This window comes from Calliopsis andreniformis, unplaced genomic scaffold, assembly GCF_051401765.1.
Source record: "Calliopsis andreniformis isolate RMS-2024a unplaced genomic scaffold, iyCalAndr_principal scaffold0047, whole genome shotgun sequence".
Classification (NCBI taxonomy): Eukaryota; Metazoa; Arthropoda; class Insecta; order Hymenoptera; family Andrenidae; genus Calliopsis; species Calliopsis andreniformis.
This window is the reverse complement of record NW_027480456.1, coordinates 2,345,654-2,489,832: the sequence shown is the minus strand read 5'-3', so window position 1 is coordinate 2,489,832 and position 144,179 is coordinate 2,345,654.

The window sequence follows — 144,179 nt, the reverse complement described above, 5'->3', positions numbered from 1 at the left end:
TATGGCTGCTATGGCTATGGCTATGGATATGGCTGCTACGGCTATGGCTACGACTGCTATGGCTATGGCTATGGCTGCTGTGGCTTTGGCTATGGCTACTATGGCTGCTATGGCTATGGCTATGGCTGCTATGGCTATGGCTATGGATATGGCTGCTATGGATGCGGCTATGTCTGGTATGGCCATGGCTATGGCTGCTATGGCTATGGCTATGGCTGCTATGGCTTTGGCTATGGCTGCTACGGCTACCGCGATGACTGCTATGGCTATGGCTATGGCTATGGCTGCTATGGCTATGGCTATGGCTGCTATGGCTATGGCACTGGCTGCTATGGCTATGGCTGCTATGGCTACTATGGCTATTGCTATGGCTATGGCTGTTATGGCTATGGTTATGGCTATGGCTGCTATGGCTATTGCTATGGCTGCTATGGCAATGGCTATGGATACGGCTATGTCTGCTAGGGCCGCCATGGCTAAGGCAATGGCTGCTATGGCTATGGCTATGGCTGCGGCTGCAATGGCTATGGCTGCTTTTGCTATGGTTATGGCTGCTATTGCTATGGCTATGGATATGGCTGCTATGGCTATGGCTATGACTGCTATGGCTATGGCTATGGCTGCTGTGGCTTTGGCTATGGCTACTATGGCTGCTATGGCTATGGCCATGGCTGCTATGGCTATGGCTATGGATATGGCTGCTATGGCTACGGCTAGGTCTGGTATGGCCATGGCTATGGCTGCTATGGCTATGGCTATGGCTGCTACGGCTACCGCGATGACTGCTATGGCTATGGCTATGGCTATGTCTGCTATGGCTATTGCTATGGCTATGGCTGCTATGGCTATGTCTACGTCTGCTATGGCTATGGCTATCGCTGCGTCTCTTATGGCTATGGCTGCTATGGCTATGGCTATAGCCGCCATGACAATGGCTACGCGTGCTATTGCTATGGCCGTGACTTGTTTGTCTATGGTTATGGCTGCTATTGCTATGGCTATGGATATGGCTGCTATGGCTATGGCTATGTCTGCTATGGCTATGGCTATGGCTGCTATGGCTATGGCTATGGCTGCTATGGCTTTGGCTATGGTTGCTACGGCTACCGCGAGGACTGCTATGGCTATGCCTATGGCTATGACTGCTATGGCTATTGCTATGGCTGCTATAGCAATGGCTATGGATACGGCTATGTCTGCTAGGGCCGCCATGGCTAAGGCAATGGCTGCTATGGCTATGGCTATGGCTGTGGCTGCAATGGCTATGGCTGCTTTTGCTATGGTTATGGCTGCTATTGCTATGGCTATGGATATGGCTGCTATGGCTATGACTATGACTGCTATGGCTATGGCTATGGCTGCTGTGGCTTTGGCTATGGCTACTATGGCTGCTATGGCTATGGCCATGGCTGCTATGGCTATGGCTATGGATATGGCTGCTATGGCTACGGCTAGGTCTGGTATGGCCATGGCTATGGCTGCTATGGCTATGGCTATGGCTGCTACGGCTACCGCGATGACTGCTATGGCTATGGCTATGGCTATGTCTGCTATGGCTATTGCTATGGCTATGGCTGCTATGGCTATGTCTACGTCTGCTATGGCTATGGCTATCGCTGCGTCTCTTATGGCTATGGCTGCTATGGCTATGGCTATAGCCGCCATGACAATGGCTACGCGTGCTATTGCTATGGCCGTGACTTGTTTGGCTATGGTTATGACTGCTATTGCTATGGCTATGGATATGGCTGCTATGGCTATGGCTATGTCTGCTATGGCTATGGCTATGGCTGCTATGGCTATGGCTATGGCTGCTATGGCTTTGGCTATGGTTGCTACGGCTACCGCGAGGACTGCTATGGCTATGCCTATGGCTCTGGCTGCTATGGCTGTTGCTATGGCTATGGCTGCTATGGCTATGTCTACGTCTGCTATGGCTATGGCTATCGCTGCGTCTGCTATGGCTATGGCTGCTATGGCTATGGCTATAGCCGCCATGACAATGGCTGCGCGTGCTATGGCTATGGCCGTGACTGGTTTGGCTATGGCTATAGCTGCTATGGCTATGGCTATGGCTATGGCTGCTATGGCTATGGCAATGGCCATGGCTGCTATGGCTATGGCTTCTATGGCTATGGCTATGGCTATGGCTGCTATGGCTATGGCTGCTATGGCTACTATGGCTATGGCTATGGCTTTGGCTGCCATGGCTATGGCTATGGCTGCTATGGCCATTGCTGCTATGGCTATGGCTGCTATGGCTATGGCTGCTATGGCTATGGCTATGGCTGCTATGGCTATGTATGCTATGACTATGGCCATGGCTGCTATGGCTATGCCTATGGCTGCTATGGCTATCGCTATGGCTACTGCTATGGCTGCTGTGGGTATGAAAATGTCTATGGCTGCAATGGCTATGGCTATAGCTGCTATGGCTATGGTTATGGCTATGGCTGCTATGGCCATGCCTATGGCTGCTATGGATATCGCTATGGCTATGGCTATGTCTGCTATGGCTTTGGCTATGGCTGCTACGGCTACCGCGAAGACTGCTATGGCTATGGCTATGGCTATGGCTGCTATGGCTATGGCTATGGCTGCTATGGCTATGGCACTGGCTGCTATGGCTATGGCTGCTATGGCTACTATGGTTATTGCTATGGCTATGGCTGCTATGGCTATGGTTATGGCTATGGCTGCTATGGCTATTGCTATGGCTATTGCTATGGCTGCTATGGCAATGGCTATGGATACGGCTATGTCTGCTAGGGCCGCCATGGCTAAGGCAATGGCTGCTATGGCTATGGCTATGGCTGCGGCTGCAATGGCTATGGCTGCTTTGGCTATGGTTATGGCTGCTATTGCTATGGCTATGGATATGGCTGCTATGGCTATGGCTATGACTGCTATGGCTATGGCTATGGCTGCTGTGGCTTTGGCTATGGCTACTATGGCTGCTATGGCTATGGCCATGGCTGCTATGGCTATGGCTATGGATATGGCTGCTATGGCTACGGCTAGGTCTGGTATGGCCATGGCTATGGCTGCTATGGCTATGGCTATGGCTGCTACGGCTACCGCGATGACTGCTATGGCTATGGCTATGGCTATGTCTGCTATGGCTATTGCTATGGCTATGGCTGCTATGGCTATGTCTACGTCTGCTATGGCTATGGCTATCGCTGCGTCTCTTATGGCTATGGCTGCTATGGCTATGGCTATAGCCGCCATGACAATGGCTACGCATGCTATTGCTATGGCCGTGACTTGTTTGGCTATGGTTATGGCTGCTATTGCTATGGCTATGGATATGGCTGCTATGGCTATGGCTATGTCTGCTATGGCTATGGCTATGGCTGCTATGGCTATGGCTATGGCTGCTATGGCTTTGGCTATGGCTGCTACGGCTACCGCGAGGACTGCTATGGCTATGCCTATGGCTCTGGCTGCTATGGCTATTGCTTTGGCTATGGCTGCTATGGCTATGGCTATGGCTGCGGCTGCAATGGCTATGGCTGCTTTTGCTATGGTTATGGCTGCTATGGCTATGGCTATGGATATGGCTGCTATGGCTATGGCTATGACTGCTATGGCTATGGCTATGGCTGCTGTGGCTTTGGCTATGGCTACTATGGCTGCTATGGCTATGGCCATGGCTGCTATGGCTATGGCTATGGATATGGCTGCTATGGCTACGGCTAGGTCTGGTATGGCCATGGCTATGGCTGCTATGGCTATGGCTATGGCTGCTACGGCTACCGCGATGACTGCTATGGCTATGGCTATGGCTATGTCTGCTATGGCTATTGCTATGGCTATGGCTGCTATGGCTATGTCTACGTCTGCTATGGCTATGGCTATCGCTGCGTCTCTTATGGCTATGGCTGCTATGGCTATGGCTATAGCCGCCATGACAATGGCTACGCGTGCTATTGCTATGGCCGTGACTTGTTTGGCTATGGTTATGGCTGCTATTGCTATGGCTATGGATATGGCTGCTATGGCTATGGCTATGTCTGCTATGGCTATGGCTATGGCTGCTATGGCTATGGCTATGGCTGCTATGGCTTTGGCTATGGTTGCTACGGCTACCGCGAGGACTGCTATGGCTATGCCTATGGCTATGACTGCTATGGCTATTGCTATGGCTGCTATGGCAATGGCTATGGATACGGCTATGTCTGCTAGGGCCGCCATGGCTAAGGCAATGGCTGCTATGGCTATGGCTATGGCTGCGGCTGCAATGGCTATGGCTGCTTTTGCTATGGTTATGGCTGCTATTGCTATGGCTATGGATATGGCTGCTATGGCTATGGCTATGACTGCTATGGCTATGGCTATGGCTGCTGTGGCTTTGGCTATGGCTACTATGGCTGCTATGGCTATGGCCATGGCTGCTATGGCTATGGCTATGGATATGGCTGCTATGGCTACGGCTAGGTCTGGTAAGGCCATGGCTATGGCTGCTATGGCTATGGCTATGGCTGCTACGGCTACCGCGATGACTGCTATGGCTATGGCTATGGCTATGTCTGCTATGGCTATTGCTATGGCTATGGCTGCTATGGCTATGTCTACGTCTGCTATGGCTATGGCTATCGCTGCGTCTCTTATGGCTATGGCTGCTATGGCTATGGCTATAACCGCCATGACAATGGCTACGCGTGCTATTGCTATGGCCGTGACTTGTTTGGCTATGGTTATGACTGCTATTGCTATGGCTATGGATATGGCTGCTATGGCTATGGCTATGTCTGCTATGGCTATGGCTATGGCTGCTATGGCTATGGCTATGGCTGCTATGGCTTTGGCTATGGTTGCTACGGCTACCGCGAGGACTGCTATGGCTATGCCTATGGCTCTGGCTGCTATGGCTATTGCTATGGCTATGGCTGCTATGGCTATGTCTACGTCTGCTATGGCTATGGCTATCGCTGCGTCTGCTATGGCTATGGCTGCTATGGCTATGGCTATAGCCGCCATGACAATGGCTGCGCGTGCTATGGCTATGGCCGTGACTGGTTTGGCTATGGCTATAGCTGCTATGGCTATGGCTATGGCTATGGCTGCTATGGCTATGGCAATGGCCATGGCTGCTATGGCTATGGCTTCTATGGCTATGGCTATGGCTATGGCTGCTATGGCTATGGCTGCTATGGCTACTATGGCTATGGCTATGGCTTTGGCTGCCATGGCTATGGCTATGGCTGCTATGGCCATTGCTGCTATGGCTATGGCTGCTATGGCTATGGCTGCTATGGCTATGGCTATGGCTGCTATGGCTATGTATGCTATGACTATGGCCATGGCTGCTATGGCTATGCCTATGGCTGCTATGGCTATCGCTATGGCTACTGCTATGGCTGCTGTGGGTATGAAAATGTCTATGGCTGCAATGGCTATGGCTATAGCTGCTATGGCTATGGTTATGGCTATGGCTGCTATGGCCATGCCTATGGCTGCTATGGATATCGCTATGGCTATGGCTATGTCTTCTATGGCTTTGGCTATGGCTGCAACGGCTACCGCGAAGACTGCTATGGCTATGGCTATGGCTATGGCTGCTATGGCTATGGCTATGGCTGCTATGGCTATGGCACTGGCTGCTATGGCTATGGCTGCTATGGCTACTATGGCTATTGCTATGGCTATGGCTGTTATGGCTATGGTTATGGCTATGGCTGCTATGGCTATTGCTATGGCTGCTATGGCAATGGCTATGGATACGGCTATGTCTGCTAGGGCCGCCATGGCTAAGGCAATGGCTGCTATGGCTATGGCTATGGCTGCGGCTGCAATGGCTATGGCTGCTTTTGCTATGGTTATGGCTGCTATTGCTATGGCTATGGATATGGCTGCTATGGCTATGGCTATGACTGCTATGGCTATGGCTATGGCTGCTGTGGCTTTGGCTATGGCTACTATGGCTGCTATGGCTATGGCCATGGCTGCTATGGCTATGGCTATGGATATGGCTGCTATGGCTACGGCTAGGTCTGGTATGGCCATGGCTATGGCTGCTATGGCTATGGCTATGGCTGCTACGGCTACCGCGATGACTGCTATGGCAATGGCTATGGCTATGTCTGCTATGGCTATTGCTATGGCTATGGCTGCTATGGCTATGTCTACGTCTGCTATGGCTAAGGCTATCGCTGCGTCTCTTATGGCTGCGGCTGCAATGGCTATGGCTGCTTTGGCTATGGTTATGGCTGCTATTGCTATGGCTATGGATATGGCTGCTATGGCTATGGCTATGACTGCTATGGCTATGGCTATGGCTGCTGCGGCTTTGGCTATGGCTACTATGGCTGCTATGGCTATGGCCATGGCTGCTATGGCTATGGCCATGGCTGCTATGGCTATGGCTATGGATATGGCTGCTATGGCTACGGCTAGGTCTGGTATGGCCATGGCTATGGCTGCTATGGCTATGGCTATGGCTGCTACGGCTACCGCGATGACTGCTATGGCTATGGCTATGGCTATGTCTGCTATGGCTGCTATGGCTATGGCTATGTCTGCTATGGCTATGGCTATGGCTACGGCTATGGCTGCTATGGCCACCATGGCTATGGCAATGGCTGCTATGGCTGTGGCTATGGCTATGTCTGCTATGGCTATGGCTATGGCTATGGCTGCTATGGCTTTGACTATGGCTGATATGGCAATGGCTGTGGCTATGGCTGCTATGGCTATGGCTATGGCTTCGGCTACGTCTGCTATGGCTATGGTTATGGCTGCTATGACTATGGCTATGGGTATGGCTGCTATGGCAATGGCTTTGGCTGCTATGGCTATGGCTATGGCTTCTATGGCTATGGCAATGGCTACTATGGCCATGGCTATGACTGCTACGGCTATGGCTATGGCTGCTATGGCTGTGGGTATGGCTATAGATGCTGTGGCTATGGCAATGGCTACTATGGCCATGGCTATGACGGCTATGGCTATGGCTATGGCTGCTATGGCTGTGGGTATGGCTGTAGCTTCTGTGGCTATGGCTACGGCTGCTATGGCTATGGCTATGGCTGCTATGGCTATGTACCCTATGGCTATGGCAATGGCTATGGCTGCTATGGTTATGGCTGCTATGGCTATGGCTATGGCTGCTATGGCTACCGCTATGGCTACAGCTATGGCTGCTATGGCTATGACCATGGCTATGGCTGCTATGGCTATGGCTATGGCTGCTATGGCTATGGTTATGGCCGATATGGCTACGGCTTGGCTATGGCTGCTATGGCTATGGCTATGGCTGCGGCTGCTATGGCTATGGCTTTTATGGCTATCGCTACGGCTATGACTGCTATGGCTATGGCTATGGCTTCTATGGCTATGTCTAAGGCTAAGGCTGCTATGGCTTGGTTATGGCTGCTATGGCTATGGCTATAGCTGCATTGGCTGCTGTGGCTATGGCTATGTCTATAGCTGCTATGGCTGTGGCTAAGGCTCGGATGCTATGGAAATAGCTATGGCGGCTATGGCTAGGGCTATAGCTGCTATGGCTATGACTATGGCTATGGCTGCTGTGGCTGTGGCTATGGCTAAGACTGCTGTGGCTATGTCTATGGCTGCTATGGCTGTGGCTCTGGCTGCTTTGGCTATGGCTATAGCTGGATTGGCTGCTGTGGCTATGTCTATGTCTATGGCTGCTATGGCTATGGATATGGCTGCGGCTGCTATGGCTATGGCTTTTATGGCTATCGCTACGACTATGACTGCTATGGCTATTGCTATGGCTATGGCTGCTGTGGCTTTGGCTATGGCTACTATGGCTGCTATGGCTATGGCTATGGCTGCTATGGCTATGGCTATGGATATGGCTGCTATGGATGCGGCTATGTCTGGTATGGCCATGGCTATGGCTGCTATGCCTATGGCTCTGGCTGCTATGGCTATTGCTTTGGCTATGGCTGCTATGGCTATGGCTATGGCTGCGGCTGCAATGGCTATGGCTGCTTTTGCTATGGTTATGGCTGCTATGGCTATGGCTATGGATATGGCTGCTATGGCTATGGCTATGACTGCTATGGCTATGGCTATGGCTGCTGTGGCTTTGGCTATGGCTACTATGGCTGCTATGGCTATGGCCATGGCTGCTATGGCTATGGCTATGGATATGGCTGCTATGGCTACGGCTAGGTCTGGTATGGCCATGGCTATGGCTGCTATGGCTATGGCTATGGCTGCTACGGCTACCGCGATGACTGCTATGGCTATGGCTATGGCTATGTCTGCTATGGCTATTGCTATGGCTATGGCTGCTATGGCTATGTCTACGTCTGCTATGGCTATGGCTATCGCTGCGTCTCTTATGGCTATGGCTGCTATGGCTATGGCTATAGCCGCCATGACAATGGCTACGCGTGCTATTGCTATGGCCGTGACTTGTTTGGCTATGGTTATGGCTGCTATTGCTATGGCTATGGATATGGCTGCTATGGCTATGGCTATGTCTGCTATGGCTATGGCTATGGCTGCTATGGCTATGGCTATGGCTGCTATGGCTTTGGCTATGGTTGCTACGGCTACCGCGAGGACTGCTATGGCTATGCCTATGGCTATGACTGCTATGGCTATTGCTATGGCTGCTATGGCAATGGCTATGGATACGGCTATGTCTGCTAGGGCCGCCATGGCTAAGGCAATGGCTGCTATGGCTATGGCTATGGCTGCGGCTGCAATGGCTATGGCTGCTTTTGCTATGGTTATGGCTGCTATTGCTATGGCTATGGATATGGCTGCTATGGCTATGGCTATGACTGCTATGGCTATGGCTATGGCTGCTGTGGCTTTGGCTATGGCTACTATGGCTGCTATGGCTATGGCCATGGCTGCTATGGCTATGGCTATGGATATGGCTGCTATGGCTACGGCTAGGTCTGGTAAGGCCATGGCTATGGCTGCTATGGCTATGGCTATGGCTGCTACGGCTACCGCGATGACTGCTATGGCTATGGCTATGGCTATGTCTGCTATGGCTATTGCTATGGCTATGGCTGCTATGGCTATGTCTACGTCTGCTATGGCTATGGCTATCGCTGCGTCTCTTATGGCTATGGCTGCTATGGCTATGGCTATAGCCGCCATGACAATGGCTACGCGTGCTATTGCTATGGCCGTGACTTGTTTGGCTATGGTTATGACTGCTATTGCTATGGCTATGGATATGGCTGCTATGGCTATGGCTATGTCTGCTATGGCTATGGCTATGGCTGCTATGGCTATGGCTATGGCTGCTATGGCTTTGGCTATGGTTGCTACGGCTACCGCGAGGACTGCTATGGCTATGCCTATGGCTCTGGCTGCTATGGCTATTGCTATGGCTATGGCTGCTATGGCTATGTCTACGTCTGCTATGGCTATGGCTATCGCTGCGTCTGCTATGGCTATGGCTGCTATGGCTATGGCTATAGCCGCCATGACAATGGCTGCGCGTGCTATGGCTATGGCCGTGACTGGTTTGGCTATGGCTATAGCTGCTATGGCTATGGCTATGGCTATGGCTGCTATGGCTATGGCAATGGCCATGGCTGCTATGGCTATGGCTTCTATGGCTATGGCTATGGCTATGGCTGCTATGGCTATGGCTGCTATGGCTACTATGGCTATGGCTATGGCTTTGGCTGCCATGGCTATGGCTATGGCTGCTATGGCCATTGCTGCTATGGCTATGGCTGCTATGGCTATGGCTGCTATGGCTATGGCTATGGCTGCTATGGCTATGTATGCTATGACTATGGCCATGGCTGCTATGGCTATGCCTATGGCTGCTATGGCTATCGCTATGGCTACTGCTATGGCTGCTGTGGGTATGAAAATGTCTATGGCTGCAATGGCTATGGCTATAGCTGCTATGGCTATGGTTATGGCTATGGCTGCTATGGCCATGCCTATGGCTGCTATGGATATCGCTATGGCTATGGCTATGTCTGCTATGGCTTTGGCTATGGCTGCTACGGCTACCGCGAAGACTGCTATGGCTATGGCTATGGCTATGGCTGCTATGGCTATGGCTATGGCTGCTATGGCTATGGCACTGGCTGCTATGGCTATGGCTGCTATGGCTACTATGGTTATTGCTATGGCTATGGCTGCTATGGCTATGGTTATGGCTATGGCTGCTATGGCTATTGCTATGGCTATTGCTATGGCTGCTATGGCAATGGCTATGGATACGGCTATGTCTGCTAGGGCCGCCATGGCTAAGGCAATGGCTGCTATGGCTATGGCTATGGCTGCGGCTGCAATGGCTATGGCTGCTTTGGCTATGGTTATGGCTGCTATTGCTATGGCTATGGATATGGCTGCTATGGCTATGGCTATGACTGCTATGGCTATGGCTATGGCTGCTGTGGCTTTGGCTATGGCTACTATGGCTGCTATGGCTATGGCCATGGCTGCTATGGCTATGGCTATGGATATGGCTGCTATGGCTACGGCTAGGTCTGGTATGGCCATGGCTATGGCTGCTATGGCTATGGCTATGGCTGCTACGGCTACCGCGATGACTGCTATGGCTATGGCTATGGCTATGTCTGCTATGGCTATTGCTATGGCTATGGCTGCTATGGCTATGTCTACGTCTGCTATGGCTATGGCTATCGCTGCGTCTCTTATGGCTATGGCTGCTATGGCTATGGCTATAGCCGCCATGACAATGGCTACGCATGCTATTGCTATGGCCGTGACTTGTTTGGCTATGGTTATGGCTGCTATTGCTATGGCTATGGATATGGCTGCTATGGCTATGGCTATGTCTGCTATGGCTATGGCTATGGCTGCTATGGCTATGGCTATGGCTGCTATGGCTTTGGCTATGGCTGCTACGGCTACCGCGAGGACTGCTATGGCTATGCCTATGGCTCTGGCTGCTATGGCTATTGCTTTGGCTATGGCTGCTATGGCTATGGCTATGGCTGCGGCTGCAATGGCTATGGCTGCTTTTGCTATGGTTATGGCTGCTATGGCTATGGCTATGGATATGGCTGCTATGGCTATGGCTATAACTGCTATGGCTATGGCTATGGCTGCTGTGGCTTTGGCTATGGCTACTATGGCTGCTATGGCTATGGCCATGGCTGCTATGGCTATGGCTATGGATATGGCTGCTATGGCTACGGCTAGGTCTGGTATGGCCATGGCTATGGCTGCTATGGCTATGGCTATGGCTGCTACGGCTACCGCGATGACTGCTATGGCTATGGCTATGGCTATGTCTGCTATGGCTATTGCTATGGCTATGGCTGCTATGGCTATGTCTACGTCTGCTATGGCTATGGCTATCGCTGCGTCTCTTATGGCTATGGCTGCTATGGCTATGGCTATAGCCGCCATGACAATGGCTACGCGTGCTATTGCTATGGCCGTGACTTGTTTGGCTATGGTTATGGCTGCTATTGCTATGGCTATGGATATGGCTGCTATGGCTATGGCTATGTCTGCTATGGCTATGGCTATGGCTGCTATGGCTATGGCTATGGCTGCTATGGCTTTGGCTATGGTTGCTACGGCTACCGCGAGGACTGCTATGGCTATGCCTATGGCTATGGCTGCTATGGCTATTGCTATGGCTGCTATGGCAATGGCTATGGATACGGCTATGTCTGCTAGGGCCGCCATGGCTAAGGCAATGGCTGCTATGGCTATGGCTATGGCTGCGGCTGCAATGGCTATGGCTGCTTTTGCTATGGTTATGGCTGCTATTGCTATGGCTATGGATATGGCTGCTATGGCTATGGCTATGACTGCTATGGCTATGGCTATGGCTGCTGTGGCTTTGGCTATGGCTACTATGGCTGCTATGGCTATGGCCATGGCTGCTATGGCTATGGCTATGGATATGGCTGCTATGGCTACGGCTAGGTCTGGTAAGGCCATGGCTATGGCTGCTATGGCTATGGCTATGGCTGCTACGGCTACCGCGATGACTGCTATGGCTATGGCTATGGCTATGTCTGCTATGGCTATTGCTATGGCTATGGCTGCTATGGCTATGTCTACGTCTGCTATGGCTATCGCTATCGCTGCGTCTCTTATGGCTATGGCTGCTATGGCTATGGCTATAACCGCCATGACAATGGCTACGCGTGCTATTGCTATGGCCGTGACTTGTTTGGCTATGGTTATGACTGCTATTGCTATGGCTATGGATATGGCTGCTATGGCTATGGCTATGTCTGCTATGGCTATGGCTATGGCTGCTATGGCTATGGCTATGGCTGCTATGGCTTTGGCTATGGTTGCTACGGCTACCGCGAGGACTGCTATGGCTATTGCTATGGCTATGGCTGCTATGGCTATGTCTACGTCTGCTATGGCTATGGCTATCGCTGCGTCTGCTATGGCTATGGCTGCTATGGCTATGGCTATAGCCGCCATGACAATGGCTGCGCGTGCTATGGCTATGGCCGTGACTGGTTTGGCTATGGCTATAGCTGCTATGGCTATGGCTATGGCTATGGCTGCTATGGCTATGGCAATGGCCATGGCTGCTATGGCTATGGCTTCTATGGCTATGGCTATGGCTATGGCTGCTATGGCTATGGCTGCTATGGCTACTATGGCTATGGCTATGGCTTTGGCTGCCATGGCTATGGCTATGGCTGCTATGGCCATTGCTGCTATGGCTATGGCTGCTATGGCTATGGCTGCTATGGCTATGGCTATGGCTGCTATGGCTATGTATGCTATGACTATGGCCATGGCTGCTATGGCTATGCCTATGGCTGCTATGGCTATCGCTATGGCTACTGCTATGGCTGCTGTGGGTATGAAAATGTCTATGGCTGCAATGGCTATGGCTATAGCTGCTATGGCTATGGTTATGGCTATGGCTGCTATGGCCATGCCTATGGCTGCTATGGATATCGCTATGGCTATGGCTATGTCTTCTATGGCTTTGGCTATGGCTGCAACGGCTACCGCGAAGACTGCTATGGCTATGGCTATGGCTATGGCTGCTATGGCTATGGCTATGGCTGCTATGGCTATGGCACTGGCTGCTATGGCTATGGCTGCTATGGCTACTATGGCTATTGCTATGGCTATGGCTGTTATGGCTATGGTTATGGCTATGGCTGCTATGGCTATTGCTATGGCTGCTATGGCAATGGCTATGGATACGGCTATGTCTGCTAGGGCCGCCATGGCTAAGGCAATGGCTGCTATGGCTATGGCTATGGCTGCGGCTGCAATGGCTATGGCTGCTTTTGCAATGGTTATGGCTGCTATTGCTATGGCTATGGATATGGCTGCTATGGCTATGGCTATGACTGCTATGGCTATGGCTATGGCTGCTGTGGCTTTGGCTATGGCTACTATGGCTGCTATGGCTATGGCCATGGCTGCTATGGCTATGGCTATGGATATGGCTGCTATGGCTACGGCTAGGTCTGGTATGGCCATGGCTATGGCTGCTATGGCTATGGCTATGGCTGCTACGGCTACCGCGATGACTGCTATGGCTATGGCTATGGCTATGTCTGCTATGGCTATTGCTATGGCTATGGCTGCTATGGCTATGTCTACGTCTGCTATGGCTATGGCTATCGCTGCGTCTCTTATGGCTGCGGCTGCAATGGCTATGGCTGCTTTGGCTATGGTTATGGCTGCTATTGCTATGGCTATGGATATGGCTGCTATGGCTATGGCTATGACTGCTATGGCTATGGCTATGGCTGCTGCGGCTTTGGCTATGGCTACTATGGCTGCTATGGCTATGGCCATGGCTGCTATGGCTATGGCTATGGATATGGCTGCTATGGCTACGGCTAGGTCTGGTATGGCCATGGCTATGGCTGCTATGGCTATGGCTATGGCTGCTACGGCTACCGCGATGACTGCTATGGCTATGGCTATGGCTATGTCTGCTATGGCTGCTATGGCTATGGCTATGTCTGCTATGGCTATGGCTATGGCTACGGCTATGGCTGCTATGGCCACCATGGCTATGGCAATGGCTGCTATGGCTGTGGCTATGGCTATGTCTGCTATGGCTATGGCTATGGCTATGGCTGCTATGGCTTTGACTATGGCTGATATGGCAATGGCTGTGGCTATGGCTGCTATGGCTATGGCTATGGCTTCGGCTACGTCTGCTATGGCTATGGTTATGGCTGCTATGACTATGGCTATGGGTATGGCTGCTATGGCAATGGCTTTGGCTGCTATGGCTATGGCTATGGCTTCTATGGCTATGGCAATGGCTACTATGGCCATGGCTATGACTGCTACGGCTATGGCTATGGCTGCTATGGCTGTGGGTATGGCTATAGATGCTGTGGCTATGGCAATGGCTACTATGGCCATGGCTATGACGGCTATGGCTATGGCTATGGCTGCTATGGCTGTGGGTATGGCTGTAGCTGCTGTGGCTATGGCTACGGCTGCTATGGCTATGGCTATGGCTGCTATGGCTATGTACCCTATGGCTATGGCAATGGCTATGGCTGCTATGGTTATGGCTGCTATGGCTATGGCTATGGCTGCTATGGCTACCGCTATGGCTACAGCTATGGCTGCTATGGCTATGACCATGGCTATGGCTGCTATGGCTATGGCTACGGCTGCTATGGCTATGGCTATGGCTGCTATGGCTATGTACCCTATGGCTATGGCAATGGCTATGGCTGCTATGGCTATGTATGCTATGACTATGGCCATGGCTGCTATGGCTATGCCAATGGCTGCTATGGCTATCGCTATGGCTACTGCTGTGGCTGCTATGGGTATGAAAATGTCTATGGCTGCAATGGCTATGGCTATGGCTAAGGCTGCTGTGGCTATAGCTATGGCTGCATTGGCTACGGCTATAGCTGCATTGGCTGCTGTGGCTATGGCTATGTCTATGGCTGCTATGGCTGTGGCTATCGCTATGGCTGCTATAGAAATAGCTATGATGGCTAAGACTATGGCTATGGCTGCAATGGCTATGGCTATGGGTATGGCTGCTGTGGCTATGGCAATGGCTGATATGGCAATGGCTATGGCTATGGCTGCTATGGCTATGGCTATGGCTTCGGCTATGTCTGCTATGGCTATGGTTATGGCTGCTATGGCTATGGCTATGGGTATGGCTGCTATGGCAATGGCTTTGGCTGCTATGGCTATGGCTGTGGCTGCTATGGCTATGGCAATGGCTACTATGGCCATGGCTATGACTGCTATGGCTATGGCTATGGCTGCTATGGCTGTGGGTATGGCTATAGCTGCTGTGGCTATGGCTAAGGCTGCTATGGCTTGGCTATGGGTGCTATGGCTACGTATATGGCTGCGGCTGCAATGCCTATGGCTGCTTTGGCTATGGTTATGGCTGCTATGGCTATGGCTATGGATATGGCTGCTACGGCTATGGCTACGACTGCTATGGCTATGGCTATGGCTGCTGTGGCTTTGGCTATGGCTACTATGGCTGCTATGGCTATGGCTATGGCTGCTATGGCTATGGCTATGGATATGGCTGCTATGGATGCGGCTATGTCTGGTATGGCCATGGCTATGGCTGCTATGGCTATGGCTATGGCTGCTATGGCTTTGGCTATGGCTGCTACGGCTACCGCGATGACTGCTATGGCTATGGCTATGGCTATGGCTGCTATGGCTATGGCTATGGCTGCTATGGCTATGGCACTGGCTGCTATGGCTATGGCTGCTATGGCTACTATGGCTATTGCTATGGCTATGGCTGTTATGGCTATGGTTATGGCTATGGCTGCTATGGCTATTGCTATGGCTGCTATGGCAATGGCTATGGATACGGCTATGTCTGCTAGGGCCGCCATGGCTAAGGCAATGGCTGCTATGGCTATGGCTATGGCTGCGGCTGCAATGGTTATGGCTGCTTTTGCTATGGTTATGGCTGCTATTGCTATGGCTATGGATATGGCTGCTATGGCTATGGCTATGACTGCTATGGCTATGGCTATGGCTGCTGTGGCTTTGGCTATGGCTACTATGGCTGCTATGGCTATGGCCATGGCTGCTATGGCTATGGCTATGGATATGGCTGCTATGGCTACGGCTAGGTCTGGTATGGCCATGGCTATGGCTGCTATGGCTATGGCTATGGCTGCTACGGCTACCGCGATGACTGCTATGGCTATGGCTATGGCTATGTCTGCTATGGCTATTGCTATGGCTATGGCTGCTATGGCTATGTCTACGTCTGCTATGGCTATGGCTATCGCTGCGTCTCTTATGGCTATGGCTGCTATGGCTATGGCTATAGCCGCCATGACAATGGCTACGCGTGCTATTGCTATGGCCGTGACTTGTTTGTCTATGGTTATGGCTGCTATTGCTATGGCTATGGATATGGCTGCTATGGCTATGGCTATGTCTGCTATGGCTATGGCTATGGCTGCTATGGCTATGGCTATGGCTGCTATGGCTTTGGCTATGGTTGCTACGGCTACCGCGAGGACTGCTATGGCTATGCCTATGGCTATGACTGCTATGGCTATTGCTATGGCTGCTATGGCAATGGCTATGGATACGGCTATGTCTGCTAGGGCCGCCATGGCTAAGGCAATGGCTGCTATGGCTATGGCTATGGCTGTGGCTGCAATGGCTATGGCTGCTTTTGCTATGGTTATGGCTGCTATTGCTATGGCTATGGATATGGCTGCTATGGCTATGACTATGACTGCTATGGCTATGGCTATGGCTGCTGTGGCTTTGGCTATGGCTACTATGGCTGCTATGGCTATGGCCATGGCTGCTATGGCTATGGCTATGGATATGGCTGCTATGGCTACGGCTAGGTCTGGTATGGCCATGGCTATGGCTGCTATGGCTATGGCTATGGCTGCTACGGCTACCGCGATGACTGCTATGGCTATGGCTATGGCTATGTCTGCTATGGCTATTGCTATGGCTATGGCTGCTATGGCTATGTCTACGTCTGCTATGGCTATGGCTATCGCTGCGTCTCTTATGGCTATGGCTGCTATGGCTATGGCTATAGCCGCCATGACAATGGCTACGCGTGCTATTGCTATGGCCGTGACTTGTTTGGCTATGGTTATGACTGCTATTGCTATGGCTATGGATATGGCTGCTATGGCTATGGCTATGTCTGCTATGGCTATGGCTATGGCTGCTATGGCTATGGCTATGGCTGCTATGGCTTTGGCTATGGTTGCTACGGCTACCGCGAGGACTGCTATGGCTATGCCTATGGCTCTGGCTGCTATGGCTATTGCTATGGCTATGGCTGCTATGGCTATGTCTACGTCTGCTATGGCTATGGCTATCGCTGCGTCTGCTATGGCTATGGCTGCTATGGCTATGGCTATAGCCGCCATGACAATGGCTGCGCGTGCTATGGCTATGGCCGTGACTGGTTTGGCTATGGCTATAGCTGCTATGGCTATGGCTATGGCTATGGCTGCTATGGCTATGGCAATGGCCATGGCTGCTATGGCTATGGCTTCTATGGCTATGGCTATGGCTATGGCTGCTATGGCTATGGCTGCTATGGCTACTATGGCTATGGCTATGGCTTTGGCTGCCATGGCTATGGCTATGGCTGCTATGGCCATTGCTGCTATGGCTATGGCTGCTATGGCTATGGCTGCTATGGCTATGGCTATGGCTGCTATGGCTATGTATGCTATGACTATGGCCATGGCTGCTATGGCTATGCCTATGGCTGCTATGGCTATCGCTATGGCTACTGCTATGGCTGCTGTGGGTATGAAAATGTCTATGGCTGCAATGGCTATGGCTATAGCTGCTATGGCTATGGTTATGGCTATGGCTGCTATGGCCATGCCTATGGCTGCTATGGATATCGCTATGGCTATGGCTATGTCTGCTATGGCTTTGGCTATGGCTGCTACGGCTACCGCGAAGACTGCTATGGCTATGGCTATGGCTATGGCTGCTATGGCTATGGCTATGGCTGCTATGGCTATGGCACTGGCTGCTATGGCTATGGCTGCTATGGCTACTATGGTTATTGCTATGGCTATGGCTGCTATGGCTATGGTTATGGCTATGGCTGCTATGGCTATTGCTATGGCTATTGCTATGGCTGCTATGGCAATGGCTATGGATACGGCTATGTCTGCTAGGGCCGCCATGGCTAAGGCAATGGCTGCTATGGCTATGGCTATGGCTGCGGCTGCAATGGCTATGGCTGCTTTGGCTATGGTTATGGCTGCTATTGCTATGGCTATGGATATGGCTGCTATGGCTATGGCTATGACTGCTATGGCTATGGCTATGGCTGCTGTGGCTTTGGCTATGGCTACTATGGCTGCTATGGCTATGGCCATGGCTGCTATGGCTATGGCTATGGATATGGCTGCTATGGCTACGGCTAGGTCTGGTATGGCCATGGCTATGGCTGCTATGGCTATGGCTATGGCTGCTACGGCTACCGCGATGACTGCTATGGCTATGGCTATGGCTATGTCTGCTATGGCTATTGCTATGGCTATGGCTGCTATGGCTATGTCTACGTCTGCTATGGCTATGGCTATCGCTGCGTCTCTTATGGCTATGGCTGCTATGGCTATGGCTATAGCCGCCATGACAATGGCTACGCATGCTATTGCTATGGCCGTGACTTGTTTGGCTATGGTTATGGCTGCTATTGCTATGGCTATGGATATGGCTGCTATGGCTATGGCTATGTCTGCTATGGCTATGGCTATGGCTGCTATGGCTATGGCTATGGCTGCTATGGCTTTGGCTATGGCTGCTACGGCTACCGCGAGGACTGCTATGGCTATGCCTATGGCTCTGGCTGCTATGGCTATTGCTTTGGCTATGGCTGCTATGGCTATGGCTATGGCTGCGGCTGCAATGGCTATGGCTGCTTTTGCTATGGTTATGGCTGCTATGGCTATGGCTATGGATATGGCTGCTATGGCTATGGCTATGACTGCTATGGCTATGGCTATGGCTGCTGTGGCTTTGGCTATGGCTACTATGGCTGCTATGGCTATGGCCATGGCTGCTATGGCTATGGCTATGGATATGGCTGCTATGGCTACGGCTAGGTCTGGTATGGCCATGGCTATGGCTGCTATGGCTATGGCTATGGCTGCTACGGCTACCGCGATGACTGCTATGGCTATGGCTATGGCTATGTCTGCTATGGCTATTGCTATGGCTATGGCTGCTATGGCTATGTCTACGTCTGCTATGGCTATGGCTATCGCTGCGTCTCTTATGGCTATGGCTGCTATGGCTATGGCTATAGCCGCCATGACAATGGCTACGCGTGCTATTGCTATGGCCGTGACTTGTTTGGCTATGGTTATGGCTGCTATTGCTATGGCTATGGATATGGCTGCTATGGCTATGGCTATGTCTGCTATGGCTATGGCTATGGCTGCTATGGCTATGGCTATGGCTGCTATGGCTTTGGCTATGGTTGCTACGGCTACCGCGAGGACTGCTATGGCTATGCCTATGGCTATGACTGCTATGGCTATTGCTATGGCTGCTATGGCAATGGCTATGGATACGGCTATGTCTGCTAGGGCCGCCATGGCTAAGGCAATGGCTGCTATGGCTATGGCTATGGCTGCGGCTGCAATGGCTATGGCTGCTTTTGCTATGGTTATGGCTGCTATTGCTATGGCTATGGATATGGCTGCTATGGCTATGGCTATGACTGCTATGGCTATGGCTATGGCTGCTGTGGCTTTGGCTATGGCTACTATGGCTGCTATGGCTATGGCCATGGCTGCTATGGCTATGGCTATGGATATGGCTGCTATGGCTACGGCTAGGTCTGGTAAGGCCATGGCTATGGCTGCTATGGCTATGGCTATGGCTGCTACGGCTACCGCGATGACTGCTATGGCTATGGCTATGGCTATGTCTGCTATGGCTATTGCTATGGCTATGGCTGCTATGGCTATGTCTACGTCTGCTATGGCTATGGCTATCGCTGCGTCTCTTATGGCTATGGCTGCTATGGCTATGGCTATCGCTGCGTCTCTTATGGCTATGGCTGCTATGGCTATGGCTATAGCCGCCATGACAATGGCTACGCGTGCTATTGCTATGGCCGTGACTTGTTTGGCTATGGTTATGACTGCTATTGCTATGGCTATGGATATGGCTGCTATGGCTATGGCTATGTCTGCTATGGCTATGGCTATGGCTGCTATGGCTATGGCTATGGCTGCTATGGCTTTGGCTATGGTTGCTACGGCTACCGCGAGGACTGCTATGGCTATGCCTATGGCTCTGGCTGCTATGGCTATTGCTATGGCTATGGCTGCTATGGCTATGTCTACGTCTGCTATGGCTATGGCTATCGCTGCGTCTGCTATGGCTATGGCTGCTATGGCTATGGCTATAGCCGCCATGACAATGGCTGCGCGTGCTATGGCTATGGCCGTGACTGGTTTGGCTATGGCTATAGCTGCTATGGCTATGGCTATGGCTATGGCTGCTATGGCTATGGCAATGGCCATGGCTGCTATGGCTATGGCTTCTATGGCTATGGCTATGGCTATGGCTGCTATGGCTATGGCTGCTATGGCTACTATGGCTATGGCTATGGCTTTGGCTGCCATGGCTATGGCTATGGCTGCTATGGCCATTGCTGCTATGGCTATGGCTGCTATGGCTATGGCTGCTATGGCTATGGCTATGGCTGCTATGGCTATGTATGCTATGACTATGTCCATGGCTGCTATGGCTATGCCTATGGCTGCTATGGCTATCGCTATGGCTACTGCTATGGCTGCTGTGGGTATGAAAATGTCTATGGCTGCAATGGCTATGGCTATAGCTGCTATGGCTATGGTTATGGCTATGGCTGCTATGGCCATGCCTATGGCTGCTATGGATATCGCTATGGCTATGGCTATGTCTGCTATGGCTTTGGCTATGGCTGCTACGGCTACCGCGAAGACTGCTATGGCTATGGCTATGGCTATGGCTGCTATGGCTATGGCTATGGCTGCTATGGCTATGGCACTGGCTGCTATGGCTATGGCTGCTATGGCTACTATGGTTATTGCTATGGCTATGGCTGCTATGGCTATGGTTATGGCTATGGCTGCTATGGCTATTGCTATGGCTATGGATATGGCTGCTATGGCTATGGCTATGTCTGCTATGGCTATGGCTATGGCTGCTATGGCTATGGCTATGGCTGCTATGGCTTTGGCTATGGTTGCTACGGCTACCGCGAGGACTGCTATGGCTATGCCTATGGCTATGACTGCTATGGCTATTGCTATGGCTGCTATGGCAATGGCTATGGATACGGCTATGTCTGCTAGGGCCGCCATGGCTAAGGCAATGGCTGCTATGGCTATGGCTATGGCTGCGGCTGCAATGGCTATGGCTGCTTTTGCTATGGTTATGGCTGCTATTGCTATGGCTATGGATATGGCTGCTATGGCTATGGCTATGACTGCTATGGCTATGGCTATGGCTGCTGTGGCTTTGGCTATGGCTACTATGGCTGCTATGGCTATGGCCATGGCTGCTATGGCTATGGCTATGGATATGGCTGCTATGGCTACGGCTAGGTCTGGTAAGGCCATGGCTATGGCTGCTATGGCTATGGCTATGGCTGCTACGGCTACCGCGATGACTGCTATGGCTATGGCTATGGCTATGTCTGCTATGGCTATTGCTATGGCTATGGCTGCTATGGCTATGTCTACGTCTGCTATGGCTATGGCTATCGCTGCGTCTCTTATGGCTATGGCTGCTATGGCTATGGCTATAGCCGCCATGACAATGGCTACGCGTGCTATTGCTATGGCCGTGACTTGTTTGGCTATGGTTATGACTGCTATTGCTATGGCTATGGATATGGCTGCTATGGCTATGGCTATGTCTGCTATGGCTATGGCTATGGCTGCTATGGCTATGGCTATGGCTGCTATGGCTTTGGCTATGGTTGCTACGGCTACCGCGAGGACTGCTATGGCTATGCCTATGGCTCTGGCTGCTATGGCTATTGCTATGGCTATGGCTGCTATGGCTATGTCTACGTCTGCTATGGCTATGGCTATCGCTGCGTCTGCTATGGCTATGGCTGCTATGGCTATGGCTATAGCCGCCATGACAATGGCTGCGCGTGCTATGGCTATGGCCGTGACTGGTTTGGCTATGGCTATAGCTGCTATGGCTATGGCTATGGCTATGGCTGCTATGGCTATGGCAATGGCCATGGCTGCTATGGCTATGGCTTCTATGGCTATGGCTATGGCTATGGCTGCTATGGCTATGGCTGCTATGGCTACTATGGCTATGGCTATGGCTTTGGCTGCCATGGCTATGGCTATGGCTGCTATGGCCATTGCTGCTATGGCTATGGCTGCTATGGCTATGGCTGCTATGGCTATGGCTATGGCTGCTATGGCTATGTATGCTATGACTATGGCCATGGCTGCTATGGCTATGCCTATGGCTGCTATGGCTATCGCTATGGCTACTGCTATGGCTGCTGTGGGTATGAAAATGTCTATGGCTGCAATGGCTATGGCTATAGCTGCTATGGCTATGGTTATGGCTATGGCTGCTATGGCCATGCCTATGGCTGCTATGGATATCGCTATGGCTATGGCTATGTCTGCTATGGCTTTGGCTATGGCTGCTACGGCTACCGCGAAGACTGCTATGGCTATGGCTATGGCTATGGCTGCTATGGCTATGGCTATGGCTGCTATGGCTATGGCACTGGCTGCTATGGCTATGGCTGCTATGGCTACTATGGTTATTGCTATGGCTATGGCTGCTATGGCTATGGTTATGGCTATGGCTGCTATGGCTATTGCTATGGCTATTGCTATGGCTGCTATGGCAATGGCTATGGATACGGCTATGTCTGCTAGGGCCGCCATGGCTAAGGCAATGGCTGCTATGGCTATGGCTATGGCTGCGGCTGCAATGGCTATGGCTGCTTTGGCTATGGTTATGGCTGCTATTGCTATGGCTATGGATATGGCTGCTATGGCTATGGCTATGACTGCTATGGCTATGGCTATGGCTGCTGTGGCTTTGGCTATGGCTACTATGGCTGCTATGGCTATGGCCATGGCTGCTATGGCTATGGCTATGGATATGGCTGCTATGGCTACGGCTAGGTCTGGTATGGCCATGGCTATGGCTGCTATGGCTATGGCTATGGCTGCTACGGCTACCGCGATGACTGCTATGGCTATGGCTATGGCTATGTCTGCTATGGCTATTGCTATGGCTATGGCTGCTATGGCTATGTCTACGTCTGCTATGGCTATGGCTATCGCTGCGTCTCTTATGGCTATGGCTGCTATGGCTATGGCTATAGCCGCCATGACAATGGCTACGCATGCTATTGCTATGGCCGTGACTTGTTTGGCTATGGTTATGGCTGCTATTGCTATGGCTATGGATATGGCTGCTATGGCTATGGCTATGTCTGCTATGGCTATGGCTATGGCTGCTATGGCTATGGCTATGGCTGCTATGGCTTTGGCTATGGCTGCTACGGCTACCGCGAGGACTGCTATGGCTATGCCTATGGCTCTGGCTGCTATGGCTATTGCTTTGGCTATGGCTGCTATGGCTATGGCTATGGCTGCGGCTGCAATGGCTATGGCTGCTTTTGCTATGGTTATGGCTGCTATGGCTATGGCTATGGATATGGCTGCTATGGCTATGGCTATGACTGCTATGGCTATGGCTATGGCTGCTATGGCTATGGCTATGGCTGCTATGGCTTTGGCTATGGTTGCTACGGCTACCGCGAGGACTGCTATGGCTATGCCTATGGCTATGACTGCTATGGCTATTGCTATGGCTGCTATGGCAATGGCTATGGATACGGCTATGTCTGCTAGGGCCGCCATGGCTAAGGCAATGGCTGCTATGGCTATGGCTATGGCTGCGGCTGCAATGGCTATGGCTGCTTTTGCTATGGTTATGGCTGCTATTGCTATGGCTATGGATATGGCTGCTATGGCTATGGCTATGACTGCTATGGCTATGGCTATGGCTGCTGTGGCTTTGGCTATGGCTACTATGGCTGCTATGGCTATGGCCATGGCTGCTATGGCTATGGCTATGGATATGGCTGCTATGGCTACGGCTAGGTCTGGTAAGGCCATGGCTATGGCTGCTATGGCTATGGCTATGGCTGCTACGGCTACCGCGATGACTGCTATGGCTATGGCTATGGCTATGTCTGCTATGGCTATTGCTATGGCTATGGCTGCTATGGCTATGTCTACGTCTGCTATGGCTATGGCTATCGCTGCGTCTCTTATGGCTATGGCTGCTATGGCTATGGCTATAACCGCCATGACAATGGCTACGCGTGCTATTGCTATGGCCGTGACTTGTTTGGCTATGGTTATGACTGCTATTGCTATGGCTATGGATATGGCTGCTATGGCTATGGCTATGTCTGCTATGGCTATGGCTATGGCTGCTATGGCTATGGCTATGGCTGCTATGGCTTTGGCTATGGTTGCTACGGCTACCGCGAGGACTGCTATGGCTATTGCTATGGCTATGGCTGCTATGGCTATGTCTACGTCTGCTATGGCTATGGCTATCGCTGCGTCTGCTATGGCTATGGCTGCTATGGCTATGGCTATAGCCGCCATGACAATGGCTGCGCGTGCTATGGCTATGGCCGTGACTGGTTTGGCTATGGCTATAGCTGCTATGGCTATGGCTATGGCTATGGCTGCTATGGCTATGGCAATGGCCATGGCTGCTATGGCTATGGCTTCTATGGCTATGGCTATGGCTATGGCTGCTATGGCTATGGCTGCTATGGCTACTATGGCTATGGCTATGGCTTTGGCTGCCATGGCTATGGCTATGGCTGCTATGGCCATTGCTGCTATGGCTATGGCTGCTATGGCTATGGCTGCTATGGCTATGGCTATGGCTGCTATGGCTATGTATGCTATGACTATGGCCATGGCTGCTATGGCTATGCCTATGGCTGCTATGGCTATCGCTATGGCTACTGCTATGGCTGCTGTGGGTATGAAAATGTCTATGGCTGCAATGGCTATGGCTATAGCTGCTATGGCTATGGTTATGGCTATGGCTGCTATGGCCATGCCTATGGCTGCTATGGATATCGCTATGGCTATGGCTATGTCTTCTATGGCTTTGGCTATGGCTGCAACGGCTACCGCGAAGACTGCTATGGCTATGGCTATGGCTATGGCTGCTATGGCTATGGCTATGGCTGCTATGGCTATGGCACTGGCTGCTATGGCTATGGCTGCTATGGCTACTATGGCTATTGCTATGGCTATGGCTGTTATGGCTATGGTTATGGCTATGGCTGCTATGGCTATTGCTATGGCTGCTATGGCAATGGCTATGGATACGGCTATGTCTGCTAGGGCCGCCATGGCTAAGGCAATGGCTGCTATGGCTATGGCTATGGCTGCGGCTGCAATGGCTATGGCTGCTTTTGCTATGGTTATGGCTGCTATTGCTATGGCTATGGATATGGCTGCTATGGCTATGGCTATGACTGCTATGGCTATGGCTATGGCTGCTGTGGCTTTGGCTATGGCTACTATGGCTGCTATGGCTATGGCCATGGCTGCTATGGCTATGGCTATGGATATGGCTGCTATGGCTACGGCTAGGTCTGGTATGGCCATGGCTATGGCTGCTATGGCTATGGCTATGGCTGCTACGGCTACCGCGATGACTGCTATGGCTATGGCTATGGCTATGTCTGCTATGGCTATTGCTATGGCTATGGCTGCTATGGCTATGTCTACGTCTGCTATGGCTATGGCTATCGCTGCGTCTCTTATGGCTGCGGCTGCAATGGCTATGGCTGCTTTGGCTATGGTTATGGCTGCTATTGCTATGGCTATGGATATGGCTGCTATGGCTATGGCTATGACTGCTATGGCTATGGCTATGGCTGCTGCGGCTTTGGCTATGGCTACTATGGCTGCTATGGCTATGGCCATGGCTGCTATGGCTATGGCTATGGATATGGCTGCTATGGCTACGGCTAGGTCTGGTATGGCCATGGCTATGGCTGCTATGGCTATGGCTATGGCTGCTACGGCTACCGCGATGACTGCTATGGCTATGGCTATGGCTATGTCTGCTATGGCTGCTATGGCTATGGCTATGTCTGCTATGGCTATGGCTATGGCTACGGCTATGGCTGCTATGGCCACCATGGCTATGGCAATGGCTGCTATGGCTGTGGCTATGGCTATGTCTGCTATGGCTATGGCTATGGCTATGGCTGCTATGGCTTTGACTATGGCTGATATGGCAATGGCTGTGGCTATGGCTGCTATGGCTATGGCTATGGCTTCGGCTACGTCTGCTATGGCTATGGTTATGGCTGCTATGACTATGGCTATGGGTATGGCTGCTATGGCAATGGCTTTGGCTGCTATGGCTATGGCTATGGCTTCTATGGCTATGGCAATGGCTACTATGGCCATGGCTATGACTGCTACGGCTATGGCTATGGCTGCTATGGCTGTGGGTATGGCTATAGATGCTGTGGCTATGGCAATGGCTACTATGGCCATGGCTATGACGGCTATGGCTATGGCTATGGCTGCTATGGCTGTGGGTATGGCTGTAGCTGCTGTGGCTATGGCTACGGCTGCTATGGCTATGGCTATGGCTGCTATGGCTATGTACCCTATGGCTATGGCAATGGCTATGGCTGCTATGGTTATGGCTGCTATGGCTATGGCTATGGCTGCTATGGCTACCGCTATGGCTACAGCTATGGCTGCTATGGCTATGACCATGGCTATGGCTGCTATGGCTATGGCTATGGCTGCTATGGCTATGGTTATGGCCGATATGGCTATGGCTTGGCTATGGCTGCTATGGCTATGGCTATGGCTGCGGCTGCTATGGCTATGGCTTTTATGGCTATCGCTACGGCTATGACTGCTATGGCTATGGCTATGGCTTCTATGGCTATGTCTAAGGCTAAGGCTGCTATGGCTTGGTTATGGCTGCTATGGCTATGGCTATAGCTGCATTGGCTGCTGTGGCTATGGCTATGTCTATAGCTGCTATGGCTGTGGCTAAGGCTCGGATGCTATGGAAATAGCTATGGCGGCTATGGCTAGGGCTATAGCTGCTATGGCTATGACTATGGCTATGGCTGCTGTGGCTGTGGCTATAGCTAAGACTGCTGTGGCTATGTCTATGGCTGCTATGGCTGTGGCTCTGGCTGCTTTGGCTATGGCTATAGCTGGATTGGCTGCTGTGGCTATGTCTATGTCTATGGCTGCTATGGCTATGGATATGGCTGCGGCTGCTATTGCTATGGCTTTTATGGCTATCGCTACGACTATGACTGCTATGGCTATTGCTATGGCTATGGCTGCTGTGGCTTTGGCTATGGCTACTATGGCTGCTATGGCTATGGCTATGGCTGCTATGGCTATGGCTATGGATATGGCTGCTATGGATGCGGCTATGTCTGGTATGGCCATGGCTATGGCTGCTATGGCTATGGCTATGGCTGATATGGCTTTGGCTATGGCTGCTACGGCTACCGCGATGACTGCTATGGCTATGGCTATGGCTATGGCTGCTATGGCTATGGCTATGGCTGCTATGGCTATGGCACTGGCTGCTATGGCTATGGCTGCTATGGCTACTATGGCTATTGCTATGGCTATGGCTGTTATGGCTATGGTTATGGCTATGGCTGCTATGGCTATTGCTATGGCTGCTATGGCAATGGCTATGGATACGGCTATGTCTGCTAGGGCCGCCATGGCTAAGGCAATGGCTGCTATGGCTATGGCTATGGCTGCGGCTGCAATGGCTATGGCTGCTTTTGCTATGGTTATGGCTGCTATTGCTATGGCTATGGATATGGCTGCTATGGCTATGGCTATGACTGCTATGGCTATGGCTATGGCTGCTGTGGCTTTGGCTATGGCTACTATGGCTGCTATGGCTATGGCCATGGCTGCTATGGCTATGGCTATGGATATGGCTGCTATGGCTACGGCTAGGTCTGGTATGGCCATGGCTATGGCTGCTATGGCTATGGCTATGGCTGCTACGGCTACCGCGATGACTGCTATGGCTATGGCTATGGCTATGTCTGCTATGGCTATTGCTATGGCTATGGCTGCTATGGCTGTGTCTACGTCTGCTATGGCTATGGCTATCGCTGCGTCTCTTATGGCTATGGCTGCTATGGCTATGGCTATAGCCGCCATGACAATGGCTACGCGTGCTATTGCTATGGCCGTGACTTGTTTGGCTATGGTTATGGCTGCTATTGCTATGGCTATGGATATGGCTGCTATGGCTATGGCTATGTCTGCTATGGCTATGGCTATGGCTGCTATGGCTATGGCTATGGCTGCTATGGCTTTGGCTATGGCTGCTACGGCTACCGCGAGGACTGCTATGGCTATGCCTATGGCCCTGGCTGCTATGGCTATTGCTATGGCTATGGCTGCTATGGCTATGTCTACGTCTGCTATGGCTATGGCTATCGCTGCGTCTGCTATGGCTATGGCTGCTATGGCTATGGCTATAGCCGCCATGACAATGGCTACGCGTGCTATGGCTATGGCCGTGACTGGTTTGGCTATGGCTATAGCTGCTATGGCTATGGCAATGGCTATGGCTGCTATGGCTATGGCAATGGCCATGGCTGCTATGGCTATGGCTGCTATGGCTGTGGCTGCTATGGCTACTATGGCTATGGCTATGGCGTTGGCTGCTATGTCTATGGCTATGGCTTCTATGGCCATTGCTGCTATGCCTATGGCTGCTATGGCTATGGTTGCTATGGCTATGGCTATGGCTGCTATGGCTATATATGCTACGGCTATGGCCATGGCTGCTATGGCTATGCCCATGGCTGCTATGGCTATCGCTATGGATACTGCTATGGCTGCTATGGCTATGAAAATATCTATGGCTGCTATGGCTATGGCTATGGCTGCTATGGCTATGGCTATGGGTGCTTTGGCTATGGCTATAGCTGCGGCTGCTATGGCTATGGCTGCTATGGCTATGGCTATGGCTGCTTTCGCCAGTGCTATAGCTGCATTGGCTGCTGTGGCTATGGCTATGTCTATGGCTGCTATGGCTGTGGCTCTGGCTATGGCTGCTGTGGATATAGCTATGGCAGCTATGGCTATGACTATGCGTGCTATGGATATAGCTACGGCAGGTATGGCAATGGCTATGGCTGCTATGGCTATGGCTATGGCTATGGCTGCTATGGCTTTGGCTATTGCTGATGTGGCTATGGCTATGGGTATGGCTGCTATGGCTATGGCAATGGCTACTATGGCCATGGCTTTGACTGCTATGGCTATGGCTATGGCTGCTATGGCTATGGCTGCTAGTGCTATGGCTATGGCTGCTATTGCTCTGGCTGCTATCGGTATGACAATGGCTGTGGCTGCTATGGCTATGGCTGCTGTGGCTATGGCTATGGCTGCTATGGCTGTGGTTACTGCTGCTATGGCTATGGCTATGGCTGCTCTGGCTATGGCTATGGCTGCTATGGCTATGGATATGTCTGCTATGGCTATGGCTATGGCTGCTATGGCAATGGCTATGGCTGCTATGGCTTTGGCTATGGCTGCTACGGCTACCGCGAGGACTGCTATGGCTATGGCTATGGCTCTGGCTGCTATGGCTATTGCTATGGCTATGGCTGCTATGGCTATGTCTACGTCTGCTATGGCTATGGCTATCGCTGCGTCTGCTATGGCTATGGCTGCTATGGCTATGGCTATAGCCGCCATGACAATGGCTACGCGTGCTATGGCTATTGCCGTGACTGGTTTGGCTATGGCTATAGCTGCTATGGCTATGGCTATGGCTATGGCTGCTATGGCTATGGCAATGGCCATGGCTGCTATGGCTATGGCTTCTATGGCTATGGCCATGGCTATGGCTGTTATGGCTATGGCTGCTATGGCTACTATGGCTATGGCTATGGCTTTGGCTGCCATGGCTATGGCTATGGCTGCTATGGCTACCGCTATGGCTACAGCTATGGCTGCTATGGCTATGACCATGGCTATGGCTGCTATGGCTATGGCTATGGCTGCTATGGCTATGGTTATGGCCGATATGGCTACGGCTTGGCTATGGCTGCTATGGCTATGGCTATGGCTGCGGCTGCTATGGCTATGGCTTTTATGGCTATCGCTACGGCTATGACTGCTATGGCTATGGCTATGGCTTCTATGGCTATGTCTAAGGCTAAGGCTGCTATGGCTTGGTTATGGCTGCTATGGCTATGGCTATAGCTGCATTGGCTGCTGTGGCTATGGCTATGTCTATAGCTGCTATGGCTGTGGCTAAGGCTCGGATGCTATGGAAATAGCTATGGCGGCTATGGCTAGGGCTATAGCTGCTATGGCTATGACTATGGCTATGGCTGCTGTGGCTGTGGCTATGGCTAAGACTGCTGTGGCTATGTCTATGGCTGCTATGGCTGTGGCTCTGGCTGCTTTGGCTATGGCTATAGCTGGATTGGCTGCTGTGGCTATGTCTATGTCTATGGCTGCTATGGCTATGGATATGGCTGCGGCTGCTATGGCTATGGCTTTTATGGCTATCGCTACGACTATGACTGCTATGGCTATTGCTATGGCTATGGCTGCTGTGGCTTTGGCTATGGCTACTATGGCTGCTATGGCTATGGCTATGGCTGCTATGGCTATGGCTATGGATATGGCTGCTATGGATGCGGCTATGTCTGGTATGGCCATGGCTATGGCTGCTATGCCTATGGCTCTGGCTGCTATGGCTATTGCTTTGGCTATGGCTGCTATGGCTATGGCTATGGCTGCGGCTGCAATGGCTATGGCTGCTTTTGCTATGGTTATGGCTGCTATGGCTATGGCTATGGATATGGCTGCTATGGCTATGGCTATGACTGCTATGGCTATGGCTATGGCTGCTGTGGCTTTGGCTATGGCTACTATGGCTGCTATGGCTATGGCCATGGCTGCTATGGCTATGGCTATGGATATGGCTGCTATGGCTACGGCTAGGTCTGGTATGGCCATGGCTATGGCTGCTATGGCTATGGCTATGGCTGCTACGGCTACCGCGATGACTGCTATGGCTATGGCTATGGCTATGTCTGCTATGGCTATTGCTATGGCTATGGCTGCTATGGCTATGTCTACGTCTGCTATGGCTATGGCTATCGCTGCGTCTCTTATGGCTATGGCTGCTATGGCTATGGCTATAGCCGCCATGACAATGGCTACGCGTGCTATTGCTATGGCCGTGACTTGTTTGGCTATGGTTATGGCTGCTATTGCTATGGCTATGGATATGGCTGCTATGGCTATGGCTATGTCTGCTATGGCTATGGCTATGGCTGCTATGGCTATGGCTATGGCTGCTATGGCTTTGGCTATGGTTGCTACGGCTACCGCGAGGACTGCTATGGCTATGCCTATGGCTATGACTGCTATGGCTATTGCTATGGCTGCTATGGCAATGGCTATGGATACGGCTATGTCTGCTAGGGCCGCCATGGCTAAGGCAATGGCTGCTATGGCTATGGCTATGGCTGCGGCTGCAATGGCTATGGCTGCTTTTGCTATGGTTATGGCTGCTATTGCTATGGCTATGGATATGGCTGCTATGGCTATGGCTATGACTGCTATGGCTATGGCTATGGCTGCTGTGGCTTTGGCTATGGCTACTATGGCTGCTATGGCTATGGCCATGGCTGCTATGGCTATGGCTATGGATATGGCTGCTATGGCTACGGCTAGGTCTGGTAAGGCCATGGCTATGGCTGCTATGGCTATGGCTATGGCTGCTACGGCTACCGCGATGACTGCTATGGCTATGGCTATGGCTATGTCTGCTATGGCTATTGCTATGGCTATGGCTGCTATGGCTATGTCTACGTCTGCTATGGCTATGGCTATCGCTGCGTCTCTTATGGCTATGGCTGCTATGGCTATGGCTATAGCCGCCATGACAATGGCTACGCGTGCTATTGCTATGGCCGTGACTTGTTTGGCTATGGTTATGACTGCTATTGCTATGGCTATGGATATGGCTGCTATGGCTATGGCTATGTCTGCTATGGCTATGGCTATGGCTGCTATGGCTATGGCTATGGCTGCTATGGCTTTGGCTATGGTTGCTACGGCTACCGCGAGGACTGCTATGGCTATGCCTATGGCTCTGGCTGCTATGGCTATTGCTATGGCTATGGCTGCTATGGCTATGTCTACGTCTGCTATGGCTATGGCTATCGCTGCGTCTGCTATGGCTATGGCTGCTATGGCTATGGCTATAGCCGCCATGACAATGGCTGCGCGTGCTATGGCTATGGCCGTGACTGGTTTGGCTATGGCTATAGCTGCTATGGCTATGGCTATGGCTATGGCTGCTATGGCTATGGCAATGGCCATGGCTGCTATGGCTATGGCTTCTATGGCTATGGCTATGGCTATGGCTGCTATGGCTATGGCTGCTATGGCTACTATGGCTATGGCTATGGCTTTGGCTGCCATGGCTATGGCTATGGCTGCTATGGCCATTGCTGCTATGGCTATGGCTGCTATGGCTATGGCTGCTATGGCTATGGCTATGGCTGCTATGGCTATGTATGCTATGACTATGGCCATGGCTGCTATGGCTATGCCTATGGCTGCTATGGCTATCGCTATGGCTACTGCTATGGCTGCTGTGGGTATGAAAATGTCTATGGCTGCAATGGCTATGGCTATAGCTGCTATGGCTATGGTTATGGCTATGGCTGCTATGGCCATGCCTATGGCTGCTATGGATATCGCTATGGCTATGGCTATGTCTGCTATGGCTTTGGCTATGGCTGCTACGGCTACCGCGAAGACTGCTATGGCTATGGCTATGGCTATGGCTGCTATGGCTATGGCTATGGCTGCTATGGCTATGGCACTGGCTGCTATGGCTATGGCTGCTATGGCTACTATGGTTATTGCTATGGCTATGGCTGCTATGGCTATGGTTATGGCTATGGCTGCTATGGCTATTGCTATGGCTATGGATATGGCTGCTATGGCTATGGCTATGTCTGCTATGGCTATGGCTATGGCTGCTATGGCTATGGCTATGGCTGCTATGGCTTTGGCTATGGTTGCTACGGCTACCGCGAGGACTGCTATGGCTATGCCTATGGCTATGACTGCTATGGCTATTGCTATGGCTGCTATGGCAATGGCTATGGATACGGCTATGTCTGCTAGGGCCGCCATGGCTAAGGCAATGGCTGCTATGGCTATGGCTATGGCTGCGGCTGCAATGGCTATGGCTGCTTTTGCTATGGTTATGGCTGCTATTGCTATGGCTATGGATATGGCTGCTATGGCTATGGCTATGACTGCTATGGCTATGGCTATGGCTGCTGTGGCTTTGGCTATGGCTACTATGGCTGCTATGGCTATGGCCATGGCTGCTATGGCTATGGCTATGGATATGGCTGCTATGGCTACGGCTAGGTCTGGTAAGGCCATGGCTATGGCTGCTATGGCTATGGCTATGGCTGCTACGGCTACCGCGATGACTGCTATGGCTATGGCTATGGCTATGTCTGCTATGGCTATTGCTATGGCTATGGCTGCTATGGCTATGTCTACGTCTGCTATGGCTATGGCTATCGCTGCGTCTCTTATGGCTATGGCTGCTATGGCTATGGCTATAGCCGCCATGACAATGGCTACGCGTGCTATTGCTATGGCCGTGACTTGTTTGGCTATGGTTATGACTGCTATTGCTATGGCTATGGATATGGCTGCTATGGCTATGGCTATGTCTGCTATGGCTATGGCTATGGCTGCTATGGCTATGGCTATGGCTGCTATGGCTTTGGCTATGGTTGCTACGGCTACCGCGAGGACTGCTATGGCTATGCCTATGGCTCTGGCTGCTATGGCTATTGCTATGGCTATGGCTGCTATGGCTATGTCTACGTCTGCTATGGCTATGGCTATCGCTGCGTCTGCTATGGCTATGGCTGCTATGGCTATGGCTATAGCCGCCATGACAATGGCTGCGCGTGCTATGGCTATGGCCGTGACTGGTTTGGCTATGGCTATAGCTGCTATGGCTATGGCTATGGCTATGGCTGCTATGGCTATGGCAATGGCCATGGCTGCTATGGCTATGGCTTCTATGGCTATGGCTATGGCTATGGCTGCTATGGCTATGGCTGCTATGGCTACTATGGCTATGGCTATGGCTTTGGCTGCCATGGCTATGGCTATGGCTGCTATGGCCATTGCTGCTATGGCTATGGCTGCTATGGCTATGGCTGCTATGGCTATGGCTATGGCTGCTATGGCTATGTATGCTATGACTATGGCCATGGCTGCTATGGCTATGCCTATGGCTGCTATGGCTATCGCTATGGCTACTGCTATGGCTGCTGTGGGTATGAAAATGTCTATGGCTGCAATGGCTATGGCTATAGCTGCTATGGCTATGGTTATGGCTATGGCTGCTATGGATATCGCTATGGCTATGGCTATGTCTGCTATGGCTTTGGCTATGGCTGCTACGGCTACCGCGAAGACTGCTATGGCTATGGCTATGGCTATGGCTGCTATGGCTATGGCTATGGCTGCTATGGCTATGGCACTGGCTGCTATGGCTATGGCTGCTATGGCTACTATGGTTATTGCTATGGCTATGGCTGCTATGGCTATGGTTATGGCTATGGCTGCTATGGCTATTGCTATGGCTATTGCTATGGCTGCTATGGCAATGGCTATGGATACGGCTATGTCTGCTAGGGCCGCCATGGCTAAGGCAATGGCTGCTATGGCTATGGCTATGGCTGCGGCTGCAATGGCTATGGCTGCTTTGGCTATGGTTATGGCTGCTATTGCTATGGCTATGGATATGGCTGCTATGGCTATGGCTATGACTGCTATGGCTATGGCTATGGCTGCTGTGGCTTTGGCTATGGCTACTATGGCTGCTATGGCTATGGCCATGGCTGCTATGGCTATGGCTATGGATATGGCTGCTATGGCTACGGCTAGGTCTGGTATGGCCATGGCTATGGCTGCTATGGCTATGGCTATGGCTGCTACGGCTACCGCGATGACTGCTATGGCTATGGCTATGGCTATGTCTGCTATGGCTATTGCTATGGCTATGGCTGCTATGGCTATGTCTACGTCTGCTATGGCTATGGCTATCGCTGCGTCTCTTATGGCTATGGCTGCTATGGCTATGGCTATAGCCGCCATGACAATGGCTACGCATGCTATTGCTATGGCCGTGACTTGTTTGGCTATGGTTATGGCTGCTATTGCTATGGCTATGGATATGGCTGCTATGGCTATGGCTATGTCTGCTATGGCTATGGCTATGGCTGCTATGGCTATGGCTATGGCTGCTATGGCTTTGGCTATGGCTGCTACGGCTACCGCGAGGACTGCTATGGCTATGCCTATGGCTCTGGCTGCTATGGCTATTGCTTTGGCTATGGCTGCTATGGCTATGGCTATGGCTGCGGCTGCAATGGCTATGGCTGCTTTTGCTATGGTTATGGCTGCTATGGCTATGGCTATGGATATGGCTGCTATGGCTATGGCTATGACTGCTATGGCTATGGCTATGGCTGCTGTGGCTTTGGCTATGGCTACTATGGCTGCTATGGCTATGGCCATGGCTGCTATGGCTATGGCTATGGATATGGCTGCTATGGCTACGGCTAGGTCTGGTATGGCCATGGCTATGGCTGCTATGGCTATGGCTATGGCTGCTACGGCTACCGCGATGACTGCTATGGCTATGGCTATGGCTATGTCTGCTATGGCTATTGCTATGGCTATGGCTGCTATGGCTATGTCTACGTCTGCTATGGCTATGGCTATCGCTGCGTCTCTTATGGCTATGGCTGCTATGGCTATGGCTATAGCCGCCATGACAATGGCTACGCGTGCTATTGCTATGGCCGTGACTTGTTTGGCTATGGTTATGGCTGCTATTGCTATGGCTATGGATATGGCTGCTATGGCTATGGCTATGTCTGCTATGGCTATGGCTATGGCTGCTATGGCTATGGCTATGGCTGCTATGGCTTTGGCTATGGTTGCTACGGCTACCGCGAGGACTGCTATGGCTATGCCTATGGCTATGACTGCTATGGCTATTGCTATGGCTGCTATGGCAATGGCTATGGATACGGCTATGTCTGCTAGGGCCGCCATGGCTAAGGCAATGGCTGCTATGGCTATGGCTATGGCTGCGGCTGCAATGGCTATGGCTGCTTTTGCTATGGTTATGGCTGCTATTGCTATGGCTATGGATATGGCTGCTATGGCTATGGCTATGACTGCTATGGCTATGGCTATGGCTGCTGTGGCTTTGGCTATGGCTACTATGGCTGCTATGGCTATGGCCATGGCTGCTATGGCTATGGCTATGGATATGGCTGCTATGGCTACGGCTAGGTCTGGTAAGGCCATGGCTATGGCTGCTATGGCTATGGCTATGGCTGCTACGGCTACCGCGATGACTGCTATGGCTATGGCTATGGCTATGTCTGCTATGGCTATTGCTATGGCTATGGCTGCTATGGCTATGTCTACGTCTGCTATGGCTATGGCTATCGCTGCGTCTCTTATGGCTATGGCTGCTATGGCTATGGCTATAACCGCCATGACAATGGCTACGCGTGCTATTGCTATGGCCGTGACTTGTTTGGCTATGGTTATGACTGCTATTGCTATGGCTATGGATATGGCTGCTATGGCTATGGCTATGTCTGCTATGGCTATGGCTATGGCTGCTATGGCTATGGCTATGGCTGCTATGGCTTTGGCTATGGTTGCTACGGCTACCGCGAGGACTGCTATGGCTATTGCTATGGCTATGGCTGCTATGGCTATGTCTACGTCTGCTATGGCTATGGCTATCGCTGCGTCTGCTATGGCTATGGCTGCTATGGCTATGGCTATAGCCGCCATGACAATGGCTGCGCGTGCTATGGCTATGGCCGTGACTGGTTTGGCTATGGCTATAGCTGCTATGGCTATGGCTATGGCTATGGCTGCTATGGCTATGGCAATGGCCATGGCTGCTATGGCTATGGCTTCTATGGCTATGGCTATGGCTATGGCTGCTATGGCTATGGCTGCTATGGCTACTATGGCTATGGCTATGGCTTTGGCTGCCATGGCTATGGCTATGGCTGCTATGGCCATGGCTGCTATGGCTATGGCTGCTATGGCTATGGCTGCTATGGCTATGGCTATGGCTGCTATGGCTATGTATGCTATGACTATGGCCATGGCTGCTATGGCTATGCCTATGGCTGCTATGGCTATCGCTATGGCTACTGCTATGGCTGCTGTGGGTATGAAAATGTCTATGGCTGCAATGGCTATGGCTATAGCTGCTATGGCTATGGTTATGGCTATGGCTGCTATGGCCATGCCTATGGCTGCTATGGATATCGCTATGGCTATGGCTATGTCTTCTATGGCTTTGGCTATGGCTGCAACGGCTACCGCGAAGACTGCTATGGCTATGGCTATGGCTATGGCTGCTATGGCTATGGCTATGGCTGCTATGGCTATGGCACTGGCTGCTATGGCTATGGCTGCTATGGCTACTATGGCTATTGCTATGGCTATGGCTGTTATGGCTATGGTTATGGCTATGGCTGCTATGGCTATTGCTATGGCTGCTATGGCAATGGCTATGGATACGGCTATGTCTGCTAGGGCCGCCATGGCTAAGGCAATGGCTGCTATGGCTATGGCTATGGCTGCGGCTGCAATGGCTATGGCTGCTTTTGCTATGGTTATGGCTGCTATTGCTATGGCTATGGATATGGCTGCTATGGCTATGGCTATGACTGCTATGGCTATGGCTATGGCTGCTGTGGCTTTGGCTATGGCTACTATGGCTGCTATGGCTATGGCCATGGCTGCTATGGCTATGGCTATGGATATGGCTGCTATGGCTACGGCTAGGTCTGGTATGGCCATGGCTATGGCTGCTATGGCTATGGCTATGGCTGCTACGGCTACCGCGATGACTGCTATGGCTATGGCTATGGCTATGTCTGCTATGGCTATTGCTATGGCTATGGCTGCTATGGCTATGTCTACGTCTGCTATGGCTATGGCTATCGCTGCGTCTCTTATGGCTGCGGCTGCAATGGCTATGGCTGCTTTGGCTATGGTTATGGCTGCTATTGCTATGGCTATGGATATGGCTGCTATGGCTATGGCTATGACTGCTATGGCTATGGCTATGGCTGCTGCGGCTTTGGCTATGGCTACTATGGCTGCTATGGCTATGGCCATGGCTGCTATGGCTATGGCTATGGATATGGCTGCTATGGCTACGGCTAGGTCTGGTATGGCCATGGCTATGGCTGCTATGGCTATGGCTATGGCTGCTACGGCTACCGCGATGACTGCTATGGCTATGGCTATGGCTATGTCTGCTATGGCTGCTATGGCTATGGCTATGTCTGCTATGGCTATGGCTATGGCTACGGCTATGGCTGCTATGGCCACCATGGCTATGGCAATGGCTGCTATGGCTGTGGCTATGGCTATGTCTGCTATGGCTATGGCTATGGCTATGGCTGCTATGGCTTTGACTATGGCTGATATGGCAATGGCTCTGGCTATGGCTGCTATGGCTATGGCTATGGCTTCGGCTACGTCTGCTATGGCTATGGTTATGGCTGCTATGACTATGGCTATGGGTATGGCTGCTATGGCAATGGCTTTGGCTGCTATGGCTATGGCTATGGCTTCTATGGCTATGGCAATGGCTACTATGGCCATGGCTATGACTGCTACGGCTATGGCTATGGCTGCTATGGCTGTGGGTATGGCTATAGATGCTGTGGCTATGGCAATGGCTACTATGGCCATGGCTATGACGGCTATGGCTATGGCTATGGCTGCTATGGCTGTGGGTATGGCTGTAGCTGCTGTGGCTATGGCTACGGCTGCTATGGCTATGGCTATGGCTGCTATGGCTATGTACCCTATGGCTATGGCAATGGCTATGGCTGCTATGGTTATGGCTGCTATGGCTATGGCTATGGCTGCTATGGCTACCGCTATGGCTACAGCTATGGCTGCTATGGCTATGACCATGGCTATGGCTGCTATGGCTATGGCTATGGCTGCTATGGCTATGGTTATGGCCGATATGGCTATGGCTTGGCTATGGCTGCTATGGCTATGGCTATGGCTGCGGCTGCTATGGCTATGGCTTTTATGGCTATCGCTACGGCTATGACTGCTATGGCTATGGCTATGGCTTCTATGGCTATGTCTAAGGCTAAGGCTGCTATGGCTTGGTTATGGCTGCTATGGCTATGGCTATAGCTGCATTGGCTGCTGTGGCTATGGCTATGTCTATAGCTGCTATGGCTGTGGCTAAGGCTCGGATGCTATGGAAATAGCTATGGCGGCTATGGCTAGGGCTATAGCTGCTATGGCTATGACTATGGCTATGGCTGCTGTGGCTGTGGCTATGGCTAAGACTGCTGTGGCTATGTCTATGGCTGCTATGGCTGTGGCTCTGGCTGCTTTGGCTATGGCTATAGCTGGATTGGCTGCTGTGGCTATGTCTATGTCTATGGCTGCTATGGCTATGGATATGGCTGCGGCTGCTATGGCTATGGCTTTTATGGCTATCGCTACGACTATGACTGCTATGGCTATTGCTATGGCTATGGCTGCTGTGGCTTTGGCTATGGCTACTATGGCTGCTATGGCTATGGCTATGGCTGCTATGGCTATGGCTATGGATATGGCTGCTATGGATGCGGCTATGTCTGGTATGGCCATGGCTATGGCTGCTATGGCTATGGCTATGGCTGATATGGCTTTGGCTATGGCTGCTACGGCTACCGCGATGACTGCTATGGCTATGGCTATGGCTATGGCTGCTATGGCTATGGCTATGGCTGCTATGGCTATGGCACTGGCTGCTATGGCTATGGCTGCTATGGCTACTATGGCTATTGCTATGGCTATGGCTGTTATGGCTATGGTTATGGCTATGGCTGCTATGGCTATTGCTATGGCTGCTATGGCAATGGCTATGGATACGGCTATGTCTGCTAGGGCCGCCATGGCTAAGGCAATGGCTGCTATGGCTATGGCTATGGCTGCGGCTGCAATGGCTATGGCTGCTTTTGCTATGGTTATGGCTGCTATTGCTATGGCTATGGATATGGCTGCTATGGCTATGGCTATGACTGCTATGGCTATGGCTATGGCTGCTGTGGCTTTGGCTATGGCTACTATGGCTGCTATGGCTATGGCCATGGCTGCTATGGCTATGGCTATGGATATGGCTGCTATGGCTACGGCTAGGTCTGGTATGGCCATGGCTATGGCTGCTATGGCTATGGCTATGGCTGCTACGGCTACCGCGATGACTGCTATGGCTATGGCTATGGCTATGTCTGCTATGGCTATTGCTATGGCTATGGCTGCTATGGCTGTGTCTACGTCTGCTATGGCTATGGCTATCGCTGCGTCTCTTATGGCTATGGCTGCTATGGCTATGGCTATAGCCGCCATGACAATGGCTACGCGTGCTATTGCTATGGCCGTGACTTGTTTGGCTATGGTTATGGCTGCTATTGCTATGGCTATGGATATGGCTGCTATGGCTATGGCTATGTCTGCTATGGCTATGGCTATGGCTGCTATGGCTATGGCTATGGCTGCTATGGCTTTGGCTATGGCTGCTACGGCTACCGCGAGGACTGCTATGGCTATGCCTATGGCTCTGGCTGCTATGGCTATTGCTATGGCTATGGCTGCTATGGCTATGTCTACGTCTGCTATGGCTATGGCTATCGCTGCGTCTGCTATGGCTATGGCTGCTATGGCTATGGCTATAGCCGCCATGACAATGGCTACGCGTGCTATGGCTATGGCCGTGACTGGTTTGGCTATGGCTATAGCTGCTATGGCTATGGCAATGGCTATGGCTGCTATGGCTATGGCAATGGCCATGGCTGCTATGGCTATGGCTGCTATGGCTGTGGCTGCTATGGCTACTATGGCTATGGCTATGGCGTTGGCTGCTATGTCTATGGCTATGGCTTCTATGGCCATTGCTGCTATGCCTATGGCTGCTATGGCTATGGTTGCTATGGCTATGGCTATGGCTGCTATGGCTATATATGCTACGGCTATGGCCATGGCTGCTATGGCTATGCCCATGGCTGCTATGGCTATCGCTATGGATACTGCTATGGCTGCTATGGCTATGAAAATATCTATGGCTGCTATGGCTATGGCTATGGCTGCTATGGCTATGGCTATGGGTGCTTTGGCTATGGCTATAGCTGCGGCTGCTATGGCTATGGCTGCTATGGCTATGGCTATGGCTGCTTTCGCCAGTGCTATAGCTGCATTGGCTGCTGTGGCTATGGCTATGTCTATGGCTGCTATGGCTGTGGCTCTGGCTATGGCTGCTGTGGATATAGCTATGGCAGCTATGGCTATGACTATGCGTGCTATGGATATAGCTACGGCAGGTATGGCAATGGCTATGGCTGCTATGGCTATGGCTATGGCTATGGCTGCTATGGCTTTGGCTATTGCTGATGTGGCTATGGCTATGGGTATGGCTGCTATGGCTATGGCAATGGCTACTATGGCCATGGCTTTGACTGCTATGGCTATGGCTATGGCTGCTATGGCTATGGCTGCTAGTGCTATGGCTATGGCTGCTATTGCTCTGGCTGCTATCGGTATGACAATGGCTGTGGCTGCTATGGCTATGGCTGCTGTGGCTATGGCTATGGCTGCTATGGCTGTGGTTACTGCTGCTATGGCTATGGCTATGGCTGCTCTGGCTATGGCTATGGCTGCTATGGCTATGGATATGTCTGCTATGGCTATGGCTATGGCTGCTATGGCAATGGCTATGGCTGCTATGGCTTTGGCTATGGCTGCTACGGCTACCGCGAGGACTGCTATGGCTATGGCTATGGCTCTGGCTGCTATGGCTATTGCTATGGCTATGGCTGCTATGGCTATGTCTACGTCTGCTATGGCTATGGCTATCGCTGCGTCTGCTATGGCTATGGCTGCTATGGCTATGGCTATAGCCGCCATGACAATGGCTACGCGTGCTATGGCTATTGCCGTGACTGGTTTGGCTATGGCTATAGCTGCTATGGCTATGGCTATGGCTATGGCTGCTATGGCTATGGCAATGGCCATGGCTGCTATGGCTATGGCTTCTATGGCTATGGCCATGGCTATGGCTGTTATGGCTATGGCTGCTATGGCTACTATGGCTATGGCTATGGCTTTGGCTGCCATGGCTATGGCTATGGCTGCTATGGCCATTGCTGCTATGGCTATGGCTGCTATGGCTATGGCTGCTATGGCTATGGCTATGGCTGCTATGGCTATGTATGCTATGACTATGGCCATGGCTGCTATGGCTATGCCAATGGCTGCTATGGCTATCGCTATGGCTACTGCTGTGGCTGCTATGGGTATGAAAATGTCTATGGCTGCAATGGCTATGGCTATGGCTAAGGCTGCTGTGGCTATAGCTATGGCTGCATTGGCTACGGCTATAGCTGCATTGGCTGCTGTGGCTATGGCTATGTCTATGGCTGCTATGGCTGTGGCTATCGCTATGGCTGCTATAGAAATAGCTATGATGGCTAAGACTATGGCTATGGCTGCAATGGCTATGGCTATGGGTATGGCTGCTGTGGCTATGGCAATGGCTGATATGGCAATGGCTATGGCTATGGCTGCTATGGCTATGGCTATGGCTTCGGCTATGTCTGCTATGGCTATGGTTATGGCTGCTATGGCTATGGCTATGGGTATGGCTGCTATGGCAATGGCTTTGGCTGCTATGGCTATGGCTGTGGCTGCTATGGCTATGGCAATGGCTACTATGGCCATGGCTATGACTGCTATGGCTATGGCTATGGCTGCTATGGCTGTGGGTATGGCTATAGCTGCTGTGGCTATGGCTAAGGCTGCTATGGCTTGGCTATGGGTGCTATGGCTACGTATATGGCTGCGGCTGCAATGCCTATGGCTGCTTTGGCTATGGTTATGGCTGCTATGGCTATGGCTATGGATATGGCTGCTACGGCTATGGCTACGACTGCTATGGCTATGGCTATGGCTGCTGTGGCTTTGGCTATGGCTACTATGGCTGCTATGGCTATGGCTATGGCTGCTATGGCTATGGCTATGGATATGGCTGCTATGGATGCGGCTATGTCTGGTATGGCCATGGCTATGGCTGCTATGGCTATGGCTATGGCTGCTATGGCTTTGGCTATGGCTGCTACGGCTACCGCGATGACTGCTATGGCTATGGCTATGGCTATGGCTGCTATGGCTATGGCTATGGCTGCTATGGCTATGGCACTGGCTGCTATGGCTATGGCTGCTATGGCTACTATGGCTATTGCTATGGCTATGGCTGTTATGGCTATGGTTATGGCTATGGCTGCTATGGCTATTGCTATGGCTGCTATGGCAATGGCTATGGATACGGCTATGTCTGCTAGGGCCGCCATGGCTAAGGCAATGGCTGCTATGGCTATGGCTATGGCTGCGGCTGCAATGGCTATGGCTGCTTTTGCTATGGTTATGGCTGCTATTGCTATGGCTATGGATATGGCTGCTATGGCTATGGCTATGACTGCTATGGCTATGGCTATGGCTGCTGTGGCTTTGGCTATGGCTACTATGGCTGCTATGGCTATGGCCATGGCTGCTATGGCTATGGCTATGGATATGGCTGCTATGGCTACGGCTAGGTCTGGTATGGCCATGGCTATGGCTGCTATGGCTATGGCTATGGCTGCTACGGCTACCGCGATGACTGCTATGGCTATGGCTATGGCTATGTCTGCTATGGCTATTGCTATGGCTATGGCTGCTATGGCTATGTCTACGTCTGCTATGGCTATGGCTATCGCTGCGTCTCTTATGGCTATGGCTGCTATGGCTATGGCTATAGCCGCCATGACAATGGCTACGCGTGCTATTGCTATGGCCGTGACTTGTTTGTCTATGGTTATGGCTGCTATTGCTATGGCTATGGATATGGCTGCTATGGCTATGGCTATGTCTGCTATGGCTATGGCTATGGCTGCTATGGCTATGGCTATGGCTGCTATGGCTTTGGCTATGGTTGCTACGGCTACCGCGAGGACTGCTATGGCTATGCCTATGGCTATGACTGCTATGGCTATTGCTATGGCTGCTATGGCAATGGCTATGGATACGGCTATGTCTGCTAGGGCCGCCATGGCTAAGGCAATGGCTGCTATGGCTATGGCTATGGCTGTGGCTGCAATGGCTATGGCTGCTTTTGCTATGGTTATGGCTGCTATTGCTATGGCTATGGATATGGCTGCTATGGCTATGACTATGACTGCTATGGCTATGGCTATGGCTGCTGTGGCTTTGGCTATGGCTACTATGGCTGCTATGGCTATGGCCATGGCTGCTATGGCTATGGCTATGGATATGGCTGCTATGGCTACGGCTAGGTCTGGTATGGCCATGGCTATGGCTGCTATGGCTATGGCTATGGCTGCTACGGCTACCGCGATGACTGCTATGGCTATGGCTATGGCTATGTCTGCTATGGCTATTGCTATGGCTATGGCTGCTATGGCTATGTCTACGTCTGCTATGGCTATGGCTATCGCTGCGTCTCTTATGGCTATGGCTGCTATGGCTATGGCTATAGCCGCCATGACAATGGCTACGCGTGCTATTGCTATGGCCGTGACTTGTTTGGCTATGGTTATGACTGCTATTGCTATGGCTATGGATATGGCTGCTATGGCTATGGCTATGTCTGCTATGGCTATGGCTATGGCTGCTATGGCTATGGCTCTGGCTGCTATGGCTTTGGCTATGGTTGCTACGGCTACCGCGAGGACTGCTATGGCTATGCCTATGGCTCTGGCTGCTATGGCTATTGCTATGGCTATGGCTGCTATGGCTATGTCTACGTCTGCTATGGCTATGGCTATCGCTGCGTCTGCTATGGCTATGGCTGCTATGGCTATGGCTATAGCCGCCATGACAATGGCTGCGCGTGCTATGGCTATGGCCGTGACTGGTTTGGCTATGGCTATAGCTGCTATGGCTATGGCTATGGCTATGGCTGCTATGGCTATGGCAATGGCCATGGCTGCTATGGCTATGGCTTCTATGGCTATGGCTATGGCTATGGCTGCTATGGCTATGGCTGCTATGGCTACTATGGCTATGGCTATGGCTTTGGCTGCCATGGCTATGGCTATGGCTGCTATGGCCATTGCTGCTATGGCTATGGCTGCTATGGCTATGGCTGCTATGGCTATGGCTATGGCTGCTATGGCTATGTATGCTATGACTATGGCCATGGCTGCTATGGCTATGCCTATGGCTGCTATGGCTATCGCTATGGCTACTGCTATGGCTGCTGTGGGTATGAAAATGTCTATGGCTGCAATGGCTATGGCTATAGCTGCTATGGCTATGGTTATGGCTATGGCTGCTATGGCCATGCCTATGGCTGCTATGGATATCGCTATGGCTATGGCTATGTCTGCTATGGCTTTGGCTATGGCTGCTACGGCTACCGCGAAGACTGCTATGGCTATGGCTATGGCTATGGCTGCTATGGCTATGGCTATGGCTGCTATGGCTATGGCACTGGCTGCTATGGCTATGGCTGCTATGGCTACTATGGTTATTGCTATGGCTATGGCTGCTATGGCTATGGTTATGGCTATGGCTGCTATGGCTATTGCTATGGCTATTGCTATGGCTGCTATGGCAATGGCTATGGATACGGCTATGTCTGCTAGGGCCGCCATGGCTAAGGCAATGGCTGCTATGGCTATGGCTATGGCTGCGGCTGCAATGGCTATGGCTGCTTTGGCTATGGTTATGGCTGCTATTGCTATGGCTATGGATATGGCTGCTATGGCTATGGCTATGACTGCTATGGCTATGGCTATGGCTGCTGTGGCTTTGGCTATGGCTACTATGGCTGCTATGGCTATGGCCATGGCTGCTATGGCTATGGCTATGGATATGGCTGCTATGGCTACGGCTAGGTCTGGTATGGCCATGGCTATGGCTGCTATGGCTATGGCTATGGCTGCTACGGCTACCGCGATGACTGCTATGGCTATGGCTATGGCTATGTCTGCTATGGCTATTGCTATGGCTATGGCTGCTATGGCTATGTCTACGTCTGCTATGGCTATGGCTATCGCTGCGTCTCTTATGGCTATGGCTGCTATGGCTATGGCTATAGCCGCCATGACAATGGCTACGCATGCTATTGCTATGGCCGTGACTTGTTTGGCTATGGTTATGGCTGCTATTGCTATGGCTATGGATATGGCTGCTATGGCTATGGCTATGTCTGCTATGGCTATGGCTATGGCTGCTATGGCTATGGCTATGGCTGCTATGGCTTTGGCTATGGCTGCTACGGCTACCGCGAGGACTGCTATGGCTATGCCTATGGCTCTGGCTGCTATGGCTATTGCTTTGGCTATGGCTGCTATGGCTATGGCTATGGCTGCGGCTGCAATGGCTATGGCTGCTTTTGCTATGGTTATGGCTGCTATGGCTATGGCTATGGATATGGCTGCTATGGCTATGGCTATGACTGCTATGGCTATGGCTATGGCTGCTGTGGCTTTGGCTATGGCTACTATGGCTGCTATGGCTATGGCCATGGCTGCTATGGCTATGGCTATGGATATGGCTGCTATGGCTACGGCTAGGTCTGGTATGGCCATGGCTATGGCTGCTATGGCTATGGCTATGGCTGCTACGGCTACCGCGATGACTGCTATGGCTATGGCTATGGCTATGTCTGCTATGGCTATTGCTATGGCTATGGCTGCTATGGCTATGTCTACGTCTGCTATGGCTATGGCTATCGCTGCGTCTCTTATGGCTATGGCTGCTATGGCTATGGCTATAGCCGCCATGACAATGGCTACGCGTGCTATTGCTATGGCCGTGACTTGTTTGGCTATGGTTATGGCTGCTATTGCTATGGCTATGGATATGGCTGCTATGGCTATGGCTATGTCTGCTATGGCTATGGCTATGGCTGCTATGGCTATGGCTATGGCTGCTATGGCTTTGGCTATGGTTGCTACGGCTACCGCGAGGACTGCTATGGCTATGCCTATGGCTATGACTGCTATGGCTATTGCTATGGCTGCTATGGCAATGGCTATGGATACGGCTATGTCTGCTAGGGCCGCCATGGCTAAGGCAATGACTGCTATGGCTATGGCTATGGCTGCGGCTGCAATGGCTATGGCTGCTTTTGCTATGGTTATGGCTGCTATTGCTATGGCTATGGATATGGCTGCTATGGCTATGGCTATGACTGCTATGGCTATGGCTATGGCTGCTGTGGCTTTGGCTATGGCTACTATGGCTGCTATGGCTATGGCCATGGCTGCTATGGCTATGGCTATGGATATGGCTGCTATGGCTACGGCTAGGTCTGGTAAGGCCATGGCTATGGCTGCTATGGCTATGGCTATGGCTGCTACGGCTACCGCGATGACTGCTATGGCTATGGCTATGGCTATGTCTGCTATGGCTATTGCTATGGCTATGGCTGCTATGGCTATGTCTACGTCTGCTATGGCTATGGCTATCGCTGCGTCTCTTATGGCTATGGCTGCTATGGCTATGGCTATAACCGCCATGACAATGGCTACGCGTGCTATTGCTATGGCCGTGACTTGTTTGGCTATGGTTATGACTGCTATTGCTATGGCTATGGATATGGCTGCTATGGCTATGGCTATGTCTGCTATGGCTATGGCTATGGCTGCTATGGCTATGGCTATGGCTGCTATGGCTTTGGCTATGGTTGCTACGGCTACCGCGAGGACTGCTATGGCTATGCCTATGGCTCTGGCTGCTATGGCTATTGCTATGGCTATGGCTGCTATGGCTATGTCTACGTCTGCTATGGCTATGGCTATCGCTGCGTCTGCTATGGCTATGGCTGCTATGGCTATGGCTATAGCCGCCATGACAATGGCTGCGCGTGCTATGGCTATGGCCGTGACTGGTTTGGCTATGGCTATAGCTGCTATGGCTATGGCTATGGCTATGGCTGCTATGGCTATGGCAATGGCCATGGCTGCTATGGCTATGGCTTCTATGGCTATGGCTATGGCTATGGCTGCTATGGCTATGGCTGCTATGGCTACTATGGCTATGGCTATGGCTTTGGCTGCCATGGCTATGGCTATGGCTGCTATGGCCATTGCTGCTATGGCTATGGCTGCTATGGCTATGGCTGCTATGGCTATGGCTATGGCTGCTATGGCTATGTATGCTATGACTATGGCCATGGCTGCTATGGCTATGCCTATGGCTGCTATGGCTATCGCTATGGCTACTGCTATGGCTGCTGTGGGTATGAAAATGTCTATGGCTGCAATGGCTATGGCTATAGCTGCTATGGCTATGGTTATGGCTATGGCTGCTATGGCCATGCCTATGGCTGCTATGGATATCGCTATGGCTATGGCTATGTCTTCTATGGCTTTGGCTATGGCTGCAACGGCTACCGCGAAGACTGCTATGGCTATGGCTATGGCTATGGCTGCTATGGCTATGGCTATGGCTGCTATGGCTATGGCACTGGCTGCTATGGCTATGGCTGCTATGGCTACTATGGCTATTGCTATGGCTATGGCTGTTATGGCTATGGTTATGGCTATGGCTGCTATGGCTATTGCTATGGCTGCTATGGCAATGGCTATGGATACGGCTATGTCTGCTAGGGCCGCCATGGCTAAGGCAATGGCTGCTATGGCTATGGCTATGGCTGCGGCTGCAATGGCTATGGCTGCTTTTGCTATGGTTATGGCTGCTATTGCTATGGCTATGGATATGGCTGCTATGGCTATGGCTATGACTGCTATGGCTATGGCTATGGCTGCTGTGGCTTTGGCTATGGCTACTATGGCTGCTATGGCTATGGCCATGGCTGCTATGGCTATGGCTATGGATATGGCTGCTATGGCTACGGCTAGGTCTGGTATGGCCATGGCTATGGCTGCTATGGCTATGGCTATGGCTGCTACGGCTACCGCGATGACTGCTATGGCAATGGCTATGGCTATGTCTGCTATGGCTATTGCTATGGCTATGGCTGCTATGGCTATGTCTACGTCTGCTATGGCTATGGCTATCGCTGCGTCTCTTATGGCTGCGGCTGCAATGGCTATGGCTGCTTTGGCTATGGTTATGGCTGCTATTGCTATGGCTATGGATATGGCTGCTATGGCTATGGCTATGACTGCTATGGCTATGGCTATGGCTGCTGCGGCTTTGGCTATGGCTACTATGGCTGCTATGGCTATGGCCATGGCTGCTATGGCTATGGCCATGGCTGCTATGGCTATGGCTATGGATATGGCTGCTATGGCTACGGCTAGGTCTGGTATGGCCATGGCTATGGCTGCTATGGCTATGGCTATGGCTGCTACGGCTACCGCGATGACTGCTATGGCTATGGCTATGGCTATGTCTGCTATGGCTGCTATGGCTATGGCTATGTCTGCTATGGCTATGGCTATGGCTACGGCTATGGCTGCTATGGCCACCATGGCTATGGCAATGGCTGCTATGGCTGTGGCTATGGCTATGTCTGCTATGGCTATGGCTATGGCTATGGCTGCTATGGCTTTGACTATGGCTGATATGGCAATGGCTGTGGCTATGGCTGCTATGGCTATGGCTATGGCTTCGGCTACGTCTGCTATGGCTATGGTTATGGCTGCTATGACTATGGCTATGGGTATGGCTGCTATGGCAATGGCTTTGGCTGCTATGGCTATGGCTATGGCTTCTATGGCTATGGCAATGGCTACTATGGCCATGGCTATGACTGCTACGGCTATGGCTATGGCTGCTATGGCTGTGGGTATGGCTATAGATGCTGTGGCTATGGCAATGGCTACTATGGCCATGGCTATGACGGCTATGGCTATGGCTATGGCTGCTATGGCTGTGGGTATGGCTGTAGCTGCTGTGGCTATGGCTACGGCTGCTATGGCTATGGCTATGGCTGCTATGGCTATGTACCCTATGGCTATGGCAATGGCTATGGCTGCTATGGTTATGGCTGCTATGGCTATGGCTATGGCTGCTATGGCTACCGCTATGGCTACAGCTATGGCTGCTATGGCTATGACCATGGCTATGGCTGCTATGGCTATGGCTATGGCTGCTATGGCTATGGTTATGGCCGATATGGCTATGGCTTGGCTATGGCTGCTATGGCTATGGCTATGGCTGCGGCTGCTATGGCTATGGCTTTTATGGCTATCGCTACGGCTATGACTGCTATGGCTATGGCTATGGCTTCTATGGCTATGTCTAAGGCTAAGGCTGCTATGGCTTGGTTATGGCTGCTATGGCTATGGCTATAGCTGCATTGGCTGCTGTGGCTATGGCTATGTCTATAGCTGCTATGGCTGTGGCTAAGGCTCGGATGCTATGGAAATAGCTATGGCGGCTATGGCTAGGGCTATAGCTGCTATGGCTATGACTATGGCTATGGCTGCTGTGGCTGTGGCTATGGCTAAGACTGCTGTGGCTATGTCTATGGCTGCTATGGCTGTGGCTCTGGCTGCTTTGGCTATGGCTATAGCTGGATTGGCTGCTGTGGCTATGTCTATGTCTATGGCTGCTATGGCTATGGATATGGCTGCGGCTGCTATGGCTATGGCTTTTATGGCTATCGCTACGACTATGACTGCTATGGCTATTGCTATGGCTATGGCTGCTGTGGCTTTGGCTATGGCTACTATGGCTGCTATGGCTATGGCTATGGCTGCTATGGCTATGGCTATGGATATGGCTGCTATGGATGCGGCTATGTCTGGTATGGCCATGGCTATGGCTGCTATGCCTATGGCTCTGGCTGCTATGGCTATTGCTTTGGCTATGGCTGCTATGGCTATGGCTATGGCTGCGGCTGCAATGGCTATGGCTGCTTTTGCTATGGTTATGGCTGCTATGGCTATGGCTATGGATATGGCTGCTATGGCTATGGCTATGACTGCTATGGCTATGGCTATGGCTGCTGTGGCTTTGGCTATGGCTACTATGGCTGCTATGGCTATGGCCATGGCTGCTATGGCTATGGCTATGGATATGGCTGCTATGGCTACGGCTAGGTCTGGTATGGCCATGGCTATGGCTGCTATGGCTATGGCTATGGCTGCTACGGCTACCGCGATGACTGCTATGGCTATGGCTATGGCTATGTCTGCTATGGCTATTGCTATGGCTATGGCTGCTATGGCTATGTCTACGTCTGCTATGGCTATGGCTATCGCTGCGTCTCTTATGGCTATGGCTGCTATGGCTATGGCTATAGCCGCCATGACAATGGCTACGCGTGCTATTGCTATGGCCGTGACTTGTTTGGCTATGGTTATGGCTGCTATTGCTATGGCTATGGATATGGCTGCTATGGCTATGGCTATGTCTGCTATGGCTATGGCTATGGCTGCTATGGCTATGGCTATGGCTGCTATGGCTTTGGCTATGGTTGCTACGGCTACCGCGAGGACTGCTATGGCTATGCCTATGGCTATGACTGCTATGGCTATTGCTATGGCTGCTATGGCAATGGCTATGGATACGGCTATGTCTGCTAGGGCCGCCATGGCTAAGGCAATGGCTGCTATGGCTATGGCTATGGCTGCGGCTGCAATGGCTATGGCTGCTTTTGCTATGGTTATGGCTGCTATTGCTATGGCTATGGATATGGCTGCTATGGCTATGGCTATGACTGCTATGGCTATGGCTATGGCTGCTGTGGCTTTGGCTATGGCTACTATGGCTGCTATGGCTATGGCCATGGCTGCTATGGCTATGGCTATGGATATGGCTGCTATGGCTACGGCTAGGTCTGGTAAGGCCATGGCTATGGCTGCTATGGCTATGGCTATGGCTGCTACGGCTACCGCGATGACTGCTATGGCTATGGCTATGGCTATGTCTGCTATGGCTATTGCTATGGCTATGGCTGCTATGGCTATGTCTACGTCTGCTATGGCTATGGCTATCGCTGCGTCTCTTATGGCTATGGCTGCTATGGCTATGGCTATAGCCGCCATGACAATGGCTACGCGTGCTATTGCTATGGCCGTGACTTGTTTGGCTATGGTTATGACTGCTATTGCTATGGCTATGGATATGGCTGCTATGGCTATGGCTATGTCTGCTATGGCTATGGCTATGGCTGCTATGGCTATGGCTATGGCTGCTATGGCTTTGGCTATGGTTGCTACGGCTACCGCGAGGACTGCTATGGCTATGCCTATGGCTCTGGCTGCTATGGCTATTGCTATGGCTATGGCTGCTATGGCTATGTCTACGTCTGCTATGGCTATGGCTATCGCTGCGTCTGCTATGGCTATGGCTGCTATGGCTATGGCTATAGCCGCCATGACAATGGCTGCGCGTGCTATGGCTATGGCCGTGACTGGTTTGGCTATGGCTATAGCTGCTATGGCTATGGCTATGGCTATGGCTGCTATGGCTATGGCAATGGCCATGGCTGCTATGGCTATGGCTTCTATGGCTATGGCTATGGCTATGGCTGCTATGGCTATGGCTGCTATGGCTACTATGGCTATGGCTATGGCTTTGGCTGCCATGGCTATGGCTATGGCTGCTATGGCCATTGCTGCTATGGCTATGGCTGCTATGGCTATGGCTGCTATGGCTATGGCTATGGCTGCTATGGCTATGTATGCTATGACTATGGCCATGGCTGCTATGGCTATGCCTATGGCTGCTATGGCTATCGCTATGGCTACTGCTATGGCTGCTGTGGGTATGAAAATGTCTATGGCTGCAATGGCTATGGCTATAGCTGCTATGGCTATGGTTATGGCTATGGCTGCTATGGCCATGCCTATGGCTGCTATGGATATCGCTATGGCTATGGCTATGTCTGCTATGGCTTTGGCTATGGCTGCTACGGCTACCGCGAAGACTGCTATGGCTATGGCTATGGCTATGGCTGCTATGGCTATGGCTATGGCTGCTATGGCTATGGCACTGGCTGCTATGGCTATGGCTGCTATGGCTACTATGGTTATTGCTATGGCTATGGCTGCTATGGCTATGGTTATGGCTATGGCTGCTATGGCTATTGCTATGGCTATTGCTATGGCTGCTATGGCAATGGCTATGGATACGGCTATGTCTGCTAGGGCCGCCATGGCTAAGGCAATGGCTGCTATGGCTATGGATATGGCTGCTATGGCTATGGCTATGACTGCTATGGCTATGGCTATGGCTGCTGTGGCTTTGGCTATGGCTGCTATGGCTATGGCTATGACTGCTATGGCTATGGCTATGGCTGCTGTGGCTTTGGCTATGGCTACTATGGCTGCTATGGCTATGGCCATGGCTGCTATGGCTATGGCTATGGATATGGCTGCTATGGCTACGGCTAGGTCTGGTATGGCCATGGCTATGGCTGCTATGGCTATGGCTATGGCTGCTACGGCTACCGCGATGACTGCTATGGCTATGGCTATGGCTATGTCTGCTATGGCTATTGCTATGGCTATGGCTGCTATGGCTATGTCTACGTCTGCTATGGCTATGGCTATCGCTGCGTCTCTTATGGCTATGGCTGCTATGGCTATGGCTATAGCCGCCATGACAATGGCTACGCATGCTATTGCTATGGCCGTGACTTGTTTGGCTATGGATATGGCTGCTATTGCTATGGCTATGGATATGGCTGCTATGGCTATGGCTATGTCTGCTATGGCTATGGCTATGGCTGCTATGGCTATGGCTATGGCTGCTATGGCTTTGGCTATGGCTGCTACGGCTACCGCGAGGACTGCTATGGCTATGCCTATGGCTCTGACTGCTATGGCTATTGCTTTGGCTATGGCTGCTATGGCTATGGCTATGGCTGCGGCTGCAATGGCTATGGCTGCTTTTGCTATGGTTATGGCTGCTATGGCTATGGCTATGGATATGGCTGCTATGGCTATGGCTATGACTGCTATGGCTATGGCTATGGCTGCTGTGGCTTTGGCTATGGCTACTATGGCTGCTATGGCTATGGCCATGGCTGCTATGGCTATGGCTATGGATATGGCTGCTATGGCTACGGCTAGGTCTGGTATGGCCATGGCTATGGCTGCTATGGCTATGGCTATGGCTGCTACGGCTACCGCGATGACTGCTATGGCTATGGCTATGGCTATGTCTGCTATGGCTATTGCTATGGCTATGGCTGCTATGGCTATGTCTACGTCTGCTATGGCTATGGCTATCGCTGCGTCTCTTATGGCTATGGCTGCTATGGCTATGGCTATAGCCGCCATGACAATGGCTACGCGTGCTATTGCTATGGCCGTGACTTGTTTGGCTATGGTTATGGCTGCTATTGCTATGGCTATGGATATGGCTGCTATGGCTATGGCTATGTCTGCTATGGCTATGGCTATGGCTGCTATGGCTATGGCTATGGCTGCTATGGCTTTGGCTATGGTTGCTACGGCTACCGCGAGGACTGCTATGGCTATGCCTATGGCTATGACTGCTATGGCTATTGCTATGGCTGCTATGGCAATGGCTATGGATACGGCTATGTCTGCTAGGGCCGCCATGGCTAAGGCAATGGCTGCTATGGCTATGGCTATGGCTGCGGCTGCAATGGCTATGGCTGCTTTTGCTATGGTTATGGCTGCTATTGCTATGGCTATGGATATGGCTGCTATGGCTATGGCTATGACTGCTATGGCTATGGCTATGGCTGCTGTGGCTTTGGCTATGGCTACTATGGCTGCTATGGCTATGGCCATGGCTGCTATGGCTATGGCTATGGATATGGCTGCTATGGCTACGGCTAGGTCTGGTAAGGCCATGGCTATGGCTGCTATGGCTATGGCTATGGCTGCTACGGCTACCGCGATGACTGCTATGGCTATGGCTATGGCTATGTCTGCTATGGCTATTGCTATGGCTATGGCTGCTATGGCTATGTCTACGTCTGCTATGGCTATGGCTATCGCTGCGTCTCTTATGGCTATGGCTGCTATGGCTATGGCTATAACCGCCATGACAATGGCTACGCGTGCTATTGCTATGGCCGTGACTTGTTTGGCTATGGTTATGACTGCTATTGCTATGGCTATGGATATGGCTGCTATGGCTATGGCTATGTCTGCTATGGCTATGGCTATGGCTGCTATGGCTATGGCTATGGCTGCTATGGCTTTGGCTATGGTTGCTACGGCTACCGCGAGGACTGCTATGGCTATTGCTATGGCTATGGCTGCTATGGCTATGTCTACGTCTGCTATGGCTATGGCTATCGCTGCGTCTGCTATGGCTATGGCTGCTATGGCTATGGCTATAGCCGCCATGACAATGGCTGCGCGTGCTATGGCTATGGCCGTGACTGGTTTGGCTATGGCTATAGCTGCTATGGCTATGGCTATGGCTATGGCTGCTATGGCTATGGCAATGGCCATGGCTGCTATGGCTATGGCTTCTATGGCTATGGCTATGGCTATGGCTGCTATGGCTATGGCTGCTATGGCTACTATGGCTATGGCTATGGCTTTGGCTGCCATGGCTATGGCTATGGCTGCTATGGCCATTGCTGCTATGGCTATGGCTGCTATGGCTATGGCTGCTATGGCTATGGCTATGGCTGCTATGGCTATGTATGCTATGACTATGGCCATGGCTGCTATGGCTATGCCTATGGCTGCTATGGCTATCGCTATGGCTACTGCTATGGCTGCTGTGGGTATGAAAATGTCTATGGCTGCAATGGCTATGGCTATAGCTGCTATGGCTATGGTTATGGCTATGGCTGCTATGGCCATGCCTATGGCTGCTATGGATATCGCTATGGCTATGGCTATGTCTTCTATGGCTTTGGCTATGGCTGCAACGGCTACCGCGAAGACTGCTATGGCTATGGCTATGGCTATGGCTGCTATGGCTATGGCTATGGCTGCTATGGCTATGGCACTGGCTGCTATGGCTATGGCTGCTATGGCTACTATGGCTATTGCTATGGCTATGGCTGTTATGGCTATGGTTATGGCTATGGCTGCTATGGCTATTGCTATGGCTGCTATGGCAATGGCTATGGATACGGCTATGTCTGCTAGGGCCGCCATGGCTAAGGCAATGGCTGCTATGGCTATGGCTATGGCTGCGGCTGCAATGGCTATGGCTGCTTTTGCTATGGTTATGGCTGCTATTGCTATGGCTATGGATATGGCTGCTATGGCTATGGCTATGACTGCTATGGCTATGGCTATGGCTGCTGTGGCTTTGGCTATGGCTACTATGGCTGCTATGGCTATGGCCATGGCTGCTATGGCTATGGCTATGGATATGGCTGCTATGGCTACGGCTAGGTCTGGTATGGCCATGGCTATGGCTGCTATGGCTATGGCTATGGCTGCTACGGCTACCGCGATGACTGCTATGGCTATGGCTATGGCTATGTCTGCTATGGCTATTGCTATGGCTATGGCTGCTATGGCTATGTCTACGTCTGCTATGGCTATGGCTATCGCTGCGTCTCTTATGGCTGCGGCTGCAATGGCTATGGCTGCTTTGGCTATGGTTATGGCTGCTATTGCTATGGCTATGGATATGGCTGCTATGGCTATGGCTATGACTGCTATGGCTATGGCTATGGCTGCTGCGGCTTTGGCTATGGCTACTATGGCTGCTATGGCTATGGCCATGGCTGCTATGGCTATGGCTATGGATATGGCTGCTATGGCTACGGCTAGGTCTGGTATGGCCATGGCTATGGCTGCTATGGCTATGGCTATGGCTGCTACGGCTACCGCGATGACTGCTATGGCTATGGCTATGGCTATGTCTGCTATGGCTGCTATGGCTATGGCTATGTCTGCTATGGCTATGGCTATGGCTACGGCTATGGCTGCTATGGCCACCATGGCTATGGCAATGGCTGCTATGGCTGTGGCTATGGCTATGTCTGCTATGGCTATGGCTATGGCTATGGCTGCTATGGCTTTGACTATGGCTGATATGGCAATGGCTGTGGCTATGGCTGCTATGGCTATGGCTATGGCTTCGGCTACGTCTGCTATGGCTATGGTTATGGCTGCTATGACTATGGCTATGGGTATGGCTGCTATGGCAATGGCTTTGGCTGCTATGGCTATGGCTATGGCTTCTATGGCTATGGCAATGGCTACTATGGCCATGGCTATGACTGCTACGGCTATGGCTATGGCTGCTATGGCTGTGGGTATGGCTATAGATGCTGTGGCTATGGCAATGGCTACTATGGCCATGGCTATGACGGCTATGGCTATGGCTATGGCTGCTATGGCTGTGGGTATGGCTGTAGCTGCTGTGGCTATGGCTACGGCTGCTATGGCTATGGCTATGGCTGCTATGGCTATGTACCCTATGGCTATGGCAATGGCTATGGCTGCTATGGTTATGGCTGCTATGGCTATGGCTATGGCTGCTATGGCTACCGCTATGGCTACAGCTATGGCTGCTATGGCTATGACCATGGCTATGGCTGCTATGGCTATGGCTATGGCTGCTATGGCTATGGTTATGGCCGATATGGCTATGGCTTGGCTATGGCTGCTATGGCTATGGCTATGGCTGCGGCTGCTATGGCTATGGCTTTTATGGCTATCGCTACGGCTATGACTGCTATGGCTATGGCTATGGCTTCTATGGCTATGTCTAAGGCTAAGGCTGCTATGGCTTGGTTATGGCTGCTATGGCTATGGCTATAGCTGCATTGGCTGCTGTGGCTATGGCTATGTCTATAGCTGCTATGGCTGTGGCTAAGGCTCGGATGCTATGGAAATAGCTATGGCGGCTATGGCTAGGGCTATAGCTGCTATGGCTATGACTATGGCTATGGCTGCTGTGGCTGTGGCTATGGCTAAGACTGCTGTGGCTATGTCTATGGCTGCTATGGCTGTGGCTCTGGCTGCTTTGGCTATGGCTATAGCTGGATTGGCTGCTGTGGCTATGTCTATGTCTATGGCTGCTATGGCTATGGATATGGCTGCGGCTGCTATGGCTATGGCTTTTATGGCTATCGCTACGACTATGACTGCTATGGCTATTGCTATGGCTATGGCTGCTGTGGCTTTGGCTATGGCTACTATGGCTGCTATGGCTATGGCTATGGCTGCTATGGCTATGGCTATGGATATGGCTGCTATGGATGCGGCTATGTCTGGTATGGCCATGGCTATGGCTGCTATGGCTATGGCTATGGCTGATATGGCTTTGGCTATGGCTGCTACGGCTACCGCGATGACTGCTATGGCTATGGCTATGGCTATGGCTGCTATGGCTATGGCTATGGCTGCTATGGCTATGGCACTGGCTGCTATGGCTATGGCTGCTATGGCTACTATGGCTATTGCTATGGCTATGGCTGTTATGGCTATGGTTATGGCTATGGCTGCTATGGCTATTGCTATGGCTGCTATGGCAATGGCTATGGATACGGCTATGTCTGCTAGGGCCGCCATGGCTAAGGCAATGGCTGCTATGGCTATGGCTATGGCTGCGGCTGCAATGGCTATGGCTGCTTTTGCTATGGTTATGGCTGCTATTGCTATGGCTATGGATATGGCTGCTATGGCTATGGCTATGACTGCTATGGCTATGGCTATGGCTGCTGTGGCTTTGGCTATGGCTACTATGGCTGCTATGGCTATGGCCATGGCTGCTATGGCTATGGCTATGGATATGGCTGCTATGGCTACGGCTAGGTCTGGTATGGCCATGGCTATGGCTGCTATGGCTATGGCTATGGCTGCTACGGCTACCGCGATGACTGCTATGGCTATGGCTATGGCTATGTCTGCTATGGCTATTGCTATGGCTATGGCTGCTATGGCTATGTCTACGTCTGCTATGGCTATGGCTATCGCTGCGTCTCTTATGGCTATGGCTGCTATGGCTATGGCTATAGCCGCCATGACAATGGCTACGCGTGCTATTGCTATGGCCGTGACTTGTTTGGCTATGGTTATGGCTGCTATTGCTATGGCTATGGATATGGCTGCTATGGCTATGGCTATGTCTGCTATGGCTATGGCTATGGCTGCTATGGCTATGGCTATGGCTGCTATGGCTTTGGCTATGGTTGCTACGGCTACCGCGAGGACTGCTATGGCTATGCCTATGGCTATGACTGCTATGGCTATTGCTATGGCTACTATGGCAATGGCTATGGATACGGGTATGTCTGCTTGGGCCGCCATGGCTAAGGCAATGGCTGCTATGGCTATGGCTATGGCTGCGGCTGCAATGGCTATGGCTGCTTTTGCTATGGTTATGGCTGCTATTGCTATGGCTATGGATATGGCTGCTATGGCTATGGCTATGACTGCTATGGCTATGGCTATGGCTGCTGTGGCTTTGGCTATGGCTACTATGGCTGCTATGGCTATGGCCATGGCTGCTATGGCTATGGCTATGGATATGGCTGCTATGGCTACGGCTAGGTCTGGTATGGCCATGGCTATGGCTGCTATGGCTATGGCTATGGCTGCTACGGCTACCGCGATGACTGCTATGGCTATGGCTATGGCTATGTCTGCTATGGCTATTGCTATGGCTATGGCTGCTATGGCTATGTCTACGTCTGCTATGGCTATGGCTATCGCTGCGTCTCTTATGGCTATGGCTGCTATGGCTATGGCTATAGCCGCCATGACAATGGCTACGCGTGCTATTGCTATGGCCGTGACTTGTTTGGCTATGGTTATGACTGCTATTGCTATGGCTATGGATATGGCTGCTATGGCTATGGCTATGTCTGCTATGGCTATGGCTATGGCTGCTATGGCTATGGCTATGGCTGCTATGGCTTTGGCTATGGTTGCTACGGCTACCGCGAGGACTGCTATGGCTATGCCTATGGCTCTGGCTGCTATGGCTATTGCTATGGCTATGGCTGCTATGGCTATGCCTACGTCTGCTATGGCTATGGCTATCGCTGCGTCTGCTATGGCTATGGCTGCTATGGCTATGGCTATAGCCGCCATGACAATGGCTGCGCGTGCTATGGCTATGGCCGTGACTGGTTTGGCTATGGCTATAGCTGCTATGGCTATGGCTATGGCTATGGCTGCTATGGCTATGGCAATGGCCATGGCTGCTATGGCTATGGCTTCTATGGCTATGGCTATGGCTATGGCTGCTATGGCTATGGCTGCTATGGCTACTATGGCTATGGCTATGGCTTTGGCTGCCATGGCTATGGCTATGGCTGCTATGGCCATTGCTGCTATGGCTATGGCTGCTATGGCTATGGCTGCTATGGCTATGGCTATGGCTGCTATGGCTATGTATGCTATGACTATGGCCATGGCTGCTATGGCTATGCCTATGGCTGCTATGGCTATCGCTATGGCTACTGCTATGGCTGCTGTGGGTATGAAAATGTCTATGGCTGCAATGGCTATGGCTATAGCTGCTATGGCTATGGTTATGGCTATGGCTGCTATGGCCATGCCTATGGCTGCTATGGATATCGCTATGGCTATGGCTATGTCTGCTATGGCTTTGGCTATGGCTGCTACGGCTACCGCGAAGACTGCTATGGCTATGGCTATGGCTATGGCTGCTATGGCTATGGCTATGGCTGCTATGGCTATGGCACTGGCTGCTATGGCTATGGCTGCTATGGCTACTATGGCTATTGCTATGGCTATGGCTGCTATGGCTATGGTTATGGCTATGGCTGCTATGGCTATTGCTATGGCTATTGCTATGGGTGCTATGGCGATGGCTATGGATACGGCTATGTCTGCTAGGGCCGCCATGGCTAAGGCAATGGCTGCTATGGCTATGGCTATGGCTGCGGCTGCAATGGCTATGGCTGCTTTTGCTATGGTTATGGCTGCTATTGCTATGGCTATGGATATGGCTGCTATGGCTATGGCTATGACTGCTATGGCTATGGCTATGGCTGCTGTGGCTTTGGCTATGGCTACTATGGCTGCTATGGCTATGGCCATGGCTGCTATGGCTATGGCTATGGATATGGCTGCTATGGCTACGGCTAGGTCTGGTATGGCCATGGCTATGGCTGCTATGGCTATGGCTATGGCTGCTACGGCTACCGCGATGACTGCTATGGCTATGGCTATGGCTATGTCTGCTATGGCTATTGCTATGGCTATGGCTGCTATGGCTATGTCTACGTCTGCTATGGCTATGGCTATCGCTGCGTCTCTTATGGCTATGGCTGCTATGGCTATGGCTATAGCCGCCATGACAATGGCTACGCGTGCTATTGCTATGGCCGTGACTTGTTTGCCTATGGTTATGGCTGCTATTGCTATGGCTATGGATATGGCTGCTATGGCTATGGCTATGTCTGCTATGGCTATGGCTATGGCTGCTATGGCTATGGCTATGGCTGCTATGGCTTTGGCTATGGTTGCTACGGCTACCGCGAGGACTGCTATGGCTATGCCTATGGCTATGACTGCTATGGCTATTGCTATGGCTACTATGGCAATGGCTATGGATACGGCTATGTCTGCTTGGGCCGCCATGGCTAAGGCAATGGCTGCTATGGCTATGGCTATGGCTGCGGCTGCAATGGCTATGGCTGCTTTTGCTATGGTTATGGCTGCTATTGCTATGGCTATGGATATGGCTGCTATGGCTATGGCTATGACTGCTATGGCTATGGCTATGGCTGCTGTGGCTTTGGCTATGGCTACTATGGCTGCTATGGCTATGGCCATGGCTGCTATGGCTATGGCTATGGATATGGCTGCTATGGCTACGGCTAGGTCTGGTATGGCCATGGCTATGGCTGCTATGGCTATGGCTATGGCTGCTACGGCTACCGCGATGACTGCTATGGCTATGGCTATGGCTATGTCTGCTATGGCTATTGCTATGGCTATGGCTGCTATGGCTATGTCTACGTCTGCTATGGCTATGGCTATCGCTGCGTCTCTTATGGCTATGGCTGCTATGGCTATGGCTATAGCCGCCATGACAATGGCTACGCGTGCTATTGCTATGGCCGTGACTTGTTTGGCTATGGTTATGACTGCTATTGCTATGGCTATGGATATGGCTGCTATGGCTATGGCTATGTCTGCTATGGCTATGGCTATGGCTGCTATGGCTATGGCTATGGCTGCTATGGCTTTGGCTATGGTTGCTACGGCTACCGCGAGGACTGCTATGGCTATGCCTATGGCTCTGGCTGCTATGGCTATTGCTATGGCTATGGCTGCTATGGCTATGCCTACGTCTGCTATGGCTATGGCTATCGCTGCGTCTGCTATGGCTATGGCTGCTATGGCTATGGCTATAGCCGCCATGACAATGGCTGCGCGTGCTATGGCTATGGCCGTGACTGGTTTGGCTATGGCTATAGCTGCTATGGCTATGGCTATGGCTATGGCTGCTATGGCTATGGCAATGGCCATGGCTGCTATGGCTATGGCTTCTATGGCTATGGCTATGGCTATGGCTGCTATGGCTATGGCTGCTATGGCTACTATGGCTATGGCTATGGCTTTGGCTGCCATGGCTATGGCTATGGCTGCTATGGCCATTGCTGCTATGGCTATGGCTGCTATGGCTATGGCTGCTATGGCTATGGCTATGGCTGCTATGGCTATGTATGCTATGACTATGGCCATGGCTGCTATGGCTATGCCTATGGCTGCTATGGCTATCGCTATGGCTACTGCTATGGCTGCTGTGGGTATGAAAATGTCTATGGCTGCAATGGCTATGGCTATAGCTGCTATGGCTATGGTTATGGCTATGGCTGCTATGGCCATGCCTATGGCTGCTATGGATATCGCTATGGCTATGGCTATGTCTGCTATGGCTTTGGCTATGGCTGCTACGGCTACCGCGAAGACTGCTATGGCTATGGCTATGGCTATGGCTGCTATGGCTATGGCTATGGCTGCTATGGCTATGGCACTGGCTGCTATGGCTATGGCTGCTATGGCTACTATGGCTATTGCTATGGCTATGGCTGCTATGGCTATGGTTATGGCTATGGCTGCTATGGCTATTGCTATGGCTATTGCTATGGGTGCTATGGCGATGGCTATGGATACGGCTATGTCTGCTAGGGCCGCCATGGCTAAGGCAATGGCTGCTATGGCTATGGCTATGGCTGTGGCTGCAATGGCTATGGCTGCTTTGGCTATGGTTATGGCTGCTATTGCTATGGCTATGGATATGGCTGCTATGGCTATGGCTATGACTGCTATGGCTATGGCTATGGTTGCTGTGGCTTTGGCTATGGCTACTATGGCTGCTATGGCTATGGCCATGGCTGCTATGGCTATGGCTATGGATATGGCTGCTATGGCTACGGCTAGGTCTGGTATGGCCATGGCTATGGCTGCTATGGCTATGGCTATGGCTGCTACGGCTACCGCGATGTCTGCTATGGCTATGGCTATGGCTATGTCTGCTATGGCTATTGCTATGGCTATGGCTGCTATGGCTATGTCTACGTCTGCTATGGCTATGGCTATCGCTGCGTCTCTTATGGCTATGGCTGCTATGGCTATGGCTATAGCCGCCATGACAATGGCTACGCGTGCTATTGCTATGGCCGTGACTTGTTTGGCTATGGTTATGGCTGCTATTGCTATGGCTATGGATATGGCTGCTATGGCTATGGCTATGTCTGCTATGGCTATGGCTATGGCTGCTATGGCTATGGCTATGGCTGCTATGGCTTTGGCTATGGCTGCTACGGCTACCGCGAGGACTGCTATGGCTATGCCTATGGCTCTGGCTGCTATGGCTATTGCTTTGGCTATGGCTGCTATGGCTATGGCTATGGCTGCGGCTGCAATGGCTATGGCTGCTTTTGCTATGGTTATGGCTGCTATGGCTATGGCTATGGATATGGCTGCTATGGCTATGGCTATGACTGCTATGGCTATGGCTATGGCTGCTGTGGCTTTGGCTATGGCTACTATGGCTGCTATGGCTATGGCCATGGCTGCTATGGCTATGGCTATGGATATGGCTGCTATGGCTACGGCTAGGTCTGGTATGGCCATGGCTATGGCTGCTATGGCTATGGCTATGGCTGCTACGGCTACCGCGATGACTGCTATGGCTATGGCTATGGCTATGTCTGCTATGGCTATTGCTATGGCTATGGCTGCTATGGCTATGTCTACGTCTGCTATGGCTATGGCTATCGCTGCGTCTCTTATGGCTATGGCTGCTATGGCTATGGCTATAGCCGCCATGACAATGCCTACGCGTGCTATTGCTATGGCCGTGACTTGTTTGGCTATGGTTATGGCTGCTATTACTATGGCTATGGATATGGCTGCTATGGCTATGGCTATGTCTGCTATGGCTATGGCTATGGCTGCTATGGCTATGGCTATGGCTGCTATGGCTTTGGCTATGGTTGCTAGGGCTACCGCGAGGACTGCTATGGCTATGCCTATGGCTATGACTGCTATGGCTATTGCTATGGCTGCTATGGCAATGGCTATGGATACGGCTATGTCTGCTAGGGCCGCCATGGCTAAGGCAATGGCTGCTATGGCTATGGCTATGGCTGCGGCTGCAATGGCCATGGCTGCTTTTGCTATGGTTATGGCTGCTATTGCTATGGCTATGGATATGGCTGCTATGGCTATGGCTATGACTGCTATGGCTATGGCTATGGCTGCTGTGGCTTTGGCTATGGCTACTATAGCTGCTATGGCTATGGCCATGGCTGCTATGGCTATGGCTATGGATATGGCTGCTATGGCTACGGCTAGGTCTGGTATGGCCATGGCTATGGCTGCTATGGCTATGGCTATGGCTGCTACGGCTACCGCGATGACTGCTATGGCTATGGCTATGGCTATGTCTGCTATGGCTATTGCTATGGCTATGGCTGCTATGGCTATGTCTACGTCTGCTATGGCTATGGCTATCGCTGCGTCTCTTATGGCTATGGCTGCTATGGCTATGGCTATAGCCGCCATGACAATGGCTACGCGTGCTATTGCTATGGCCGTGACTTGTTTGGCTATGGTTATGACTGCTATTGCTATGGCTATGGATATGGCTGCTATGGCTATATATGCTATGGCTATGGCCATGGCTGCTATGGCTATGCCCATGGCTGCTATGGCTATCGCTATGGATACTGCTATGGCTGCTATGGCTATGAAAATATCTATGGCTGCTATGGCTATGGCTAAGGCTGCTATGGCTATGGCTATGGGTGCTTTGGCAATGGCTATAGCTGCGGCTGCTATGGCTATGGCTGCTATGGCTATGGCTATGGCTGCTTTCGCCAGTGCTATAGCTGCATTGGCTGCTGTGGCTATGGCTATGTCTATGGCTGCTATGGCTGTGGCTCTGGCTATGGCTGCTCTGGATATAGCTATGGAAGCTATGGCTATGACTATGCGTGCTATGGATATAGCTACGGCAGGTATGGCAATGGGTATGGCTGCTATGGCTATGGCTATGGCTATGGCTGCTATGGCTTTGGCTATTGCTGATGTGGCTATGGCTATGGGTATGGCTGCTATGGCTATGGCAATGGCTACTATGGCCATGGCTTTGACTGCTATGGCTATGGCTATGGCTGCTATGGCTATGGCTGCTAGTGCTATGGCTATGGCTGCTATTGCTCTGGCTGCTATCGGTATGACAATGGCTGTGGCTGCTATGGCTATGGCTGCTGTGGCTATGGCTATGGCTGCTATGGCTGTGGTTACTGCTGCTATGGCTATGGCTATGGCTGCTCTGGCTATGGCTATGGCTGCTATGGCTATGGATATGTCTGCTATGGCTATGGCTATGGCTGCTATGGCTATGGCTATGGCTGCTATGGCTTTGGCTATGGCTGCTACGGCTACCGCGAGGACTGCTATGGCTATGGCTATGGCTCTGGCTAATATGGCTATTGCTATGGCTATGGCTGCTATGGCTATGTCTACGTCTGCTATGGCTATGGCTATCGCTGCGTCTGCTATGGCTATGGCTGCTATGGCTATGGCTATAGCCGCCATGACAATGGCTACGCGTGCTATGGCTATTGCCGTGACTGGTTTGGCTATGGCTATAGCTGCTATGGCTATGGCTATGGCTATGGCTGCTATGGCTATGGGAATGGCCATGGCTGCTATGGCTATGGCTTCTATGGCTATGGCCATGGCTATGGCTGTTATGGCTATGGCTATGTCTGCTATGGCTATGGCTATGGCTGCTATGGCTATGGCTATGGCTGCTATGGCTTTGGCTATGGTTGCTACGGCTACCGCGAGGACTGCTATGGCTATGCCTATGGCTATGACTGCTATGGCTATTGCTATGGCTACTATGGCAATGGCTATGGATACGGCTATGTCTGCTTGGGCCGCCATGGCTAAGGCAATGGCTGCTATGGCTATGGCTATGGCTGCGGCTGCAATGGCTATGGCTGCTTTTGCTATGGTTATGGCTGCTATTGCTATGGCTATGGATATGGCTGCTATGGCTATGGCTATGACTGCTATGGCTATGGCTATGGCTGCTGTGGCTTTGGCTATGGCTACTATGGCTGCTATGGCTATGGCCATGGCTGCTATGGCTATGGCTATGGATATGGCTGCTATGGCTACGGCTAGGTCTGGTATGGCCATGGCTATGGCTGCTATGGCTATGGCTATGGCTGCTACGGCTACCGCGATGACTGCTATGGCTATGGCTATGGCTATGTCTGCTATGGCTATTGCTATGGCTATGGCTGCTATGGCTATGTCTACGTCTGCTATGGCTATGGCTATCGCTGCGTCTCTTATGGCTATGGCTGCTATGGCTATGGCTATAGCCGCCATGACAATGGCTACGCGTGCTATTGCTATGGCCGTGACTTGTTTGGCTATGGTTATGACTGCTATTGCTATGGCTATGGATATGGCTGCTATGGCTATGGCTATGTCTGCTATGGCTATGGCTATGGCTGCTATGGCTATGGCTATGGCTGCTATGGCTTTGGCTATGGTTGCTACGGCTACCGCGAGGACTGCTATGGCTATGCCTATGGCTCTGGCTGCTATGGCTATTGCTATGGCTATGGCTGCTATGGCTATGCCTACGTCTGCTATGGCTATGGCTATCGCTGCGTCTGCTATGGCTATGGCTGCTATGGCTATGGCTATAGCCGCCATGACAATGGCTGCGCGTGCTATGGCTATGGCCGTGACTGGTTTGGCTATGGCTATAGCTGCTATGGCTATGGCTATGGCTATGGCTGCTATGGCTATGGCAATGGCCATGGCTGCTATGGCTATGGCTTCTATGGCTATGGCTATGGCTATGGCTGCTATGGCTATGGCTGCTATGGCTACTATAGCTATGGCTATGGCTTTGGCTGCCATGGCTATGGCTATGGCTGCTATGGCCATTGCTGCTATGGCTATGGCTGCTATGGCTATGGCTGCTATGGCTATGGCTATGGCTGCTATGGCTATGTATGCTATGACTATGGCCATGGCTGCTATGGCTATGCCTATGGCTGCTATGGCTATCGCTATGGCTACTGCTATGGCTGCTGTGGGTATGAAAATGTCTATGGCTGCAATGGCTATGGCTATAGCTGCTATGGCTATGGTTATGGCTATGGCTGCTATGGCCATGCCTATGGCTGCTATGGATATCGCTATGGCTATGGCTATGTCTGCTATGGCTTTGGCTATGGCTGCTACGGCTACCGCGAAGACTGCTATGGCTATGGCTATGGCTATGGCTGCTATGGCTATGGCTATGGCTGCTATGGCTATGGCACTGGCTGCTATGGCTATGGCTGCTATGGCTACTATGGCTATTGCTATGGCTATGGCTGCTATGGCTATGGTTATGGCTATGGCTGCTATGGCTATTGCTATGGCTATTGCTATGGGTGCTATGGCGATGGCTATGGATACGGCTATGTCTGCTAGGGCCGCCATGGCTAAGGCAATGGCTGCTATGGCTATGGCTATGGCTGTGGCTGCAATGGCTATGGCTGCTTTGGCTATGGTTATGGCTGCTATTGCTATGGCTATGGATATGGCTGCTATGGCTATGGCTATGACTGCTATGGCTATGGCTATGGTTGCTGTGGCTTTGGCTATGGCTACTATGGCTGCTATGGCTATGGCCATGGCTGCTATGGCTATGGCTATGGATATGGCTGCTATGGCTACGGCTAGGTCTGGTATGGCCATGGCTATGGCTGCTATGGCTATGGCTATGGCTGCTACGGCTACCGCGATGTCTGCTATGGCTATGGCTATGGCTATGTCTGCTATGGCTATTGCTATGGCTATGGCTGCTATGGCTATGTCTACGTCTGCTATGGCTATGGCTATCGCTGCGTCTCTTATGGCTATGGCTGCTATGGCTATGGCTATAGCCGCCATGACAATGGCTACGCGTGCTATTGCTATGGCCGTGACTTGTTTGGCTATGGTTATGGCTGCTATTGCTATGGCTATGGATATGGCTGCTATGGCTATGGCTATGTCTGCTATGGCTATGGCTATGGCTGCTATGGCTATGGCTATGGCTGCTATGGCTTTGGCTATGGCTGCTACGGCTACCGCGAGGACTGCTATGGCTATGCCTATGGCTCTGGCTGCTATGGCTATTGCTTTGGCTATGGCTGCTATGGCTATGGCTATGGCTGCGGCTGCAATGGCTATGGCTGCTTTTGCTATGGTTATGGCTGCTATGGCTATGGCTATGGATATGGCTGCTATGGCTATGGCTATGACTGCTATGGCTATGGCTATGGCTGCTGTGGCTTTGGCTATGGCTACTATGGCTGCTATGGCTATGGCCATGGCTGCTATGGCTATGGCTATGGATATGGCTGCTATGGCTACGGCTAGGTCTGGTATGGCCATGGCTATGGCTGCTATGGCTATGGCTATGGCTGCTACGGCTACCGCGATGACTGCTATGGCTATGGCTATGGCTATGTCTGCTATGGCTATTGCTATGGCTATGGCTGCTATGGCTATGTCTACGTCTGCTATGGCTATGGCTATCGCTGCGTCTCTTATGGCTATGGCTGCTATGGCTATGGCTATAGCCGCCATGACAATGCCTACGCGTGCTATTGCTATGGCCGTGACTTGTTTGGCTATGGTTATGGCTGCTATTACTATGGCTATGGATATGGCTGCTATGGCTATGGCTATGTCTGCTATGGCTATGGCTATGGCTGCTATGGCTATGGCTATGGCTGCTATGGCTTTGGCTATGGTTGCTAGGGCTACCGCGAGGACTGCTATGGCTATGCCTATGGCTATGACTGCTATGGCTATTGCTATGGCTGCTATGGCAATGGCTATGGATACGGCTATGTCTGCTAGGGCCGCCATGGCTAAGGCAATGGCTGCTATGGCTATGGCTATGGCTGCGGCTGCAATGGCCATGGCTGCTTTTGCTATGGTTATGGCTGCTATTGCTATGGCTATGGATATGGCTGCTATGGCTATGGCTATGACTGCTATGGCTATGGCTATGGCTGCTGTGGCTTTGGCTATGGCTACTATAGCTGCTATGGCTATGGCCATGGCTGCTATGGCTATGGCTATGGATATGGCTGCTATGGCTACGGCTAGGTCTGGTATGGCCATGGCTATGGCTGCTATGGCTATGGCTATGGCTGCTACGGCTACCGCGATGACTGCTATGGCTATGGCTATGGCTATGTCTGCTATGGCTATTGCTATGGCTATGGCTGCTATGGCTATGTCTACGTCTGCTATGGCTATGGCTATCGCTGCGTCTCTTATGGCTATGGCTGCTATGGCTATGGCTATAGCCGCCATGACAATGGCTACGCGTGCTATTGCTATGGCCGTGACTTGTTTGGCTATGGTTATGACTGCTATTGCTATGGCTATGGATATGGCTGCTATGGCTATATATGCTATGGCTATGGCCATGGCTGCTATGGCTATGCCCATGGCTGCTATGGCTATCGCTATGGATACTGCTATGGCTGCTATGGCTATGAAAATATCTATGGCTGCTATGGCTATGGCTAAGGCTGCTATGGCTATGGCTATGGGTGCTTTGGCAATGGCTATAGCTGCGGCTGCTATGGCTATGGCTGCTATGGCTATGGCTATGGCTGCTTTCGCCAGTGCTATAGCTGCATTGGCTGCTGTGGCTATGGCTATGTCTATGGCTGCTATGGCTGTGGCTCTGGCTATGGCTGCTCTGGATATAGCTATGGAAGCTATGGCTATGACTATGCGTGCTATGGATATAGCTACGGCAGGTATGGCAATGGGTATGGCTGCTATGGCTATGGCTATGGCTATGGCTGCTATGGCTTTGGCTATTGCTGATGTGGCTATGGCTATGGGTATGGCTGCTATGGCTATGGCAATGGCTACTATGGCCATGGCTTTGACTGCTATGGCTATGGCTATGGCTGCTATGGCTATGGCTGCTAGTGCTATGGCTATGGCTGCTATTGCTCTGGCTGCTATCGGTATGACAATGGCTGTGGCTGCTATGGCTATGGCTGCTGTGGCTATGGCTATGGCTGCTATGGCTGTGGTTACTGCTGCTATGGCTATGGCTATGGCTGCTCTGGCTATGGCTATGGCTGCTATGGCTATGGATATGTCTGCTATGGCTATGGCTATGGCTGCTATGGCTATGGCTATGGCTGCTATGGCTTTGGCTATGGCTGCTACGGCTACCGCGAGGACTGCTATGGCTATGGCTATGGCTCTGGCTAATATGGCTATTGCTATGGCTATGGCTGCTATGGCTATGTCTACGTCTGCTATGGCTATGGCTATCGCTGCGTCTGCTATGGCTATGGCTGCTATGGCTATGGCTATAGCCGCCATGACAATGGCTACGCGTGCTATGGCTATTGCCGTGACTGGTTTGGCTATGGCTATAGCTGCTATGGCTATGGCTATGGCTATGGCTGCTATGGCTATGGGAATGGCCATGGCTGCTATGGCTATGGCTTCTATGGCTATGGCCATGGCTATGGCTGTTATGGCTATGGCTGCTATGGCTACTATGGCTATGGCTATGGCTTTGGCTGCCATGGCTATGGCTATGGCTGCTATGGCCATTGCTGCTATGGCTATGGCTGCTATGGCTATGGCTGCTATGGCTATGGCTATGGCTGCTACGGCTATGGCTATGGGTATGGCTGCTATGGCAATGGCTTTGGCTGCTATGGCTATGGCTGTGGCTGCTATGGCTATGGCAATGGCTACTATGGCCATGGCTATGACTGCTATGGCTATGGCTATGGCTGCTATGGCTGTGGGTATGGCTATAGCTGCTGTGGCTATGGCTAAGGCTGCTATGGCTTGGCTATGGCTGCTATGGCTACGTATATGGCTGCGGCTGCAATGGCTATGGCTGCTTTGGCTATGGTTATGGCTGCTATGGCTATGGCTATGGATATGGCTGCTACGGCTATGGCTACGACTGCTATGGCTATGGCTATGGCTGCTGTGGCTTTGGCTATGGCTACTATGGCTGCTATGGCTATGGCTATGGCTGCTATGGCTATGGCTATGGATATGGCTGCTATGGATGCGGCTATGTCTGGTATGGCCATGGCTATGGCTGCTATGGCTATGGCTATGGCTGCTATGGCTTTGGCTATGGCTGCTACGGCTACCGCGATGACTGCTATGGCTATGGCTATGGCTATGGCTGCTATGGCTATGGCTATGGCTGCTATGGGTATGGCACTGGCTGCTATGGCTATGGCTGCTATGGCTGCAATGGCTATGGCCATGGCTATGGCTGCTATGGCTATGGCTATGGCTGCAATGGCTATGGCTGCTATGGCAATGACTATGGCTACTATGGCTATGTCTATGGCTGCTATGGCTTTGGCTGCTATGGCTATGGCTATGGCTGCTATGGCTATGGCTGCTATGGCTATGGCTATGGCTATGGCTGCTATGGCTATGGCTGCTATGGCTATGGCTGCTATGGCTATGGCTATGGCTGCTATGGCTATGGCTATGGCTGCTATGGCTATGGCTATGGCTGCTATGGCTATGTATGCTATGGCTATGGCAATGGCTAAGGCTGCCATGCCTATGTCTGCTATGGATATCGCTATGGCTATGGCTATGGCTGCTATGGCTATGGCTATGGCTGCTGTGGCTATGTCTATGTCTATGGCTGCTATGGCTGTGGCTATCGCTATGGATGCTATAGAAATAGCTACGGCTGCTGTGGCTCTCGCTATGACTGCTATGGCTATGGCTATGGCTAAGGCTGCTGTGGCTATGGCTATGGCTGCATTGGCTACGGCTATAGCTGCATTGGCTGCTGTGGCTATGACTATGTCTATGGCTGCTATGGCTGTGGCTCTGGCTGCTTTGGCTATGGGTATAGCTGGATTGGCTGCTGTGGCTATGTCTATGTCTATGGCTGCTGTGGCTGTGGCTATGGCTGATATGGCTATGGCTATGGCTACGGCTGCTATGGCTATGGCTATGTCTGCTGTGGCTATGGCTATGTCTACTATGGCTGCTATGGCTATGACTATGGCTACTATGGCTATGGATACGGCTGCTATGGCTATGGCTATGGCTGCTATGGCTATGGCTGCTATGGCTATGGCTATGGCTGCTTTGGCTATGGCTGTAGCTGCATTGGCTGCTGTGGCTATGGCTATGTATATGGCTGGTATGGCTGTGGCTATCGCTATGTCTGCTATAGAATTAGCTATGGCGGCTATGGCTATGGCTATGGCTGCAATGGCTTTGGCTATGGGTACGGCTGCTGTGGCTATTGCAATTGCTGATATGGCTATGGCTATGGCTATGGCTGCTATGGCTATGGCTATGGCTGCGGCTGCTATGGCTATGGCTTTTATGGCTATCGCTACCGCTATGTCTGCTATGGCTATTGCTATGGCTATGGCTGCTATGGCTACGGTTATGGCTGTGGCTGCTAGGGCTATGGCTATGGCTGCTATGGCCATTGCTGCTATGGCTATGGCTGCTATGGCTATGATTGCTATGGCTATGGCTATGGGTGCTATGGCTATGTATGCTATAGCTATGCCCATGGCTGCTATGGCTATGCCTATGGCTGCTATGGCTGTCGCTATGGCTACTGCTATTGCTGCTATGGCTATGGCTATAGCTACATTGGCTGCTGTGGCTATGGCTATGTGTATAGCTGCTATGGCTGTGGCTATGGCTCGGCTGCAATGGAAATAGCTATGGCGGCTATGGCTAGGGCTATGGCTGCTATGGCTATGACTATGGCTACTGCTGCTGTGGCTGTGGCTATGGCTGGTATGGCTATGACTATGGCTACGGCTGCTATGGCTATGGCTATCTCTGATGTGGCTATGGCTATGTCTACTATGGCTGCTATGGCTATGACTATGGCTACTATGGCTATGGATACAGCTGCTATGGCTATGGCTATGGCTGCTATGGCTATGGCTGCTATGGCTATGGCTATGGCTGCTTTGGCTATGGCTGTAGCTGCATTGGCTGCTGTGGCTATGGCTATGTATATGGCTGGTATGGCTGTGGCTATCGCTATGTCTGCTATAGAATTAGCTATGGCGGCTAAGGCTATGGCTATGGCTGCAATGGCTATGGCTATGGGTATGGCTGCTGTGGCTATTGCAATCGCTGATATGGCTATGGTCATGGCTATGGCTATGACTGCAGTGGCTATGGCTATGGCTATGGCTGCTATGGCTATGGCTATGGCTATGGCTGCTGTAGCTATGGCTATGGCTGCTATGGCTATGGCTATAGCTATGGCTGATATGGCTATGGCTATGTCTGCTTTGGCTATGGCTATAGCAGCATTGGCTGCTGTGTCTATGGCTATGTCTATGGCTGCTATGGCTGTGGCTCTGGCTATGGCTGCTATGGATATAGCTATGGCAGCTATGGCTATGGCTATGCCTGCTATGGATATAGCTATGGCAGCTATGGCTAAGGCTATGGCTGCTATGGCTATGGCTATGGCTATGTCTGCTATGGCTATGGCCGCTATGGCTATGGCTATAGCCGCCATGACAATGGCTACGCGTGCTATGGCTATGGCCGTGACTGGTTTGGCTATGGCTATAGCTGCTATGGCTATGGCAATGGCTATGGCTGCTATGGCTATGGCAATGGCCATGGCTGCTATGGCTATGGCTTCTATGGCTATGGCTATGGCTATGGCTGCTATGGCTATGGCTATGGCTGCTATGGCTTTGGCTATGGCTGCTACGGCTACCGCGAGGACTGCTATGGCTATGGCTATGGCTCTGGCTGCTATGGCTATTGCTATGGCTATGGCTGCTATGGCTATGTCTACGTCTGCTATGGCTATGTCTATCGCTGCGTCTGCTATGGCTATGGCTGCTATGGCTATGGCTATAGCCGCCATGACAATGGCAACGCGTGCTATGGCTATGGCCGTGACTGGTTTGGCTATGGCTATGGCTATGGCTATGGCTGCTATGGCTATGGCAATGGCCATGGCTGCTATGGCTATGGCTTCTATGGCTATGGCTATGGCTATGGCTGCTATGGCTGTGGCTGCTATGGCTACTATGGCTATGGCTATGGCTTTGGCTGCTATGTCTATGGCTATGGCTTCTATGGCCATTGCTGCTATGCCTATGGCTGCTATGGCTATGGTTGCTATGGCTATGGCTATGGCTGCTACGGCTATATATGCTATGGCTATGGCCATGGCTGCTATGGCTATGCCCATGGCTGCTATGGCTATCGCTATGGATACTGCTATGGCTGCTATGGCTATGAAAATATCTATGGCTGCTATGGCTATGGCTATGGCTGCTATGGCTATGGCTATGGGTGCTTTGGCTATGGCTATAGCTGCGGCTGCTATGGCTATGGCTGCTATGGCTATGGCTATGGCTGCTTTCGCCAGTGCTATAGCTGCATTGGCTGCTGTGGCTATGGCTATGTCTATGGCTGCTATGGCTGTGGCTCTGGCTATGGCTGCTATGGATATAGCTATGGCAGCTATGGCTATGACTATGCGTGCTATGGATATAGCTACGGCAGGTATGGCAATGGCTATGGCTGCTATGGCTATGGCTATGGCTATGGCTGCTATGGCTTTGGCTATTGCTGATGTGGCTATGGCTATGGGTATGGCTGCTATGGCTATGGCAATGGCTACTATGGCCATGGCTTTGACTGCTATGGCTATGGCTATGGCTGCTATGGCTATGGCTGCTAGTGCTATGGCTATGGCTGCTATTGCTCTGGCTGCTATCGGTATGACAATGGCTGTGGCTGCTATGGCTATGGCTGCTGTGGCTATGGCTATGGCTGCTATGGCTGTGGTTACTGCTGCTATGGCTATGGCTATGGCTGCTCTGGCTATGGCTATGGCTGCTATGGCTATGGATATGTCTGCTATGGCTATGGCTATGGCTGCTATGGCTATGGCTATGGCTGCTATGGCTTTGGCTATGGCTGCTACGGCTACCGCGAGGACTGCTATGGCTATGGCTATGGCTCTGGCTGCTATGGCTATTGCTATGGATATGGCTGCTATGGCTATGTCTACGTCTGCTATGGCTATGGCTATCGCTGCGTCTGCTATGGCTATGGCTGCTATGGCTATGGCTATAGCCGCCATGACAATGGCTACGCGTGCTATGGCTATTGCCGTGACTGGTTTGGCTATGGCTATAGCTGCTATGGCTATGGCTATGGCTATGGCTGCTATGGCTATGGCAATGGCCATGGCTGCTATGGCTATGGCTTCTATGGCTATGGCCATGGCTATGGCTGTTATGGCTATGGCTGCTATGGCTACTATGGCTATGGCTATGGCTTTGGCTGCCATGGCTATGGCTATGGCTGCTATGGCCATTGCTGCTATGGCTATGGCTGCTATGGCTATGGCTGCTATGGCTATGGCTATGGCTGCTATGGCTATGTATGCTATGGCTATGCCAATGGCTGCTATGGCTATCGCTATGGCTACTGCTGTGGCTGCTATGGGTATGAAAATGTCTATGGCTGCAATGGCTATGGCTATGGCTAAGGCTGCTGTGGCTATGGCTATGGCTGCATTGGCTACGGCTATAGCTGCATTGGCTGCTGTGGCTATGGCTATGTCTCTGGCTGCTATGGCTGTGGCTATCGCTATGGCTGCTATAGAAATAGCTATGATGGCTAAGACTATGGCTATGGCTGCAATGGCTATGGCTATGGGTATGGCTGCTGTGGCTATGGCAATGGCTGATATGGCAATGGCTATGGCTATGGCTGCTATGGCTATGGCTATGGCTTCGGCTATGTCTGCTATGGCTATGGTTATGGCTGCTATGGCTATGGCTATGGGTATGGCTGCTATGGCAATGGCTTTGGCTGCTATGGTTATGGCTGTGGCTGCTATGGCTATGGCAATGGCTACTATGGCCATGGCTATGACTGCTATGGCTATGGCTATGGCTGCTATGGCTGTGGGTATGGCTATAGCTGCTGTGGCTATGGCTAAGGCTGCTATGGCTTGGCTATGGCTGCTATGGCTTTGGCTATGGCTACTATGGCTGCTATGGCTATGGCTATGGCTGCTATGGCTATGGCTATGGATATGGCTGCTATGGATGCGGCTATGTCTGGTATGGCCATGGCTATGGCTGCTATGGCTGTGGGTATGGCTATGGCTGCTATGGCTATGGATATGTCTGCTATGGCTATGGCTATGGCTGCTATGGCTATGGCTATGGCTGCTATGGCTTTGGCTATGGCTGCTACGGCTACCGCGAGGACTGCTATGGCTATGGCTATGGCTCTGGCTGCTATGGCTATTGCTATGGCTATGGCTGCTATGGCTATGTCTACGTCTGCTATGGCTATGGCTATCGCTGCGTCTGCTATGGCTATGGCTGCTATGGCTATGGCTATAGCCGCCATGACAATGGCTACGCGTGCTATGGCTATTGCCGTGACTGGTTTGGCTATGGCTATAGCTGCTATGGCTATGGCTATGGCTATGGCTGCTATGGCTATGGCAATGGCCATGGCTGCTATGGCTATGGCTTCTATGGCTATGGCCATGGCTATGGCTGTTATGGCTATGGCTGCTATGGCTACTATGGCTATGGCTATGGCTTTGGCTGCCATGGCTATGGCTATGGCTGCTATGGCCATTGCTGCTATGGCTATGGCTGCTATGGCTATGGCTGCTATGGCTATGGCTATGGCTGCTATGGCTATGTATGCCATGACTATGGCCATGGCTGCTATGGCCATGCCAATGGCTGCTATGGCTATCGCTATGGCTACTGCTGTCGCTGCTATGGGTATGAAAATGTCTATGGCTGCAATGGCTATGGCTATGGCTAAGGCTGCTGTGGCTATGGCTATGGCTGCATTGGCTACGGCTATAGCTGCATTGGCTGCTGTGGCTATGGCTATGTCTATGGCTGCTATGGCTGTGGCTATCGCTATGGCTGCTATAGAAATAGCTATGATGGCTAAGACTATGGCTATGGCTGCAATGGCTATGGCTATGGGTATGGCTGCTGTGGCTATGGCAATGGCTGATATGGCAATGGCTATGGCTATGGCTGCTATGGCTATGGCTATGGCTTCGGCTATGTCTGCTATGGCTATGGTTATGGCTGCTATGGCTATGGCTATGGGTATGGCTGCTATGGCAATGGCTTTGGCTGCTATGGCTATGGCTGTGGCTGCTATGGCTATGCCAATGGCTACTATGGCCATGGCTATGACTGCTATGGCTATGGCTATGGCTGCTATGGCTGTGGGTATGGCTATAGCTGCTGTGGCTATGGCTAAGGCTGCTATGGCTTGGCTATGGCTGCTATGGCTACGTATATGGCTGCGGCTGCAATGGCTATGGCTGCTTTGGCTATGGTTATGGCTGCTATGGCTATGGCTATGGATATGGCTGCTACGGCTATGGCTACGACTGCTATGGCTATGGCTATGGCTGCTGTGGCTTTGGCTATGGCTACTATGGCTGCTATGGCTATGGCTATGGCTGCTATGGCTATGGCTATGGATATGGCTGCTATGGATGCGGCTATGCCTGGTATGGCCATGGCTATGGCTGCTATGGCTATGGCTATGGCTGCTATGGCTTTGGCTATGGCTGCTACGGCTACCGCGATGACTGCTATGGCTATGGCTATGGCTATGGCTGCTATGGCTATGGCTATGGCTGCTATGGGTATGGCACTGGCTGCTATGGCTATGGCTGCTATGGCTACTATGGCTATTGCTATGGCTATGGCTGCTATGGCTATGGTTATGGCTATGGCTGCTATGGCTATTGCTATGGCTGCTATGGCAATGGCTATGGATACGGCTATGTCTGCTAGGGCCGCCATGGCTAAGGCAATGGCTGCTATGGCTATGGCTATGGCTGCGGCTGCAATGGCTATGGCTGCTTTTGCTATGGTTATGGCTGCTATTGCTATGGCTATGGATATGGCTGCTATGGCTATGGCTATGACTGCTATGGCTATGGCTATGGCTGCTGTGGCTTTGGCTATGGCTACTATGGCTGCTATGGCTATGGCCATGGCTGCTATGGCTATGGCTATGGATATGGCTGCTATGGCTACGGCTAGGTCTGGTATGGCCATGGCTATGGCTGCTATGGCTATGGCTATGGCTGCTACGGCTACCGCGATGACTGCTATGGCTATGGCTATGGCTATGTCTGCTATGGCTATTGCTATGGCTATGGCTGCTATGGCTATGTCTACGTCTGCTATGGCTATGGCTATCGCTGCGTCTGCTATGGCTATGGCTGCTATGGCTATGGCTATAGCCGCCATGACAATGGCTGCGCGTGCTATGGCTATGGCCGTGACTGGTTTGGCTATGGCTATAGCTGCTATGGCTATGGCTATGGCTATGGCTGCTATGGCTATGGCAATGGCCATGGCTGCTATGGCTATGGCTTCTATGGCTATGGCTATGGCTATGGCTGCTATGGCTATGGCTGCTATGGCTACTATGGCTATGGCTATGGCTTTGGCTGCCATGGCTATGGCTATGGCTGCTATGGCCATTGCTGCTATGGCTATGGCTGCTATGGCTATGGCTGCTATGGCTATGGCTATGGCTGCTATGGCTATGTATGCTATGACTATGGCCATGGCTGCTATGGCTATGCCTATGGCTGCTATGGCTATCGCTATGGCTACTGCTATGGCTACTGTGGGTATGAAAATGTCTATGGCTGCAATGGCTATGGCTATAGCTGCTATGGCTATGGTTATGGCTATGGCTGCTATGGCCATGCCTATGGCTGCTATGGATATCGCTATGGCTATGGCTATGTCTGCTATGGCTTTGGCTATGGCTGCTACGGCTACCGCGATGACTGCTATGGCTATGGCTATGGCTATGGCTGCTATGGCTATGGCTATGGCTGCTATGGCTATGGCACTGGCTGCTATGGCTATGGCTGCTATGGCTACTATGGCTATTGCTATGGCTATGGCTGCTATGGCTATGGTTATGGCTATGGCTGCTATGGCTATTGCTATGGCTGCTATGGCAATGGCTATGGATACGGCTATGTCTGCTAGGGCCGCCATGGCTAAGGCAATGGCTGCTATGGCTATGGCTATGGCTGCGGCTGCAATGGCTATGGCTGCTTTGGCTATGGTTATGGCTGCTACTGCTATGGCTATGGATATGGCTGCTATGGCTATGGCTATGACTGCTATGGCTATGGCTATGGCTGCTGTGGCTTTGGCTATGTCTACTATGGCTGCTATGGCTATGGCTATGGCTGCTATGGCTATGGATATGTCTGCTATGGCTATGGCTATGGCTGCTATGGCTATGGCTATGGCTGCTATGGCTATGGCAATGGCCATGGCTGCTATGGCTATGGCTTCTATGGCTATGGCCATGGCTATGGCTGTTATGGCTATGGCTGCTATGGCTACTATGGCTATGGCTATGGCTTTGGCTGCCATGGCTATGGCTATGGCTGCTATGGCCATTGCTGCTATGGCTATGGCTGCTATGGCTATGGCTGCTATGGCTATGGCTATGGCTGCTATGGCTATGTATGCTATGACTATGGCCATGGCTGCTATGGCTATGCCAATGGCTGCTATGGCTATCGCTATGGCTACTGCTGTGGCTGCTATGGGTATGAAAATGTCTATGGCTGCAATGGCTATGGCTATGGCTAAGGCTGCTGTGGCTATGGCTATGGCTGCATTGGCTACGGCTATAGCTGCATTGGCTGCTGTGGCTATGGCTATGTCTCTGGCTGCTATGGCTGTGGCTATCGCTATGGCTGCTATAGAAATAGCTATGATGGCTAAGACTATGGCTATGGCTGCAATGGCTATGGCTATGGGTATGGCTGCTGTGGCTGTGGCAATGGCTGATATGGCAATGGCTATGGCTATGGCTGCTATGGCTATGGCTATGGCTTCGGCTATGTCTGCTATGGCTATGGTTATGGCTGCTATGGCTATGGCTATGGGTATGGCTGCTATGGCAATGGCTTTGGCTGCTATGGTTATGGCTGTGGCTGCTATGGCTATGGCAATGGCTACTATGGCCATGGCTATGACTGCTATGGCTATGGCTATGGCTGCTATGGCTGTGGGTATGGCTATAGCTGCTGTGGCTATGGCTAAGGCTGCTATGGCTTGGCTATGGCTGCTATGGCTTTGGCTATGGCTACTATGGCTGCTATGGCTATGGCTATGGCTGCTATGGCTATGGCTATGGATATGGCTGCTATGGATGCGGCTATGTCTGGTATGGCCATGGCTATGGCTGCTATGGCTGTGGGTATGGCTATGGCTGCTATGGCTATGGATATGTCTGCTATGGCTATGGCTATGGCTGCTATGGCTATGGCTATGGCTGCTATGGCTTTGGCTATGGCTGCTACGGCTACCGCGAGGACTGCTATGGCTATGGCTATGGCTCTGGCTGCTATGGCTATTGCTATGGCTATGGCTGCTATGGCTATGTCTACGTCTGCTATGGCTATGGCTATCGCTGCGTCTGCTATGGCTATGGCTGCTATGGCTATGGCTATAGCCGCCATGACAATGGCTACGCGTGCTATGGCTATTGCCGTGACTGGTTTGGCTATGGCTATAGCTGCTATGGCTATGGCTATGGCTATGGCTGCTATGGCTATGGCAATGGCCATGGCTGCTATGGCTATGGCTTCTATGGCTATGGCCATGGCTATGGCTGTTATGGCTATGGCTGCTATGGCTACTATGGCTATGGCTATGGCTTTGGCTGCCATGGCTATGGCTATGGCTGCTATGGCCATTGCTGCTATGGCTATGGCTGCTATGGCTATGGCTGCTATGGCTATGGCTATGGCTGCTATGGCTATGTATGCCATGACTATGGCCATGGCTGCTATGGCCATGCCAATGGCTGCTATGGCTATCGCTATGGCTACTGCTGTCGCTGCTATGGGTATGAAAATGTCTATGGCTGCAATGGCTATGGCTATGGCTAAGGCTGCTGTGGCTATGGCTATGGCTGCATTGGCTACGGCTATAGCTGCATTGGCTGCTGTGGCTATGGCTATGTCTATGGCTGCTATGGCTGTGGCTATCGCTATGGCTGCTATAGAAATAGCTATGATGGCTAAGACTATGGCTATGGCTGCAATGGCTATGGCTATGGGTATGGCTGCTGTGGCTATGGCAATGGCTGATATGGCAATGGCTATGGCTATGGCTGCTATGGCTATGGCTATGGCTTCGGCTATGTCTGCTATGGCTATGGTTATGGCTGCTATGGCTATGGCTATGGGTATGGCTGCTATGGCAATGGCTTTGGCTGCTATGGCTATGGCTGTGGCTGCTATGGCTATGCCAATGGCTACTATGGCCATGGCTATGACTGCTATGGCTATGGCTATGGCTGCTATGGCTGTGGGTATGGCTATAGCTGCTGTGGCTATGGCTAAGGCTGCTATGGCTTGGCTATGGCTGCTATGGCTACGTATATGGCTGCGGCTGCAATGGCTATGGCTGCTTTGGCTATGGTTATGGCTGCTATGGCTATGGCTATGGATATGGCTGCTACGGCTATGGCTACGACTGCTATGGCTATGGCTATGGCTGCTGTGGCTTTGGCTATGGCTACTATGGCTGCTATGGCTATGGCTATGGCTGCTATGGCTATGGCTATGGATATGGCTGCTATGGATGCGGCTATGCCTGGTATGGCCATGGCTATGGCTGCTATGGCTATGGCTATGGCTGCTATGGCTTTGGCTATGGCTGCTACGGCTACCGCGATGACTGCTATGGCTATGGCTATGGCTATGGCTGCTATGGCTATGGCTATGGCTGCTATGGGTATGGCACTGGCTGCTATGGCTATGGCTGCTATGGCTACTATGGCTATTGCTATGGCTATGGCTGCTATGGCTATGGTTATGGCTATGGCTGCTATGGCTATTGCTATGGCTGCTATGGCAATGGCTATGGATACGGCTATGTCTGCTAGGGCCGCCATGGCTAAGGCAATGGCTGCTATGGCTATGGCTATGGCTGCGGCTGCAATGGCTATGGCTGCTTTTGCTATGGTTATGGCTGCTATTGCTATGGCTATGGATATGGCTGCTATGGCTATGGCTATGACTGCTATGGCTATGGCTATGGCTGCTGTGGCTTTGGCTATGGCTACTATGGCTGCTATGGCTATGGCCATGGCTGCTATGGCTATGGCTATGGATATGGCTGCTATGGCTACGGCTAGGTCTGGTATGGCCATGGCTATGGCTGCTATGGCTATGGCTATGGCTGCTACGGCTACCGCGATGACTGCTATGGCTATGGCTATGGCTATGTCTGCTATGGCTATTGCTATGGCTATGGCTGCTATGGCTATGTCTACGTCTGCTATGGCTATGGCTATCGCTGCGTCTGCTATGGCTATGGCTGCTATGGCTATGGCTATAGCCGCCATGACAATGGCTGCGCGTGCTATGGCTATGGCCGTGACTGGTTTGGCTATGGCTATAGCTGCTATGGCTATGGCTATGGCTATGGCTGCTATGGCTATGGCAATGGCCATGGCTGCTATGGCTATGGCTTCTATGGCTATGGCTATGGCTATGGCTGCTATGGCTATGGCTGCTATGGCTACTATGGCTATGGCTATGGCTTTGGCTGCCATGGCTATGGCTATGGCTGCTATGGCTATGGCTATGGATATGGCTGCTATGGCTATGGCTATGGGTATGGCTGCTATGGCAATGGCTTTGGCTGCTATGGCTATGGCTGCGGCTGCTATGGCTATGCCAATGGCTACTATGGCCATGGCTATGACTGCTATGGCTATGGCTATGGCTGCTATGGCTGTGGGTATGGCTATAGCTGCTGTGGCTATGGCTAAGGCTGCTATGGCTTGGCTATGGCTGCTATGGCTACGTATATGGCTGCGGCTGCAATGGCTATGGCTGCTTTGGCTATGGTTATGGCTGCTATGGCTATGGCTATGGATATGGCTGCTACGGCTATGGCTACGACTGCTATGGCTATGGCTATGGCTGCTGTGGCTTTGGCTATGGCTACTATGGCTGCTATGGCTATGGCTATGGCTGCTATGGCTATGGCTATGGATATGGCTGCTATGGATGCGGCTATGCCTGGTATGGCTATGCCAATGGCTACTATGGCCATGGCTATGGCTGCTATGGCTATGGCTATGGCTGCTACGGCTACCGCGATGACTGCTATGGCTATGGCTATGGCTATGTCTGCTATGGCTATTGCTATGGCTATGGCTGCTATGGCTATGTCTACGTCTGCTATGGCTATGGCTATCGCTGCGTCTGCTATGGCTATGGCTGCTATGGCTATGGCTATAGCCGCCATGACAATGGCTGCGCGTGCTATGGCTATGGCCGTGACTGGTTTGGCTATGGCTATAGCTGCTATGGCTATGGCTATGGCTATGGCTGCTATGGCTATGGCAATGGCCATGGCTGCTATGGCTATGGCTTCTATGGCTATGGCTATGGCTATGGCTGCTATGGCTATGGCTGCTATGGCTACTATGGCTATGGCTATGGCTTTGGCTGCCATGGCTATGGCTATGGCTGCTATGGCCATTGCTGCTATGGCTATGGCTGCTATGGCTATGGCTGCTATGGCTATGGCTATGGCTGCTATGGCTATGTATGCTATGACTATGGCCATGGCTGCTATGGCTATGCCTATGGCTGCTATGGCTATCGCTATGGCTACTGCTATGGCTACTGTGGGTATGAAAATGTCTATGGCTGCAATGGCTATGGCTATAGCTGCTATGGCTATGGTTATGGCTATGGCTGCTATGGCCATGCCTATGGCTGCTATGGATATCGCTATGGCTATGGCTATGTCTGCTATGGCTTTGGCTATGGCTGCTACGGCTACCGCGATGACTGCTATGGCTATGGCTATGGCTATGGCTGCTATGGCTATGGCTATGGCTGCTATGGCTATGGCACTGGCTGCTATGGCTATGGCTGCTATGGCTACTATGGCTATTGCTATGGCTATGGCTGCTATGGCTATGGTTATGGCTATGGCTGCTATGGCTATTGCTATGGCTGCTATGGCAATGGCTATGGATACGGCTATGTCTGCTAGGGCCGCCATGGCTAAGGCAATGGCTGCTATGGCTATGGCTATGGCTGCGGCTGCAATGGCTATGGCTGCTTTGGCTATGGTTATGGCTGCTACTGCTATGGCTATGGATATGGCTGCTATGGCTATGGCTATGACTGCTATGGCTATGGCTATGGCTGCTGTGGCTTTGGCTATGGCTACTATGGCTGCTATGGCTATGGCCATGGCTGCTATGGCTATGGCTATGGATATGGCTGCTATGGCTACGGCTAGGTCTGGTATGGCCATGGCTATGGCTGCTATGGCTATGGCTATGGCTGCTACGGCTACCGCGATGACTGCTATGGCTATGGCTATGGCTATGTCTGCTATGGCTATTGCTATGGCTATGGCTGCTATGGCTATGTCTACGTCTGCTATGGCTATGGCTATCGCTGCGTCTCTTATGGCTATGGCTGCTATGGCTATGGCTATAGCCGCCATGACAATGGCTACGCGTGCTATTGCTATGGCCGTGACTTGTTTGGCTATGGTTATGGCTGCTATTGCTATGGCTATGGATATGGCTGCTATGGCTATGGCTATGTCTGCTATGGCTATGGCTATGGCTGCTATGGCTATGGCTATGGCTGCTATGGCTTTGGCTATGGCTGCTACGGCTACCGCGAGGACTGCTATGGCTATGCCTATGGCTCTGGCTGCTATGGCTATTGCTTTGGCTATGGCTGCTATGGCTATGGCTATGGCTGCGGCTGCAATGGCTATGGCTGCTTTGGCTATGGTTATGGCTGCTTTGGCTATGGCTATGGATATGGCTGCTACGGCTATGGCTACGACTGCTATGGCTATGGCTATGGCTGCTGTGGCTTTGGCTATGTCTACTATGGCTGCTATGGCTATGGCTATGGCTGCTATGGCTATGGATATGTCTGCTATGGCTATGGCTATGGCTGCTATGGCTATGGCTATGGCTGCTATGGCTATGGCAATGGCCATGGCTGCTATGGCTATGGCTTCTATGGCTATGGCCATGGCTATGGCTGTTATGGCTATGGCTGCTATGGCTACTATGGCTATGGCTATGGCTTTGGCTGCCATGGCTATGGCTATGGCTGCTATGGCCATTGCTGCTATGGCTATGGCTGCTATGGCTATGGCTGCTATGGCTATGGCTATGGCTGCTATGGCTATGTATGCTATGACTATGGCCATGGCTGCTATGGCTATGCCAATGGCTGCTATGGCTATCGCTATGGCTACTGCTGTGGCTGCTATGGGTATGAAAATGTCTATGGCTGCAATGGCTATGGCTATGGCTAAGGCTGCTGTGGCTATGGCTATGGCTGCATTGGCTACGGCTATAGCTGCATTGGCTGCTGTGGCTATGGCTATGTCTCTGGCTGCTATGGCTGTGGCTATCGCTATGGCTGCTATAGAAATAGCTATGATGGCTAAGACTATGGCTATGGCTGCAATGGCTATGGCTATGGGTATGGCTGCTGTGGCTGTGGCAATGGCTGATATGGCAATGGCTATGGCTATGGCTGCTATGGCTATGGCTATGGCTTCGGCTATGTCTGCTATGGCTATGGTTATGGCTGCTATGGCTATGGCTATGGGTATGGCTGCTATGGCAATGGCTTTGGCTGCTATGGTTATGGCTGTGGCTGCTATGGCTATGGCAATGGCTACTATGGCCATGGCTATGACTGCTATGGCTATGGCTATGGCTGCTATGGCTGTGGGTATGGCTATAGCTGCTGTGGCTATGGCTAAGGCTGCTATGGCTTGGCTATGGCTGCTATGGCTTTGGCTATGGCTACTATGGCTGCTATGGCTATGGCTATGGCTGCTATGGCTATGGCTATGGATATGGCTGCTATGGATGCGGCTATGTCTGGTATGGCCATGGCTATGGCTGCTATGGCTGTGGGTATGGCTATGGCTGCTATGGCTATGGATATGTCTGCTATGGCTATGGCTATGGCTGCTATGGCTATGGCTATGGCTGCTATGGCTTTGGCTATGGCTGCTACGGCTACCGCGAGGACTGCTATGGCTATGGCTATGGCTCTGGCTGCTATGGCTATTGCTATGGCTATGGCTGCTATGGCTATGTCTACGTCTGCTATGGCTATGGCTATCGCTGCGTCTGCTATGGCTATGGCTGCTATGGCTATGGCTATAGCCGCCATGACAATGGCTACGCGTGCTATGGCTATTGCCGTGACTGGTTTGGCTATGGCTATAGCTGCTATGGCTATGGCTATGGCTATGGCTGCTATGGCTATGGCAATGGCCATGGCTGCTATGGCTATGGCTTCTATGGCTATGGCCATGGCTATGGCTGTTATGGCTGTGGCTGCTATGGCTACTATGGCTATGGCTATGGCTTTGGCTGCCATGGCTATGGCTATGGCTGCTATGGCCATTGCTGCTATGGCTATGGCTGCTATGGCTATGGCTGCTATGGCTATGGCTATGGCTGCTATGGCTATGTATGCTATGACTATGGCCATGGCTGCTATGGCCATGCCAATGGCTGCTATGGCTATCGCTATGGCTACTGCTGTCGCTGCTATGGGTATGAAAATGTCTATGGCTGCAATGGCTATGGCTATGGCTAAGGCTGCTGTGGCTATGGCTATGGCTGCATTGGCTACGGCTATAGCTGCATTGGCTGCTGTGGCTATGGCTATGTCTATGGCTGCTATGGCTGTGGCTATCGCTATGGCTGCTATAGAAATAGCTATGATGGCTAAGACTATGGCTATGGCTGCAATGGCTATGGCTATGGGTATGGCTGCTGTGGCTATGGCAATGGCTGATATGGCAATGGCTAAGGCTATTCCTGCTATGGCTATGGCTATGGCTTCGGCTATGTCTGCTATGGCTATGGTTATGGCTGCTATGGCTATGGCTATGGGTATGGCTGCTATGGCAATGGCTTTGGCTGCTATGGCTATGGCTGTGGCTGCTATGGCTATGGCAATGGCTACTATGGCCATGGCTATGACTGCTATGGCTATGGCTATGGCTGCTATGGCTGTGGGTATGGCTATAGCTGCTGTGGCTATGGCTAAGGCTGCTATGGCTTGGCTATGGCTGCTATGGCTACGTATATGGCTGCGGCTGCAATGGCTATGGCTGCTTTGGCTATGGTTATGGCTGCTATGGCTATGGCTATGGATATGGCTGCTACGGCTATGGCTACGACTGCTATGGCTATGGCTATGGCTGCTGTGGCTTTGGCTATGGCTACTATGGCTGCTATGGCTATGGCTATGGCTGCTATGGCTATGGCTATGGATATGGCTGCTATGGATGCGGCTATGCCTGGTATGGCCATGGCTATGGCTGCTATGGCTATGGCTATGGCTGCTATGGCTTTGGCTATGGCTGCTACGCCTACCGCGATGACTGCTATGGCTATGGCTATGGCTATGGCTGCTATGGCTATGGCTATGGCTGCTATGGGTATGGCACTGGCTGCTATGGCTATGGCTGCTATGGCTACTATGGCTATTGCTATGGCTGTGGCTGCTATGGCTATGGTTATGGCTATGGCTGCTATGGCTATTGCTATGGCTGCTATGGCAATGGCTATGGATACGGCTATGTCTGCTAGGGCCGCCATGGCTAAGGCAATGGCTGCTATGGCTATGGCTATGGCTGCGGCTGCAATGGCTATGGCTGCTTTTGCTATGGTTATGGCTGCTATTGCTATGGCTATGGATATGGCTGCTATGGCTATGGCTATGACTGCTATGGCTATGGCTATGGCTGCTGTGGCTTTGGCTATGGCTACTATGGCTGCTATGGCTATGGCCATGGCTGCTATGGCTATGGCTATGGATATGGCTGCTATGGCTACGGCTAGGTCTGGTATGGCCATGGCTATGGCTGCTATGGCTATGGCTATGGCTGCTACGGCTACCGCGATGACTGCTATGGCTATGGCTACGGCTATGTCTGCTATGGCTATTGCTATGGCTATGGCTGCTATGGCTATGTCTACGTCTGCTATGGCTATGGCTATCGCTGCGTCTGCTATGGCTATGGCTGCTATGGCTATGGCTATAGCCGCCATGACAATGGCTGCGCGTGCTATGGCTATGGCCGTGACTGGTTTGGCTATGGCTATAGCTGCTATGGCTATGGCTATGGCTATGGCTGCTATGGCTATGGCAATGGCCATGGCTGCTATGGCTATGGCTTCTATGGCTATGTCTATGGCTATGGCTGCTATGGCTATGGCTGCTATGGCTACTATGGCTATGGCTATGGCTTTGGCTGCCATGGCTATGGCTATGGCTGCTATGGCCATTGCTGCTATGGCTATGGCTGCTATGGCTATGGCTGCTATGGCTATGGCTATGGCTATCGCTGCGTCTCTTATGGCTATGGCTGCTATGGCTATGGCTATAGCCGCCATGACAATGGCTACGCGTGCTATTGCTATGGCCGTGACTTGTTTGGCTATGGTTATGGCTGCTATTGCTATGGCTATGGATATGGCTGCTATGGCTATGGCTATGTCTGCTATGGCTATGGCTATGGCTGCTATGGCTATGGCTATGGCTGCTATGGCTTTGGCTATGGCTGCTACGACTACCGCGAGGACTGCTATGGCTATGCCTATGGCTCTGGCTGCTATGGCTATTGCTTTGGCTATGGCTGCTATGGCTATGGCTATGGCTGCGGCTGCAATGGCTATGGCTGCTTTGGCTATGGTTATGGCTGCTTTGGCTATGGCTATGGATATGGCTGCTACGGCTATGGCTACGACTGCTATGGCTATGGCTATGGCTGCTGTGGCTTTGGCTATGTCTACTATGGCTGCTATGGCTATGGCTATGGCTGCTATGGCTATGGATATGTCTGCTATGGCTATGGCTATGGCTGCTATGGCTATGGCTATGGCTGCTATGGCTATGGCAATGGCTATGGCAATGGCTATGGCTGCTATGGCTATGGCTTCTATGGCTATGGCCATGGCTATGGCTGTTATGGCTATGGCTGCTATGGCTACTATGGCTATGGCTATGGCTTTGGCTGCCATGGCTATGGCTATGGCTGCTATGGCCATTGCTGCTATGGCTATGGCTGCTATGGCTATGGCTGCTATGGCTATGGCTATGGCTGCTATGGCTATGTATGCTATGACTATGGCCATGGCTGCTATGGCTATGCCAATGGCTGCTATGGCTATCGCTATGGCTACTGCTGTGGCTGCTATGGGTATGAAAATGTCTATGGCTGCAATGGCTATGGCTATGGCTAAGGCTGCTGTGGCTATGGCTATGGCTGCATTGGCTACGGCTATAGCTGCATTGGCTGCTGTGGCTATGGCTATGTCTCTGGCTGCTATGGCTGTGGCTATCGCTATGGCTGCTATAGAAATAGCTATGATGGCTAAGACTATGGCTATGGCTGCAATGGCTATGGCTATGGGTATGGCTGCTGTGGCTATGGCAATGGCTGATATGGCAATGGCTATGGCTATGGCTGCTATGGCTATGGCTATGGCTTCGGCTATGTCTGCTATGGCTATGGTTATGGCTGCTATGGCTATGGCTATGGGTATGGCTGCTATGGCAATGGCTTTGGCTGCTATGGTTATGGCTGTGGCTGCTATGGCTATGGCAATGGCTACTATGGCCATGGCTATGACTGCTATGGCTATGGCTATGGCTGCTATGGCTGTGGGTATGGCTATAGCTGCTGTGGCTATGGCTAAGGCTGCTATGGCTTGGCTATGGCTGCTATGGCTTTGGCTATGGCTACTATGGCTGCTATGGCTATGGCTATGGCTGCTATGGCTATGGCTATGGATATGGCTGCTATGGATGCGGCTATGTCTGGTATGGCCATGGCTATGGCTGCTATGGCTGTGGGTATGGCTATGGCTGCTATGGCTATGGATATGTCTGCTATGGCTATGGCTATGGCTGCTATGGCTATGGCTATGGCTGCTATGGCTTTGGCTATGGCTGCTACGGCTACCGCGAGGACTGCTATGGCTATGGCTATGGCTCTGGCTGCTATGGCTATTGCTATGGCTATGGCTGCTATGGCTATGTCTACGTCTGCTATGGCTATGGCTATCGCTGCGTCTGCTATGGCTATGGCTGCTATGGCTATGGCTATAGCCGCCATGACAATGGCTACGCGTGCTATGGCTATTGCCGTGACTGGTTTGGCTATGGCTATAGCTGCTATGGCTATGGCTATGGCTATGGCTGCTATGGCTATGGCAATGGCCATGGCTGCTATGGCTATGGCTTCTATGGCTATGGCCATGGCTATGGCTGTTATGGCTATGGCTGCTATGGCTACTATGGCTATGGCTATGGCTTTGGCTGCCATGGCTATGGCTATGGCTGCTATGGCCATTGCTGCTATGGCTATGGCTGCTATGGCTATGGCTGCTATGGCTATGGCTATGGCTGCTATGGCTATGTATGCTATGACTATGGCCATGGCTGCTATGGCCATGCCAATGGCTGCTATGGCTATCGCTATGGCTACTGCTGTGGCTGCTATGGGTATGAAAATGTCTATGGCTGCAATGGCTATGGCTATGGCTAAGGCTGCTGTGGCTATGGCTATGGCTGCATTGGCTACGGCTATAGCTGCATTGGCTGCTGTGGCTATGGCTATGTCTATGGCTGCTATGGCTGTGGCTATCGCTATGGCTGCTATAGAAATAGCTATGATGGCTAAGACTATGGCTATGGCTGCAATGGCTATGGCTATGGGTATGGCTGCTGTGGCTATGGCAATGGCTGATATGGCAATGGCTATGGCTATGGCTGCTATGGCTATGGCTATGGCTTCGGCTATGTCTGCTATGGCTATGGTTATGGCTGCTATGGCTATGGCTATGGGTATGGCTGCTATGGCAATGGCTTTGGCTGCTATGGCTATGGCTGTGGCTGCTATGGCTATGGCAATGGCTACTATGGCCATGGCTATGACTGCTACGGCTATGGCTATGGCTGCTATGGCTGTGGGTATGGCTATAGCTGCTGTGGCTATGGCTAAGGCTGCTATGGCTTGGCTATGGCTGCTATGGCTACGTATATGGCTGCGGCTGCAATGGCTATGGCTGCTTTGGCTATGGTTATGGCTGCTATGGCTATGGCTATGGATATGGCTGCTACGGCTATGGCTACGACTGCTATGGCTATGGCTATGGCTGCTGTGGCTTTGGCTATGGCTACTATGGCTGCTATGGCTATGGCTATGGCTGCTATGGCTATGGCTATGGATATGGCTGCTATGGATGCGGCTATGCCTGGTATGGCCATGGCTATGGCTGCTATGGCTATGGCTATGGCTGCTATGGCTTTGGCTATGGCTGCTACGGCTACCGCGATGACTGCTATGGCTATGCCTATGGCTCTGGCTGCTATGGCTATTGCTATGGCTATGGCTGCTATGGCTATGTCTACGTCTGCTATGGCTATGGCTATCGCTGCGTCTGCTATGGCTATGGCTGCTATGGCTATGGCTATAGCCGCCATGACAATGGCTGCGCGTGCTATGGCTATGGCCGTGACTGGTTTGGCTATGGCTATAGCTGCTATGGCTATGGCTATGGCTATGGCTGCTATGGCTATGGCAATGGCCATGGCTGCTATGGCTATGGCTTCTATGGCTATGGCTATGGCTATGGCTGCTATGGCTATGGCTGCTATGGCTACTATGGCTATGGCTATGGCTTTGGCTGCCATGGCTATGGCTATGGCTGCTATGGCCATTGCTGCTATGGCTATGGCTGCTATGGCTATGGCTGCTATGGCTATGGCTATGGCTGCTATGGCTATGTATGCTATGACTATGGCCATGGCTTCTATGGCTATGCCTATGGCTGCTATGGCTATCGCTATGGCTACTGCTATGGCTACTGTGGGTATGAAAATGTCTATGGCTGCAATGGCTATGGCTATAGCTGCTATGGCTATGGTTATGGCTATGGCTGCTATGGCCATGCCTATGGCTGCTATGGATATCGCTATGGCTATGGCTATGTCTGCTATGGCTTTGGCTATGGCTGCTACGGCTACCGCGATGACTGCTATGGCTATGGCTATGGCTATGGCTGCTATGGCTATGGCTATGGCTGCTATGGCTATGGCACTGGCTGCTATGGCTATGGCTGCTATGGCTACTATGGCTATTGCTATGGCTATGGCTGCTATGGCTATGGTTATGGCTATGGCTGCTATGGCTATTGCTATGGCTGCTATGGCAATGGCTATGGATACGGCTATGTCTGCTAGGGCCGCCATGGCTAAGGCAATGGCTGCTTTGGCTATGGCTATGGCTGCGGCTGCAATGGCTATGGCTGCTTTGGCTATGGTTATGGCTGCTACTGCTATGGCTATGGATATGGCTGCTATGGCTATGGCTATGACTGCTATGGCTATGGCTATGGCTGCTGTGGCTTTGGCTATGGCTACTATGGCTGCTATGGCTATGACCATGGCTGCTATGGCTATGGCTATGGATATGGCTGCTATGGCTACGGCTAGGTCTGGTATGGCCATGGCTATGGCTGCTATGGCTATGGCTATGGCTGCTACGGCTACCGCGATGACTGCTATGGCTATGGCTATGGCTATGTCTGCTATGGCTATTGCTATGGCCATGGCTGCTATGGCTATGTCTACGTCTGCTATGGCTATGGCTATCGCTGCGTCTCTTATGGCTATGGCTGCTATGGCTATGGCTATAGCCGCCATGACAATGGCTACGCGTGCTATTGCTATGGCCGTGACTTGTTTCGCTATGGTTATGGCTGCTATTGCTATGGCTATGGATATGGCTGCTATGGCTATGGCTATGTCTGCTATGGCTATGGCTATGGCTGCTATGGCTATGGCTATGGCTGCTATGGCTTTGGCTATGGCTGCTACGGCTACCGCGAGGACTGCTATGGCTATGCCTATGGCTCTGGCTGCTATGGCTATTGCTTTGGCTATGGCTGCTATGGCTATGGCTATGGCTGCGGCTGCAATGGCTATGGCTGCTTTGGCTATGGTTATGGCTGCTATGGCTATGGCTATGGATATGGCTGCTACGGCTATGGCTACGACTGCTATGGCTATGGCTATGGCTGCTGTGGCTTTGGCTATGTCTACTATGGCTGCTATGGCTATGGCTATGGCTGCTATGGCTATGGCTATGGATATGGCTGCTATGGCTGCGGCTATGTCTGGTATGGCCATGGCTATGGCTGCTATGGCTATGGCTATGGCTGCTATGGCTTTGGCTATGGCTGCTACGGCTACCGCGATGACTGCTATGGCTATGGCTATGGCTATGGCTATGGCTATGGCTATGGCTGCTATGGCTATGGCTATGGCTGCTATGGCTTTGGCTGCTATGGCTATGGCTATGGCTGCTATGGCTATGGCTGCTATGGCTATGGCTATGGCTATGGCTGCTATGGCTATGGCTGCTATGGCTATGGCTGCTATGGCTATGGCTATGGCTGCTATGGCTATGGCTATGGCTGCTATGGCTATGTATGCTATGGCTATGGCAATGGCTAAGGCTGCCATGCCTATGTCTGCTATGGATATCGCTATGGCTATGGCTATGGCTGCTATGGCTATGGCTATGGCTGCTATGGCTATGGCTATGTCTATGGCTGCTATGGCTATGGCTCTGGCTGCTTTGGCTATGGCTATAGCTGGATTGGCTGCTGTGGCTATGTCTATGTCTATGGCTGCTATGGCTGTGGCTATCGCTATGGATGCTATAGAAATAGCTACGGCTGCTGTGGCTCTCGCTATGACTGCTATGGCTATGGCTATGGCTAAGGCTGCTGTGGCTATGGCTATGGCTGCATTGGCTACGGCTATAGCTGCATTGGCTGCTGTGGCTATGACTATGTCTATGGCTGCTATGGCTGTGGCTCTGGCTGCTTTGGCTATGGGTATAGCTGGATTGGCTGCTGTGGCTATGTCTATGTCTATGGCTGCTATGGCTTTGGCTATGGCTGCTACGGCTACCGCGATGACTGCTATGGCTATGGCTATGGCTATGGCTGCTATGGCTATGGCTATGGCTGCTATGGCTATGGCTGCTATGGCTATGGCTATGGCTGCTATGGCTTTGGCTATGGCTGCTACGGCTACCGCGATGACTGCTATGGCTATGGCTATGGCTATGGCTGCTATGGCTATGGCTATGGCTGCTATGGCTATGGCACTGGCTGCTATGGCTATGGCTGCTATGGCTACTATGGCTATTGCTATGGCTATGGCTGCTATGGCTATGGTTATGGCTATGGCTGCTATGGCTATTGCTATGGCTGCTATGGCAATGGCTATGGATACGGCTATGTCTGCTAGGGCCGCCATGGCTAAGGCAATGGCTGCTATGGCTATGGCTATGGCTGCGGCTGCAATGGCTATGGCTGCTTTGGCTATGGTTATGGCTGCTATGGCTACGGCTAGGTCTGGTATGGCCATGGCTATGGCTGCTATGGCTATGGCTATGGCTGCTATGGCTATGGCTATAGCCGCCATGACAATGGCTACGCGTGCTATTGCTATGGCCGTGACTTGTTTGGCTATGGTTATGGCTGCTATTGCTATGGCTATGGATATGGCTGCTATGGCTATGGCTATGTCTGCTATGGCTATGGCTATGGCTGCTATGGCTATGGCTATGGCTGCTATGGCTTTGGCTATGGCTGCTACGGCTACCGCGAGGACTGCTATGGCTATGCCTATGGCTCTGGCTGCTATGGCTATTGCTATGGCTATGGCTGCTATGGCTATGTCTACGTCTGCTATGGCTATGGCTATCGCTGCGTCTGCTATGGCTATGGCTGCTATGGCTATGGCTATAGCCGCCATGACAATGGCTACGCGTGCTATGGCTATGGCCGTGACTGGTTTGGCTATGGCTATAGCTGCTATGGCTATGGCAATGGCTATGGCTGCTATGGCTATGGCAATGGCCATGGCTGCTATGGCTATGGCTGCTATGGCTGTGGCTGCTATGGCTACTATGGCTATGGCTATGGCGTTGGCTGCTATGTCTATGGCTATGGCTTCTATGGCCATTGCTGCTATGCCTATGGCTGCTATGGCTATGGTTGCTATGGCTATGGCTATGGCTGCTATGGCTATATATGCTACGGCTATGGCCATGGCTGCTATGGCTATGCCCATGGCTGCTATGGCTATCGCTATGGATACTGCTATGGCTGCTATGGCTATGAAAATATCTATGGCTGCTATGGCTATGGCTATGGCTGCTATGGCTATGGCTATGGGTGCTTTGGCTATGGCTATAGCTGCGGCTGCTATGGCTATGGCTGCTATGGCTATGGCTATGGCTGCTTTCGCCAGTGCTATAGCTGCATTGGCTGCTGTGGCTATGGCTATGTCTATGGCTGCTATGGCTGTGGCTCTGGCTATGGCTGCTGTGGATATAGCTATGGCAGCTATGGCTATGACTATGCGTGCTATGGATATAGCTACGGCAGGTATGGCAATGGCTATGGCTGCTATGGCTATGGCTATGGCTATGGCTGCTACGGCTTTGGCTATTGCTGATGTGGCTATGGCTATGGGTATGGCTGCTATGGCTATGGCAATGGCTACTATGGCCATGGCTTTGACTGCTATGGCTATGGCTATGGCTGCTATGGCTATGGCTGCTAGTGCTATGGCTATGGCTGCTATTGCTCTGGCTGCTGTCGGTATGACAATGGCTGTGGCTGCTATGGCTATGGCTGCTGTGGCTATGGCTATGGCTGCTATGGCTGTGGTTACTGCTGCTATGGCTATGGCTATGGCTGCTCTGGCTATGGCTATGGCTGCTATGGCTATGGATATGTCTGCTATGGCTATGGCTATGGCTGCTATGGCAATGGCTATGGCTGCTATGGCTTTGGCTATGGCTGCTACGGCTACCGCGAGGACTGCTATGGCTATGGCTATGGCTCTGGCTGCTATGGCTATTGCTATGGCTATGGCTGCTATGGCTATGTCTACGTCTGCTATGGCTATGGCTATCGCTGCGTCTGCTATGGCTATGGCTGCTATGGCTATGGCTATAGCCGCCATGACAATGGCTACGCGTGCTATGGCTATTGCCGTGACTGGTTTGGCTATGGCTATAGCTGCTATGGCTATGGCTATGGCTATGGCTGCTATGGCTATGGCAATGGCCATGGCTGCTATGGCTATGGCTTCTATGGCTATGGCCATGGCTATGGCTGTTATGGCTATGGCTGCTATGGCTACTATGGCTATGGCTATGGCTTTGGCTGCCATGGCTATGGCTATGGCTGCTATGGCCATTGCTGCTATGGCTATGGCTGCTATGGCTATGGCTGCTATGGCTATGGCTATGGCTGCTATGGCTATGTATGCTATGACTATGGCCATGGCTGCTATGGCTATGCCAATGGCTGCTATGGCTATCGCTATGGCTACTGCTGTGGCTGCTATGGGTATGAAAATGTCTATGGCTGCAATGGCTATGGCTATGGCTAAGGCTGCTGTGGCTATAGCTATGGCTGCATTGGCTACGGCTATAGCTGCATTGGCTGCTGTGGCTATGGCTATGTCTATGGCTGCTATGGCTGTGGCTATCGCTATGGCTGCTATAGAAATAGCTATGATGGCTAAGACTATGGCTATGGCTGCAATGGCTATGGCTATGGGTATGGCTGCTGTGGCTATGGCAATGGCTGATATGGCAATGGCTATGGCTATGGCTGCTATGGCTATGGCTATGGCTTCGGCTATGTCTGCTGTGGCTATGGTTATGGCTGCTATGGCTATGGCTATGGGTATGGCTGCTATGGCAATGGCTTTGTCTGCTATGGCTATGGCTGTGGCTGCTATGGCTATGGCAATGGCTACTATGGCCATGGCTATGACTGCTATGGCTATGGCTATGGCTGCTATGGCTGTGGGTATGGCTGTAGCTGCTGTGGCTATGGCTAAGGCTGCTATGGCTTGGCTATGGGTGCTATGGCTACGTATATGGCTGCGGCTGCAATGCCTATGGCTGCTTTGGCTATGGTTATGGCTGCTATGGCTATGGCTATGGATATGGCTGCTACGGCTATGGCTACGACTGCTATGGCTATGGCTATGGCTGCTGTGGCTTTGGCTATGGCTACTATGGCTGCTATGGCTATGGCCATGGCTGCTATGGCTATGGCTATGGATATGGCTGCTATGGCTACGGCTAGGTCTGGTATGGCCATGGCTATGGCTGCTATGGCTATGGCTATGGCTGCTACGGCTACCGCGATGACTGCTATTGCTATGGCTATGGCTATGTCTGCTATGGCTATTGCTATGGCTATGGCTGCTATGGCTATGTCTACGTCTGCTATGGCTATGGCTATCGCTGCATCTCTTATGGCTATGGCTGCTATGGCTATGGCTATAGCCGCCATGACAATGGCTACGCGTGCTATTGCTATGGCCGTGACTTGTTTGGCTATGGTTATGGCTGCTATTGCTATGGCTATGGATATGGCTGCTATGGCTATGGCTATGTCTGCTATGGCTATGGCTATGGCTGCTATGGCTATGGCTATGGCTGCTATGGCTTTGGCTATGGCTGCTACGGCTACCGCGAGGACTGCTATGGCTATGCCTATGGCTCTGGCTGCTATGGCTATTGCTATGGCTATGGCTGCTATGGCTATGTCTACGTCTGCTATGGCTATGGCTATCGCTGCGTCTGCTATGGCTATGGCTGCTATGGCTATGGCTATAGCCGCCATGACAATGGCTACGCGTGCTATGGCTATGGCCGTGACTGGTTTGGCTATGGCTATAGCTGCTATGGCTATGGCAATGGCTATGGCTGCTATGGCTATGGCAATGGCCATGGCTGCTATGGCTATGGCTGCTATGGCTGTGGCTGCTATGGCTACTATGGCTATGGCTATGGCGTTGGCTGCTATGTCTATGGCTATGGCTTCTATGGCCATTGCTGCTATGCCTATGGCTGCTATGGCTATGGTTGCTATGGCTATGGCTATGGCTGCTATGGCTATATATGCTACGGCTATGGCCATGGCTGCTATGGCTATGCCCATGGCTGCTATGGCTATCGCTATGGATACTGCTATGGCTGCTATGGCTATGAAAATATCTATGGCTGCTATGGCTATGGCTATGGCTGCTATGGCTATGGCTATGGGTGCTTTGGCTATGGCTATAGCTGCGGCTGCTATGGCTATGGCTGCTATGGCTATGGCTATGGCTGCTTTCGCCAGTGCTATAGCTGCATTGGCTGCTGTGGCTATGGCTATGTCTATGGCTGCTATGGCTGTGGCTCTGGCTATGGCTGCTGTGGATATAGCTATGGCAGCTATGGCTATGACTATGCGTGCTATGGATATAGCTACGGCAGGTATGGCAATGGCTATGGCTGCTATGGCTATGGCTATGGCTATGGCTGCTATGGCTTTGGCTATTGCTGATGTGGGTATGGCTATGGGTATGGCTGCTATGGCTATGGCAATGGCTACTATGGCCATGGCTTTGGCTGCTATGGCTATGGCTATGGCTGCTATGGCTATGGCTGCTAGTGCTATGGCTATGGCTGCTATTGCTCTGGCTGCTGTCGGTATGACAATGGCTGTGGCTGCTATGGCTATGGCTGCTGTGGCTATGGCTATGGCTGCTATGGCTGTGGTTACTGCTGCTATGGCTATGGCTATGGCTGCTCTGGCTATGGCTATGGCTGCTATGGCTATGGATATGTCTGCTATGGCTATGGCTATGGCTGCTATGGCAATGGCTATGGCTGCTATGGCTTTGGCTATGGCTGCTACGGCTACCGCGAGGACTGCTATGGCTATGGCTATGGCTCTGGCTGCTATGGCTATTGCTATGGCTATGGCTGCTATGGCTATGTCTACGTCTGCTATGGCTATGGCTATCGCTGCGTCTGCTATGGCTATGGCTGCTATGGCTATGGCTATAGCCGCCATGACAATGGCTACGCGTGCTATGGCTATTGCCGTGACTGGTTTGGCTATGGCTATAGCTGCTATGGCTATGGCTATGGCTATGGCTGCTATGGCTATGGCAATGGCCATGGCTGCTATGGCTATGGCTATGGCTGCTATGGCCATTGCTGCTATGGCTATGGCTGCTATGGCTATGGCTGCTATGGCTATGGCTATGGCTGCTATGGCTATGTATGCTATGACTATGGCCATGGCTGCTATGGCTATGCCAATGGCTGCTATGGCTATCGCTATGGCTACTGCTGTGGCTGCTATGGGTATGAAAATGTCTATGGCTGCAATGGCTATGGCTATGGCTAAGGCTGCTGTGGCTATAGCTATGGCTGCATTGGCTACGGCTATAGCTGCATTGGCTGCTGTGGCTATGGCTATGTCTATGGCTGCTATGGCTGTGGCTATCGCTATGGCTGCTATAGAAATAGCTATGATGGCTAAGACTATGGCTATGGCTGCAATGGCTATGGCTATGGGTATGGCTGCTGTGGCTATGGCAATGGCTGATATGGCAATGGCTATGGCTATGGCTGCTATGGCTATGGCTATGGCTTCGGCTATGTCTGCTGTGGCTATGGTTATGGCTGCTATGGCTATGGCTATGGGTATGGCTGCTATGGCAATGGCTTTGGCTGCTATGGCTATGGCTGTGGCTGCTATGGCTATGGCAATGGCTACTATGGCCATGGCTATGACTGCTATGGCTATGGCTATGGCTGCTATGGCTGTGGGTATGGCTATAGCTGCTGTGGCTATGGCTAAGGCTGCTATGGCTTGGCTATGGGTGCTATGGCTACGTATATGGCTGCGGCTGCAATGCCTATGGCTGCTTTGGCTATGGTTATGGCTGCTATGGCTATGGCTATGGATATGGCTGCTACGGCTATGGCTACGACTGCTATGGCTATGGCTATGGCTGCTGTGGCTTTGGCTATGGCTACTATGGCTGCTATGGCTATGGCTATGGCTGCTATGGCTATGGCTATGGATATGGCTGCTATGGATGCGGCTATGTCTGGTATGGCCATGGCTATGGCTGCTATGGCTATGGCTATGGCTGCTATGGCTTTGGCTATGGCTGCTACGGCTACCGCGATGACTGCTATGGCTATGGCTATGGCTATGGCTGCTATGGCTATGGCTATGGCTGCTATGGCTATGGCACTGGCTGCTATGGCTATGGCTGCTATGGCTACTATGGCTATTGCTATGGCTATGGCTGTTATGGCTATGGTTATGGCTATGGCTGCTATGGCTATTGCTATGGCTGCTATGGCAATGGCTATGGATACGGCTATGTCTGCTAGGGCCGCCATGGCTAAGGCAATGGCTGCTATGGCTATGGCTATGGATATGGCTGCTATGGCTACGGCTAGGTCTGGTATGGCCATGGCTATGGCTGCTATGGCTATGGCTATGGCTGCTACGGCTACCGCGATGACTGCTATGGCTATGGCTATGGCTATGTCTGCTATGGCTATTGCTATGGCTATGGCTGCTATGGCTATGTCTACGTCTGCTATGGCTATGGCTATCGCTGCGTCTCTTATGGCTATGGCTGCTATGGCTATGGCTATAGCCGCCATGACAATGGCTACGCGTGCTATTGCTATGGCCGTGACTTGTTTGGCTATGGTTATGGCTGCTATTGCTATGGCTATGGATATGGCTGCTATGGCTATGGCTATGTCTGCTATGGCTATGGCTATGGCTGCTATGGCTATGGCTATGGCTGCTATGGCTTTGGCTATGGTTGCTACGGCTACCGCGAGGACTGCTATGGCTATGCCTGTGGCTATGACTGCTATGGCTATTGCTATGGCTGCTATGGCAATGGCTATGGATACGGCTATGTCTGCTAGGGCCGCCATGGCTAAGGCAATGGCTGCTATGGCTATGGCTATGGCTGCGGCTGCAATGGCTATGGCTGCTTTTGCTATGGTTATGGCTGCTATTGCTATGGCTATGGATATGGCTGCTATGGCTATGGCTATGTCTGCTTTGGCTATGGCTACTATGGCTGCTATGGCTATGGCTATGGCTGCTATGGCTATGGCTATGGATATGGCTGCTATGGATGCGGCTATGTCTGGTATGGCCATGGCTATGGCTGCTATGGCTATGGCTATGGCTGCTATGGCTTTGGCTATGGCTGCTACGGCTACCGCGATGACTGCTATGGCTATGGCTATGGCTATGGCTGCTATGGCTATGGCTATGGCTGCTATGGCTATGGCACTGGCTGCTATGGCTATGGCTGCTATGGCTACTATGGCTATTGCTATGGCTATGGCTGTTATGGCTATGGTTATGGCTATGGCTGCTATGGCTATTGCTATGGCTGCTATGGCAATGGCTATGGATACGGCTATGTCTGCTAGGGCCGCCATGGCTAAGGCAATGGCTGCTATGGCTATGGCTATGGCTGCTACGGCTACCGCGATGACTGCTATGGCTATGGCTATGGCTATGTCTGCTATGGCTATTGCTATGGCTATGGCTGCTATGGCTATGTCTACGTCTGCTATGGCTATGGCTATCGCTGCGTCTCTTATGGCTATGGCTGCTATGGCTATGGCTATAGCCGCCATGACAATGGCTACGCGTGCTATTGCTATGGCCGTGACTTGTTTGGCTATGGTTATGGCTGCTATTGCTATGGCTATGGATATGGCTGCTATGGCTATGGCTATGTCTGCTATGGCTATGGCTATGGCTGCTATGGCTATGGCTATGGCTGCTATGGCTTTGGCTATGGTTGCTACGGCTACCGCGAGGACTGCTATGGCTATGCCTATGGCTATGACTGCTATGGCTATTGCTATGGCTGCTATGGCAATGGCTATGGATACGGCTATGTCTGCTAGGGCCGCCATGGCTAAGGCAATGGCTGCTATGGCTATGGCTATGGCTGCGGCTGCAATGGCTATGGCTGCTTTTGCTATGGTTATGGCTGCTATTGCTATGGCTATGGATATGGCTGCTATGGCTATGGCTATGTCTGCTTTGGCTATGGCTACTATGGCTGCTATGGCTATGGCTATGGCTGCTATGGCTATGGCTATGGATATGGCTGCTATGGATGCGGCTATGTCTGGTATGGCCATGGCTATGGCTGCTATGGCTATGGCTATGGCTGCTATGGCTTTGGCTATGGCTGCTACGGCTACCGCGATGACTGCTATGGCTATGGCTATGGCTATGGCTGCTATGGCTATGGCTATGGCTGCTATGGCTATGGCACTGGCTGCTATGGCTATGGCTGCTATGGCTACTATGGCTATTGCTATGGCTATGGCTGTTATGGCTATGGTTATGGCTATGGCTGCTATGGCTATTGCTATGGCTGCTATGGCAATGGCTATGGATACGGCTATGTCTGCTAGGGCCGCCATGGCTAAGGCAATGGCTGCTATGGCTATGGCTATGTCTGCTATGGCTATGGCTATGGCTGCTGTGGCTTTGGCTATGGCTACTATGGCTGCTATGGCTATGGCCATGGCTGCTATGGCTATGGCTATGGATATGGCTGCTATGGCTACGGCTAGGTCTGGTATGGCCATGGCTATGGCTGCTATGGCTATGGCTATGGCTGCTACGGCTACCGCGATGACTGCTATGGCTATGGCTATGGCTATGTCTGCTATGGCTATTGCTATGGCTATGGCTGCTATGGCTATGTCTACGTCTGCTATGGCTATGGCTATCGCTGCGTCTCTTATGGCTATGGCTGCTATGGCTATGGCTATAGCCGCCATGACAATGGCTACGCGTGCTATTGCTATGGCCGTGACTTGTTTGGCTATGGTTATGACTGCTATTGCTATGGCTATGGATATGGCTGCTATGGCTATGGCTATGTCTGCTATGGCTATGGCTATGGCTGCTATGGCTATGGCTATGGCTGCTATGGCTTTGGCTATGGTTGCTACGGCTACCGCGAGGACTGCTATGGCTATGCCTATGGCTCTGGCTGCTATGGCTATTGCTATGGCTATGGCTGCTATGGCTATGTCTACGTCTGCTATGGCTATGGCTATCGCTGCGTCTGCTATGGCTATGGCTGCTATGGCTATGGCTATAGCCGCCATGACAATGGCTGCGCGTGCTATGGCTATGGCCGTGACTGGTTTGGCTATGGCTATAGCTGCTATGGCTATGGCTATGGCTATGGCTGCTATGGCTATGGCAATGGCCATGGCTGCTATGGCTATGGCTTCTATGGCTATGGCTATGGCTATGGCTGCTATGGCTATGGCTGCTATGGCTACTATGGCTATGGCTATGGCTTTGGCTGCCATGGCTATGGCTATGGCTGCTATGGCCATTGCTGCTATGGCTATGGCTGCTATGGCTATGGCTGCTATGGCTATGGCTATGGCTGCTATGGCTATGTATGCTATGACTATGGCCATGGCTGCTATGGCTATGCCTATGGCTGCTATGGCTATCGCTATGGCTACTGCTATGGCTGCTGTGGGTATGAAAATGTCTATGGCTGCAATGGCTATGGCTATAGCTGCTATGGCTATGGTTATGGCTATGGCTGCTATGGCCATGCCTATGGCTGCTATGGATATCGCTATGGCTATGGCTATGTCTGCTATGGCTTTGGCTATGGCTGCTACGGCTACAGCGAAGACTGCTATGGCTATGGCTATGGCTATGGCTGCTATGGCTATGGCTATGGCTGCTATGGCTATGGCACTGGCTGCTATGGCTATGGCTGCTATGGCTACTATGGTTATTGCTATGGCTATGGCTGCTATGGCTATGGTTATGGCTATGGCTGCTATGGCTATTGCTATGGCTATTGCTATGGCTGCTATGGCAATGGCTATGGATACGGCTATGTCTGCTAGGGCCGCCATGGCTAAGGCAATGGCTGCTATGGCTATGGCTATGGCTGCGAGCTGCAATGGCTATGGCTGCTTTGGCTATGGTTATGGCTGCTATTGCTATGGCTATGGATATGGCTGCTATGGCTATGGCTATGACTGCTATGGCTATGGCTATGGCTGCTGTGGCTTTGGCTATGGCTACTATGGCTGCTATGGCTATGGCCATGGCTGCTATGGCTATGGCTATGGATATGGCTGCTATGGCTACGGCTAGGTCTGGTATGGCCATGGCTATGGCTGCTATGGCTATGGCTATGGCTGCTACGGCTACCGCGATGACTGCTATGGCTATGGCTATGGCTATGTCTGCTATGGCTATTGCTATGGCTATGGCTGCTATGGCTATGTCTACGTCTGCTATGGTTATGGCTATCGCTGCGTCTCTTATGGCTATGGCTGCTATGGCTATGGCTATAGCCGCCATGACAATGGCTACGCGTGCTATTGCTATGGCCGTGACTTGTTTGGCTATGGTTATGGCTGCTATTGCTATGGCTATGGATATGGCTGCTATGGCTATGGCTATGTCTGCTATGGCTATGGCTATGGCTGCTATGGCTATGGCTATGGCTGCTATGGCTTTGGCTATGGCTGCTACGGCTACCGCGAGGACTGCTATGGCTATGCCTATGGCTCTGGCTGCTATGGCTATTGCTTTGGCTATGGCTGCTATGGCTATGGCTATGGCTGCGGCTGCAATGGCTATGGCTGCTTTTGCTATGGTTATGGCTGCTATGGCTATGGCTATGGATATGGCTGCTATGGCTATGGCTATGACTGCTATGGCTATGGCTATAGCTGCTGTGGCTTTGGCTATGGCTACTATGGCTGCTATGGCTATGGCCATGGCTGCTATGGCTATGGCTATGGATATGGCTGCTATGGCTACGGCTAGGTCTGGTATGGCCATGGCTATGGCTGCTATGGCTATGGCTATGGCTGCTACGGCTACCGCGATGACTGCTATGGCTATGGCTATGGCTATGTCTGCTATGGCTATTGCTATGGCTATGGCTGCTATGGCTATGTCTACGTCTGCTATGGCTATGGCTATCGCTGCGTCTCTTATGGCTATGGCTGCTATGGCTATGGCTATAGCCGCCATGACAATGGCTACGCGTGCTATTGCTATGGCCGTGACTTGTTTGGCTATGGTTATGGCTGCTATTGCTATGGCTATGGATATGGCTGCTATGGCTATGGCTATGTCTGCTATGGCTATGGCTATGGCTGCTATGGCTATGGCTATGGCTGCTATGGCTTTGGCTATGGTTGCTACGGCTACCGCGAGGACTGCTATGGCTATGCCTATGGCTATGACTGCTATGGCTATTGCTATGGCTGCTATGGCAATGGCTATGGATACGGCTATGTCTGCTAGGGCCGCCATGGCTAAGGCAATGGCTGCTATGGCTATGGCTATGGCTGCGGCTGCAATGGCTATGGCTGCTTTTGCTATGGTTATGGCTGCTATTGCTATGGCTATGGATATGGCTGCTATGGCTATGGCTATGACTGCTATGGCTATGGCTATGGCTGCTGTGGCTTTGGCTATGGCTACTATGGCTGCTATGGCTATGGCCATGGCTGCTATGGCTATGGCTATGGATATGGCTGCTATGGCTACGGCTAGGTCTGGTATGGCCATGGCTATGGCTGCTATGGCTATGGCTATGGCTGCTACGGCTACCGCGATGACTGCTATGGCTATGGCTATGGCTATGTCTGCTATGGCTATTGCTATGGCTATGGCTGCTATGGCTATGTCTACGTCTGCTATGGCTATAGCTATCGCTGCGTCTCTTATGGCTATGGCTGCTATGGCTATAGCTATAGCCGCCATGACAATGGCTACGCGTGCTATTGCTATGGCCGTGACTTGTTTGGCTATGGTTATGGCTGCTATTGCTATGGCTATGGATATGGCTGCTATGGCTATGGCTATGTCTGCTATGGCTATGGCTATGGCTGCTATGGCTATGGCTATGGCTGCTATGGCTTTGGCTATGGCTGCTACGGCTACCGCGAGGACTGCTATGGCTATGCCTATGGCTCTGGCTGCTATGGCTATTGCTTTGGCTATGGCTGCTATGGCTATGGCTATGGCTGCGACTGCAATGGCTATGGCTGCTTTGGCTATGGTTATGGCTGCTATGGCTATGGCTATGGATATGGCTGCTACGGCTATGGCTACGACTGCTATGGCTATGGCTATGGCTGCTGTGGCTTTGGCTATGTCTACTATGGCTGCTATGGCTATGGCTATGGCTGCTATGGCTATGGCTATGGATATGGCTGCTATGGCTGCGGCTATGTCTGGTATGGCCATGGCTATGGTTGCTATGGCTATGGCTATGGCTGCTATGGCTTTGGCTATGGCTGCTACGGCTACCGCGATGACTGCTATGGCTATGGCTATGGCTATGGCTGCTATGGCTATGGCTATGGCTGCTATGGCTATGGCTGCTATGGCTATGGCTATGGCTGCAATGGCTATGGCTGCTATGGCAATGACTATGGCTACTATGGCTATGTCTATGGCTGCTATGGCTTTGGCTGCTATGGCTATGGCTATGGCTGCTATGGCTATGGCTGCTATGGCTATGGCTATGGCTATGGCTGCTATGGCTATGGCTGCTATGGCTATGGCTGCTATGGCTATGGCTATGGCTGCTATGGCTATGGCTATGGCTGCTATGGCTTTGGCTATGGCTGCTACGGCTACCGCGAGGACTGCTATGGCTATGCCTATGGCTCTGGCTGCTATGGCTATTGCTATGGCTATGGCTGCTATGGCTATGTCTACGTCTGCTATGGCTATGGCTATCGCTGCGTCTGCTATGGCTATGGCTGCTATGGCTATGGCTATAGCCGCCATGACAATGGCTACGCGTGCTATGGCTATGGCCGTGACTGGTTTGGCTATGGCTATAGCTGCTATGGCTATGGCAATGGCTATGGCTGCTATGGCTATGGCAATGGCCATGGCTGCTATGGCTATGGCTTCTATGGCTATGGCTATGGCTATGGCTGCTATGGCTATGGCTATGGCTGCTATGGCTTTGGCTATGGCTGCTACGGCTACCGCGAGGACTGCTATGGCTATGGCTATGGCTCTGGCTGCTATGGCTATTGCTATGGCTATGGCTGCTATGGCTATGTCTACGTCTGCTATGGCTATGGCTATCGCTGCGTCTGCTATGGCTATGGCTGCTATGGCTATGGCTATAGCCGCCATGACAATGGCTACGCGTGCTATGGCTATGGCCGTGACTGGTTTGGCTATGGCTATGGCTATGGCTATGGCTGCTATGGCTATGGCAATGGCCATGGCTGCTATGGCTATGGCTTCTATGGCTATGGCTATGGCTATGGCTGCTATGGCTGTGGCTGCTATGGCTACTATGGCTATGGCTATGGCTTTGGCTGCCATGGCTATGGCTATGGCTGCTATGGCCATTGCTGCTATGGCTATGGCTGCTATGGCTATGGCTGCTATGGCTATGGCTATGGCTGCTATGGCTATGTATGCTATGATTATGGCCATGGCTGCTATGGCTATGGCTATGGATATGGCTGCTATGGATGCGGCTATGTCTGGTATGGCCATGGCTATGGCTGCTATGGCTATGGCTATGGCTGCTATGGCTTTGGCTATGGCTGCTACGGCTACCGCGATGACTGCTATGGCTATGGCTATGGCTATGGCTGCTATGGCTATGGCTATGGCTGCTATGGCTATGGCACTGGCTGCTATGGCTATGGCTGCTATGGCTACTATGGCTATTGCTATGGCTATGGCTGTTATGGCTATGGTTATGGCAATGGCTGCTATGGCTATTGCTATGGCTGCTATGGCAATGGCTATGGATACGGCTATGTCTGCTAGGGCCGCCATGGCTAAGGCAATGGCTGCTATGGCTATGGCTATGGCTGCGGCTGCAATGGCTATGGCTGCTTTTGCTATGGTTATGGCTGCTATTGCTATGGCTATGGATATGGCTGCTATGGCTATGGCTATGACTGCTCTGGCTATGTCTACGTCTGCTATGCCTATGGCTATCGCTGCGTCTATTATGGCTATGGCTGCTATGGCTATGGCTATAGCCGCCATGACAATGGCTACGCGTGCTATTACTATGGCCGTGACTTGTTTGGCTATGGTTATGGCTGCTATTGCTATGGCTATGGATATGACTGCTATGGCTATGGCTATGTCTGCTATGGCTATGGCTATGGCTGCTATGGCTATGGCTATGGCTGCTATGGCTTTGGCTATGGTTGCTACGGCTACCGCGAGGACTGCTATGGCTATGCCTATGGCTCTGGCTGCTATGGCTATTGCTATGGCTATGGCTGCTATGGCTATGTCTACGTCTGCTATGGCTATGGCTATCGCTGCGTCTGCTATGGCTATGGCTGCTATGGCTATGGCTATAGCCGCCATGACAATGGCTGCGCGTGCTATGGCTATGGCCGTGACTGGTTTGGCTATGGCTATAGCTGCTATGGCTATGGCTATGGCTATGGCTGCTATGGCTATGGCAATGGCCATGGCTGCTATGGCTATGGCTTCTATGGCTATGGCTATGGCTATGGCTGCTATGGCTATGGCTGCTATGGCTACTATGGCTATGGCTATGGCTTTGGCTGCCATGGCTATGGCTATGGCTGCTATGGCCATTGCTGCTATGGCTATGGCTGCTATGGCTATGGCTGCTATGGCTATGGCTATGGCTGCTATGGCTATGTATGCTATGACTATGGCCATGGCTGCTATGGCTATGCCTATGGCTGCTATGGCTATCGCTATGGCTACTGCTATGGCTGCTGTGGGTATGAAAATGTCTATGGCTGCAATGGCTATGGCTATAGCTGCTATGGCTATGGTTATGGCTATGGCTGCTATGGCCATGCCTATGGCTGCTATGGATATCGCTATGGCTATGGCTATGTCTGCTATGGCTTTGGCTATGGCTGCTACGGCTACCGCGAAGACTGCTATGGCTATGGCTATGGCTATGGCTGCTATGGCTATGGCTATGGCTGCTATGGCTATGGCACTGGCTGCTATGGCTATGGCTGCTATGGCTACTATGGCTATTGCTATGGCTATGGCTGCTATGGCTATGGTTATGGCTATGGCTGCTATGGCTATTGCTATGGCTATTGCTATGGCTGCTATGGCAATGGCTATGGATACGGCTATGTCTGCTAGGGCCGCCATGGCTAAGGCAATGGCTGCTATGGCTATGGCTATGGCTGCGGCTGCAATGGCTATGGCTGCTTTGGCTATGGTTATGGCTGCTATTGCTATGGCTATGGATATGGCTGCTATGGCTATGGCTATGACTGCTATGGCTATGGCTATGGCTGCTGTGGCTTTGGCTATGGCTACTATGGCTGCTATGGCTATGGCCATGGCTGCTATGGCTATGGCTATGGATATGGCTGCTATGGCTACGGCTAGGCCTGGTATGGCCATGGCTATGGCTGCTATGGCTATGGCTATGGCTGCTACGGCTACCGCGATGTCTGCTATGGCTATGGCTATGGCTATGTCTGCTATGGCTATTGCTATGGCTATGGCTGCTATGGCTATGTCTACGTCTGCTATGGCTATGGCTATCGCTGCGTCTCTTATGGCTATGGCTGCTATGGCTATGGCTATAGCCGCCATGACAATGGCTACGCGTGCTATTGCTATGGCCGTGACTTGTTTGGCTATGGTTATGGCTGCTATTGCTATGGCTATGGATATGGCTGCTATGGCTATGGCTATGTCTGCTATGGCTATGGCTATGGCTGCTATGGCTATGGCTATGGCTGCTATGGCTTTGGCTATGGCTGCTACGGCTACCGCGAGGACTGCTATGGCTATGCCTATGGCTCTGGCTGCTATGGCTATTGCTTTGGCTATGGCTGCTATGGCTATGGCTATGGCTGCGGCTGCAATGGCTATGGCTGCTTTTGCTATGGTTATGGCTGCTATGGCTATGGCTATGGATATGGCTGCTATGGCTATGGCTATGACTGCTATGGCTATGGCTATGGCTGCTGTGGCTTTGGCTATGGCTACTATGTCTGCTATGGCTATTGCTATGGCTATGGCTGCTATGGCTATGTCTACGTCTGCTATGGCTATGGCTATCGCTGCGTCTCTTATGGCTATGGCTGCTATGGCTATGGCTATAGCCGCCATGACAATGGCTACGCGTGCTATTGCTATGGCCGTGACTTGTTTGGCTATGGTTATGACTGCTATTGCTATGGCTATGGATATGGCTGCTATGGCTATATATGCTATGGCTATGGCCATGGCTGCTATGGCTATGCCCATGGCTGCTATGGCTATCGCTATGGATACTGCTATGGCTGCTATGGCTATGAAAATATCTATGGCTGCTATGGCTATGGCTAAGTCTGCTATGGCTATGGCTATGGGTGCTTTGGCAATGGCTATAGCTGCGGCTGCTATGGCTATGGCTATAGCCGCCATGACAATGGCTACGCGTGCTATGGCTATTGCCGTGACTGGTTTGGCTATGGCTATAGCTGCTATGGCTATGGCTATGGCTATGGCTGCTATGGCTATGGCAATGGCCATGGCTGCTATGGCTATGGCTTCTATGGCTATGGCCATGGCTATGGCTGTTATGGCTATGGCTGCTATGGCTACTATGGCTATGGCTATGGCTTTGGCTGCCATGGCTATGGCTATGGCTGCTATGGCCATTGCTGCTATGGCTATGGCTGCTATGGCTATGGCTGCTATGGCTATGGCTATGGCTGCTATGGCTATGTATGCTATGATTATGGCCATGGCTGCTATGGCTATGCCAATGGCTGCTATGGCTATCGCTATGGCTACTGCTGTGGCTGCTATGGGTATGAAAATGTCTATGGCTGCAATGGCTATGGCTATGGCTATGGCTGCTATGGCTATGGCTATGGCTTCGGCTATGTCTGCTATGGCTATGGTTATGGCTGCTATGGCTATGGCTATGGGTATGGCTGCTATGGCAATGTCTTTGGCTGCTATGGCTATGGCTGTGGCTGCTATGGCTATGGCAATGGCTACTATGGCCATGGCTATGACTGCTATGGCTATGGTTATGGCTGCTATGGCTGTGGGTATGGCTATAGCTGCTGTGGCTATGGCTAAGGCTGCTATGGCTTGGCTATGGGTGCTATGGCTACGTATATGGCTGCGGCTGCAATGGCTATGGCTGCTTTGGCTATGGTTATGGCTGCTATGGCTATGGCTATGGATATGGCTGCTACGGCTATGGCTACGACTGCTATGGCTGTGGCTATGGCTGCTGTGGCTTTGGCTATGGCTACTATGGCTGCTATGGCTATGGCTATGGCTGCTATGGCTATGGCTATGGATATGGCTGCTATGGATGCGGCTATGTCTGGTATGGCCATGGCTATGGCTGCTATGGCTATGGCTATGGCTGCTATGGCTTTGGCTATGGCTGCTACGGCTACCGCGATGACTGCTATGGCTATGGCTATGGCTATGGCTGCTATGGCTATGGCTATGGCTGCTATGGCTATGGCACTGGCTGCTATGGCTATGGCTGCTATGGCTACTATGGCTATTGCTATGGCTATGGCTGTTATGGCTATGGTTATGGCTATGGCTGCTATGGCTATTGCTATGGCTGCTATGGCAATGGCTATGGATACGGCTATGTCTGCTAGGGCCGCCATGGCTAAGGCAATGGCTGCTATGGCTATGGCTATGGCTGCGGCTGCAATGGCTATGGCTGCTTTTGCTATGGTTATGGCTGCTATTGCTATGGCTATGGATATGGCTGCTATGGCTATGGCTATGACTGCTATGGCTATGGCTATGGCTGCTGTGGCTTTGGCTATGGCTACTATGGCTGCTATGGCTATGGCCATGGCTGCTATGGCTATGGCTATGGATATGGCTGCTATGGCTACGGCTAGGTCTGGTATGGCCATGGCTATGGCTGCTATGGCTATGGCTATGGCTGCTACGGCTACCGCGATGACTGCTATGGCTATGGCTATGGCTATGTCTGCTATGGCTATTGCTATGGCTATGGCTGCTATGGCTATGTCTACGTCTGCTATGGCTATGGCTATCGCTGCGTCTCTTATGGCTATGGCTGCTATGGCTATGGCTATAGCCGCCATGACAATGGCTACGCGTGCTATTGCTATGGCCGTGACTTGTTTGGCAATGGTTATGACTGCTATTGCTATGGCTATGGATATGGCTGCTATGGCTATGGCTATGTCTGCTATGGCTATGGCTATGGCTGCTATGGCTATGGCTATGGCTGCTATGGCTTTGGCTATGGTTGCTACGGCTACCGCGAGGACTGCTATGGCTATGCCTATGGCTCTGGCTGCTATGGCTATTGCTATGGCTATGGCTGCTATGGCTATGTCTACGTCTGCTATGGCTATGGCTATCGCTGCGTCTGCTATGGCTATGGCTGCTATGGCTATGGCTATAGCCGCCATGACAATGGCTGCGCGTGCTATGGCTATGGCCGTGACTGGTTTGGCTATGGCTATAGCTGCTATGGCTATGGCTATGGCTATGGCTGCTATGGCTATGGCAATGGCCATGGCTGCTATGGCTATGGCTTCTATGGCTATGGCTATGGCTATGGCTGCTATGGCTATGGCTGCTATGGCTACTATGGCTATGGCTATGGCTTTGGCTGCCATGGCTATGGCTATGGCTGCTATGGCCATTGCTGCTATGGCTATGGCTGCTATGGCTATGGCTGCTATGGCTATGGCTATGGCTGCTATGGCTATGTATGCTATGACTATGGCCATGGCTGCTATGGCTATGCCTATGGCTGCTATGGCTATCGCTATGGCTACTGCTATGGCTGCTGTGGGTATGAAAATGTCTATGGCTGCAATGGCTATGGCTATAGCTGCTATGGCTATGGTTATGGCTATGGCTGCTATGGCCATGCCTATGGCTGCTATGGATATCGCTATGGCTATGGCTATGTCTTCTATGGCTTTGGCTATGGCTGCAACGGCTACCGCGAAGACTGCTATGGCTATGGCTATGGCTATGGCTGCTATGGCTATGGCTATGGCTGCTATGGCTATGGCACTGGCTGCTATGGCTATGGCTGCTATGGCTACTATGGCTATTGCTATGGCTATGGCTGCTATGGCTATGGTTATGGCTATGGCTGCTATGGCTATTGCTATGGCTATTGCTATGGCTGCTATGGCAATGGCTATGGATACGGCTATGTCTGCTAGGGCCGCCATGGCTAAGGCAATGGCTGCTATGGCTATGGCTATGGCTGCGGCTGCAATGGCTATGGCTGCTTTGGCTATGGTTATGGCTGCTATTGCTATGGCTATGGATATGGCTGCTATGGCTATGGCTATGACTGCTATGGCTATGGCTATGGCTGCTGTGGCTTTGGCTATGGCTACTATGGCTGCTATGGCTATGGCCATTGCTGCTATGGCTATGGCTATGGATATGGCTGCTATGGCTACGGCTAGGTCTGGTATGGCCATGGCTATGGCTGCTATGGCTATGGCTATGGCTGCTACGGCTACCGCGATGACTGCTATGGCTATGGCTATGGCTGCTACGGCTACCGCGATGACTGCTATGGCTATGGCTATGGCTATGTCTGCTATGGCTATTGCTATGGCTATGGCTGCTATGGCTATGTCTACGTCTGCTATGGCTATAGCTATCGCTGCGTCTCTTATGGCTATGGCTGCTATGGCTATAGCTATAGCCGCCATGACAATGGCTACGCGTGCTATTGCTATGGCCGTGACTTGTTTGGCTATGGTTATGGCTGCTATTGCTATGGCTATGGATATGGCTGCTATGGCTATGGCTATGTCTGCTATGGCTATGGCTATGGCTGCTATGGCTATGGCTATGGCTGCTATGGCTTTGGCTATGGCTGCTACGGCTACCGCGAGGACTGCTATGGCTATGCCTATGGCTCTGGCTGCTATGGCTATTGCTTTGGCTATGGCTGCTATGGCTATGGCTATGGCTGCGACTGCAATGGCTATGGCTGCTTTGGCTATGGTTATGGCTGCTATGGCTATGGCTATGGATATGGCTGCTACGGCTATGGCTACGACTGCTATGGCTATGGCTATGGCTGCTGTGGCTTTGGCTATGTCTACTATGGCTGCTATGGCTATGGCTATGGCTGCTATGGCTATGGCTATGGATATGGCTGCTATGGCTGCGGCTATGTCTGGTATGGCCATGGCTATGGTTGCTATGGCTATGGCTATGGCTGCTATGGCTTTGGCTATGGCTGCTACGGCTACCGCGATGACTGCTATGGCTATGGCTATGGCTATGGCTGCTATGGCTATGGCTATGGCTGCTATGGCTATGGCTGCTATGGCTATGGCTATGGCTGCAATGGCTATGGCTGCTATGGCAATGACTATGGCTACTATGGCTATGTCTATGGCTGCTATGGCTTTGGCTGCTATGGCTATGGCTATGGCTGCTATGGCTATGGCTGCTATGGCTATGGCTATGGCTATGGCTGCTATGGCTATGGCTGCTATGGCTATGGCTGCTATGGCTATGGCTATGGCTGCTATGGCTATGGCTATGGCTGCTATGGCTTTGGCTATGGCTGCTACGGCTACCGCGAGGACTGCTATGGCTATGCCTATGGCTCTGGCTGCTATGGCTATTGCTATGGCTATGGCTGCTATGGCTATGTCTACGTCTGCTATGGCTATGGCTATCGCTGCGTCTGCTATGGCTATGGCTGCTATGGCTATGGCTATAGCCGCCATGACAATGGCTACGCGTGCTATGGCTATGGCCGTGACTGGTTTGGCTATGGCTATAGCTGCTATGGCTATGGCAATGGCTATGGCTGCTATGGCTATGGCAATGGCCATGGCTGCTATGGCTATGGCTTCTATGGCTATGGCTATGGCTATGGCTGCTATGGCTATGGCTATGGCTGCTATGGCTTTGGCTATGGCTGCTACGGCTACCGCGAGGACTGCTATGGCTATGGCTATGGCTCTGGCTGCTATGGCTATTGCTATGGCTATGGCTGCTATGGCTATGTCTACGTCTGCTATGGCTATGGCTATCGCTGCGTCTGCTATGGCTATGGCTGCTATGGCTATGGCTATAGCCGCCATGACAATGGCTACGCGTGCTATGGCTATGGCCGTGACTGGTTTGGCTATGGCTATGGCTATGGCTATGGCTGCTATGGCTATGGCAATGGCCATGGCTGCTATGGCTATGGCTTCTATGGCTATGGCTATGGCTATGGCTGCTATGGCTGTGGCTGCTATGGCTACTATGGCTATGGCTATGGCTTTGGCTGCCATGGCTATGGCTATGGCTGCTATGGCCATTGCTGCTATGGCTATGGCTGCTATGGCTATGGCTGCTATGGCTATGGCTATGGCTGCTATGGCTATGTATGCTATGATTATGGCCATGGCTGCTATGGCTATGGCTATGGATATGGCTGCTATGGATGCGGCTATGTCTGGTATGGCCATGGCTATGGCTGCTATGGCTATGGCTATGGCTGCTATGGCTTTGGCTATGGCTGCTACGGCTACCGCGATGACTGCTATGGCTATGTCTATGGCTATGGCTGCTATGGCTATGGCTATGGCTGCTATGGCTATGGCACTGGCTGCTATGGCTATGGCTGCTATGGCTACTATGGCTATTGCTATGGCTATGGCTGTTATGGCTATGGTTATGGCTATGGCTGCTATGGCTATTGCTATGGCTGCTATGGCAATGGCTATGGATACGGCTATGTCTGCTAGGGCCGCCATGGCTAAGGCAATGGCTGCTATGGCTATGGCTATGGCTGCGGCTGCAATGGCTATGGCTGCTTTTGCTATGGTTATGGCTGCTATTGCTATGGCTATGGATATGGCTGCTATGGCTATGGCTATGACTGCTATGGCTATGTCTACGTCTGCTATGCCTATGGCTATCGCTGCGTCTATTATGGCTATGGCTGCTATGGCTATGGCTATAGCCGCCATGACAATGGCTACGCGTGCTATTGCTATGGCCGTGACTTGTTTGGCTATGGTTATGGCTGCTATTGCTATGGCTATGGATATGACTGCTATGGCTATGGCTATGTCTGCTATGGCTATGGCTATGGCTGCTATGGCTATGGCTATGGCTGCTATGGCTTTGGCTATGGTTGCTACGGCTACCGCGAGGACTGCTATGGCTATGCCTATGGCTCTGGCTGCTATGGCTATTGCTATGGCTATGGCTGCTATGGCTATGTCTACGTCTGCTATGGCTATGGCTATCGCTGCGTCTGCTATGGCTATGGCTGCTATGGCTATGGCTATAGCCGCCATGACAATGGCTGCGCGTGCTATGGCTATGGCCGTGACTGGTTTGGCTATGGCTATAGCTGCTATGGCTATGGCTATGGCTATGGCTGCTATGGCTATGGCAATGGCCATGGCTGCTATGGCTATGGCTTCTATGGCTATGGCTATGGCTATGGCTGCTATGGCTATGGCTGCTATGGCTACTATGGCTATGGCTATGGCTTTGGCTGCCATGGCTATGGCTATGGCTGCTATGGCCATTGCTGCTATGGCTATGGCTATGGCTGCTATGGCTATGGCTATGGCTGCTATGGCTATGTATGCTATGACTATGGCCATGGCTGCTATGGCTATGCCTATGGCTGCTATGGCTATCGCTATGGCTACTGCTATGGCTGCTGTGGGTATGAAAATGTCTATGGCTGCAATGGCTATGGCTATAGCTGCTATGGCTATGGTTATGGCTATGGCTGCTATGGCCATGCCTATGGCTGCTATGGATATCGCTATGGCTATGGCTATGTCTGCTATGGCTTTGGCTATGGCTGCTACGGCTACCGCGAAGACTGCTATGGCTATGGCTATGGCTATGGCTGCTATGGCTATGGCTATGGCTGCTATGGCTATGGCACTGGCTGCTATGGCTATGGCTGCTATGGCTACTATGGCTATTGCTATGGCTATGGCTGCTATGGCTATGGTTATGGCTATGGCTGCTATGGCTATTGCTATGGCTATTGCTATGGCTGCTATGGCAATGGCTATGGATACGGCTATGTCTGCTAGGGCCGCCATGGCTAAGGCAATGGCTGCTATGGCTATGGCTATGGCTGCGGCTGCAATGGCTATGGCTGCTTTGGCTATGGTTATGGCTGCTATTGCTATGGCTATGGATATGGCTGCTATGGCTATGGCTATGACTGCTATGGCTATGGCTATGGCTGCTGTGGCTTTGGCTATGGCTACTATGGCTGCTATGGCTATGGCCATGGCTGCTATGGCTATGGCTATGGATATGGCTGCTATGGCTACGGCTAGGTCTGGTATGGCCATGGCTATGGCTGCTATGGCTATGGCTATGGCTGCTACGGCTACCGCGATGTCTGCTATGGCTATGGCTATGGCTATGTCTGCTATGGCTATTGCTATGGCTATGGCTGCTATGGCTATGTCTACGTCTGCTATGGCTATGGCTATCGCTGCGTCTCTTATGGCTATGGCTGCTATGGCTATGGCTATAGCCGCCATGACAATGGCTACGCGTGCTATTGCTATGGCCGTGACTTGTTTGGCTATGGTTATGGCTGCTATTGCTATGGCTATGGATATGGCTGCTATGGCTATGGCTATGTCTGCTATGGCTATGGCTATGGCTGCTATGGCTATGGCTATGGCTGCTATGGCTTTGGCTATGGCTGCTACGGCTACCGCGAGGACTGCTATGGCTATGCCTATGGCTCTGGCTGCTATGGCTATTGCTTTGGCTATGGCTGCTATGGCTATGGCTATGGCTGCGGCTGCAATGGCTATGGCTGCTTTTGCTATGGTTATGGCTGCTATGGCTATGGCTATGGATATGGCTGCTATGGCTATGGCTATGACTGCTATGGCTATGGCTATGGCTGCTGTGGCTTTGGCTATGGCTACTATGTCTGCTATGGCTATTGCTATGGCTATGGCTGCTATGGCTATGTCTACGTCTGCTATGGCTATGGCTATCGCTGCGTCTCTTATGGCTATGGCTGCTATGGCTATGGCTATAGCCGCCATGACAATGGCTACGCGTGCTATTGCTATGGCCGTGACTTGTTTGGCTATGGTTATGACTGCTATTGCTATGGCTATGGATATGGCTGCTATGGCTATATATGCTATGGCTATGGCCATGGCTGCTATGGCTATGCCCATGGCTGCTATGGCTATCGCTATGGATACTGCTATGGCTGCTATGGCTATGAAAATATCTATGGCTGCTATGGCTATGGCTAAGTCTGCTATGGCTATGGCTATGGGTGCTTTGGCAATGGCTATAGCTGCGGCTGCTGTGGCTATGGCTATAGCCGCCATGACAATGGCTACGCGTGCTATGGCTATTGCCGTGACTGGTTTGGCTATGGCTATAGCTGCTATGGCTATGGCTATGGCTATGGCTGCTATGGCTATGGCAATGGCCATGGCTGCTATGGCTATGGCTTCTATGGCTATGGCCATGGCTATGGCTGTTATGGCTATGGCTGCTATGGCTACTATGGCTATGGCTATGGCTTTGGCTGCCATGGCTATGGCTATGGCTGCTATGGCCATTGCTGCTATGGCTATGGCTGCTATGGCTATGGCTGCTATGGCTATGGCTATGGCTGCTATGGCTATGTATGCTATGATTATGGCCATGGCTGCTATGGCTATGCCAATGGCTGCTATGGCTATCGCTATGGCTACTGCTGTGGCTGCTATGGGTATGAAAATGTCTATGGCTGCAATGGCTATGGCTATGGCTATGGCTGCTATGGCTATGGCTATGGCTTCGGCTATGTCTGCTATGGCTATGGTTATGGCTGCTATGGCTATGGCTATGGGTATGGCTGCTATGGCAATGTCTTTGGCTGCTATGGCTATGGCTGTGGCTGCTATGGCTATGGCAATGGCTACTATGGCCATGGCTATGACTGCTATGGCTATGGTTATGGCTGCTATGGCTGTGGGTATGGCTATAGCTGCTGTGGCTATGGCTAAGGCTGCTATGGCTTGGCTATGGGTGCTATGGCTACGTATATGGCTGCGGCTGCAATGGCTATGGCTGCTTTGGCTATGGTTATGGCTGCTATGGCTATGGCTATGGATATGGCTGCTACGGCTATGGCTACGACTGCTATGGCTGTGGCTATGGCTGCTGTGGCTTTGGCTATGGCTACTATGGCTGCTATGGCTATGGCTATGGCTGCTATGGCTATGGCTATGGATATGGCTGCTATGGATGCGGCTATGTCTGGTATGGCCATGGCTATGGCTGCTATGGCTATGGCTATGGCTGCTATGGCTTTGGCTATGGCTGCTACGGCTACCGCGATGACTGCTATGGCTATGGCTATGGCTATGGCTGCTATGGCTATGGCTATGGCTGCTATGGCTATGGCACTGGCTGCTATGGCTATGGCTGCTATGGCTACTATGGCTATTGCTATGGCTATGGCTGTTATGGCTATGGTTATGGCTATGGCTGCTATGGCTATTGCTATGGCTGCTATGGCAATGGCTATGGATACGGCTATGTCTGCTAGGGCCGCCATGGCTAAGGCAATGGCTGCTATGGCTATGGCTATGGCTGCGGCTGCAATGGCTATGGCTGCTTTTGCTATGGTTATGGCTGCTATTGCTATGGCTATGGATATGGCTGCTATGGCTATGGCTATGACTGCTATGGCTATGGCTATGGCTGCTGTGGCTTTGGCTATGGCTACTATGGCTGCTATGGCTATGACCATGGCTGCTATGGCTATGGCTATGGATATGGCTGCTATGGCTACGGCTAGGTCTGGTATGGCCATGGCTATGGCTGCTATGGCTATGGCTATGGCTGCTACGGCTACCGCGATGACTGCTATGGCTATGGCTATGGCTATGTCTGCTATGGCTATTGCTATGGCTATGGCTGCTATGGCTATGTCTACGTCTGCTATGGCTATGGCTATCGCTGCGTCTATTATGGCTATGGCTGCTATGGCTATGGCTATAGCCGCCATGACAATGGCTACGCGTGCTATTGCTATGGCCGTGACTTGTTTGGCTATGGTTATGGCTGCTATTGCTATGGCTATGGATATGACTGCTATGGCTATGGCTATGTCTGCTATGGCTATGGCTATGGCTGCTATGGCTATGGCTATGGCTGCTATGGCTTTGGCTATGGTTGCTACGGCTACCGCGAGGACTGCTATGGCTATGCCTATGGCTCTGGCTGCTATGGCTATTGCTATGGCTATGGCTGCTATGGCTATGTCTACGTCTGCTATGGCTATGGCTATCGCTGCGTCTGCTATGGCTATGGCTGCTATGGCTATGGCTATAGCCGCCATGACAATGGCTGCGCGTGCTATGGCTATGGCCGTGACTGGTTTGGCTATGGCTATAGCTGCTATGGCTATGGCTATGGCTATGGCTGCTATGGCTATGGCAATGGCCATGGCTGCTATGGCTATGGCTTCTATGGCTATGGCTATGGCTATGGCTGCTATGGCTATGGCTGCTATGGCTACTATGGCTATGGCTATGGCTTTGGCTGCCATGGCTATGGCTATGGCTGCTATGGCCATTGCTGCTATGGCTATGGCTGCTATGGCTATGGCTGCTATGGCTATGGCTATGGCTGCTATGGCTATGTATGCTATGACTATGGCCATGGCTGCTATGGCTATGCCTATGGCTGCTATGGCTATCGCTATGGCTACTGCTATGGCTGCTATGGGTATGAAAATGTCTATGGCTGCAATGGCTATGGCTATAGCTGCTATGGCTATGGTGATGGCTATGGCTGCTATGGCCATGCCTATGGCTGCTATGGATATCGCTATGGCTATGGCTATGTCTGCTATGGCTTTGGCTATGGCTGCTACGGCTACCGCGATGACTGCTATGGCTATGGCTATGGCTATGGCTGCTATGGCTGTGGCTATCGCTATGGCTGCTATAGAAATAGCTATGGCGGCTAAGGCTATGGCTATGGCTGCAATGGCTATGGCTATGGGTATGGCTGCTGTGGCTATTGCAATGGCTGATATGGCTATGGCTATGGCTATGGCTGCTATGGCTATGGCTATGGCTGCTATGGCCATGGCTATGTCTTCTATGGCTATGGCTATGGCTGCTATGCCTATGGCTGCTATGGTTATGGCTATGGCTATGACTGCAGTGGCTATGGCTATGGCTATGGCTGCTATGGCTGTGGTTATGACTATGGCTTCTATGGAAATAACTATGGCGGATATCGCTATGGCTATAGCTGCATTGGTTGCTATGGCTATGGCTATGTCTATGGCTGCTATGGCTGTGGCTATGGCTATGGCTGCTATGGAAATATCTATGGCGGCTGTGGCTATGGCTATAGCTGCTATGGCTATGGCTATGGCTATGGCTGCTGTGGCTGTGGCTATTGCTGATATGGCTATGGCTAAGGCTATGGCTGGTATGGCCATGGCCATGGCTGCTATGGCTATTGCTATGGCTCCTATGGCAATGGCTATGGCTACGTCTATGGCTGCTAGGGCCACCATGGCTAAGGCAATGGCTGCTATGGCTATGGCTATGGCTGCGGCTGCAATGGCTATGGCTGCTTTGGCTATTGTTATGGCTGCTATGGCTATGGCTATGGATATGGCTGCTACGGCAATGGCTACGACTGCTATGGCTATGGCTATGGCTGCTGTGGCTTTGGCTATGGCTACTATGGCTTCTATGGCTATGGCTATGGCTGCTATGGCTATGGCTATGGATATGGCTGCTATGGCTACGGCTATGTCTGGTATGGCCATGGCTATGGCTGCTATGGCTATGGCTATGGCTGCTATGGCTTTGGGTATGGCTGCTACGGCTACTGCGATGACTGCTATGGCTATGGCTATGGCTATGGCTGCTATGGCTACTATGGCTATTGCTATGGCTATGGCTGCTATGGCTATGGATATGGCTGCGGCTGCTATGGCTATGGCTTTTATGGCTATCGCTACGACTATGACTGCTATGGCTATTGCTATGGCTATGGCTGCTATGGCTATGGCTATGGATATGGCTGCTATGGCTACTATGGCTATTGCTATGGCTATGGCTGCTATGGCTATGGTTATGGCTATGGCTGCTATGGCTATGACTATGCCTTTTATGGCTATGGCTTCTATGGCTATCGCTATGGCTACAGCTGCTATGGCTATGGATACGGCTGCTATGGCTATGCCCTTCATGGCTATGGCTTCTATGGCTACCGCTATGGCTATGACTGCTCTGGCTATGGCTACGGCTGCTGTGGCTCTCGCTATGGCTGCTATGGCTATGGCTATGGCTAAGGCTGCTGTGGCTATGGCAATGGCTGCATTGGCTACGGCTATAGCTGCATTGGCTGCTGTGGCTATGGCTATGTCTATGGCTGCTATGGCTGTGGCTATCGCTATGGCTGCTATAGAAATAGCTATGGCGGCTAAGGCTATGGCTATGGCTGCAATGGCTATGGCTATGGGTATGGCTGCTGTGGCTATTGCAATGGCTGATATGGCTATGGCTATGGCTATGGCTGCTATGGCTATGGCTATGGCTGCTATGGCCATGGCTATGTCTTCTATGGCTATGGCTATGGCTGCTATGCCTATGGCTGCTATGGTTATGGCTACGGCTGTGACTGCAGTGGCTAAGGCTATGGCTATGGCTGCTATGGCTGTGGTTATGACTATGGCTTCTATGGAAATAACTATGGCGGATATCGCTATGGCTATAGCTGCATTGGTTGCTATGGCTATGGCTATGTCTATGGCTGCTATGGCTGTGGCTATGGCTATGGCTGCTATGGAAATATCTATGGCGGCTGTGGCTATGGCTATAGCTGCTATGGCTATGGCTATGGCTATGGCTGCTGTGGCTGTGGCTATTGCTGATATGGCTATGGCTAAGGCTATGGCTGGTATGGCCATGGCCATGGCTGCTATGGCTATTGCTATGGCTCCTATGGCAATGGCTATGGCTACGTCTATGGCTGCTAGGGCCACCATGGCTAAGGCAATGCCTGCTATGGCTATGGCTATGGCTGCGGCTGCAATGGCTATGGCTGCTTTGGCTATTGTTATGGCTGCTATGGCTATGGCTATGGATATGGCTGCTACGGCAATGGCTACGACTGCTATGGCTATGGCTATGGCTGCTGTGGCTTTGGCTATGGCTACTATGGCTGCTATGGCTATGGCTATGGCTGCTATGGCTATGGCTATGGATATGGCTGCTATGGCTACGGCTATGTCTGGTATGGCCATGGCTATGGCTGCTATGGCTATGGCTATGGCTGCTATGGCTTTGGCTATGGCTGCTACGGCTACCGCGATGACTGCTATGGCTATGGCTATGGATATGGCTGCTATGGCTATGGCTATGACTGCTATGGCTATGGCTATGGCTGCTGTGGCTTTGGCTATGGCTACTATGGCTGCTATGGCTATGGCCATGGCTGCTATGGCTATGGCTATGGATATGGCTGCTATGGCTACGGCTAGGTCTGGTATGGCCATGGCTATGGCTGCTATGGCTATGGCTATGGCTGCTACGGCTACCGCGATGACTGCTATGGCTATGGCTATGGCTATGTCTGCTATGGCTGCTATGGCTATGGCTATGTCTGCTATGGCTATGGCTATGGCTACGGCTATGGCTGCTGTGGCCACCATGGCTATGGCAATGGCTGCTATGGCTGTGGCTATGGCTATGGCTGCTATGGCTATGGCTATGGCTATGGCTGCTATGGCTTTGACTATGGCTGATATGGCAATGGCTGTGGCTATGGCTGCTATGGCTATGGCTATGGCTTCGGCTATGTCTGCTATGGCTATGGTTATGGCTGCTATGACTATGGCTATGGGTATGGCTGCTATGGCAATGGCTTTGGCTGCTATGGCTATGGCTATGGCTTCTATGGCTATGGCAATGGCTACTATGGCCATGGCTATGACTGCTACGGCTATGGCTATGGCTGCTATGGCTGTGGGTATGGCTATAGATGCTGTGGCTATGGCAATGGCTACTATGGCCATGGCTATGACGGCTATGGCTATGGCTATGGCTGCTATGGCTGTGGGTATGGCTGTAGCTGCTGTGGCTATGGCTACGGCTGCTATGGCTATGGCTATGGCTGCTATGGCTATGTACCCTATGGCTATGGCAATGGCTATGGCTGCTATGGTTATGGCTGCTATGGCTATGGCTATGGCTGCTATGGCTACCGCTATGGCTACAGCTATGGCTGCTATGGCTATGACCATGGCTATGGCTGCTATGGCTATGGCTATGGCTGCTATGGCTATGGTTATGGCCGATATGGCTATGGCTTGGCTATGGCTGCTATGGCTATGGCTATGGCTGCGGCTGCTATGGCTATGGCTTTTATGGCTATCGCTACGGCTATGACTGCTATGGCTATGGCTATGGCTTCTATGGCTATGTCTAAGGCTAAGGCTGCTATGGCTTGGTTATGGCTGCTATGGCTATGGCTATAGCTGCATTGGCTGCTGTGGCTATGGCTATGTCTATAGCTGCTATGGCTGTGGCTATGGCTCGGATGCTATGGAAATAGCTATGGCGGCTATGGCTAGGGCTATAGCTGCTATGGCTATGACTATGGCTATGGCTGCTGTGGCTGTGGCTATGGCTAAGACTGCTGTGGCTATGTCTATGGCTGCTATGGCTGTGGCTCTGGCTGCTTTGGCTATGGCTATAGCTGGATTGGCTGCTGTGGCTATGTCTATGTCTATGGCTGCTATGGCTATGGATATGGCTGCGGCTGCTATGGCTATGGCTTTTATGGCTATCGCTACGACTATGACTGCTATGGCTATTGCTATGGCTATGGCTGCTATGGCTATGGCTATGGCTATGGCTGCTATGGCTACTATGGCTATTGCTATGGCTATGGCTGCTATGGCTATGGTTATGGCTATGGCTGCTATGGCTATGGCTATGCCTTTTATGGCTATGGCTTCTATGGCTATCGCTATGGCTACAGCTGCTATGGCTATGGATACGGCTGCTATGGCTATGCCCTTCATGGCTATGGCTTCTATGGCTACCGCTATGGTTATGACTGCTCTGGCTATGGCTACGGCTGCTGTGGCTCTCGCTATGGCTGCTATGGCTATGGCTATGGCTAAGGCTGCTGTGGCTATGGCAATGGCTGCATTGGCTGCGGCTATAGCTGCATTGGCTGCTGTGGCTATGGCTATGTCTATGGCTGCTATGGCTGTGGCTATCGCTATGGCTGCTATAGAAATAGCTATGGCGGCTAAGGCTATGGCTATGGCTGCAATGGCTATGGCTATGGGTATGGCTGCTGTGGCTATTGCAATGGCTGATATGGCTATGGCTATGGCTATGGCTGCTATGGCTATGGCTATGGCTGCTATGGCCATGGCTATGTCTTCTATGGCTATGGCTATGGCTGCTATGCCTATGGCTGCTATGGTTATGGCTATGGCTATGACTGCAGTGGCTATGGCTATGGCTATGGCTGCTATGGCTGTGGTTATGACTATGGCTTCTATGGAAATAACTATGGCGGATATCGCTATGGCTATAGCTGCATTGGTTGCTATGGCTATGGCTATGTCTATGGCTGCTATGGCTGTGGCTATGGCTATGGCTGCTATGGAAATATCTATGGCGGCTGTGGCTATGGCTATAGCTGCTATGGCTATGGCTATGGCTATGGCTGCTGTGGCTGTGGCTATTGCTGATATGGCTATGGCTAAGGCTATGGCTGGTATGGCCATGGCCATGGCTGCTATGGCTATTGCTATGGCTCCTATGGCAATGGCTATGGCTACGTCTATGGCTGCTAGGGCCACCATGGCTAAGGCAATGGCTGCTATGGCTATGGCTATGGCTGCGGCTGCAATGGCTATGGCTGCTTTGGCTATTGTTATGGCTGCTATGGCTATGGCTATGGATATGGCTGCTATGGCTACGGCTATGTCTGGTATGGCCATGGCTATGGCTGCTATGGCTATGGCTATGGCTGCTATGGCTTTGGCTATGGCTGCTACGGCTACTGCGATGACTGCTATGGCTATGGCTATGGCTATGGCTGCTATGGCTACTATGGCTATTGCTATGGCTATGGCTGCTATGGCTATGGATATGGCTGCGGCTGCTATGGCTATGGCTTTTATGGCTATCGCTACGACTATGACTGCTATGGCTATTGCTATGGCTATGGCTGCTATGGCTATGGCTATGGCTATGGCTGCTATGGCTACTATGGCTATTGCTATGGCTATGGCTGCTATGGCTATGGTTATGGCTATGGCTGCTATGGCTATGACTATGCCTTTTATGGCTATGGCTTCTATGGCTATCGCTATGGCTACAGCTGCTATGGCTATGGATACGGCTGCTATGGCTATGCCCTTCATGGCTATGGCTTCTATGGCTACCGCTATGGCTATGACTGCTCTGGCTATGGCTACGGCTGCTGTGGCTCTCGCTATGGCTGCTATGGCTATGGCTATGGCTAAGGCTGCTGTGGCTATGGCAATGGCTGCATTGGCTACGGCTATAGCTGCATTGGCTGCTGTGGCTATGGCTATGTCTATGGCTGCTATGGCTGTGGCTATCGCTATGGCTGCTATAGAAATAGCTATGGCGGCTAAGGCTATGGCTATGGCTGCAATGGCTATGGCTATGGGTATGGCTGCTGTGGCTATTGCAATGGCTGATATGGCTATGGCTATGGCTATGGCTGCTATGGCTATGGCTATGGCTGCTATGGCCATGGCTATGTCTTCTATGGCTATGGCTATGGCTGCTATGCCTATGGCTGCTATGGTTATGGCTACGGCTATGACTGCAGTGGCTAAGGCTATGGCTATGGCTGCTATGGCTGTGGTTATGACTATGGCTTCTATGGAAATAACTATGGCGGATATCGCTATGGCTATAGCTGCATTGGTTGCTATGGCTATGGCTATGTCTATGGCTGCTATGGCTGTGGCTATGGCTATGGCTGCTATGGAAATATCTATGGCGGCTGTGGCTATGGCTATAGCTGCTATGGCTATGGCTATGGCTATGGCTGCTGTGGCTGTGGCTATTGCTGATATGGCTATGGCTAAGGCTATGGCTGGTATGGCCATGGCCATGGCTGCTATGGCTATTGCTATGGCTCCTATGGCAATGGCTATGGCTACGTCTATGGCTGCTAGGGCCACCATGGCTAAGGCAATGCCTGCTATGGCTATGGCTATGGCTGCGGCTGCAATGGCTATGGCTGCTTTGGCTATTGTTATGGCTGCTATGGCTATGGCTATGGATATGGCTGCTACGGCAATGGCTACGACTGCTATGGCTATGGCTATGGCTGCTGTGGCTTTGGCTATGGCTACTATGGCTGCTATGGCTATGGCTATGGCTGCTATGGCTATGGCTATGGATATGGCTGCTATGGCTACGGCTGTGTCTGGTATGGCCATGGCTATGGCTGCTATGGCTATGGCTATGGCTGCTATGGCTTTGGCTATGGCTGCTACGGCCACTGCGATGACTGCTATGGCTATGGCTATGGCTATGGCTGCTATGGCTACTATGGCTGTTGCTATGGCTATGGCTGCTATGGCTATGGTTATGGCTATGGCAGCTATGCCTATGGCTATGGCTGCTATGGCTATGGCTATGAATATGGCTTCTATGGCTATGTCTATGCCAAAGGCTGCTATGGCTTGGCTGTGGCTGCTATGGCTATGGCTATAGCTGCATTGGCTGCTGTGGCTATGGCTATGTCTATGGCTGCTATGGCTGTGGTTATGGCTATAGCTTCTATGGAAATAACTATCGCGGATATCGGTATGGCTATAGCTGCATTGGCTGCTATGGCTATGGCTATGTCTATGGCTGATATGGCTATGGCTAAGGCTATGGCTGCTATGGCTATGGCCATGGCTGCTATGGCTATTGATATGGCTGCTATGGCAATGGCTATGGATACGGCTATGTCTGCTAGGGCCACCATGGCTAAGGCAATGGCTGCTATGGCTATGGCTATGTCTGCGGCTGCAATTGCTATGGCTGCTTTGGCTATGGTTATGGCTGCTATTGCTATGGCTATGGATACGGCTGCTCTGGCTATGGTTATGGCTATGTCTGCTATGGCTATGGCTATGGCTATGGCTGCTGTGGCTGAGGCTATGGCTAAGACTGCTGTGGCTATGTCTATGGCTGCTATGGCTGTGGCTCTGGCTGCTTTGGCTATGGCTATTGCTGGATTGGCTGCTGTGGCTATGTCTATGTCTATGGCTGCTATGGCTATGGCTATGGCTGCGGCTGCTATGGCTATGGCTTTTATGGTTATCGCTACGACTATGACTGCTATGGCTATTGCTATGGCTATGGCTGCTATGGCTATGGCTATGGCTATGGCTGCTGTGGCTACTATGGCTATTGCTATGGCTATGGCTGCAATGGCTATGGTTATGGCTATGGCTGCTATGGCTATGGCTATGCCTTTTATGGCTATGGCTTCTATGGCTATCGCTATGGCTACAGCTGCTATGGCTATGGATACGGCTGCTATGGCTATGCCCTTCATGGCTATAGCTTCTATGGCTACCGCTATGGCTATGACTGCTCTGGCTATGGCTACGGCTGCTGTGGCTCTCGCTATGGCTGCTATGGCTATGGCTATGGCTAAGGCTGCTGTGGCTATGGCAATGGCTGCATTGGCTACGGCTATAGCTGCATTGGCTGCTGTGGCTATGGCTATGTCTATGGCTGCTATGGCTGTGGCTATCGCTATGGCTGCTATAGAAATAGCTATGGCGGCTAAGGCTATGGCTATGGCTGCAATGGCTATGGCTATGGGTATGGCTGCTGTGGCTATTGCAATGGCTGATATGGCTATGGCTATGGCTATGGCTGCTATGGCTATGGCTATGGCTGCTATGGCCATGGCTATGTCTTCTATGGCTATGGCTATGGCTGCTATGCCTATGGCTGCTATGGTTATGGCTATGGCTATGACTGCAGTGGCTATGGCTATGGCTATGGCTGCTATGGCTGTGGTTATGACTATGGCTTCTATGGAAATAACTATGGCGGATATCGCTATGGCTATAGCTGCATTGGTTGCTATGGCTATGGCTATGTCTATGGCTGCTATGGCTGTGGCTATGGCTATGGCTGCTATGGAAATATCTATGGCGGCTGTGGCTATGGCTATAGCTGCTATGGCTATGGCTATGGCTATGGCTGCTGTGGCTGTGGCTATTGCTGATATGGCTATGGCTAAGGCTATGGCTGGTATGGCCATGGCCATGGCTGCTATGGCTATTGCTATGGCTCCTATGGCAATGGCTATGGCTACGTCTATGGCTGCTAGGGCCACCATGGCTAAGGCAATGACTGCTATGGCTATGGCTATGGCTGCGGCTGCAATGGCTATGGCTGCTTTGGCTATGGTTATGGCTGCTATGGCTATGGCTATGGATATGGCTGCTACGGCAATGGCTACGACTGCTATGGCTATGGCTATGGCTGCTGTGGCTTTGGCTATGGCTACTATGGCTGCTATGGCTATGGCTATGGCTGCTATGGCTATGGCTATGGATATGGCTGCTATGGCTACGGCTATGTCTGGTATGGCCATGGCTATGGCTGCTATGGCTATGGCTATGGCTGCTATGGCTTTGGCTATGGCTGCTACGGCTACTGCGATGACTGCTATGGCTATGGCTATGGCTATGGCTGCTATGGCTATGGCTATGGCTGCTATGGCTATGGCACTGGCTGCTATGGCTATGGCTGCTATGGCTACTATGGCTATTGCTATGGCTATGGCTGCTATGGCTATGGTTATGGCTATGGCAGCTATGGCTATGGCTATGGCTGCTATGGCTATGGCTATGGATATGGCTTCTATGGCTATGTCTATGCCAAAGGCTGCTATGGCTTCGCTATGGCTGCTATGGCTATGGCTATAGCTGCATTGGCTGCTGTGGCTATGGCTATGTCTATGGCTGCTATGGCTGTGGTTATGGCTATGGCTTCTATGGAAATAACTATCGCGGATATCGGTATGGCTATAGCTGCATTGGCTGCTATGGCTATGGCTATGTCTATGGCTGATATGGCTATGGCTAAGGCTATGGCTGCTATGGCTATGGCCATGGCTGCTATGGCTATTGCTATGGCTGCTATGGCAATGGCTATGGATACGGCTATGTCTGCTAGGGCCACCATGGCTAAGGCAATGGCTGCTATGGCTATGGCTATGTCTGCGGCTGCAATGGCTATGGCTGCTTTGGCTATGGTTATGGCTGCTATTGCTATGGCTATGGATACGGCTGCTCTGGCTATGGTTATGGCTATGTCTGCTATGGCTATGGCTATGGCTGCCATGGCTATGCCTTTTGTGGCTATGGCTTCTATGGCTATCGCTATGGCTATGGCTGCTTTGGCTAAGGCTTTAGCTGCATTGGCTGCTGTGGCTATGGCTATGTCTATGGCTGCTATGGCTGTGGCTATGGCTATGGCTGCTATGGAAATAGCTATGGCGGCTATGGCTAGGGCTATGGCTACTATGGCTATGGCTATGGCTATGGCTGCTGTGGCTGTGGCTATGGCTGATATGGCTATGGCTTGGCTATGGCTGCTATGGCTATGGCTATGGCTGCGGCTGCTATGGCTATGGCTTTTATGGCTATCGCTACGGCTATGACTGCTATGGCTATTGCTATGGCTATGGCTAATTATGGCTATGGCTATGGCTATGGCTGCTATGGCTACGGTTGCTATGGCTATGGCTATGGCTGCTATGGCTATGGCTATGTCTGCTATGGCTATGGCTATGGCTACGGCTATGGCTGCTATGGCCACCATGGCTATGGCAATGGCTGCTATGGCTGTGGCTATGGCTATGGCTGCTATGGCTATGGCTATGGCTATGGCTGCTATGGCTTTGACTATGGCTGATATGGCTATGGCTATGGCTATGTCTGCTATGGCTATGGCAATAGCTACTATGGCTATGGTTATGACTGCTATGGCTATGGCTATGGCTATGGCTATGGCTGCTATGGCTATGGCTATGTCTATGGCTGCTATGGCTACGGCTATGGCTATTGCTGCTATGGCTATGGCTATGGTTGCTATGGCTGTTGCGTCTATCTGCTATGGCTATGGCTATGGCTGCTATGGCCATGGCTGCTACGGCTACTATGGCTATGGCTATGGCTTTGGCTGCTATGGCAGCGGCTATGGCTGCTATGGCTATGGCTATGTCTGCTATTGCTATGGCTATGTCTACTATGGCTGCTATGGCTATGACTGAGGCTACTATGGCTATCGATACGGCTGCTATGGCTATGGCTATGGCAGCTATGGCTATGGCTGCTATGGCTATGGCTATGGCTGCTTTGGCTATGGCTATAGCTGGATTGGCTGCTGTGGCTATGTCTATGTCTATGGCTGCTATGGCTGTGGCTATCGCTATGGCTGCTATAGAAATAGCTATGGCGGCTAAGGCTATGGCTATGGCTGCAATGGCTATGGCTATGGGTATGGCTGCTGTGGCTATGGCAATGGCTGATATGGCAATGGCTGTGGCTATGGCTGCTATGGCTATGGCTATGGCTTCGGCTATGTCTGCTATGGCTATGGTTATGGCTGCTATGACTATGGCTATGGGTATGGCTGCTATGGCAATGGCTTTGGCTGCTATGGTTATGGCTATGGCTATGACTGCAGTGGCTATGGCTATGGCTATGGCTGCTATGGCTATGGTTATGGCTATGGCAGCTATGGCTATGGCTATGGCTGCTATGGCTATGGCTATGGATATGGCTTCTATGGCTATGTCTATGCCAAAGGCTGCTATGGCTTCGCTATGGCTGCTATGGCTATGGCTATAGCTGCATTGGCTGCTGTGGCTATGGCTATGTCTATGGCTGCTATGGCTGTGGTTATGGCTATGGCTTCTATGGAAATAACTATCGCGGATATCGGTATGGCTATAGCTGCATTGGCTGCTATGGCTATGGCTATGTCTATGGCTGATATGGCTATGGCTAAGGCTATGGCTGCTATGGCTATGGCCATGGCTGCTATGGCTATTGCTATGGCTGCTATGGCAATGGCTATGGATACGGCTATGTCTGCTAGGGCCACCATGGCTAAGGCAATGGCTGCTATGGCTATGGCTATGTCTGCGGCTGCAATGGCTATGGCTGCTTTGGCTATGGTTATGGCTGCTATTGCTATGGCTATGGATACGGCTGCTCTGGCTATGGTTATGGCTATGTCTGCTATGGCTATGGCTATGGCTGCCATGGCTATGCCTTTTGTGGCTATGGCTTCTATGGCTATCGCTATGGCTATGGCTGCTTTGGCTAAGGCTTTAGCTGCATTGGCTGCTGTGGCTATGGCTATGTCTATGGCTGCTATGGCTGTGGCTATGGCTATGGCTGCTATGGAAATAGCTATGGCGGCTATGGCTAGGGCTATGGCTACTATGGCTATGGCTATGGCTATGGCTGCTGTGGCTGTGGCTATGGCTGATATGGCTATGGCTTGGCTATGGCTGCTATGGCTATGGCTATGGCTGCGGCTGCTATGGCTATGGCTTTTATGGCTATCGCTACGGCTATGACTGCTATGGCTATTGCTATGGCTATGGCTAATTATGGCTATGGCTATGGCTATGGCTGCTATGGCTACGGTTGCTATGGCTATGGCTATGGCTGCTATGGCTATGGCTATGTCTGCTATGGCTATGGCTATGGCTACGGCTATGGCTGCTATGGCCACCATGGCTATGGCAATGGCTGCTATGGCTGTGGCTATGGCTATGGCTGCTATGGCTATGGCTATGGCTATGGCTGCTATGGCTTTGACTATGGCTGATATGGCTATGGCTATGGCTATGTCTGCTATGGCTATGGCAATAGCTACTATGGCTATGGTTATGACTGCTATGGCTATGGCTATGGCTATGGCTATGGCTGCTATGGCTATGGCTATGTCTATGGCTGCTATGGCTACGGCTATGGCTATTGCTGCTATGGCTATGGCTATGGTTGCTATGGCTGTTGCGTCTATCTGCTATGGCTATGGCTATGGCTGCTATGGCCATGGCTGCTACGGCTACTATGGCTATGGCTATGGCTTTGGCTGCTATGGCAGCGGCTATGGCTGCTATGGCTATGGCTATGTCTGCTATTGCTATGGCTATGTCTACTATGGCTGCTATGGCTATGACTGAGGCTACTATGGCTATCGATACGGCTGCTATGGCTATGGCTATGGCAGCTATGGCTATGGCTGCTATGGCTATGGCTATGGCTGCTTTGGCTATGGCTATAGCTGGATTGGCTGCTGTGGCTATGTCTATGTCTATGGCTGCTATGGCTGTGGCTATCGCTATGGCTGCTATAGAAATAGCTATGGCGGCTAAGGCTATGGCTATGGCTGCAATGGCTATGGCTATGGGTATGGCTGCTGTGGCTATGGCAATGGCTGATATGGCAATGGCTGTGGCTATGGCTGCTATGGCTATGGCTATGGCTTCGGCTATGTCTGCTATGGCTATGGTTATGGCTGCTATGACTATGGCTATGGGTATGGCTGCTATGGCAATGGCTTTGGCTGCTATGGCTATGGCTATGGCTTCTATGGCTATGGCAATGGCTACTATGGCCATGGCTATGACTGCTACGGCTATGGCTATGGCTGCTATGGCTGTGGGTATGGCTATAGCTGCTGTGGCTATGGCTATGGCTGCTATGGCTATGGCTGCTATGGCTATGGCTATGGCTGCTATGGCTATGTATGCTATGGCTATGGCGATGGCTGTGGCTGCTATGGTTATGGCTGCTATGGCTATGGCTATGGCTGCTATGGCTACCGCTATGGCTACAGCTATGGCTATTATGGCTATGACCATGGCTATGGCTGCTATGGCTATGGCTATGGCTGCTATGGCTATGGTTATGGCTATGGCTGCTATGGCTATGCCTATGGCTGCTATGGATATCGCTATGACTATGGCTATGGCTTCTATGGCTATGTCTATGGCTATAGCTGCTATGGCTTCTCTATGGCTGCTATGGCTATGGCAATGGCTACTATGGCCATGGCTATGACGGCTATGGCTATGGCTATGGCTGCTATGGCTGTGGGTATGGCTGTAGCTGCTGTGGCTATGGCTACGGCTGCTATGGCTATGGCTATGGCTGCTATGGCTTTGTGCCCTATGGCTATGGCAATGGCTGTGGCTGCTATGGTTATGGCTGCTATGGCTATGGCTATGGCTGCTATGGCTACCGCTATGGCTACAACTATGGCTGCTATGGCTATGACCATGGCTATGGCTGCTATGGCTATGGCTATGGCTGCTATGGCTATGGTTATGGCCGATATGGCTATGGCTTGGCTATGGCTGCTATGGCTATGGCTATGGCTGCGGCTGCTATGGCTATGGCTTTTATGGCTATCGCTACGGCTATGACTGCTATGGCTATGGCTATGGCTTCTATGGCTATGTCTAAGGCTAAGGCTGCTGTGGCTTGGTTATGGCTGCTATGGCTATGGCTATAGCTGCATTGGCTGCTGTGGCTATGGCTATGTCTAGAGCTGCTATGGCTGTGGCTATGGCTCGGCTGCTATGGAAATAGCTATGGCGGCTATGGCTAGGGCTATAGCTGCTATGGCTATGACTATGGCTATGGCTGCTGTGGCTGAGGCTATGGCTAAGACTGCTGTGGCTATGTCTATGGCTGCTATGGCTGTGGCTCTGGCTGCTTTGGCTATGGCTATTGCTGGATTGGCTGCTGTGGCTATGTCTATGTCTATGGCTGCTATGGCTATGGCTATGGCTGCGGCTGCTATGGCTATGTCTTTTATGGCTATCGCTACGACTATGACTGCTATGGCTATTGCTATGGCTATGGCTGCTATGGCTATGGCTATGGCTATGGCTGCTGTGGCTACTATGGCTATTGCTATGGCTATGGCTGCAATGGCTATGGTTATGGCTATGGCTGCTATGGCTATGGCTATGCCTTTTATGGCTATGGCTTCTATGGCTATCGCTATGGCTACAGCTGCTATGGCTATGGATACGGCTGCTATGGCTATGCCCTTCATGGCTATAGCTTCTATGGCTACCGCTATGGCTATGACTGCTCTGGCTATGGCTACGGCTGCTGTGGCTCTCGCTATGGCTGCTATGGCTATGGCTATGGCTAAGGCTGCTGTGGCTATGGCAATGGCTGCATTGGCTACGGCTATAGCTGCATTGGCTGCTGTGGCTATGGCTATGTCTATGGCTGCTATGGCTGTGGCTATCGCTATGGCTGCTATAGAAATAGCTATGGCGGCTAAGGCTATGGCTATGGCTGCAATGGCTATGGCTATGGGTATGGCTGCTGTGGCTATTGCAATGGCTGATATGGCTATGGCTATGGCTATGGCTGCTATGGCTATGGCTATGGCTGCTATGGCCATGGCTATGTCTTCTATGGCTATGGCTATGGCTGCTATGCCTATGGCTGCTATGGTTATGGCTATGGCTATGACTGCAGTGGCTATGGCTATGGCTATGGCTGCTATGGCTGTGGTTATGACTATGGCTTCTATGGAAATAACTATGGCGGATATCGCTATGGCTATAGCTGCATTGGTTGCTATGGCTATGGCTATGTCTATGGCTGCTATGGCTGTGGCTATGGCTATGGCTGCTATGGAAATATCTATGGCGGCTGTGGCTATGGCTATAGCTGCTATGGCTATGGCTATGGCTATGGCTGCTGTGGCTGTGGCTATTGCTGATATGGCTATGGCTAAGGCTATGGCTGGTATGGCCATGGCCATGGCTGCTATGGCTATTGCTATGGCTCCTATGGCAATGGCTATGGCTACGTCTATGGCTGCTAGGGCCACCATGGCTAAGGCAATGACTGCTATGGCTATGGCTATGGCTGCGGCTGCAATGGCTATGGCTGCTTTGGCTATGGTTATGGCTGCTATGGCTATGGCTATGGATATGGCTGCTACGGCAATGGCTACGACTGCTATGGCTATGGCTATGGCTGCTGTGGCTTTGGCTATGGCTACTATGGCTGCTATGGCTATGGCTATGGCTGCTATGGCTATGGCTATGGATATGGCTGCTATGGCTACGGCTATGTCTGGTATGGCCATGGCTATGGCTGCTATGGCTATGGCTATGGCTGCTATGGCTTTGGCTATGGCTGCTACGGCTACTGCGATGACTGCTATGGCTATGGCTATGGCTATGGCTGCTATGGCTATGGCTATGGCTGCTATGGCTATGGCACTGGCTGCTATGGCTATGGCTGCTATGGCTACTATGGCTATTGCTATGGCTATGGCTGCTATGGCTATGGTTATGGCTATGGCAGCTATGGCTATGGCTATGGCTGCTATGGCTATGGCTATGGATATGGCTTCTATGGCTATGTCTATGCCAAAGGCTGCTATGGCTTCGCTATGGCTGCTATGGCTATGGCTATAGCTGCATTGGCTGCTGTGGCTATGGCTATGTCTATGGCTGCTATGGCTGTGGTTATGGCTATGGCTTCTATGGAAATAACTATCGCGGATATCGGTATGGCTATAGCTGCATTGGCTGCTATGGCTATGGCTATGTCTATGGCTGATATGGCTATGGCTAAGGCTATGGCTGCTATGGCTATGGCCATGGCTGCTATGGCTATTGCTATGGCTGCTATGGCAATGGCTATGGATACGGCTATGTCTGCTAGGGCCACCATGGCTAAGGCAATGGCTGCTATGGCTATGGCTATGTCTGCGGCTGCAATGGCTATGGCTGCTTTGGCTATGGTTATGGCTGCTATTGCTATGGCTATGGATATGGCTGCTATGGCTATGGCTATGACTGCTATGGCTATGGCTATGGCTGCTGTGGCTTTGGCTATGGCTACTATGGCTGCTATGGCTATGGCTATGGCTGCTATGGCTATGGCTATGGATATGGCTGCTATGGCTACGGCTATGTCTGGTATGGCCATGGCTATGGCTGCTATGGCTATGGCTATGGCTGCTACGGCTACCGCGATGACTGCTATGGCTATGGCTATGGCTATGTCTGCTATGGCTATTGCTATGGCTATGGCTGCTGTGGCTATGTCTACGTCTGCTATGGCTATGGCTATCGCTGCGTCTCCTATGGCTATGGCTGCTATGGCTATGGCTATAGCCTCCATGACAATGGCAACTCGTGCTATTGCTATGGTCGTGACTGGTTTGGCTATGGCAATAGCTGCTATGGAAATGGCTATGGCTATGGCTGCTATGGCTGTGGCAATGGCTATGGCTGCTATGGCTATGGCTTCTATGGCTATGGCTATGGCTATGGCTGCTATGGCTATGGTTATGGCTATGACTGCTATGGCCATGCCTATGGCTGCTATGGATATCGCTATGGCTATGGCTATGGCTGCTATGGCTATGTCTATGGCTAAGGCTGCTATGGCTTGGCTATGGCTGCTATGGCTATGGCTATAGCTGCATTGGCTGCTGAGGCTATGGCAATGTCTATAGATGCTATGGCTGTGGCTATGGCTCGTTTGCTATGGAAATAGCTATGGCGGCTATGGCTAGGGCTATGGCTACTATGGCTATGGCTATGGCTATGGCTGATGTGGCTGTGGCTATGGCTGATATGGCTATGGCTTGGCTATGGCTGCTATGGCTATGGCTATGGCTGCGGCTGCTATGGCTATGGCTTTTATGGCTATCGCTACGGCTATGACTGCTATGGCTATTGCTATGGCTATGGCTGCTATGGCTATGGCTATGGCTATGGCTGCTATGGCTATGGCACTGGCTGCTATGGCTATGGCTGCTATGGCTATGGCTATGGCAATGGCTATGGCTAATTATGGCTATGGCTATGGCTATGGCTGCTATGGCTACGGTTGCTATGGCTATGGCTATGGCTGCTATGGCTATGGCTATGTCTGCCATGGCTATGGCTATGGCTACGGCTATGGCTGCTATGGCCACCATGGCTATGGCAATGGCTGCTATGGCTGTGGCTATGGCTATGGCTGCTATGGCTATGGCTATGGCTATGGCTGCTATGGCTTTGACTATGGCTGATATGGCTATAGCTATGGCTATGTCTGCTATGGCTATGGCAATGGCTACTATGGCTATGGTTATGACTGCTATGGCTATGGCTATGGATGCTGATGCTATGGTTATAGCAATAGCTGCTATGGCTATAGCTATGTCTGCTATGGCTATGGCTACGTCTGTGGCTGCTATGGCTATGGCTGCTATGGCTTTGGCTGTGGCTGCTATGGCTGTGACTATGGCGATGGCTATGGCTGCTATGGCTATGGCTATGTCTATGGCTGCTATGGCTACGGCTATGGCTATTGCTGCTATGGCTATGGCTATGGCTGCGGCTGCTATGGCTATGGCTTTTATGGCTATCGCTACGGCTATGACTGCTATGGCTATTGCTATGGCTATGTCTGCTATTGCTATGGCTATGTCTACTATGGCTGCTATGGCTATGACTGAGGCTACTATGGCTATCGATACGGCTGCTATGGCTATGGCTATGGCAGCTATGGCTATGGCTGCTATGGCTATGGCTATGGCTGCTTTGGCTATGGCTGTAGCTGCATTGGCTGCTGTGGCTATGGCTATGTATATGGCTGCTATGGCTGTGGCTATCTCTATGTCTGCTATAGAAATAGCTATGGCGGCTAAGGCTATGGCTATGGCTGCAATGGCTATGGCTATGGGTATGTCTGCTGAGGCTATAGCAATGGCAGATATGGCTATGGCTATGGCTATGGCTGCTATGCCTATGGCTATGGCGACGGCTATGTCTGCTATGGCTATGGTTATGGCTGCTATGACTATGGCTATGCGTATCGCTGCTATGGCAATGGCTTTGGCTGCTATGGCTATGGCTATGGCTTCTATGGCTATGGCAATGGCTACTATGGCCATGGCTATGACTGCTACGGCTATGGCTATGGCTGCTATGGCTGTGGGTATGGCTATAGCTGCTGTGGCTATGGCTATGGCTGCTATGGCTATGGCTGCTATGGCTATGGCTATGGCTGCTATGGCTATGTATGCTATGGCTATGGCGATGGCTGTGGCTGCTATGGTTATGGCTGCTATGGCTATGGCTATGGCTGCTATGGCTACCGCTATGGCTACAGCTATGGCTGCTATGGCTATGACCATGGCTATGGCTGCTATGGCTATGGTTATGGCTATGGCTGCTATGGCTATGCCCATGGCTGCTATGGATATCGCTATGACTATGGCTATGGCTTCTATGGCTATGTCTATGGCTATAGCTGCTATGGCTTGTCTATGGCTGCTATGGCTATGGCAATGGCTACTATGGCCATGGCTATGACGGCTATGGCTATGGCTATGGCTGCTATGGCTGTGGGTATGGCTGTAGCTGCTGTGGCTATGGCTACGGCTGCTATGGCTATGGCTATGGCTGCTATGGCTATGTTCCCTATGGCTATGGCAATGGCTGTGTCTGCTATGGTTATGGCTGCTATGGCTATGGCTATGGCTGCTATGGCTACCGCTATGGCTACAGCTATGGCGGCTATCGCTATGACCATGGCTATGGCTGCTATGGCTAAGGCTATGGCTGCTATGGCTATGGTTATGGCCGATATGGCTATGGCTTGGCTATGGCTGCTATGGCAATGGCTATGGCTGCGGCTGCTATGGCTATGGCTTTTATGGCTATCGCTACGGCTATGACTGCTATGGCTATGGCTATGGCTTCTATGGCTATGTCTAAGGCTAAGGCTGCTATGGCTTGGTTATGGCTGCTATGGCTATGGCTATAGCTGCATTGGCTGCTATGGCTATGGCTATGTCTATAGCTGCTATGGCTGTGGCTATGGCTCGGCTGCTATGGAAATAGCTATGGCGGCTATGGCTAGGGCTATAGCTGCTATGGCTATGACTATGGCTATGGCTGCTGTGGCTGTGGCTATGGCTAAGACTGCTGTGGCTATGTCTATGGCTGCTATGGCCATGGCTGCTACGGCTACTATGGCTATGGCTATGGCTTTGGCTGCTATGGCAGCGGCTATGGCTGCTATGGCTATGGCTATGTCTGCTATTGCTATGGCTATGTCTACTATGGCTGCTATGGCTATGACTGAGGCTACTATGGCTATCGATACGGCTGCTATGGCTATGGCTATGGCAGCTATGGCTATGGCTGCTATGGCTATGGCTATGGCTGCTTTGGCTATGGCTATAGCTGGATTGGCTGCTGTGGCTATGTCTATGTCTATGGCTGCTATGGCTGTGGCTATCGCTATGGCTGCTATAGAAATAGCTATGGCGGCTAAGGCTATGGCTATGGCTGCAATGGCTATGGCTATGGGTATGGCTGCTGTGGCTATGGCAATGGCTGATATGGCAATGGCTGTGGCTATGGCTGCTATGGCTATGGCTATGGCTTCGGCTATGTCTGCTATGGCTATGGTTATGGCTGCTATGACTATGGCTATGGGTATGGCTGCTATGGCAATGGCTTTGGCTGCTATGGCTATGGCTATGGCTTCTATGGCTATGGCAATGGCTACTATGGCCATGGCTATGACTGCTACGGCTATGGCTATGGCTGCTATGGCTGTGGGTATGGCTATAGCTGCTGTGGCTATGGCTATGGCTGCTATGGCTATGGCTGCTATGGCTATGGCTATGGCTGCTATGGCTATGTATGCTATGGCTATGGCGATGGCTGTGGCTGCTATGGTTATGGCTGCTATGGCTATGGCTATGGCTGCTATGGCTACCGCTATGGCTACAGCTATGGCTATTATGGCTATGACCATGGCTATGGCTGCTATGGCTATGGCTATGGCTGCTATGGCTATGGTTATGGCTATGGCTGCTATGGCTATGCCTATGGCTGCTATGGATATCGCTATGACTATGGCTATGGCTTCTATGGCTATGTCTATGGCTATAGCTGCTATGGCTTCTCTATGGCTGCTATGGCTATGGCAATGGCTACTATGGCCATGGCTATGACGGCTATGGCTATGGCTATGGCTGCTATGGCTGTGGGTATGGCTGTAGCTGCTGTGGCTATGGCTACGGCTGCTATGGCTATGGCTATGGCTGCTATGGCTTTGTGCCCTATGGCTATGGCAATGGCTGTGGCTGCTATGGTTATGGCTGCTATGGCTATGGCTATGGCTGCTATGGCTACCGCTATGGCTACAACTATGGCTGCTATGGCTATGACCATGGCTATGGCTGCTATGGCTATGGCTATGGCTGCTATGGCTATGGTTATGGCCGATATGGCTATGGCTTGGCTATGGCTGCTATGGCTATGGCTATGGCTGCGGCTGCTATGGCTATGGCTTTTATGGCTATCGCTACGGCTATGACTGCTATGGCTATGGCTATGGCTTCTATGGCTATGTCTAAGGCTAAGGCTGCTGTGGCTTGGTTATGGCTGCTATGGCTATGGCTATAGCTGCATTGGCTGCTGTGGCTATGGCTATGTCTAGAGCTGCTATGGCTGTGGCTATGGCTCGGCTGCTATGGAAATAGCTATGGCGGCTATGGCTAGGGCTATAGCTGCTATGGCTATGACTATGGCTATGGCTGCTGTGGCTGAGGCTATGGCTAAGACTGCTGTGGCTATGTCTATGGCTGCTATGGCTGTGGCTCTGGCTGCTTTGGCTATGGCTATTGCTGGATTGGCTGCTGTGGCTATGTCTATGTCTATGGCTGCTATGGCTATGGCTATGGCTGCGGCTGCTATGGCTATGGCTTTTATGGCTATCGCTACGACTATGACTGCTATGGCTATTGCTATGGCTATGGCTGCTATGGCTATGGCTATGGCTATGGCTGCTGTGGCTACTATGGCTATTGCTATGGCTATGGCTGCAATGGCTATGGTTATGGCTATGGCTGCTATGGCTATGGCTATGCCTTTTATGGCTATGGCTTCTATGGCTATCGCTATGGCTACAGCTGCTATGGCTATGGATACGGCTGCTATGGCTATGCCCTTCATGGCTATAGCTTCTATGGCTACCGCTATGGCTATGACTGCTCTGGCTATGGCTACGGCTGCTGTGGCTCTCGCTATGGCTGCTATGGCTATGGCTATGGCTAAGGCTGCTGTGGCTATGGCAATGGCTGCATTGGCTACGGCTATAGCTGCATTGGCTGCTGTGGCTATGGCTATGTCTATGGCTGCTATGGCTGTGGCTATCGCTATGGCTGCTATAGAAATAGCTATGGCGGCTAAGGCTATGGCTATGGCTGCAATGGCTATGGCTATGGGTATGGCTGCTGTGGCTATTGCAATGGCTGATATGGCTATGGCTATGGCTATGGCTGCTATGGCTATGGCTATGGCTGCTATGGCCATGGCTATGTCTTCTATGGCTATGGCTATGGCTGCTATGCCTATGGCTGCTATGGTTATGGCTATGGCTATGACTGCAGTGGCTATGGCTATGGCTATGGCTGCTATGGCTGTGGTTATGACTATGGCTTCTATGGAAATAACTATGGCGGATATCGCTATGGCTATAGCTGCATTGGTTGCTATGGCTATGGCTATGTCTATGGCTGCTATGGCTGTGGCTATGGCTATGGCTGCTATGGAAATATCTATGGCGGCTGTGGCTATGGCTATAGCTGCTATGGCTATGGCTATGGCTATGGCTGCTGTGGCTGTGGCTATTGCTGATATGGCTATGGCTAAGGCTATGGCTGGTATGGCCATGGCCATGGCTGCTATGGCTATTGCTATGGCTCCTATGGCAATGGCTATGGCTACGTCTATGGCTGCTAGGGCCACCATGGCTAAGGCAATGACTGCTATGGCTATGGCTATGGCTGCGGCTGCAATGGCTATGGCTGCTTTGGCTATGGTTATGGCTGCTATGGCTATGGCTATGGATATGGCTGCTACGGCAATGGCTACGACTGCTATGGCTATGGCTATGGCTGCTGTGGCTTTGGCTATGGCTACTATGGCTGCTATGGCTATGGCTATGGCTGCTATGGCTATGGCTATGGATATGGCTGCTATGGCTACGGCTATGTCTGGTATGGCCATGGCTATGGCTGCTATGGCTATGGCTATGGCTGCTATGGCTTTGGCTATGGCTGCTACGGCTACTGCGATGACTGCTATGGCTATGGCTATGGCTATGGCTGCTATGGCTATGGCTATGGCTGCTATGGCTATGGCACTGGCTGCTATGGCTATGGCTGCTATGGCTACTATGGCTATTGCTATGGCTATGGCTGCTATGGCTATGGTTATGGCTATGGCAGCTATGGCTATGGCTATGGCTGCTATGGCTATGGCTATGGATATGGCTTCTATGGCTATGTCTATGCCAAAGGCTGCTATGGCTTCGCTATGGCTGCTATGGCTATGGCTATAGCTGCATTGGCTGCTGTGGCTATGG